The sequence below is a fragment of the Mustela putorius genome, unplaced genomic scaffold (genome assembly GCF_011764305.1).
Source record: "Mustela putorius furo isolate JIRA1106 unplaced genomic scaffold, ASM1176430v1.1 tig00003863_pilon_pilon_pilon, whole genome shotgun sequence".
NCBI lineage: Eukaryota > Metazoa > Chordata > Mammalia > Carnivora > Mustelidae > Mustela > Mustela putorius.
Genome location: NW_025422015.1, coordinates 20,699,991 through 20,844,169, shown reverse-complemented (window position 1 = coordinate 20,844,169; position 144,179 = coordinate 20,699,991). Strand labels below are relative to the sequence as shown.

At 38.6% G+C, this 144,179-nt stretch overlaps 1 protein-coding gene and 1 long non-coding RNA gene across 2 annotated transcripts; one reads left to right on the top strand and one right to left on the bottom strand.

Moving 5' to 3' along the window:
- The first annotated feature begins 84,159 nt into the window (after positions 1-84,159).
- Positions 84,160-118,204, top strand: LOC106007308. The gene is made up of 6 exons (XR_001182001.2): positions 84,160-85,940; positions 114,295-114,433; positions 114,795-114,837; positions 115,095-115,225; positions 115,610-115,696; positions 117,376-118,204. It is a non-coding gene; the product is annotated as an uncharacterized LOC106007308 (long non-coding RNA).
- An 18,161-nt stretch (positions 118,205-136,365) lies between these two features.
- On the bottom strand, positions 136,366-137,339 carry LOC101674842 (U2 small nuclear ribonucleoprotein B''-like). Its single transcript, XM_045066340.1, has one exon. It carries the CDS (start codon positions 137,267-137,269, stop codon positions 136,592-136,594), a length of 678 nt encoding a protein of 225 aa, XP_044922275.1. The 5' UTR covers positions 137,270-137,339; the 3' UTR covers positions 136,366-136,591.
- Between the last annotated feature and the right edge of the window lie 6,840 nt (positions 137,340-144,179).

Genomic DNA, 144,179 nt, shown 5'->3' with positions numbered 1-144,179 from the left:
ACTTAAAAGTTTTCCTTAGTTTTTTTTGTTCACGGAATGCTATACTTCCTCTCTTAGTTCTGAAAACAATACAACCCCTTCTTAAAAATAAACGCAAGACAAACAAAAATTCTATAATTTTGATATTTGCTTATGCCAGTTTAATTCACTAATTGTATTATTTCTAGTATTCTGAATATCTATTTCTTTTTAAAATTAAAACATTTAAAATTTTATTTTAATTTCTATAGTGTTAGCATTCAGTGTTATGTCAGTTTCAAGTGTACAATATAGGTATTCAACGATTCTACACATTACTCAATGCTCATCATGGCAAGTATACTCTTTCTCCTTTTCACCGGTTTCAGCCTTCCTCCCCCACTCCCCTCTGGCAACCACCAGTTTGTTCTATCTGTGGGTCTGTTTGTTGGATTGTCTCTAGATCTCTATTTAGATGAACTGTGCTCCTTCTACCTCAGTTCTGGGTGGCACAGGTGTCAAAGTGCCATGTAAGCAAATAGTGAGGATGGAAGTAGGTACCTCGTGGTGGGTGATGGAGGCGCTGATTTGGGGGGGCCAGAAGTTGATAGGTCACAGTGAAGCTAAGAAAATGAATTCTCTCACTTTTATTTCTGCAAACCTCTCCTCTCCCAAGTTGTTTTCCCACCCTTGGAGAGTGCCAGTTATGAGACCAAGTCCAAATAGGAACCAGATAATATTGTCCGGTCCAGCCCAGCCATGGAAAATCTCAGAGGCCGAGGATGGAAGCCGTCCAGGATTAAGGTGAGGTGTCGTCAGAGTATCAGAGGTAGAGCTGGATTCTTCAAGCATTTCTTTTGGAAACTGAGGGAGAAAAGAGAACAGAGCCTAATCCCAAAGATTTGCAACTTGGATAACAATGTGGGAATCATGGGGCGTTTGGATGCAAGGGGAAAGAATGTGGTTTCCCTGGGTAGTTGGAAGAACATATGATAACTTTTAAACTTTATCAAAACCTGATTCTGGTCCACGGTTAACACCTCTCCTTCCATATCTCACTGCAGTCCCCAAAACTCTACCGTGGTAATACTCTGTGCACTGATTTTTTGGACTTTGTCCTTGAGATGATACAGAATTTTATTAAAAGGAAGTAAGTAAATATTTTCATGTTTTCCCCAAATATAGAATACTTTTTAAGGTAGCAAGAGACCACTAGGAGGATGGTTTTAGACTCATTATAAGTTGAATTACACACCCAAAGTCCTGTGGTCCTTGAGTAGCGCTGGACTGAGCACTGTGGGCTGAGGCAGGTGATTCCATTAATTGTCAGTCAATGAAGACTATAGCAATGTCAAAATGGGATTTGTTCAAAAGATGAGTGTTGTGGAAGTTCCAAAAAGAGAAATAACTACATGGACTTGAGAGGTCAAGGCACCTGCATGGACAAGGTGTCACTAGCTCAATGAGGTTATTCAGAGAGAAGAACAGGGATGTATTTGTATGTTTCCTAATGGCAGGAAAGCTATGTTAAGGAAGATGGGGAGGAACTTGGGTGAAAATAGGCATAAAAATTACATAGGGCTTTGAAAGTCAGTTTGAGGAGTTTAAACTTCATACTGAGTGTGAACTCTTGATTTATGATATACTTTTTAAAGTGTGGCATCTTGACGAAAGGAGGCTTTTAGGAAGATTATGTGTCTCGCAGAAATGCAGTTTGGCTTGGAGAGTAACAAAGCTGGAATTAGGGAAGGTGAGGAGAGTTCTAGGTGGGGCTGACAAAGAAAGGTAAGAAGGGGACGTGGATGGAGAGAGACAGCATTTCTCTGCACTGTAGCAGTTAGGGACAGTTCAAGACAGCTACTGGTAAGGATGACCATGGCAGTAGGAAGTGGCAGTCTAGTGCACCAACCTGAGAGAAGTAACCCAGCTTTCTGCTTTTGGAGAAAGAGATTCAGTGTCTTGATTCTGTGTGGTGGCTCTCTTACGACACGACTAGTTTCCACGCTAAGGCTGGGGGCTCCAACTGGCTCCCGTAATAGACATTCTGGAAAGGTTTCTCTAAGAAATTAGCTCCCTGGAACATTGGGGCCTGTTGCCTGTCTGTTGGTTCTAATCTTTCTGACATGGTTTTCCTTCCCAGGAATATGCACCTCAATTCCCTTTTCATCACTTTGGATGAAAATGCTTGGAACAGAAAGACCAATTCGGTGCCTGGTGCTTTCTAGGTGCATGGATTTCAGTGGCCTCCGATGGTTGCCATACCTTAGCACTTCCCAGATCCCAAAGCTCCTTGTCCTTGAAGTTCTTTGAAAACAAGCCTCAAAACCCTAGGCAGTTGTCAGAGCAATCGGTTAGCTTCACACCCACCCACTCCTCTTCATCCTAAAGTAAATTAGCACAATTTCATTCATTCTCCATCGTATATGGACAGCCTATTATCTATCAGATTAGCCCCTGTGGGGATCACAGTGTAGTGAGGAAGTCAGATAACTAGACTAGCAATTAAAGAAAGCCTCAGACATACCATGATAGGTGCAGCCTAGGATGGGGTTCTGGAATCAGACCATTTAAGTAGCTCTGCTATTTACTGGCTGTGTGACATTGGGCAAAATACTTAACATCTCTGGTGTCTCAGTTCTGCCATCTATAAATGAAAATAATAGTAACACCGAACCTAAAGAATTATTTTGAAAGTCAATTGAGGTAATATAAGACAAGTATTTAAAACAAAACCTGGGGGAACCTGGGTGGCTCAGTGGATTAAAGCCTCTGCCTTCGGCTCAGGTCTTGATCCCAGGGTTCTGGGATCGAGCCCCGCGTTGGGCTCTCTGCTCGGCAGGGAGCCTGCTTCCTCCTCTCTATCTGCCTCTCTGCCTACTTGTGATCTCTGTCTGTCAGATAAATAAAAAAAATAAAAATAAAATAAAAATAACAAAAATAAAACAATACCCGGCACAAAGGAAGTTCTCAGTAAATATCAGCCAATATATTCCTGCCCGGGAGAAGGGCAGGCCCAATGAGACATAGCGTAAGGGCAGCTGATTATTGTTAGTTCGTTCTGATACATAGGAGGGATTGATGGCCAGAATCTCCTCTGATTGATCACAGCAAGTTTCTGATTGATCACTATGTCCATTTTGATTGGTTGGTAACTGTGCTGTATGGGTTTTTATTTTTTTTAAACAACATTTCAGAGTCCAAGTGATAGGTTTTGAAATGTTATGATATATTATAACAGCAAAATGCCTGCTAAAAATGTAGCTCCTTGGGCCCAGAGAATTAATTCAGTTCATATAGAGTGGGCCCCCAAATATTTTAAACAAGTATTGCAGGCCTACTCTCTGAGAAGCTATGATTTAGAGAGTCAGGGAAGGTTATCTGGAAGAAGTAATGTTTAAACAAAGACCCGAAATTCTAGTACCTTCAGGCAAGGAGGTGGGAAGAGCACAGTGGGGCAGGAGATTATTCCTTTCCCAGGAATTACGTGGGAGTGCAACAAGCTGGTTGGGGGGTGGGGGTGGGTTCAGAATGGCTGGAGTATTAAGTACAGAGGTGGAAAGCAGTAAGCCATGGTTTCTTATCTTCAGGACAGTGAATGGGAAGTCCCTTAAACTATTTTAAGAATGGTTGACAGGATCTTATTTACACACTAGAAAAGCTCCGGTTTTGTGCACAGGGAGGAAAGGCAAGCAATCAGAGGCAGAAGCCAGTCAATGGGTTCTTTAGAGAGGGGGGTTCTCTTGGTGGCCTGTCATCTCTCCTTACTTTGGTACTTGGCACTCCCCTCTTTCCCTCAGTACTTGACATCTGGATCTCTCTTGACTTAATCAGCCACCTGGGCCTTCTTATCTTTCTCCACATCAGGTATGGCCTCCCTGCCAAAGGCTCTGGCAATTCAGGAATAGGTGCCATGCTCTGGCCCAGTGCTTGGCCACACAGGCATCTGAGGAAGAGGAGGAAGAGGGTGTGGGGGCACCTGGAATGTAACATATGGGGAGGCAAGGCTCTATCTTGTCCAGATCTCTGTGGCTACGGAAGTGGCAAGGAGAGTAGCTATAGTGTCTAGGGAAGCGGTATACAGTAAGGCTCAGCAAGGACTCGCCAAACGATGAGGTCTCTGTCTCCAGCAGTGGACCTATCCATGAATGCCAGAGGGCAATCCTAAGTTCCACAGGTGGTATGGACTGATCTGATCTGTAATGACCCATTCTGTCACTGTCAGTTAGAAGTCATTTTAATTCATCCTTTTGATCTTACTTTGTTCTTTTTTTCCCTTCCTTATTCTTTGCATGTTTCCTAGGAGGGTAAGGGGATTGAACATCATTTTTTCAATTGGCTAACCTCAAAATGTTGTATTTCAGCTATACAAGCTATTCTGTTATTGCATCTTTGGCTTATTTGGAATCCCTTTTGCCAAAGCAGAGAAAGTACCAATCCTAGAAACCTGTGATGCTCTCTAAACTCGCTTCATAAACCCATCCAGAGTAGTTTTCCACAATGAGGTTGAAAAAGAAAGAACAGGTTATAATCGACTGTAGAACTGGTCAGCTCACCCCTCAGATCTTACTCTTTTGCCAACTATTTGGGGGCAAGAACCCTGTAGGGCAAGAAGTAGAGAAAGAGGTTGAATAAGCTTCTAAAATGATCATAATTTTCCAAAGGCCATGTTTTAAGAACCTGGGATTAGGCCCTAGAAAACCATTTATTCAATTATTCAGACAAAGTTATGGACTATGCTCTTTCCCCCACTAGCTGACTGGATGTTTGTTAAAACCGAGTTGTACTTATTGATAATGGGGATTATAAGCATTTGCTATTAAGTGCCAACTGCGTATTTAATTGTTACTGTAAGAAAAATATAACTTACTGGTACACTGTGCAGAATTTTAAACAAAGTACCCTTTTTACTGTTGGAGGAATGTGGATACTAACCAAATGTGTCCGCATGGTTTCAATTAAGCAGAGGAATGTTAAATGTAAAGCTAAATTGATGAAAATAACCAAACTTTCTGACAAACCAATAAATTGGAGTCTAGAACTCATTGCCCATACTGTATGGCAGCCAGAGAAACATTGCTAGATCATCAATTTTTACCTAATTTTTTGAGTTAGTTTATACTTGAAAAGAAAGAAGGAATGCTAGGAAAGTAATTTAAATTCTTCCCAGCTATAAACAGAGAATATGTACAGTGGATGTAGACCTTATTCTTCACAGTATGCAATAGAACTAATTGTTTATTCTTCTAGCAATTTCCTCAGTGACATTTTTGAAACCTTAGACAAAGTTTTCAGGGAACTCTCATGTCAACATTTTGGCAAACGATCTGGCAAAACGCTGGTCTTTGGACTACATTTCTAAACTCCTCAGAACTATTCCATGGCAATCCTCATTCTTTTAAAATAATGTTTTAATTTTCCTTCCTTCAAATTTTGTATTCCTTCATGTTGCTGTCACATTGAGAAGACAATGTACTAGAAAAATTATGAGTTTGGAGAAAATTCTAAATTTCTTGCTGAACACAGAGGATACAGTTACACAGAAATCTAACTCTTTGCACATTTCTGCCTCTGTCAGAAATTTCTATTTCTAATGGAGAAATTTACCACTGGATACATCTTTATATTTTGTGGGAAATGGCAGGAAATAAATTGTTGGAACCAAAACCAAGTGGAAGCCGAAGCCATCATCTTTATCATCGTGATCTCCAGGTGATGTGAAAATGGGCATCTCCTGCTGAAACATGGCACAGGAACCCACCACTGGACAGGCTCAGAGGTCTCCTGAGATCCTCTTGGAAAGTAGGATGGCTGCCAAATGCAAGGGGGAGTCTGTTAGTTTTGAGTCCCTGTCCCGGTTTCTGAGTGTACAAGATGGACCCTGTCCTTTAAGTACATTCTCAGCCAAGGCCTTTTCAGAACCTATTTATGTTATAATTTTAACAACACTGGAGGACAATCAATTTTTTTTTTTTGAACTAGATGGTCCTTCAGCACATTTTATTCAGTGACCACTTAACAAATGTTATTTTTTAGACGCAATCACAAAACTGCTTCTTTATGCGCTCTTAGATTACATTTTCATAACTTTTTCAGCATTCTTCAAAATGACCTACAATTTTAAATCAGACAAAATTACATACCTTACACATTTACTTAGACTCTTTTTCAAATTTTCATTGCTTGTTTAAATAGCATTTGGAGGGGAAAAATAAAATAATCTTGTTTGAGAGCCGGCAGCGCAGTCTCCATTCAAATTACTTTTGTATCCAGTTGTTTCTAATGGTTCTGACTTTGCTCAATTACTATGGCTCCTATAGTTTCCATTAACCACTGAATTTAAGAAGCATGGTGGCGCTTTCATGATTAATTTTTATAGAATCTTATGAAATAATTATCCTTCAAGCTTTGTATCATCCATACATTTGACTAGCTTAAACCTCTAAGGTATTCATTCAAATCACAGTTAAAAATGTTAACGTCTGGGGTGCCTGGGTGGCTCAGTGGGTTAAAGCCTCTGCCTTTGGCTCAGGTCATGGTCTCAGGGTCCTGGGATCGAGCCCCACATCGGGCTCTCTGCTCAGCAGGGAGCCTGCATCCCCCCCCCCCCTCTGCCTGCCTCTCTGCCTGCTTGTGATATCTGTCTGTCAAATAAATAAATAAAATCTTTAGAAAAAAAAATGTTAACGTCTGAGGTCTGTGGTAAGCCACTAGACATTTTCCTCCAAGTTCTGTTGATATGAAAATATTTATTGTGTATCTTTTGTTCGGTCTTGGGATGCAAAGATAAAGAATATTACATGGTCTTTGCCTTCAGATAGTCTCAATAGAGACTATAGTAGTGCATTGATGGAGAAATACATTTCAGCCAGCTATTAATGGACGTAATGTGGTATTCCCTGGGTGACGTTCCTCATTCTTTTAATTTATTAAGTGTCTGCTCTATATCAGGCAATATGGTAGTTCTTAGAAATAGATAAAACAGTCTGTGATCTTTATTTCAAATTATCCTGGTAGACTTTACTAAGAGTTTTTCTATAATCAAGGTCCATCTTGCCAGATAATTTAGGATAGTTTCAGCCAGGTGATTTTGCCAAATTCAGAGGGGCATAGCTTGAAGGGAGCAAACTTTATTCTCATGTTTAGGATGATACCTGAAGCCTTCTGAAAACTCTGACTCATTAGACACCCTTCTGACTTTACCACCTTCTTTTTTGGGTTTGATTATATTTTATCTAGTTACTTTGTTCTGAGAAAAATCCATCGTGTTCTTGTGTTTTGGGCCACCCTTTCTTCTCTAGTCTTTCAAAACCCCTGCCCTCTGGTTCCATCCAGCACTGCTCAATTTTCACCCTACTATTCAGGCTTCAGTCAATTTTCTGCCCATTCTGATATTAGTACTTTCAAAAGATTTGTAAGGATATCTAATACAAATGTTGGACATGATATTTATCGATGATTATACGTTATCACTCTCATTTACATACATTTGCTTTAAGTATGCCTGAGATAACTCCTGTCTCCAACTCAAAGACATTACATCATCTGTAAAATAGGGTAAGAAACATGACACTTTGTATTGTAACCTCAAAGCCTAATAAATGCAACATTGTTGGGAGGATGGTGGGGCAGTGGGTTTCTAAGTGGGGTTTTCAGGAAAGTCTTTAGTCTCCATCCTGCCCTGAAGAAATACTCTTAAATGTGCTTCATCTGATTTGTCCTTCAAGGGCACCTAGAGTATATATGAACCTTCCTATCACAGCATATAGAAGTAAATGCAGCCTGGGAGGGTCTTCACTTGAGTGATGGTCAAGTGTTTTATAATCTTTTAATTGCACTTCTGTGCTGTCATTTGGTAAAGAGGTGGGAACATTCAGATTCAATAATCATTTATTGTCAAGGACTTACATATATAAGTACTCCTATAGGCACTTTCACAATAAATTGTTTATTCTTTATTTTAACAAGTATATATGTTGAGACCTTATTATGTGCCAGGTTTGTGTACTATATGGAAGGCTGGATATCTGGATCAAATCCTAGGGAATATCCCAGTGAATATAAAATATGAAGATAAAGGCTCTCAGAAAGTTCATCTTATTTATTTTACCAAAATAAAGGTGGAGACGTTTCCCGTATTCCAGAGTCTATAGATACTGAGCAACAACAAAATAAAATGAGAATCTTTTAATATAAGAATGTTGTTATTTAAAAAAAAAAAGAATGTTGTTATTTTTATTCGATTGTCTTAACACAATGTAGAATAAAGCAAAGATCATGTATGGGGGAAATATATTCATTTTCCCCTTTTACCTTAATTTTTTTGTTCTTTTTCCTGCTTAGAGTCTTAGGAATATATATTGAACATAGATTTATAGTATATTTAATAATTTTTAATTTTATACATTTTAATGTAAATGCTCAAATTCAAGCTGAATGGTTTGGCTGAATCCAATTCTTCTATGAACAGCAGCTCACATAATTTTGGTCGTCTGGAAACTTGTGTGACCTGCTTATTGATGGATTCCTTTATAGTTTCTTTTCAGAGATGCTGATTTGTCAGAATTAGTGAAGTTCACAAAAGATATCAGAATGGCAGTCAGGATTGGCTCAGAACTCAGAAAAATGTGTCCCTTATTCTAACTTAGGCTGTGACATGAGATGCGTACCTTTGCTTCTCCATATTTAACACAGGTACATTTCTACTGAGTAATAATCTTCAGGGATCCACTAAAAATCATTTTAATTTTAAAGACTGTAATAATAATAATGATAATAAAAACAATAATAACATTTATAATGGTAGCTAACATTCATGGGACCAAGTATTTTTTTTTCTTTTCTTTCTTTATTTGACAGGCAGAGATCACAAATAGGCGGAGAGACAGGCAGAGAGTGAGGAGGAAGCAGGCTCCCTGCTGAGCAGAGAGCCTGACAGGGGGCTAGATTCTAGGACCCTGGGATCATGACCTGAGCTGAAGGCAGAGACTTTAACCCACCGAGCCACCCAGGCACCCCGAAATCAAGTATTTTATTTTATTTTTTAAAATATTTTTTTTTTACCACTAATCAAGAACTTTTTTTTTTTTTTTTAAAGATTTTATCTGTTTACTTAGAGTAAGAGTGCATGAGCAGAGGGAGGAATAGAGAATCTCAAAGCCCAGTGCAGGCTCAATCCTATGACCCTAAGATTATGTACCTGATCTGAGATCAAGAGTCAGATGCTTAACCAACTGGGCACCTGGTGCCCTGAGGACAAATATTTCAAATACACCCTTTTTAATCCTTAACATATTCTATACTGTAGGTTCTATTATTCTCCATTTTATAGCTCAAAAAACTGAAGTTTCTTTCTTTTTTGGTAGGTCTTTCTTTCTTTCTTTCTTCTCATCATAGCACATACCCTCCCCAATGTCCATCACCCAGCCACCCCATCCTTCCCGTCCTTCTCCCCTCCAGCAACCCTCAGAAAAAACTGAAGTTTCAAGAGGTAAAGTATCTTTTCTGGATCTGCCATGTTCTTAGTTCATATTTTATAGAGTTTCCTTTGGACTTTTTCTCTTTACCATTTGGTAGTTGGTCTTCCATGAATATTACATTGAGAATAGGTATATCTATCTGTAAACCCAAAGTCAGTTCAAAACACCACTGTTTGATAATGTAATATATAAAAATATAATGTAATATATAAAGATAATATATAAATGTGATCTATAAAGCAAATAAAGATGTAATCTATAAAGATAACAAAGAAATGCCAAATCTGAGTTTGAGAATTAAGATACAGTATTCAGTTATTGGTAGCATCAGAGAAATATTTGGAGCTAATGTTCTAGAAGGTTAAGGAAACGAGAGAGGGTTATGGAATGGCAGTCCCTGAGATGTTGGGAGAAGCCAGTAGGGTCCTTGGGGCAGTCTTTAGAAAATGTGCTTGCTCACAGCAACTTCTTTTTTCCTTGGGGCTGTAACAAAGAGCATTTTGTTAATAGAGCAATTTTAGTTAAATCTCCTTCTGAGCCCAGGAAAACCGGACTTTGCTTCCAGGTTGTATTTCTCTCATCCTCCCACGGCCAAGGTTTGAAAAAAGCTTTAAAAGCGGGATTCAATAAATACATGAGCTTGCTAGGAATATTTAGCTACTTGGTCTTGTGACTGTGGCAAATCATTCAGTTGAGCAGAGCCCGAAGGGCTTTTATTTCCCTTTATGGGAAATACAATCTGGGCCAGATGGAGAATGTTCTTTAAAGGGAGATGTTTGTGGGTCACTTCAAAGTTACGTGTGCTTACCTAGGGCTCTCTCCTTGAGGAAACTTTGTCGGCATCAGCATCCATGTTTCTGTTTTTAGTTTAGAACGCACATTTCTCCTCCCCACTCACCGCCCCCCCCCTCATTTCTCTTTTTCTGGTAGCTTTGCAGATTCAAAATGCCTCTCTCAGGAACTCAGTGGAGAGAGGCCTGGGATGTGATGCCGAAAAACCAGCTGCGATTTAGAACAATTGAGGCCCCCTGGATATATTTTCTGCTTTACCAGCAGTTTGATAACTAAGGACTATAAACTTTGAGTGGTGATTCCAGGTCCCTGGAGGCTGCCCTGTTCACAGCTCACCTTCTACATTATTTTATAGAGTACAACATTGGCTCCTGCCTTTTTAAAAAAGTATTTTCTGGTTCTTTAGAAATATTGAAATGTGATATTTTCCAAATGTTGAGAAATAAGTTGGAGAACACTAAGTTGACAGTAGTCTTATGTATAAATTCCTTCTTTGGATGTCCTTTCCTTACTTATTACTTCTAGTAGCAAATAATCAGCCCTAGAAAGCCATTTGAGTGTACATATCCATTGCACAAAACCCATTTAAGAACTCTTTGAGTCTTTTTGGTGAAGGGTGAGGATGTATTTTCTCATGCAAAAAAGAAAAAAAAGGGCTTTATTTTGATTTTTTAAAAATCTAACAAACATTCACTGAGAGATGGCTAAATGCCAGTAAAACACATCATTTTTATAGTCAAGAAGCTTCTGGTCTAGAATAGCTTCCACAAAAGTGCACAAGGCTATGGTTTACTGTGTTTTTTGAGACTACATTAAATATTATAACCAAAAAGGAGCAAGTTTCAAAGTACATTTTTTAAAAATTTAATTTGTTTATTTGAGAGAGAGAGACAGAAGATAATGAGCTGGGCAGTGGGAGAGACAGAAGGAATGAGGGGCAGAAGAAGAGGGAGAAGCAGGCGCTCCCATACAACTCAGGGCTCGATCCCAGGACCCTAGGGTTACATCCCAGTCGAAGGCAGATGCTTAACTGGCTGAGACACCAGGCACCCCTCAAAGTACATTCTTTTTTTTTTTTTATTTTTTTTTTAATTTTTTTATTTATTTTTTTATTTATTTTTTTTTTAAAGATTTTATTTATTTATTTGAGAAAGAGACAGTGAGAGAGAGCATGAGCGAGGAGAAGGTCAGAGGGAGAAGCAGACTCCCCATGGAGCTGGGAGCCCGATGCGGGACTCGATCCCGGGACTCCGGGATCATGACCTGAGCCGAAGGCAGTCGTCCAACCAACTGAGCCACCCAGGCATCCCTCAAAGTACATTCTTAATGTAACTACTGTTTAAAGTGTAGTGTACCAACAAGTAATACCACAAGTAAGTGTTTTGCCGTCAAATAAGTTTGGAAAATACTTGCTTAGGCAAGGTTAAACAAGCTTCGTTTTTTGATCCTTCAGGAGGGGCGGAGTGCAGCACCCTAAACTTACTTGAGCTCAGAATCCCGTTTCTCTAACATTTTTTAACAAATATCTTAACTTTTAATACTTTAAAACTTTATTTAAAGGAGACTTGCCATGCTAGAAAGTTCCAAGGTGATAGTTTTCAACAGGACTGAAAGATCTGCTGTCGGAATGCTTAGAGCCTGTAAGCCTTTGACCTGACACGCACACGCTCAGAAAATCCCAGCTCCTGCCTTGCCTGGTTCCCTCAGCCTTCCCACAGTCCACCATCCATAGGGATGGGAGGTGTCTGCAGGCAGTAACCAGGAAAGTCACAAAGTTGGGGCAGGTGCCCAGGCACAATGGCAAATCCCGGGCTTGATTTGGAGTGGCTGGGTCAGGCACCACCCCATGAATCTCCTGAGGCAACTCAGGTCCATGACACTTTTATTAAACCAAGCATCTGTTTTATCAAATGAAACATTTCCCCGAGGCCATGGACCCAGAAATAGCAGAGGCAGCTGTGAAAAAAGTGGCCAGGACACACCAGGCACCAGCCCGGGAGCCCTGGACTTGCCTTGGACACAGTTGCTTATCTGATGGGAGGGAGACTTCTAACGGTACTCTCCAGATTCTGAAGTGCTTTCACACAGTTCATTGCTTTTGATGCTCCTCTCAGTCCCCTGAATAAGTACGGCAGGGATCCTTCCCACTTTAGAGGTGAAAGGATTTGCATAGAGTCACATGCTAAGAAAATAACCAAATCAAATCAGTGTTAGAGCATAGGCATAGGGGTGGCCAGAGATTTTGCGCTCCTAACGCTCTTCCAGTTCTGATAGTGCTGGCTCCTGCTAGACCATACTTCGAGTCGCAAGGTCCTAGAACACGTTGCTTCACATAAATAAGGATTCATTGAAAATGTGTGGGTAGTTTGTTTCTCAAAAATCTTACAAAGGTCTCACTTGAGTAACTGTAAGACTCGTCACGGTGCTAAATATGTCTCTATGGTCACGTAGCTTACTGCTCATGTTCTCTCAGCCAAATTCGTCATTGCTTTGGCCAGGGACACCCCTGTTCTATGCTATGTGTAAGTCCTCTCTTTGACTTCTCATTCTTCACATCTGTTCTGTCTTCTGTGTTTAAGTAGCTCATCTTGTTCCATTACTATTTTAGATCCATCTAATTTTTTGAAATTCAAAATGCATTTTTATGAGGAATTTCCTTCAATTGAATTAAACCATCTCAATTTAGAACTCAGGGCCTCAGTTAGTGAACATGTATAGATATTATAATTATTAACTTTGGGTAGTCTATAGTGGATTCTACAGAAGCTTTATGTTTGTATAGAACAACACTTGCTATATGGAAAAAAATAGATTTTTTTAAAAAAGATTTTATTTATTCATTCAACAGACAGAGATCACGAGTAGGCAGAGAGGCAGGCAGAGAGAGAGAGGAGGAAGCAGGCTCCCCGCTAAGCAGAGAGCCCCATGCGGAGCTCTATCTCAGGATCCTGGGGTCATGACCTGAGCTGAAGGCAGAGGCTTTAACCCACTGAGCCACCCAGGCGCCCCCCCAAAAATAGATTTTTAACTGTAGTTCTCTTGTGGATAAATTTTTCCTAGATAGAGAAGTGTATCAAAATTATATTTTGGTTTGGTAGAAGGAGTAAGGAGTACCATGTTAAAGGTAGCCATGTGAGGTAATGGTTTCCAGATGGCTTCTGGAATCACAGAGACCTGATCTGAATCTCAGAATTTCTATCTGTATGATCTGGGTCTTCTCTCTAACCTCTTCTATATATTTGGAATAAATGATGATGCTTCTTTCTTAAGATTATAAATATTAGAGCAGGATTTTCTGTTTTACAGAGAATAATTGGTATATGACTGTTACTATCAAAATATAACACAGTGATTGTCAATGTAGCATGAAATTCATAGAATTGTGCATGGGGATAAAATACTAAGATAACAGATTAATGATTATTTGACAAATATTAAAACTTTAAAACCTGTAATATATGATCCTGCAGTCTTTGCTTTCTAAAACTGTAAGGTTTGTTTCCCAACTTCTTACTTCTTTCTTTCTTTCTTTCTTTCTTTCTTTCTTTCTTTCTTCAAGATTTTATTTATTTGATATACAGATACATAGCGAGAGAGGGAACAAAGCAAGGGGAGTGGGGGAGGGAGAAGTAGGCCTCTCACTGAGCAGAGAGCGGGATGCGGAGCTTGATCCCAGGACCCTGGGATCATGACTTGAGATGAAAGCTACATTTTTATGATATTATCCAGGCATTTAGTATGCAGAATGGCTTGGATTCAAAAGAGACGGAGAGCAGAAACCCATTTAGAAGTTGTGATTGCATCAATGCAGGTGAAAGGTGAGAAGTGGTGTCCTAGACAGGTGGCCATGGTAGTGGAAGGCAGGATTAGAGAGGAAAAACAATTGCATTAAAAACCCCCAGAGCATTCCATTGTCTGTCTGCATTTGAGGAGGTAATAAAAAAGGGAGAAATTCACCCTGCCCTAGAGTTGCAAGTCTTGGGAGCTGGCAGAATAAGGTCACAAAAGGCAAAACCAAGAGGTGATTTGTTTGCTTTTAGGTATGTTTCTTTGAGGTAATTCCAGAACTTTAAATGTAGATGCTTTGTGGTGAACTGAGTATTCAGAGAGGCAAGAAATACAATTGAAAGGAAACATTGCAGAAGCAGTAATTGATGCGTATATCACCATATAAAGTCTTTAATGAGGTCAGTTGAAAAAGAGAACACATAGACAGCTAAGAATGGAATCATGCCAATGCAGAATAGAAAGGTAAAGAATTAGTTGAAAACAGAGGACACGTCAGTCGGGTAGGAGGTGGATCAGGCAGAAGGTAAAATCTGAGGGTTTCCTGAAAGCTGGTTCATTAATCCTGTTCCACGGGACAAGTAGAGAAGTGTGGGAGTAGATTCTATGGGGAGTCTATGTCCTTTCTCATTTACAATGAGCCTCTCAGCATTCATGCATCCATTACTACTTCATCAAACATTAGTGCAAACATGGAATTGTTTATTATTGAATACATTTCGAAAAAATGGTAATGAAAATTGGGTGAGATTACTCATTCTTGACAAATTACGTTTATATTGTGTGAGGAAATAGGCACAGTCATTTTAGCAAATTGAAAAAATTTTTAATTGCAATTACAATAGCATAGGAATAATTATGAAAATCATGTACTATATTGAGTGACTGTAACCAGAACGTGTAGACAGATGCGGAGGAGCTCTTCACTCTTCTAAGACCCACTTCTTCACTCCAGCTCATCCTCTTACCTTTCACAAGAGCAAACTCCCTTTGTTCTTTGCTTTCTAATGAGTCATTCCCATCCATACAGAAACATGTTTTTTCTTTAGTCTTAACCTGTTATGAGGAAAATCTTCCTCAACCCCACTTTTCCTTCAGGTTTTGCTCATTGTCTCTGCTTATAAATAATTTCTCACAAGAGTTGACTTTACTCGTGGCCTCCAATCCTTCCTCACTGCCTTGTTGATCCACACTTATCAGCCTCCCCTACCCCCCATCCTTTCACTTCATCAGAACAGCTCTGACAAGGTCACCGATGACTTATGACCTCCATTTTGTTGAATTCAGTAGTCAGTTCCTGGTCTTTATATCACCTGCCTTTCAGGAGTATTTGATGCACTTGCTCCCTTCCTTGGAATGCTTTCTCCATGCCCTAAAATGAACTTAATATGTCTCAAGGTGGACTCTTGACCTCAGCTTCTCCCATAGTAAATTGCAACTCCATCTTGCCCATTGCTTGGACCAAAGAACTTGTTGTCATCCTTGGCTTCTTTTTTTCTCTCAATTCCACATCCATTATAATGGCAAATCCTATTGCCTTAACAATCAATATAACCAGAGATATGGTTACTTCTACTGCTGATGGAAGACACCATTGTCTCTTACTTTAGTTATTACATTTTCCAACTTATCCCTCTATGTTTCCATCCTATCTTTTCCTATGGTCCATTCTCCATATAACAGGGATAGTGTCAAGAAATTAATACATATAATATCATTTCCTTGTTCAAATGACTTCTCATGTCACTCAGAGTAAAAGGCAAATTTCTCATGATGGCCTCTAGGGGCCCTGTATCATCTGGTGCCTGCTACTTCTCTGATCCTGATACCTTCATAGCTTTTATATGCTCATTTCAGGGACATTGAACTTGGTGTGTTCTTTGCTTATATCTCCCTGCAGCTTACTCTCTCAATTCTTTTAGGAATCTGCTCAAATTTCACTTTTTCAATGAAGTCTTCCTGACCTGCTTATTTAAAATTATGAGTTCTAGCTCTTTACACCCTAGCTTTCTTCAGAGTTTTATTTTTATTTTTTTAAAAGATTTTATTTATTTATTTGACAGAGAGAAATCACAAGTAGACGGAGAGGCAGGCAGAGAGAGAGAGAGGGAAGCAGGCTCCCTGCTGAGCAGAGAGCCCGATGCAGGACTCGATCCTAGGACCTGAGATCATGACCTGAGCCGAAGGCAGTGGCTTAACCCACTGAGCCACCCAGGCGCCCTCTTCAGAGTTTTATTATTATTATTTTTTATTGTACTTGCTGCCATGTGACAAAATATATATTAAATGTGAATGCCATTAGAGTAGCAATTTTTTTTTCATTGCTATATCCTGGCATTTGAAACTTGTCTGCCATATAATAGGCACTCAAAATATTTAAATGAATTAAATTAAAAACCAAACCAGACTGATTTAATAAAATTATTTGCTTTCTTCTCCTAGTAAACATCCAGAAAATTGTTTGTCTTGACTGTAGAGTTTTTGGTTTCCAATTCAGTGATAATCCAATGATAAATTTTAAAGATTGTTAAAGTATTTTAGGAAATATTGGTTTCAATGGGAGCATTACTTTTTGGGAAGTAATCTACATTCATAGGAATTGCATCAAGGAACTAATATATGTGAGAAGGTCCTGGCATGGATTATCAGTGATTATCAGCTTCTCAACAGTGTTCTCCTGGCTATAAATATGTCTCTATTTCCATAGTCAATGATTTAATGAGAGGCAGTGTAATCAAATGGAAAGAGTCTGAGATTTTAAGAAGCCTAGGCTACCTCTCATCAGTTGTGTGACCCAGGTAAATTATTTAACCTGAGGTATTTTCTTTTTAACAAAATGGTAACAACAGTGAGGTGATTGTGATGATTAAGTCTAAGAACTTTTTTGAGAGCAGGGACTTTCTCAGGGAGTATTACAGGTGAGAAGTGAGTGTCAGACAGTATACTCAATAAAATAAATTCTTGTCAGATGAATAAATGAAAGAATAATGTTTGCAAAGCATCTAGACTAGTGCCTGGTACAATGTAAGCACTTAATAAGTTGTCACTATTATAATAATCATTAATAAATTAACTATTTATTTAATTACACAAAATGCTTAGAGACTTAAGGACATAGAATAGGTTCTAACCGACTTTAATTGTTTTTTCCTTATTGGATAGAACTGAAGATGCTTGATAGAACTTATAGGATATTTTTAATACTGGAATTAGAAAGCATTTTCTTTGGCATTTCTCTTGATGAAAAATACCATTCAATGCTGAAACTAGAGCTGTAATTAAAGTAGAAGAAGCAATACATTTTGGTTAACAGTTAGTGTCAGAAGTCTGTTTCCTGTGGTTTTTGTACAAAGGTGATGGTAGAACTACAATAAGTGGTTCTGATGCTTTTGCCTAAACTGTTCACTTATGGTCTCCTCACATGGTATTCCCATAGCAGAACCCAAATGTAGCAACTAGTCAGCTACATCCCCTTATAGATAGACCTCTTCTGTGTTCACTGGTTGCCAGGACAGCTCTGGCTGTATTTACCTCCGAACAGAGAAGAGTTAATGGTAGAGGAACTGGAATCAGAAGATCTAAGCTCTGGAGACAGGGCTTCAGGAACCAGTCATATAATGTTAAATTATTTGAGAGTTCCCAAACTATTAAAGGTGGTTAAAAAATACATACCATATCCACCCTTTTAGTGGAATTTAGAAAGGAAATGTACGTATTTGTTGTTTGGGTACAAGCAACAAAATGACATCTGAAGTTGAAATAAAGAGAGGTTTTTTGGTTTGTTTGCTTTTCGTTTTGTTTTTCTGTCTTAAATAAAGACAGAGTTTTAATAAGAGAGGTATATCTTATGAAACCAAAGACAAGATGTGTAGCTAGACCAGAATGAAGGCTGGAATAAAGAACTAGAAAACCCTTAGAAACTGTAGCTCCTTAATCAACATTTTCTTTGTGTCATTTATGTTCTTAATGTTGTTTTGTGTTTCTACTTCATCTTCTTCGTCTCCCCCATATACAGCTCTGTTGGCTGGTTCTTTAACCCACAAAATCTTGAGTTGGTAGTCTTAGCCAGTAGCCTGGTCACTTGACAGGTAGAGTAACCTCAGAAAGCCTCCTGTGTTTTAACTGCAAATTCCCAAAAAAGAGAGTCTCAGAGACTTGGGTTAGGTGTCCTTCTGGTTCAGCCAGCTACGGCCTGGGTTTGGGTCACATGTGCTGCTGCCCATTTAGTGGATCCTGTGGGAACATTCTTTTTGAGACAGACAATGGTCAGATTCTTTAACAGAGTTGGAAGAAAGCACAGGAAAATAATGTTCAAACAAAATGGTTGGCTTTTTCACTTCAAGTCTTTACCTTTATTTGGAGGTTAAAAAAATAAATATATAAAAATTTTAAGTCAATTATCTTTGTGTTTTTCCCGGTTTGTTGATTTTTGACGTAAAAAATTATATTGTTAAGATAATTGACTTGATTATGATTTGGGAGGATTAGCGTAGCTCAGAGAAATGTCTAATTTGCAAATACGTAGTTAGATTATGTGTTCAGAGGGCTTCACTTGAGGTAACAGCACTGTAACCCCCCTCCTGCCTCAGTGACACCCACTCAACTTCCACCTCCTTTTATCTGAAATTACAAAGAAGATGAAACATAGCAAACAGGCAAACAAAAAACTCCAGGAAATATCCAGATTCTTACAAAAACACAGAAGAGAGCTTGCTTGGAAAGTTTTCAAAAAGTTATGTTTGGGGCGCCTGGGTGGCTCAGTGGTTTAAGCCGCTGCCTTCGGCTCAGGTCAGGATCTCAGGGTCCTAGGATCAAGTCCCATATCGGGCTCTCTGCTCAGCAGGGAGCCTGCTTCCCTCTCTCTCTCTCTGCCTGCCTCTCTCTCCATCTACTTGTCATCTCTCTCTGTCAAATAAATAAATAAAATCTTTAAAAAAAAAAAAAAAGTTATGTTTTTTCCCTGAAGTACCATGGTCCATCCCAAATGGTTTGTTTTCATTTCTTTCAATGTAATATACATTTATATTACCAAATTAGCACTGAATGGACTCCAGTGTGGTTTGGGTTACCTGAGCTCTGGGGAGTCTCTTCATTGTTTTTCTTAGTGTCTTTTCCAGCATTTCTAAATGAACTTTATCTGTACTGCTCTAGCAGCATACATGGCTCATGGAGAAAAGTTTGGGGAATAGAGGTTAGTATAAAAAAAAATAGAAAAAAGCCACAGAGTTAATCACACTACCTACAGGCACCAGTTGTTCATATTTGGTTTGTTTCAGCACTTTTTTCAATGTTTTTAAATTATTTTTTTCCAATAGAAATCATACTGAATATGTGGCTTGGCCCCTATGTTTTCAACTTAATGTGTTATAATATGAAATTTCTTGTGTCATTAAACTCTTCATAAACATCTCTAATAGTGTCAGAATGTCCTACTAAATGGACGTGCTATGTAGTGAACAGTTCTAAACTGTTTACCTTCACCATAATTGTAGGCACTGAAGTTGTTTCTTACTCTACTTTATTATCATTGTAATATGCGATGATGCATATTTTTATCCTATGGTATTTGCCCTAATTTTTGTTACTCCCATGGGATAAGTTACTACAAAAATAATTACTTGGTCAAAGGTTGGACACGTTTTTCATGTTCTTGAAGCCACTTCTAAATTTCTTTCCAGAATACATGTGTCATTTTACAAGTCTATCAACCATAAAAAGATGTCTCTCTTTGCACATTCAGTGTATTGAGTATAATCATTAAAAGCAAAATAAGCCAAAAACATCTGTTATTTTTGTGGGGAAAATAGTATTCTGTTTTCAATGCATAACTAGTGAGGTTGACTTTTTTTCTCACATATTAGTCACTTGGATTTTTTCTGAGGAGAGTCTGTTTGCATCCTTGGCTCATTTTGGGGTCCTAATATTTACCTCATGATCTTTTATGAATCTTTTATTTATTAAGTGTATAACCATTTGTCAAATGATTTAGAAGCATCACCTTGTTTTACATATAGATGCTATATATTTTTAGTGTAAAATCCATTGTTCTTACTAGAAAACTTGCCTTCCATCTTCCTATTTAAAAATTTTCAAGCTTATAGAACAATTAAAGTATAATCCGATGGGCTCTGTATACTCTTCACTTAGGTCCTCTGGCTTATGGTATCTTGTCACATTTTTTTCTCCTTTTCTTTCTTCTTTCTATATAAGATGCATACAAAATATGTATGTGTGTGAATGTGAGCATGTATGTGTGCATGTATGTATGTGTGTATGTATAAGAGAGATATTTATCCATTTTGTTGAATTATTTGACAGTACAATTCAGATAATTCACTGCTAAATTCTTTATTGTGTGGTCTCTTAGAATAGACACTTGCCTACATAGTTACAATGCTATTAATTCATCTAAGACAATTAATACTTCCATGATATCTAATATCCAGTTACTTGCACATCCCCTACTGTCCCCCCCAAAATGACTGTTACATCCCTTAATTTTTTCAATCCAAAATCCAATTAAATTTCATACATTGCCTCTATTATGTGTCTCTTTAGATTATTAAAGATTAATTTTTTAAAGACTTTTCCTATGAAGAGGTTAAATGGGTTTCCCTTATATTTTCTACTTCTTAAGTTCTTTTTATTTCTTTAAGTATGTATCTAGTAGGAATTTGTATTATGGTGACTGCTAACCATCTCAGCTCATTTTTCCTTCTAAATAACTTATTTTCTTCCATCAGTATTTATAAACATTTCCCGACTTTCTTGCTTATTTTAAAAGTTTTATTCCTAAGATTTTATTCAACATTTATTAAGTTCTTATACATACTGATTAGGATCTATTCCAAGATAAGGTCTCTATTCCATTCATCTTGTAAGAGTTCCACAGAAATGTCATGATTATAGATTTATAGTGGATTTTAATAGATGGTGAGTCTATTCATCCTTACCTTTGTTTTTCTTGTCTAAGTTTTGAATCATTGCACAAGTTTTGTTTTTCATACAAATGTTAGGATACTTTTTTTATGTCTCCTTCCATTGTATAAAGAATATCACATTGATATTTTCACTGAGATTTTAGTAATCTTCTGAACTTATCTTTATTAAAGTTACATGTTTTTCTTGCTTGATAACTCTTGCTACTCAGTAGAAATTTTTATCTCTATATTAATGTCACTTGATAGTTTCAGAGTTTACATAAATGTGAATGGATATTGCTTGATATATATGTTGTCTACCCAGTAATAGATATTCTAAGTACCATCCTAAGACAAAGCCACAGAAAGCCACAGTCCTGCTCAACACTTATTACTACCTCTCTCTTCTGGCCAGTTCCATCCTGACTGTGTGGAATTGTACTTTGGCATGAGACCCTCAGCTCTGATTATTAAAAAGATGGCCTTATTAACTTTGCTCCTATGTCTATATTAAAGATGCTGTTTCTTACAGTATATAGGGTCTTGCTTATGAGAACGTATTGGAAACTTTTCTCTCTTAGCCTTTCTCTAATGAGTGCTTTCCCCAAATAGTTATGTTTTAACTTTATGGATAATGAATCTTATAACTTCCTATGGTTGAATTTATGCATTTTGTCATTTGCAATCACGGAGTCAACTTTGTGAACCTCATTCTTTCACTTCTCCAGGTCTTCAATCAATACTTTTACAAAAATCCCAATTTCTTTACTTTCTTCTCTGAGTACATACTTGCATCCGAATGGTGTTTGTCCTATCTGTTTAAATTGCTGCTTTAATTGGTCTATTTGTGACATTTTCCCTTTCTCTTTAAAATATTGCAAATTTACCTATAAACTGAAAGAATGGTTTCAGGGAGCAGTAAAAGAATGGAGAGAATACCCACTATGGTAATAATGAGCTCGAGTCTCATATTTTAAGGAGACTGTAAGTTTAGTTTTGCTCTGTCGCTGGAGCAGAAGTGTTGTAAACACTTGAAAATCACAACCTCCTGGCCTAGACTCCCTTTGCTCCATCTCATTCTATAAACCTTCACTCATGCCCTTCAGAATATGAGAGAATTGACCTCATTACAGTTTATAGAGATTTTACTTCCACAAAAGCTCAGGGCTCTTCAGGGGCTCTTAATAGTATAACACCTATTGCAAAGATTTAAATCAGTGCATTGTTACATATTCCAAAATATTCTTGTAAAGAAGGAGTGCACCACATTCCCTCTCCTCCAATTCAAGGAGGGAAAAAGTTCTGATTACATTCTTAAACAGCTGCATGAAAGGAAAGGGTATTCTAATCACATCGGGAAGTCTCCTGACATGTCACAGACTATTCTACCTTCAGACAGAGTAAGGTGATGACAGACTATTTACACACGTATTTCAGGAGAAAGGGTATCTGCCTTCGCTTTCCATCTGTTTTCTCTTTTGATGAATAGTGTTCTTTAAAAGTTAATATTCTTATTGGAATATAAGGTGCTATAAATATATGTATGTGAACATATGTACATGGACCTCTTCTTTCTATTAATAAATTATCATAGGTCAAAAGTCATATTTATCATGACATCCTTTTATGAATCTAGAAAGTTTTTTTACTAGTGTGTAGTACAGTTAGAGGAAATAAAAGAGACTCCCTCTTCACAAGCTGAAGTAGTAGACTGGTAAGTTCAGGAACAGAGGTCTTAGAGACCAACATTTGGTTTCATTTCTAAAAGGGAACAATACGGTTATCAAACATAATACCATTGTCTCAGAGGTTAAGCCAACTCCTGTGAAGAGCTGACAGACTTTTTTCTTTTACATCTGGGAGTTAGGTTTCCACCTAGATTTTTTGTACTTTGGGTGTTTTGGATTTTGTGCCTATGTAGCCAAGCTTTGAAGAAGTTCACTTAAGGTAATCATGTCTCTAAAATTATACAGTGTTTTGGATTAAGGTCATAATTTTGCAGTTGCTTAGTTTTTCTTCTGGTAAAAATGCTAATAATCAAACAGATGAGACTCAATATAGAAAAAGTACTTGGCTGAACTACCTAATATTTGCATTTTAATATGATTCAACTTTCAAATAAGGAAACCACTCATAGAAACACAAGAAGAGAGATCTTTTTAGCAGACCAACTTTAAATATAGACAGTATTTTACTGTTTTCCTATAAAGTTTAGGTCCCATAGCCAGGTTCTTGTTTTATTCTGAATAGGAATCAAGACTTACTATTTTGAAATGATACTGTATAGAAATTATGGATTTATTTCCTTGAAGAAACACCAAATATGAAGGGTTCAGGGTGGAATTCTCATACTTTATAATTAAAAAGCCGGGTTATATACTATTCAATAAAATTAAAATTCAACTTCATCATAGATTTTTGACATTAACAGACAAGTGTTGCTGCTTTTGATATCTCTGTAATACCCATTTCTGCCTTATGATTGTTACCATTGTCAATGGGAATTCTCTTTAGTAACCTGGGGCTACCATATTGGAGAAATGCTAAATCTGGAAGTACCTCCTGTACCTCCAAAGAGAAGTTGCGATGTGCATCCTGTACTTACTGAATGCTATTTTAGCCCATCTTTTCGAAAATGGGTAATGTAAAAACCATGTATGAGTCATTAATAGGTTTCTTTAAACTTAATGTTTGATTATCGTATGTACTTTCCCCAAATCTTCTGGGTAGGCATTTGTTATAATATCTTTGGAGTTACTCATATGTATGGGTCTAGGTTGAAAAAGCAAAAGCAAGAACAGTGGCTGTGCCAGATTTTTCTGAGCTAGTATATGACCTGATTGCTTTTCCTCAAGGAACCATATGTCAATCAGGCTTGATTTTTAAGGAATGTTTTGCTTTGTTTGAAGCATAGCAATTTATTATTTTTATTAGCAAAACACAGAAGCTGGAAAATAGTTTCTTAAATAGAGCCAGCCCATGTAATTTCTGAGCCTAATTGTTTTATAAAATTTTACAAAAATTTCCTTCCTTCCAACTTTTGCATTCCAATTGAGCCTAATCGTTTTGTGGGTTTTGATGATCTAGCAGGTATGAAGCACTGCACATTAAATGCAGTGTTGACAAAGGAAATTCACTAGCAAGGGTTTCATTAACTGGGGATTAAGCTAAAACCCTTTCCCAGAATTGCCAATAAATGAGACTTTAATCTAAAATTTCACATTAAGTTTAGTACAACTAAAATGTGTGTGTTCGCACATGTGTGTGTGCTTGCTGAATGACTGTGTATGTGAATGAAGGCAAATGCCAAAATGAATTTTTTTTGGGGGGGGGTTCTGTTTTGTTCTATTTATATGGCTGGAAAAGTACAAATTTTCCTACATATTTTGTAAATTTTATGTACCAAGCAAGAGAAAATCCTATAATTTAAGTCCTATTCTATAGACCCATCCAAGAAGATGCAGAAATATATAACTGAGATATTTAAAAAGTGAAGTATTTACCACATTCAATATGTGGGTTCAGGCATGCTTTAAGAGAATATCTTTAATAATTATCTTATGGAATGGAGATTTTTAAAAAGCTGTTTGTAAAGTTGATCCTGAAAATGCCACAGTATTTCTTATATTTTCTATTACATTTGCATTTGGTTAAAATTGTTAAATTACCCTAAGATTAGAATGAAGATTGCTTGGATATTGTTGAAATTTTTTCTACATTAGTGATTTAAGTTTAGACATTGAGGTAAAATTGGTTGTAGTTGAACATATCAAGAGAAACCCAATTTCATGATTAAGTTACAATGGTTTGCTATTTATTAATCAGATTTTTTTTTAGATTGGGATCATTCCCTGCATATTTTCACATCACAATGCTTTGAAACTTGAACTTAATCACAAGAGAAAATTTGGAAAGAATCAAATACATGGAGGCTAAAGAAAATCCTACTAAAGAATGAATGGGGGCGCCTGGGTGGCTCAGTGGGTTAAGCCGCTGCCTTCAGCTCAGGTTATGATCTCAGGGTCCTGGGATCGAGTCCCACATTGGGCTCTCTGCTCGGCAGGGAGCCTGCTTCCTCCTCTCTCTCTCTCTGCCTGCCTCTCTGCTTACTTGTGATCTCTCTCTGTCAAATAAATAAATAAAATCTTAAAAAAAAAAAAAAAGAAGAATGAATGGGCCAACCAGGACATCAAAAAATTAAAAAAAAAAAAACAATTCATGGAAACAAATGAAAATGAAAACACAACTGTTCTAAAGCTTTAGGGTAAGGTAAATATGGTCCTAAGAGGAAAGTATATAGCAATACAAGCCTTTCCCAAGAAACAAGAAAGGTCTGAAATACACAACCTAACCTTACACCTAAAGGAGCTAGAGAAAGAACAGCAAATAAAGCCTAAACTCAGAGGAAGAGAAAAAAAGATTAGAACAGAAATCAATGAAATAGAAACCAAAGCAACAGTAGAACAGATCAATGAAACTAGGAGCTGGTTCTTTGAAAGAATTAATAAGATTGATAACCCCCTAGCCAGACTTATCAAAAGGAAAAGAGAAAGGACCCAAATAAATAAAATACTGAATGAAAGAGGAGAGGTCACAACCAACACTGAAGAAATACAAACAATTATAGAAACATACTTCGAATAACTATATGCCAACATATTAGGCAATTTGGAAGAAATGGAAGCATTCCTAGAGACATATAAACTACCAAAACTGCAACAGGCAGAAATAGAAAACCTGAACAGACCTATAACAAGCAAGGAAATTGAAATAGTAATCAAAAGTTTCCCAAGAAACAAGCATCCAGGGCTGGATGGCTTCCCAGGGGAATTCTACTGAACATTTAAAGAAGAATTAATAGCTATTCTTCTGAAGCTATTTCAGAAAATAGAACTGGAAGGAAAACTTTCAAACACTTTCTATGAAGCCAACATTACCTTGATCCCAAAACCAAAGACCCCACCAGAAAGGAGATTTATAGACCAATATCCCTGATGAAGGTGGATGCAAAAATTCTCACCAAGATACTAACTAATAGGATCCAAAATTACATTAAAAAGACTATTCATCACAACCAAGTGGAATTTATTCCTGGGCTGCAAGGGTGGTTCAATATCCACAAATCAATCAACATAATACACTACATAAATAAAAGAAAGGACAAGAACCATATGATCCTCTCAATAGATACAGAAAAAGCATTTGACAAAGTACAGCATCCTTTCTTGATTAAAACTCTTCACAGTGTAGGGATAGAGGGAATATACTTTAATATTATAAAAGCCACATATGAAAAGCCCACAGCAAATATCATTCTCAGTGGGGAAAAACTGAGAACTTTTCCCCTAAGGTCAGAAACATAGCAGAGATGTCCATTATCATCACTGCTATTCAATATGGTACTAGAAGTCCTAGCCTCGGCAATCAGACAACAAAAAGAAATAAAATGCATTCTGATTAGCAAAGAAGATGTCAAACTCTCTTTCTCTTTCTTTCTTTTTCTTTCTCTCTTCATTAACACATAAGGTATTACATGTATTAGGGTACAGGTCTGTGATTCTTCAGTCTTTCAAAATTCGCAGTGCTCACCATGTCTACCATCAGCCACCCCATCCCTCCCATCCCCTTCCACTCGAGAAACCCTCAATTACTCATAGGAAACAAAGTGAGGGTTGTTGGAGGGGAGGGGAATGGAAGGATGGGGTAACTGGGTGTTGGATATTAAGGAGGGCTCATGATATAGTGAGTACTGGCTATTATATAAGACTGATGAATCAGTGACCTCTACCTCTGAAACTGAAATAATAATATATTGTATGTTAATTAACTGATTTTAAAATAAAAAACAAATCAAAACAGAAAAGGAAAAAATCATATTTTTTAGTTAAGAGTGTAAGTTTTTCCAATTTTTGGTTTGAATAATTTGGACTGATCCTTCAATGGATAGTGGCTTAGTAGACCTCAGTTTGTACTATTAATATCTAATGTCAATCATAGAAGTCATTTTGAATTTGGAGATGTTTATAAAATAATAGTCCTGAGAGCTTCAAGTGAGCTCCATGGAAAATTTGGGTTAGTCTCTACTCTGAGGCTGATAAATTATGTCTTACATCTGTAAGTGACTCAACAAAACTTTGAAAGGTTAAGTGACTTGTTCTGGGCCTTTCATCTTGTTTGTATATTATAAATGGGAGACTGGAATGCAGGTACATTTCTCAATGTCTTGTGTAGTTTCCCTCATTGCAATTCACTGCAGTTTAATTTTTCGACTAGTGATCTTTCACTTTAAAAAGTTTTATTATGGAATTTACAAATTCCAAATATATCCAAAATTAGAGCACAGTATGGAAACTCTCCTATATTCAACATCCAGATTAATAATTATCAACTCATGGCCAATTTTTTTTTCACCCATATGCCACTTACTTTCTTTTTACCATTACTTTGAAGTAAACTCTAGACATTTCACAAAACACACATACGCATGAAAAAATTTAAGTTTATACTGATGTTTCCATAGGACTACAATATTTTAGTCTCTCTAGTTTACATGTATCTTTTCCCTCATGCTGACAATCCTGATTCTCGCATTCTCAAAATTGTTCTCAAAAGAGTATCCTCTAATTTGCCAATGACTAATTTGTTTTTACACATTACCCACATAACAGCCCCAGAATAGGAATCCCCAGCAATATCATTGCTGAGAACTTTTTGATTTGTGTGTGCATTTCTGTGTTTCTGTGTGGATGTGATTCTTTTTATCCTTGGGGTATAAACTCTAATTCCTCTTCAGTTACTCAAAGATGATGGTAAACTGACCACACAATTAAAATTAGTGACAGTTCAAATATAGGAGAAAATCTTCTGGAGAGCATCAGAAGAGTAGATAGATATGAAGATAAGCCCAGGTGTGAGGAACAGAGAAGGTAATGAGAGTAATTTCTTTATATTCTGCATTGGCCACTTAAGGTCAGAGCATCTTCCCTAGTTCTTTTGTGAAAAGACAAGTGAGTGGCACTTGGGTGGCTTGGTCAGTTAAGTGTCTGACTTTGGCTCAGGTCATGATCTCAGGATCCTGGGATTGAGTCCTTGTCAGGTTTCCCTGCTCAGTGGCGAGTCCGCTTGGGTCTCTCTCGCTCTGCCTCTCTGCTCCAACAATTTTCCCTGCTCGTGCTCTCTCTGTTTCTCTCCCAAATAAATAAATAAGATCATTAAAAAAAAAAAAAAAGAAAAGAAAAGAAAAGTGACGTCTTTACCAAAAATTAAAAAAAAAATATTCTTGGACACCAGGAAAACACTGAGAAAACAACAATTGCTCACCTTGGGGAAGTACAAGTTGAGGGAGTGATTCAGTCTCAGTCCTCAAGTATAAAATAAGCCCCCAACTCCGCCAGGAACAGAAAGGAAAGACTGGATGGAAAAGATGATGAAAATTAAAATCGACTGACCGTTTCTGAACATTTTTTTCCAGCCCTGAAGAGGGCTGTGCATTCTAAGAGAGACAAGAGTCTCTGAGACGGGGTTTCTGTTTTTAGAGTTAATGATGGAGTGGATGCTCTCTGGTCATCCTGCCAGCCCCTCTTCTCTGGTATGTACTCACAGGGTGCTCTCAAGGCAGGCTTGAATTTGCTAGGTCGTTTCCAGCCCCTAGGCAGCTGATTCGTTCAGAGATGGATATGTGAACCTGGGATCACTATATTGTTTCTCTGGGGAAATATCAATTAGGATGAAAAAGAGGTAGTTTTAGTTTAGAAAACTGGATTAGTTTTCTGAATACAGGTGGTGTAAAAATCCTGGTGTCGTGTGGTCATTTTTGTTAGGTAGATAGAACTGCAACACAAACAACACAGAGAGCAGAAGAGAGAAGAAAGTAGAAGTACTGAGAGAAAACGTGAGGAGAAATGGGAAGAGAGCAGTTGCCTGGCTCCCTAGAGCCTCCCAGTGAGTCTTTCTGGAAGGCATAGCTGTGTTTCTGCAATTGATTCAGTGAGACATTCCTGCATTTTCTTTTAATAAGCTTCTCCCTCATTTCTCTCTTGTCTTTTCTTGCTTTATCTCTCCTAATTAAGTTAAATGGTTCTCTGTTGTTGGCAAACAAAGGAATTCTAGTGAAAACAAGCATCTTTTTTTAGAAACAATCAACTAATTATCACTTAAGACTCCCAACTCTGTGCCAAAGGAGCTTTAGAGAAATTTCAGAAGCATGGAGATAAAACCAACATGAAACAAAAATAATAATTGCAACTTGCATTTACTGCGAGTTTATCACATCCCTGGCACTAGGCGAAACTCTGTAAGAACATCATCGTATTATAATATATAATCCTCGTGCAGCCCTATGGGGAAGGCACTTTCATTTGTTACCCGTCCTGGCTGAGGGGCTTAGAGGAGTTAACTTTTGTGGCCAAGATCATGCAGTTCATACACGGCCTCAGAGCCTGATCACTTAGTCACCATGCATTGACTTTTGGGCTAAACATAGACGCCTGGGTGGCTCAGTGGGTTAAGCCGCTGCCTTCGGCTCAGGTCATGATTCCAGGGTCCTGGGATCGAGTCCCACATCGGGTTCTCTGCTCAGCAGGGGGCCTGCTTCCCTTCCTCTCTCTCTGCCTGCCTCTCTGCCTACTTGTGATTTCTCTCTGTCAAATAAATAAATAAAAATCTTTAAAAAAAAAAAACATAGATACCAAGTATGTAGAATTAGCGTATTTGAAAACTGCATTCAGACATTTAAACCATTGTCCATGGGTGGGGGGAAGAGAAAGTCAAAGTTGAACCATGTCCTCTCGTTAAGAAATGTTAATATGTGATAACTTGGGCTATCTTTGATTAAAATTTTGAGAGTGATTATCGACTGCATAAAAGAAGGTGAAAATGTAATTGAAGAACATGTTACACGGTAAACACTTAAAATACTGCTCTCGTACCAAACTTTTGGAAATAAAATGACATTTAAATTGAGACTAGGGAAATTTCCAAAATGCTGGAGCAGCAGATCTAGAAACATAATTTGAAAAAGTTTCATCCCAAACTTCACTCCTTCATTACTTTTTCCTGGTTCTCAGCCTGAGTTTCTCTCTTACATGTTGAGTGGGGAGAACTAAGGTTTTTGAAATTTTACATGGCCTTTTCTTTTCAGACTAGTCGGCGGAATCAAAACTCTTCAGAACCCCAAATACATAAAACAGGTGCACACGAACAGTACTTGAAAATGCACTCAAGTTCAGTGGAATTGTCACCTCCACTCTTATTTGTGTCAAACAAAGAGATGAGATGACTTAAAAAAAAAATAAACATTTTTTCCCCTCTCAACAAAAAGCTCCATTTTCTACCTCAGATAAGGGTGGTCTCAAGCCATCAATAGCTGACCTGACAGAGTAAATCTGAAACAAATTGCTGCCACGATAATCCCTCTTTGGAATGAGCTGATTGGGAAAGAAACCACAGGGTCTCAGATAGGAGCTGACTGAGGTTAGTGAACAATACATTCACTATCATCTAATGAGATGAATGTAATCTCTTTTATCTTTACACATTAAAATGAAGTATTTTTAAGGAACAAGTATATTCATCTGGATAAAATAAATGATCATCTAATTATCTTTAATAATTTTGAACCCAATGTAAATAATTTTATATGAATACTTCTCTTTGATCTTTTACTTATCAAAATTGCTTCTGATCTTTCTGTGAAAGGCATTAACTAAAATAATAGGTGGGACAAGGAAAACTCAAATAAGGTTTAATTAATGTAAATGGTTGCCAAACAAAGAAACATCATTGTTCAAATGTTTCTTGGGAGTAAACATGGAAAGCAATGAATTCTTAATGCCCAAGTTTGGTTCTCATCCCTGATTTGGCACCTAAATGATCATCCCCCCTGCCGACTGAAATCATATTTTATAGAACACTTCGGGATTCCCATAATAATACCTCAAATATTGGCTAAATCACAAGTCATGTCAATGAGCTGCTAAGAATTGCATCACAGGTCAAAAGCCTTGACTTGGAGATAGAAGTAAAAGGTCTTTTTAAAAAAAAATTAAAAAATATTTTTTAAAGGCTTTTTTCCCCATCAGGTTGGTTTTATTGAAAAAATTCTTTTAGTTGCTCATATTTGGACTTAGTATGTCTTTTAATTTAATACATTTCATTTTGGTTGTCTCAGATCCCGACCTTTGAGCCCCTCAAGAACTTATTCCAAATCGAGTTGCAGAGGGACTGTTTCACCTGGCTTAAAATGTAACACTTGGGCGTGGCTCAGTGGGTTAAGCCTCTGCCTTTGGCTCAGGTCATGATACCAGGGTCCTGGGATTCAGCCCCCCCCCCCCCACATTGGTCTCTCTGCTCCACAGGGAGCCTGCTTCCCTCTCTCTCTCTGCCTGCCACTCTGACTACTTGTGATCTCTGTCTGTCAAATAAATAAATAAAATCTTTAAAAAAACATGTAACACCTGCTGTATGTGTGAAATAACAGGAGAAAAATAGCATTTGATGTCATAACCAACAACTTCTTAAAAAGATGAGAAATGATTTTAATATAGATTATATTTTTGAAAATCCTAGATAAAGCCTCAGAAACAAGCTTTGGTTTTGTTTTTGTTTTTGTTTTTTGTTTTTTTAAAGATTTTATTTATTTATTTGACAGGTATCACAAATAGGCAGAGAGGCAGGCAGAGAGAGAGGGGGAAGCAGGTTCCCCGATGAGAAGAAAGCCTGATGTGGGGCTCGATCCCAGGACCCCGGGATCATGACCTGAGTTGAAGGCAGAGGCTTTAACCCACTGAGCCACCAAGGTGCCCCTGTTTGTTTGTTTTTTTTTAAAGATTTTATTTTATTTTATTTTTTTAAGATTTTATTTATTTATTTGACAGAGAGAAATCACAAGTAGATGGAGAGGCAGGCAGAGAGAGAGGAAGGGAAGCAGGCTCCCTGCTGAGCAGAGAGCTCGATGTGGGACTTGATCCCAGGACCCTGAAATCATGTCCTGAGCCGAAGGCAGCGGCTTAACCCACTGAGCCACCCAGGCGCCCCTAAAGATTTTATTTTTAAGTAATCTCTACTTCCAGTGAAAGAAAGGCTCAAACTCATAATCCAGATCAAGAGTTATGTACTGCACCAACTGGGCCAGCCAGGTGCCCTTCAAGTTATGATTTTTGTTCTAGGATTTTTAAAGACTCTACAACAGTGAGCATTAGCAAATATCCAATTTTCTGAGTAAATGATACAGGTAAAAATCCAACTGTACCAAAAATGGTATTTAGATTTCCGTGCAGGCCAATTCATGGTAAATTTCAAATCTAGCAAGGAAGACCCAAGTGTGTTTTTTATTAAAGCTTAAACAACCAGCTAGTGTAATGTTCCTGAAGTTTCATCCATCATGCTACCAATTTCTCCATACTGGGGAAACATTATATTCTCTTGTTATGTCTCAAAGACAAGAAATACATTCAAGAAGTTTTGCCAGTGACAAGTGAATAATTGAGACAGTGAAAGTCATAGACAGCATTATGCCTGCTAGGAGGTGTTTAGAAAGTAGGGCAAAGAGATTTCCAAAACATTTTACTGTGCCCAGTCTATCCTTAAGTGGTGAAATCTACAAATTTGCCTCCACACATTTTCTGGTCCTGTGGAATTCAGAGCTCACACAATAATTAGCGTAGAGTTGTCCCAGAAGTCACCATGCATTTAGGCAGGGAAAATGAGCCTTTATGGAAAGCATGTAAAATAATCACAGATGATTAGGATGAAGTTTCTGATAGCAGTTATAGCATGAAGCCAGTTTTGTAAGAGAGTTTACTGCTCTCATATTATTGCCAGATCAACAGGATTTGGGTGCTCTTAAACAATGTGAAAATATTTGAAAGTTAAAACTCAGACTAATGAGGTGACTTTTGCTGCTGAAGAAACTATGACTCATTGTTACTTCAAGGGAAGCAAGCTGTTACACTACAAGTGTCCAAGATAACTCCCAATATGTTTCTCATTGCTGGTGGCCCTTCTCTGGATGTGTCATTATGTGAAGCAGAAAGTTTTGAGCTCAACATTTTAGGATGCTTTCACTCTGCCATTTTGACTCAAAGGAAATGTAGTCCTTTGGTAAGGAATGAACAAAAAATAAAATGAATGAATATCACATCTGCACACAATTCTTTTTCTAACTGAAATTTAGATGTGCGAAATGGGATCAAAGACATTGTTCTTGAACAAGTAACAGCCACACACAGTATCAGAAAACAAAAAACCCACAATGGCTTAGGTAAAAATTGATATAGTTATGAATCCTACAAAGTAGCTAAATCTTCATTGGTGATTTGTATTGTAAAATGATGTTGAAAATAAGTTCAGTAAACTTGAAAAAAAGAAACAACAAAAAATAGAAATGGTTAACGGTACCACTTTGAAAACAAATAGGGATTGAACTAACAATAAATTTTGCAGAAAATCATTGTACATAGAAATTGATCTTTAGAGTAAAATCCTGATTAAAACATGTATTTTCATAAACATGGATTCAGATTGCACTCAGATACAATGTGTTAATCCAAAATGATCATAAATGATAATATCCTGTATGAAGTTTTATTAATTATTGTCCACTTATGGGCGCCTAACTAACTTTCCACTTATTGCCAGTTTAGTCATGATGAGATAAGACCAACCATTTGCTTCAGCGTTTCACCCCCAAATAGTTACGTTCCATAAGTTTGCTGAAAAATTTGGCAGGATATTTGATGCTTTTTGATATACTCATTCCCATCCAGCTTTGGTTTAGTGAAGTATCACTCTCTTTCTGTATTCACGGCATTCTGCCCCTGTTTATCATTAAAATAAGAATAATTTCTGCCTAACAAATATCCTCTAGATTACTAGAGCTCATTGTAATTTCAAAGGCATCTCCTGCATTTGTTTGAGTATTTAGCCATGAAAAAAATGAAATTATTAAAATTTAATTCCAGCAGTCCAAGACAAGTTCCATGTTTAATGACCAAATTCTTATAATTTGGTCATACAGACCCACTGTAGATCTACTCTTTGCATGATATCTTTAGAATGTTTAGGACTAAGATTTCTTTTATTTGGATTTTCACCATTTTCATGGTTATCAGGTTTAAAAATTCAGTCATTTTTATTTTCTCCCTTCTGTTTTTAATATCCTTTTTGTCCCTAATCTATGTGACATTCAAATGTATTTCTCTCTCTTTTCTCACTGCCACAATCTTAGCCTGATTTCTTACAGCCTGGATTTCTTTAAGGATATGTGACCCCTCAAGCTTCTGAGTCTGATGTTCAAAATGTCCCAAATATGGCTTGTTTTGCTCATCTACATTATCTTCTCCACTTAAGCAAAGTGCTCTCTTCTTACCACTCCCAGAATTCCCTTGGACCCACATTCTTACTTTGTTCACACATCATCTGCCTCTCTCCACGTAGAATGCCCTCTGTCTTCTTATTACCACTCTATCATTCCACACCAGCCTTCCTCTAAACACAGATTTTAATTGCTACCTCCTCTTTATTTTCCAGATAACTCCAGTCTATGTGAAAACTCTACTTATGTAATTGTCTTTGCTGTATAGGTTAAGCTGTGGGATTTCCTTGAATTGCTTTTTTTTTTTAGATTTTATTTATTTATTTGACAGACAGAGATCACAGGTAGGCAGAGAGGCAGGCAGAGAGAGAGGAGGAAGCAGGCTCCCTGCGGAGCAGAGAGCCTGATGCGGGGCTCGATCCCAGGACCCTGGGATCATGACCTGAGCTGAAGGCAGAGGCTTTAACCCACTGAGCCACCCAGGCGCCCCTGAATTGCTTTTTTTAAATGAAGTCTTTCTCCCTGCATTTTAAACTTAAAAAAAAAAAAGAAAGCTAACAATGCATCGGCCAATGCTGAGCAATAAGTCAGGGAGTAATACATGGAACTGAAATGAAGTACTGAGAGCTAAAGAAACAAAATGGCTTACAGTGTATCAGTATTATCCATATTATACACTTTATCGGGGCACCTGGGTAGCTTAGTGGGTTAAACCTCTGCCTTCAGCTCAGGTCATGATCTCAGGGTCCTGGGATCGAGCCCCACATCGGGCTCTCTGCTCAGCGGGAAGCCTGCTTCCCCGGCTCTCTCTGCCTGCCTCTGTATCTACTTGTGAATTCTCGCTCTCTGTCAAATAAATAAATAAAATCTTTTTAAAAATATTATACACTTTATCACTAATATATATGCTATCGTCAGGTTTTATAATATATTAGTTACAAGGAAAGATAGATTTTTATTTTACTTTTAAAGCTTTTATTTATTTATCTGACAGAGAGACACAGCAAGAGAGGGAGGAGAAGTGGGAGAGGGAGAAGCAGGCTTCCTGCTTAGCAGAAGGCCTAAAGCAGGGCTCATCCCGGGACCCTGGTATGATGACCTGAATGGAAGGCAGACGCTTAACAACTGAGCCACCCAGGTGCCCCCAAAGGTAGAATTGTAAAAATCTGACTACAATGACTATGAGTAGACTAAGGTCAGTTTTGACCAAGTCATTACAAATTTGCAGAAGTTAAGCCTCTAAAACAGAAAATGTAATGTTTCTTGTTCAGAACGGTGATAGACCAATATGCAGGTATAAGCTTTCTTCTTTTCTTCAAAGGTACGGTAATGTATAAATATACCTTCCATGTATCAAATACTGATTTTCATTACCTTTTCTTCTATTCTGTAATATAACATTTATTTTATTTTTTATATTTCACCTAACACGAAAATATACACAAATTTCAATAAAGGGAAAAAAAGCCCACTGCTTAAATTTCTTCTCCGGCTACATTATTTTTTTCCTTGCATGATTGCTACTGGAGGTAATTTTGTTGAGTGGGTGTTAAAAATTATTTTCTCCAAGCATGTCACTGTTTCATCATCAGCATTTTAGATGCCTAAAAACAAACAAGAAAAATAAATACTCTATTTCAACATAACTGCAAAGGGTGCTAGGGAATTGAAGAAGAAGCTTTGCCTATTTTGAAAAGAGTTTAAACAAAATACTCAGAGGTTAGACATTGTGACTTTGTTGCAGTGAGGCAAGAAAATATTAAACAGAGTTCCATGTAGGTAACTATGAACATTTGAAGGTCTGATTGTCATCAAAATAATTTCAGGAATTGTTAGGTATCATAACTGGTGTAATAGTTTTTCCCCATATATAGGATATACAATGGAAATGACTGGCTACAGGAATTTTAATAGAATATTTAAAAGTCTTGTTTAAAAGTTAGGGTTTAACCCAGGTTAAAAAGTCTAAGGCTGACACAGCAACATCTCTTTCCCTTTAGTAGATTTTATGATCGAAAAAACAAAACAGATAAGAAAAATTTCTTTCCTTCCTTGCTCTCAATTTACTTGGTTTACTTCCTTGCTTTCAATTCACTGTTCTCTAACTGCCCTCACAGCACTGCATCCCTCCCCCAGTCAGGGGGAATCGACAAAGCTAGATTAGTTTCTTTTTCTTTCTTTCTTTGTATTTCCTTTCCTTTCCTTTTCCTTTTCTTTCTGTCTCTCTCTCTCTTTTTTCTTTTTTAAAGATTCATTTATTTATTAGAGGCAGGGGAGAGGGGCAGAGGGGAAGGGTGAGAAAATCTCAGACAGACTCCCTGCTAAGTGGGGAACCTAACACAGGGCTCCATCCCAGGACTCTGAGATCATGACCTGAATCAAAATCAAGAGTTGGATGTTCAACCAACTGAGCCACCTAGGTGTCCCTAATTTTTTTTTCGTGATCTCTCTAAACCGAAAGGATCAGGAATCTGGGAGAGTTAGTAGCAAGCTTTTGTAGAGGTGAGATAGAGTTCCCACTGTAGACAGAGCTGTCTTCAGTGTTTGTTTTGAAGTTTGGAGATTTTTCTTCAGTATGTATATATGTTTGTATGTATGTATTTGACACACAGAGAGAGAGATCACAAGGAGGCAGAGAGGCAGACAGAGAGAGGTGTGGGGTGGGGGTGGGGGAGTGCGGGGTGGGGGGGGAAGCAGGCTCCCTGCTGAGCAGAGAGCCTGATGCAGGGCTAGATCCCAGGACCCTGAGATCATGACCTGAGCTGAAGGCAGAGGCTTAACCCATTGAGCCACCCAGGTACCCTTTTCTTCAGTATTTAAATACCCAAGTAACACGTCCTGTGTCCAACGTAACCCAGGTAACACAGCCTTGATGGCTCGAGGGTATGAGAAAGATTTCTTGGTAGAAACAAGCCCAACTCCTTCCAAAATGCTTGGAACTTCCTTAGTGAGAAGTAAAATTTGGCACTCTAAAATTTTTTAAAAAGGCTTAGAAACTAAGGTGTAAGTAGTAGCATCCTTTCAGATGTTTTCCTGAGTATATCTTTTGCTAAGGAAAAAGTTATTAGTTGTACAAAAGGCCATTAACTACACAGTGGGGCTCTTGTGAATGGGATGGTGAGGAAGGAAGCCAGAGCCTGTTGTAAACCACACCGTGAAGGGCATTTTCAGTACACCTGTTCACACCTGTCTTTGATACCCAACAACGAGCTCCTTATTGGTGGCTATAGCCTTTTATTTCATTACTGCACATGGATCTGTTCTGATGGCACATTTCAAACTGTAGAACACTTATGACATCCTCCTAACATCAAACAGACTTCAACATCTGATTACTCAAGGAGGGCCTTGATTTAACTAATCTGAAAATTTAATCTCTTCCAGGGTAATGATCTAGGTGCCTAAACCCTCCACAGCCACATGAGTCTGACTTTTCTGAAATTCTTGACCCTGAGGCATTTCCAATGGCCCAGTGGGAAGATAGTTCGGTTGTAGTGGGGGCAAGTCCCTAAAATAATTCTGAGTAGTAAACTTCTTACTCTGGCCCTGTGTCTATATATTATGTTATAGTCTAGAAAAATCTACAGTATTCGCATGCTTTTTGCAGTCAAGACAGCCTTTTTCAACTAGCAGAACTCTGGTACAGATCTGATTTTGTATCATCTTCATGGAGATTTAATACATTTTATTAGATCCATATGCTTTCACAGTAACATCCATAAAAGCAAAGATCTAGTGTGTCCTGGACCCTGATTTAAGTGTTTGACATGCATTAGTTTTGCTAATCCTTACAATAATCTATTGCTAGTATCTTATTATTCCTGTTTTATAGATAAAGAGACTGAAGCAGACAGAGGTTGGGTGATTTGAACTGGAGTTGCTGGGATCTGAAAGCAGACAGTAGCTTGAATCAGAGTCCCAGTGTGCAGCAACCCCCACCCCCACCCCCCAAATGCCATATGTCCCTCTGCAAGTGACTTAGGGAAAGCTTCATTCACTGTCAAAGGAGAAGTAACCAAAGGCGGGTATCTCCATAACACTGTTTATCTCTGCAGTTGTAGTTACTGTGTTATTCCATAAGTTTTATGTCTATTTCTGTGTCCCATTACAGTATGATCTTCTTGAAGACAGTTGTTTTACTTTATTCATATCTGTTTATTATTGGCAAAATGAACAGTTCATGCTATTTGTTTTGTGGGAGGCAGAGCAGAAGTCAGAGCTATTTAGGAGAAGATCTGATTTGTGTCTAATGAGCTTGTATTGCTATCAAAAGACCCCAGGGGTTGTTCTGTCAGTAACTGGAACTATACCCAAGTCTGAGCCGGGTCATTGCTCTCTCGGTAATAACAGTGGAACAAACACATAATGTACATTTCATGCCCCAAATATAAGTGTTGAGAAAACCATCAAAGCATCTGTTCTAACAAAATAAGAAATTAAAAAAATCTATTTGGAGTATACCAAGCTTCTAGATACAAAGCACCCTAATATGAGGGGCGGAAGAACTTGTTAAACCAAATCATGGAGATACAACCAAATGGCTTACAAGTTCATTTGGTTTTCTTATAAGAAAAGCCTGTCTGTAATTGACATTTGGAGGTAAGGAGGTGGAGAGTATGGAAATGTTGACAATGGACACATTTTGTAGACAAGACTGAAGGCTAAAAGAATGATTGGGGAAAGGCATAGTTGGTGTATGGCTTTGCTTGTACCAGACAATGAAAAATTTAGATTTCCTCTTAGTCTGAATATGTTTGATCAGCTAACATGTCCTCCAGGTTAGAACCACAAATAAATAATGGTTAGCAATATAAATTATTTTTATTCTGAGATTTTCCCAGCTCATTTTTAACTGTGTTTTGTTGCCAACCATATCTCCTGAGAATTCTTTTCTGCTTAAATGATTTCCATCCATCTGTCTTTAAGAAATTATTTTAATTGATACCCATTTGCTTTGTTACCTGCTTCTGATGGAATTGTCATTTTAGACACCTCTAGATATAGTTGTTCACCAGACATTTATTAGGTGCCTCCTGTGAATTGTGCTTAGCCCTTGAGATCCTGGCTCTTGAGACTTTAAATGAAATATATATTTCATGAGAGAAGTACAAAAATGCTATGGGAGCACAGTGGTGAGCAATAATGTACTTTGCCTTGAAAAGTTGGGAAAAGTTGCATTGAGCAGGTGACATTTGAGCTGAACCTTGATGAATGAGTGGGAGCCTGCTGGTTGGAGAGAGAAGAAATAGCATGTTCAAATGTCCAGAGTTGTGAAAAACTCGTGGTATTTTGTGTGGTAGAGAGAAGTTTAATGAACTGATTCAATGGGGAGCAATATGATTGGTGAGGCGCTTGTTCTCTTGTTTTGTTTTGTTTCTGAGCGAAACTGGGAAGAAAAAAGTCCCAGAGAGTGAAAGCAAAACACTGGCCTTGTAAGTATCTCCATGTTTGTCTTAGGAACTTTGAACTTTCACTTACAGGCAAAGGAGAGCCAGTGATAGACTTTAAGCAGTGGGATGAGATAATCCCAGGTTTTAGGGGATGGGCTGGATGAATTTAAGAGAAATAGTTGAGGCAGAGTTAACAGGATCTACTGTTTTATTGGCTAAGGAGATGAATGGCACAGATGAAGGGAGGAGGCATTGAATTTGGGCACCGGTCAATGTGGTGATATCATTTGCTGACAAACCAGGGGGAGCTCTTTTGGAGGAGGGGGCAGTGGAAGAGATGAGTTCATCCTTGGGCTATTGATACCTGAGGAGTCTGAAGTACATCTGGGTGTTGAGATGAGTCTGAAGCTCAGACAAGGTCAAGATGAGGTTCTTTGAGCATATAGGGAAGTAGCCACGGACATCATGGAAATAGATATCCGTTAACATTCCTTTCCTTCAAAAATATCTTGAACTTAGCTCCTGTTTCATCCTATTTAAGATGATCCTTGTGTACTTTCTGTATCTCTCCGGACTCACAACCAAGCTTTAAATGGATTCTGTATAGTTCAGTAAATTTGACAGCACATCAGTATTTCTCAGACCCACTCTTTCAGCAACTCTATTTCAGACTGCTTTGGGGAAGTTACCTTTTTTCCCCTAATGGTTATATGCTCTCCTTTCAATCCCGGATTTAATGTTTCTTTCTGCATTCTTACCTCTTCCTCTTGACACATTTTTTCCCCTCAATTTTATCTTTAGTCTAAGGTTTTTCTCAGTCTGTTCTACATCATCAGTCAGTTACTTTTTATCACCTCAAAATTTCTCAGTAAGAAACACTTCTTTCCTTTTTCTATATTGCTGTGCTACCCATAGGCCTCTCGTTTTTATTTGTTTTGTGACTGAGTTTACATTGACGAATTATTCTCTGCAACCTATTGCTGTGTTGCAGCTCCTCCTAGAAATGGTAGTAGAAGATCCCAGTAAGTGGTAGCTAGTATGAGTTGTGTCCCAATGGCCGCTTCAGTTACTGTAGCAAAGGCAGCTGTGGCCAAGACTTGAATATGGGCCACACACGATCCTAAGTGTATTGTGTGTATCGTAAACCGTTCAATCCCTACTGCAGTGCCATTGGGGAGTTATTACTATTATCCTCACTTTAGAGCTGAGGAAAGTAAGACACATGGAGTAATGTACCCAAGGTCGCCAAACTAGTGAATGGTCAAGTCATCAACCAGATTCCTGTCTGTGCACTGAGTGTAGCCATTCACTCCATCCTTATGGTGTCCAAATGTTCTTGTTCAATCAAAGTGTCTTACTAATAGGCAGCACTGGTTTTCGGCATGTAGGGTGCTTGGCATCTTTTCTAAAATCTAGATAGTGTCCCAATCACGTAGATGAGAGGATAGTGTTATTTACTAAGGTCAAACTCACAGATACTGTAGCTGACATATCATAGGAAATAAGTTTGGGTTTGAGCTCTGTGAGGTCTATTACCTCTCATCACTGGTGGCTTTTCCTCCGGAAACCCCCTGTGGCTGAGGAACTCTTCTCTGAACTTCAGCCAATGATTTAATGGAAGTCAATGAGAACTTCCTTTGGAACCCTGCCTTCTCAGTGTCAAAAATATACAAAACCACTGATGAGCATCAGAGGATGATTGGTGGCCAAGATCTAATTTTTAGCTTTTCTAAAAGAATCAAAGGAAAGTACCTTTCTGAGTAATATTGAGAATTTAATTGGATGGGTAAGCTACTTACTGCTCATTCTCAATATAAGGGAAGTTATCATGACCACTGAAGCTTGGTTAGTATTATGAAGATTACATTTCTTTTTGTCAGGAGACCATGACTTGTCTTTTCAGCATAGGATCCATTTACAGGCAATACTTTGCCCCCTAAATGTGCAGGCCAGTCAATATCAGTATACATAAAGATGTGTTTCTTGCCATTTCAGCAGTACCGCCGGCCAGCTGTTCCCTGTGAGACTCAGCAGTGAGACATCTTACTGAATGAACCACCACGATAAGGACAATCTAAAATGTATTCCTGGATGAATATTTCGCATTCTATCACTATGCAGTGAAATGACATTTCTGTGCAAAAATGTGGAAGTCTCAAATTCTATTTTTTTGGAGAGCCATGGTAATTAATAAACATGACTTAATTCTTTTTGCAGTGTGTCTATTATATTTAGCTATTAAAAATATTTGTTTTTTAATTTTTTTTTTAAACATCTGCATAGAAAAATAACACTGTGGCAATAGGTTGACTTGACCAATTTCAGTTACTGGCTTTGCTTAATTTCTAACAGGAACCCTATCAAGAGCAATATTACAATTTTATACAGTCTGTGAATTATATTTATGATGGCGAGGGTGGAAATGTGTAAGGTCACTAAAGATTTCTTCTATTTTCTGATTTTATTAGCTGCTTTTAAAAGGAAAGAAAATCATGTTGTCTACTTGCTTATTATTGTGGGGAAAACGATCATCTAGGATATTTGTCTTTTCTTTCTTACCTTGTTATTCTCCAAAGCATATCAATCATTCCATTAAATCTTGTTTTTCATAAAATAATTGCCAGGGGTCCTCTTTCAATTTTGGTCAAACAACTCTTTACTCGATTACTTGATGTCAAATCCACATTGAGTTTCTGAAATGGGCTCCACGCAGTCTCCGTACCTGAGAGAATACCAGATTTCCTGCTTCCTGATTTACATGACTTCTCAAAGTCAGCATTTTGATAATGACTTATAATGAAAACGATCTTTTTAAAAAGGAATGGCTTTCTATTGCTATGGGCTGGAGCATTTGGGGTGACTGAGCAGCTTAAGTCATCTCTTTATTGGAGGATAAATGATGAAGGGGAATTTGAATGGGTTACCAAGTTATAAATTAATCTTGAGGTACTCAAATGATTGTAAACCACCTGAGCTTTCCTCTCAGCTTTTAAATCATATGATATCAATCTTTGCTCATTTTCCTCTGGGTAATTTGTTCTTATGCTTATGGTAACCAACTCCACGAGACATTAACCGGCAATCCACATTACCAGCAAGTATACGTTACAGCACTAAAATAAAAATAAACTCACTGGAGAAATAGGTGGAGACCTCAACTGCGCTTTTCTGTCTGCAAAATGGCATGACGGTTTGGTTTGGGGATTTGTAACTGAAAAGAAATTTAATTATGTCACTACCTTGCTGCCACTAATTAGTGCATAAGCTGTGTGTCAGGAGGGCAGCCCCGAGCAGCTTTGGAAAAGAGGGCTCGCTACAAAGGCGGGATGAAGAAATGGGAGTCCTCTCTCCCTCTTAGTATCTAAAATGACATTTAAATCAGATCCTGGAAATGACCTTTTCTGTTTACCTTAGCAAGATATTTTTCTCTTCTGCCTCTGTTAGAGTAGGGAAGCAGCTTTATACCATTTTGCGTCGCTGGCATAAAGTGTTTTGCATACCTGTAACCTTTCAATTAATGTTATTTATGTTTCAATAAACCACCATGCTACTTTTCCAGATGTTCTAATCCTTCATGTAAATGAATTTATTAGATCCAGCCACCAGACTCAATGAAATCTGCCAAATTCACTGTCTGGGCCACATACCGTGGCGTTTAAACTAGATTTGCATAAGCTTGTTCTGTAAGTGTAATCTTATGTATCATCTGCAGAGTTAAAGTTTCACTAATGTAAATCCCTGACAAATCAAATACAGATGTAGCTTTTTGCCCTCAGGGTTGAGCCTGTCAATTCTCTGCTCTCATATCTACCTCCTCCTCTTGGTGCTGGGGCCTCCCATCCACTACTTTTTTTTTTTTTTTTCAGTCCCACTAATCTTTCAAAGTTGTTTATGATGTAAATACATCGCAGGGACCGAACAGGGCAGCGAACAACGGTTGCCCGTTGCCTGGTCTTCTTTTGCTCATTCTGCCAGGCTGAAATAAGGTTGGCAAGGCATTGGAGGGGAGCTAGCTGTACCACCTGGAAAAATTTGCCCTGCCAATCAATAGATAGCAGACAGATTGTTTCAGTTTGCCTAGAGATGTTTTAGATAAGGAGGAGTCAAGCTCAATAAATGCGTTAATGTCAGCCGGCAAATTCCAGAACGTGGCCAAGATAAATTCAATAAAAGGCCAATAGAGAAAGAGTGGGGGGTTGGCAGGAAGGGGCTGGGGTGCGGGGTGGGGGTGGGTCTATCTATTCACACCCAGTCTTTTTGGTTATTGTCACAACCTCGGTGAAAGGCAGGATTCTTCTTTAGTTTCAGTGATTAGCTTCAAAAACTCTTGACAGGTTTAAGCCATGTATAAAAAGAGGGAAAATATGACTGCCGAATGTGGAGGGTGTTAGTGTTTTTTGGGTTTGTTTTTGATTATTTTAAAGTCTAAATATGTTTCCTCTGCTGGTGCCCAGTTGCTATTTATTTGGCTTTAGCCTTTGATCCCCCGTATGCGGGCACATCATAAAAAACATATTCCTGCTCAAGTCTTATATTATGTAGTTTGTTTCTGCTTGGGGTGTTCACCAGGCAGGGCTGTATCCACCGAATAAGCCTCTCTTTGTTTTTGATAGACTCCAGGTGTTTATCACTGTAAGTTAGTAATGGAGTGAACCGCAAGAAGCCAACTAGAAAAAGAAGGAATTGAGGAAAATTCTGAGTTTGATAACTCAGGAGTTTGCCTTCTGGCAACCACCCCCCTCCCAGCCCCGGCCCCAAGGGAATAAATACTCTAAGAAAAAGGGCCCTTGCTTCTGCTTTTTAATCTAGTTGGATGAAATTGGGAGTTTAGTATGTATAGGTGCTCATTCATTTTACTTCTTCTGTGAGTTTCTTTGAAAGTGGCCAAAAAGCCTTTTCTTCCCCCTTGAATTTTCATCATGGTACTGAAATGAGTAACGATGGCTATTTCAGAGGCGATTTCTGATGTCCATATTCTTGATCTGAGCTAGAAAGATTAGTGCCAGAAGCAATTTTCCACCTGTAATTTTTCCTTCCCCCTTTCAAAAGGGGGAGCGCGGGAGGATAGCAGTAATACAGGCACGAGTGCCTGACAACGAGGCAGTGCAAGTGATCAGGGGACTCCTCGCTCTTTTCCCTTCTCTTTTCCGTTGGACTTCTTATTTTTGCATTTCTTTCATGTCCAACCAGACACTATTTTAAGGCATCTGAAGCCAATTTAAGAGCATTTCGTGATTGTGAACAAGATTATCGAATAGCCTGTCCATTTGTCTATCTTCTCTATTTATACCAATGGATAAAACTCTTTCCATGTTAAGGATCAAAGCTTTATTTTTCTCACCTTCAGGGTCCAAGATCTAAGGTCAGGGTTGCTGGGGAATGCAGATTTTGTACCTTTAAAATGAGAATCCTATTCTTTCCGTTTTTTCATAAATTATTTTTCCATCTAAGTGTTACAGTTTTAGGCATAATAAAAATTTGTGTCCAAATAAGAAAATTGTGGGGTTAAACAAAATATTCATACAAAGTACAATGCGAGCAGATGCAGTGTCTAAGGAATATATATTTCATAAAGGACTACTTTAAAATTTTTTTGAACATGTGCTAGGCATTATTCAGCTATCTTTCCATGATTAACACAATTAATTCTCCCGCTGACTGATCTACGAGGTAGTCACTGTTACTATCTTCATTCATTGAGTGAAAAATTAAGACATGAAACAAGTACCTCATCTTCCCCAGCAGTGAGAGAAAGGCACAGCCAGGAATAAATAACAGACAGTTTGGCACTAAAGCTTGTGTTTTGTACCAGGTTTGTGTAAGGTGCAAATAAGAATGGGTTACGTTTCCTAACGTCCAGAAATGTATGCTGCTAAAACAAAATTTCTAGTTAACACGATCTTATTTGAAAAATTTAAGAGGAATAGGCTCCATAGAAAGTAAAACTTAATACTAAATGTTCTGTTATTTCGCTTGGTGTTTTTACAACAAATTATATAGTGGGACTTACATGATAAATCAACTCAAAAGTTGACTTCTGTTTGACTTTCTCTAGGTAGAGTTTTTTGATATTTAAAAATTCTCTCTCTCTTTTTTTTTTTTCTTTAGAGAGATAGATTGAGAGCGAGGGGAGAGAAGAAGAGGGAGAGGGAGAGACTCTCAAGCAGGCTCCACGCTTAGCCAAAATAGTCAGAGCTTAACCAACTGAGCCACCCAAGCACCCCTAAAAGTTCAAGTTGGTGTTTACTTTTCATGTCCAAATGGTGTGTATGATAAATGTGTGTATTTCATCTTAAATGAAATAGGTACTCAGGACTATAGTTTAAAAGGACAAAAATTTATTCGCACTTTGGTCTTTCCAGAGCAGTAAGTTTCTCTCCCTTCATTTCTTTATTTTCTTCCTTTTCCTTCCTTCCTTCCTTTCTTTTCTTTTTCTCTCTCTTAATCTCTTTCTCTCTCTCTTACTTTCTCTTCCTTGCTTTCCTTATTTCTTCTTTCTGGACTACACTGTTAATCCAATCCAAAGTTGCTGCTTTCAAATTTCAAACTAGGTTTTTTAAATTCCCCAAATAAAAATTAGGATATTTCTATATGTTTCTTATCTTGGAAAGAAAGGATAGCTATTAAGAAAGTAGGAATTGGAAAGAGAATTGGACCCTAAAGAGACTCTCCAGTTTCCAAAGAAAAGGCATATTTAAGACATCTGCAATCAGTTTGGGCATTTCATTCCTCTGTTTTTATGTGCCAGTGAAAAGATTAGGTTGGCATTCTTGACAACTGCAGGTCCCTACTTATGAAAAACTTCATTTTTCTGTTTGTTGCCATATAGATGAGAGGGAAGGGATTGAGAGAATGGCAAAGGTCGTTCCATTTTTAGGATACCCAATTTGGTAGTACTCTGTTCTTGAGCCGCCTTTACAGACATTTCTGGATCCATTTGTATTCTATTTATGAAGACTCGTAGTCCTTCTTGGACATTCTCCCTCCTCTCTACTCCACAACACACAGAACATTTAAGAAGGGATTTTTTCTGTATGTAAACAGTGGTGCAGTATAGCATTTCTTTCTTCCCGTTCCATGTTTCCGAGTATACAGGACCACATCCAAATGTGTGTGGAGCACAGTAGTAGGCTTCTCTCTCAGCACAAGGTCAATACAGAGGATTTGGAAGCGCTGTGCAAGGTGATCACAAGACACCTTTTCAGGTACCTTGCTGTGCGTTGGGTTTATACAGCAAAAACTCTTCCTGAGGGGCAGGACTTGGGCTTAGCATGCGTTTCACAAGAAAACAATCATTTAATCAGTGGGGGTCCCATGGAGCAGGCTGGAAATGGAAAAGTTCTTTAGCGGAGAAGATACGCAGCTGTTCCAAAAGACGAAGGGTGATTCCAGACAAACCAGGGGGTATCTGCATATTTGCAAAATGATGACAAGTGGAGAAAGAAGTAATTTCTTCTCTCACTCCATGCCACTGTTTACTGAACCCCTCCAGTGACAAACGGAAGTCACTCCCACAAGCAGTACAGCAGCGCGTGGCAGGGGACAGCCGTATCCTCCTTATGCATACACACCACGGGTTTCACTTCCTTCCCTCCTCCTTTTCAACTGTCCCACTCTTATCATAGATTTTCATCTCAAGAAATAATATTTGGAGAGTGATGCCAAAAGGATATCCATTCCAACAGCTTCTCTAGTTTTTTTGATCCTTGCCAGTCTGCCAGACAGTTACATACTTTGACCAAATTGCTCTGGCCCCTTGTAGGATCGCTTTGGTTGATCTTCTTTTGGCATTCTGCCCCCCCCCCACACACACCCCCCGGGAAGCCCAGGGCAAGTGAGGAGAAGGAGGCCTAGGACGTGACTGTAGTTTTTCCCAAAAGGATGTTCTTAAGTATGTTGTTTATCAGCATCTTCTTTATGAGCCCCGCAAGAAACATTTGTATTGAGCCTAGCCCAGGCAAAGCTGTCCTCCTGAGTAAATGGTATGTGTCGAACTTACAGAACTTACTAACAGCCATCTCCCAGCAGCCAACTCAACAAAATTCGAGTAAATAAAATCTTAAGAGCACAGCCAGAATATACAATTTTCATGTTACTGCCCAATTATTTCATCAAACACATGGGCTACAGTTCATTTGAAATAAAATTGTCCTATCGCTGATCATGAAAACTGCCAGGCTATTTAAATGCTGTGGAGAAAATGGTCTGGATTTAAGTGTTTCCATTCACAAGAGTTACCGACACTGCCAAGTAGATGAGGCCGGAGATGATGATGGTTTGTTTTTTGGAGTTTTTCCTTCTTATTTTTTCCTTTTTTAATCTTCTCCTAAAATTTCAAGGACTTTTGGCTTTGGCTAATTAATAAGAAAGAGTGATGTCAAAGTAAATGGTAATTTAGAAATTCTGATTGTGGCAAGGCAAAGACATTTGTCAGGTAAAGAAGGAAAATAAATCTCTAGAACTATAAGACTCCAGAGATTTTACTGTAAGTATTGAAATATTCCTTGGCTGATTGACTTTATGTCAATTTTTATTTGAATCAAAAGCTGCAGGCATCAAGTTGGGAAAAATTCATTGCTATTTAAGAAATAAAGGACAAAAATTAGCTCAGGACCCCGGGAAGTAGTTGCAGACCAGCAGCCTCAGCCTCACCATCATCCCTGGACTTGTAAGAAATGCAGATTCTTCTGATGGTGATTCTAAAAAGCTGGAGAACCACTGCTAGAGAAGAAACATCAAAATACTCTGTGGTGATGGTCCTGACTCAAACCTTTTCTTACCCAGACTGGTTGTCCATACGCCAAGTATATCAGAAGCAACAGCTCCAGTCCACGGTATAGAAAATGACCTGATGGGGCTCCTGGGTGGCTCCATTGGTGAAGTGTCTGATTCTTGGTTTGGCTCAGGTCTGATCTCATGAGTTAGGAGATTGAACCCCGGGGGCTGCGTGTTCATCGGGGAGTCTGCTTCAAAATTCTGTGCCTCTACCCCTCCCCCACTCGCTCTCTCTTTCTCTCTCAAATAAATAAATAAAGCTTAAAAGATAAAAAGCGAGAAAAGAAAGTTACCTGATGAGGATAGTCTGTCTCACTCACTGATCAATTTTATATTTTTCCCCTGCATTACAAGGTAATGATTCAAACAAATTAACAAAGAAGTTATTTGAATTTTATGAATCCTCAAAACATTTCTTTTCGTATGGTACTTTTTCTTCCAATATGGAACAGTTTCTTGTGATCTGGTGAGCCTTCCACTGCAGATGTATGTGGTGGCTGAACTCGTAGCAATCTGGGAGGCCTCAGGGTAGCAAGGTCTGAACCTGTGCTTTACAGTTGGCTGAGTAACACTTCTAGAAACATGGAGTGTTCATAAAAAACTGAAGTGAATCACATAATGTCTATGAATTCCATCCTTGTAAATGTTTTCTTTGAAATTTTAAAAACAGTAATGCTCATTATATAAAAGTGAAAACAAACATCACAATGTTTCTTTCAAAGGAACATTAAAGTCTCTTGTAAGACACACCCTTTCTCCCCATTCTGCCAAAACCCCGCATAGTAATTTATTTCTCTGAGGTAATTACTATCAACAATTTGGTGAGCATCTTTCCAGCCTATAGAAGCATCTAAAAATATTCCATTCTTTAACACGAATTAAATGATACCCTACATACTATTCTACTACTTGTTTTTTTCCACAAAAGGATATTGTGGGTCAAATTTTTGTAGCTAGGATTTACAGAAAATAAAATTTTGAAAAATCAACGTGCAAGCTTGAGTAGCTCACACTGTTCTGTTGAGGAGGACCAAGTGTTTACCTCAGTAGGTCAACTGTGTGGTTAGGGAGAGGACATTAATACTAGTGAATCAGAGCGATTACGAGCGGAGTTGCCTGGGACTACTTTATGTGTGGTTCTGTAAGGAAGACATGTGAGAGGCATCAGTAAGGCTCAAGGGCCACAAAGTTGTTCATGAAAGAGGAGACTGGTAAAATTCAAGGATCAGGGCAGTAAAAAAGAAGTGGTGGGGGGTGATGTGGAGCTTTTCAGCTTTTCTAAAGCAGGAACAAAGTCATAATAATAACAATAGCAGAACTGAGCATGGCATCTGGAAGGATAAATTAAAAGACTGGTCTGGAGTGAAGGGGAATGTTTGGGATTAGTGGGAAATCCATCGGATTAGTGGGGGAGTGGGAGTACATTTGACGTGAAGGCAAGGAAATTTAGACATAATATCATAAAATACTTGGAGAAAAGTAAAAATGAAAACATTCTGTGACATGGACAAGAAGGAAAATCTTTTCTTCTTCACATTTATCTAACAGATACTTTTTTTTTTTTTGAAAAGCAAACACAAACACACACAGCCCTTCTTTTTCAAGCAGTTTCATAAAAAGTAAATTTTTAGCAGTATTTAGGTTTTTTTTTAAATTTTTTAATTTTTTATAAACATATATTTTTATCCCCAGGGGTACAGGTCTGTGAATCGCCAGGTTTACACACTTCACAGCACTCACCAAAGCACATACCATCCCCAATGTCCATAACCCCACCCCCCTTCTTCCAACCCCCCTCCCCCCAGCAACCCTCAGTTTGTTTTGTGAGATTAAGCAGTATTTAGTTTTATAAGGTGGCTGTTTTAATAATCAGTATCTAAATTTGAACTTGCATAATTCATTATGTGATGATTAAAGACTAACACATGAATTTGCATAACGGTTAAACCCAGGGGAATAGTGTGGCTTTAAAAAACTCTTTTGGTAAGTGTTGAAGTATAATTTGTATCTCTATTTAAATTTCTTTCTTTCTTTCTTTCTTTTTTTAAAGATTTTATTTATTTATTTGACAGAGAGAGAGATCACAAGTAGGAGAGAGGCAGGCAGAGAGAGGAAGGGAAGCAGGCTCCCTGCTGAGCAGAAAGCCAATGCTGGGCTGGATCCCAGGACCCTGGGATCATGACCTGAGCCAAAGGCAGAGGCTTTAACCCACTGAGCCACCCAGGCACCCCTCCATTTAAATTTCTAATAAGAAGGTTCCTCCGGAGGGTTCAGCCTTACGTGTCACCCATAACAAACACCATTCCTGATAATTGTTCCATTTTAAAAATATGTAAGTGACAGAAGGCAAGCATCTGGTACTTTTTCAACAGGAAACTTTCTCTGGCAAAATATATATAATCCTTTCTTTGGCTCAGAGAACTCTCTGAATGTTATGAAAGTGTCACCATCATAGCCGGACAGTCCAGCATTAGAAAAGCACAGGGCTAGTTGTTGCTGATACAGGCTGAACACTTATCAAGATTTGTTGACTTTTTCTCCTTAGACTAAGATCGAATGAACAAACTCCAAGAGAATGCTATCATAGAAAGAGAGAAGGGGACATGAACAAACTATATTTCATCGCTGACTTTTGGCCCATATTGAGATGTGACGTCCAGAGATTTCACACTTTGTCTCATGGTCCTGACTCATGCATAGGATAAATAGGATTTTCCCAAGGAAAGCAGCTGAATGTCATGGTGTTACAAATGTGTATTTTTATGCCTTTAAGTCTTTTATAATGTGGCTGATTATCTTCACAAGAGAAGATCACTCCACTAAAAGAATCTCCCTAGGCTTTATGTAATAATAAAATATGTCTAGTGTGTTTTGTTTATTTTCTTTCTAAGTACTACACAAATTTAAATACACAATTTGTTTTAAGAAAATCTGAAAGAATGAATAAATCATTTCCAATAGGATGGAAACACATTAAAAGCAGAAATTTGGAAAAAGCCAAAAAAAGCCTTAATCCGGGCATTCTTCCCATCCTTTCTCCCCCTTGTTTCTCAAAATCCAGCTTGTAGTTTAGGATTTTAAAATATTATACCTAAAGTGTTCTTCTCTCTCTCTTTCCCATGTTTCTTCCCACTTTTTTTTTTTTTTTTCTTAAGCTCTATACTGGTGAGAACTCGGTGTATGAGTCTGGGGCAGTTATGGGCACCAGTTATTTTGGTCTACTAATCTTTCCCAGGCTTTCCCTATTTTCAAGACACATTCTAATTTGGGGTCATATGGATCATTTATAAGGAAATGCCTTTTTGTAATCCACTTGCCCCTACATATATTTTTATTTGTAATATTTACACAGCTAATTTGACCAGAGGAGAAACTGCTCTTGGAACATGAGTCATTTCTGCACAGAGAACAAATTTAGTTCTAATCAAGATCTCTATGATTAGGAACGGGTGTTCAGAGTAATTTGGAATTCAAGGCAACTACCAATGTAGCGCGCACTTAGATTTTTAGATGTGGTGGTGAACTGTTGAAAAGAAACTGGCTGAGATTTGAACATCATTCCAAGTGGAAAAAGAAAAATAGCTTGTCTTTGGGCTTCATGCCATTTTCTTCCTTTGGTGTCTGAAGAAGAATTTTTTTTCTGGTTGGGGGAGAAAGTGAAGCACCAAGGACCCCAGTGGTACCCCAAAATGGTTCCTCTACAAGGAAGGAATATTTGCCCCATATATCTCAGTAAAAGTAGGTCTAGGAAATTACAGACGAACTCTTATTGCTGGGACTGGAATAGAAGGAATAGAAGATTACAATGTTCTCTATTCCAAAATGTCCAGTATTAGATAGTTTAGAATAGATTTAGCTGTAGTACTAAAAACCTCATGTAAACTGGATTAACACAAAGGAAAATTATTATAACACAACTTAGAAATCCCAGAAACAAGACTTCAGGTGTGATTAGTTTAATAACTTGGAGGCATCAACAAGGGCCAGAGTTTTTGCCTCCCTCACAGTCACCTTGGGACCACCGCAGCCTCTCCTGGATATGAGAGATCAGACAAAGGTAGTGAGGAGTCTCCCTTTCTGGATCACACCCAGTAGGAGAAAGGGAAAGAAATTCTTGCCTTCAAGCATGGTAAGAGACTTTTCCTATCAATCTGGTTATACCTTTGAACTCATGGGAGTGGTCAGAAGAACACCATCTGCTAATTGACTCCAAGTATCAAGATCCACCTTAGGAGCCGGGCATAGACTCGTTCCTGTTTTGTTCATTGCGGTATTGAAATACTCTTTGCTGCCATTTCTGGAAAAGATCTCCCCCCTTCCCCCACAATTAAATTTTATTCCTCTTAAAGGGAATACGGTTAGAGTAACGTTGCTATTAGGATCCAGAACTAAGAACAAAGGATGAACGCAGTAGAGCCATGTGCTGTATACAAGTAATTTACGGGTGTCATCTGGGAACCCAACCTTATTTTGAAGCTCTGTGTCTATGGAAAAATGCATTCTAAGTTAAAAATAAAATCAACTTCCAATTAAGTAGGCTGTATTTACTTCCAACATTTAGCAGAGTCTGATATAGGATAAATGATCAGTAAATATATATTGAAAACATGCATGACATGGAAAATACAATGCATTTGTAAGTTCAGAATACCTGCCTTCAACTCAACTTCTTTTTCAGCGAACTTTCAGTGGGAGATATGACACCTCTAAGAAAGTGTTAGTGATCAACAGAGGAAGGTATGTAATAAAATACTAAATTGAGTATCACCAAGAATTCCAAATATAAAGTGTAGCCATTAAGATCTAAGGACAACCAGAGAGGGGGAAAAAAGCAATTGTTGCCAGAGAATGTGTTTTAAAAGAGTTAAATCAAAATCAAGCCTGAAATTATAAAAAGGAAAAATGAATGTATCACAGTATTTAAAAAATATAACTTAATAAACTATAAAATTTAGAAGAATTTTCACCATAGTGTTAGGTATTTAAATTCTATAACTACAGGTATATGTTAAAAAAAATACCATTGGGGCACCTGGGTGCCTCAGTGGGTTAAAACCTCTGCCTTAGGCTCAGGTCATGATCCCAGGGTCCTGGGATCAAGCCCCACGTGGGCTTTCTGCTCAGCAGGAAGCCTGCTTCCTCCTCTCTCTCTCTCTGCCTGACTCTCTGCCTACTTGTGATCTCTGTCTGTCCAGTAAATAAATAAAATCTTAAAAAAAAAAACCCAAAACACCAAAAATAGTGGTGCCTTTGTGTCTCAGTCAGTTAAGTATCTGTTTTTGGCTCAGGTCATGATCTCTGGGTCCTGGGATCAAGCCCTGCATCAGATTCCCTGCTCAGTGGGGAGTCTGTTTCTCCTTCTTCCTCTGGCCAACCCCTGTCCCGCTCATGCTATTACTTGGTCTCTTAAATAAATAAAACCTTTAAAAAAATACTCAAAATAATTTCTTATATCAAACTGGTATTCATATGTAGTCAAAATTTTTTAGCCACATCTTTGCAATGCATGTTAGAATTTCATCAGCTATGATTTTAGGAAAAATATTTTTCAGTTTGAAGAATCCACATAGGGAAGGACAGTGTCCTAGATGTACACTTCTCTCTCTCTCTCTTTATTTCAAGATTTTATTTATTTATTTGACAGAGACACACAGCAAGAAAGGGAACACAAGCAGAGGGAGTGGGAGAGGGAGAAGCAGGCTTCCCACCAAGCAGGGAGCCCCATGTGGATCTCAATGTGGGGCTCAGTCCCAGGACCCTGGGATCATGATCTGAGACGAAGGCAGACGCTTGATGACAGAGCCACCCAGGTGCCCTGCCTTCTTTCTTTAGAACAGGGCATGACATGATCATGTTGGCATAGGCCATTTGCCTTTGAGTAATGAACTGAGAACCTAGAAAGTCTCTCTTGCCTCAAAATATGTTTCCTATTCTACCATCTTCCTAGTGAAATCTCACTACCACCTATTCATTCCTATGAATAAGTGATACATACTCTTTTGAAAACTTAAGTCATTTACTTCTTAATATAAAAAGCAGCTCTAATTCATTCTTCCTTCCCTATAATTAAACGTGGTCACTGAGAAAATTCATTAATCCATAATCATTTATTGACACCTGCCATGACTGGATATTATATAAATCTCTGGGTTACAAAGACATATTATAAGCAGTCTCTTTTTTTCAGAAGTCCATAATTTTGCTCAGAGACCAGCTTAACTACAGTGATGTGGTGGGGCATGTTATGTGGGTGGCGACGCTAATCCACACACTCGGGGTGATGGAGTATTTTGTGAGGATGTGGAACTTCAGCATAGGACAAGTGGCAAAACCTCTGAGTTTTGGGTGGGTTGGTATTTCTAAGATAAGGAGTAGGGAAATATATGGCAAGAAGTAAAGACAGCACAGGTCACATTTTAATGATTTAAAAATAATCTTTTATAAAATGATCTCTTAAATTGAGTCATTCATGTAACATTTGTTTGACATTTAGAATAAAACCGTAGTCAATTAATAACCTTGACAACAGAATGTGTTAGACAAATGTTACAAGATGCTTCTGAATATGTGGTGATGTCACTTCTATTCCCCTTCATCTCCCAAATATATAACAGACGAAGGCTAAGACAGATGTGGACACAATTGATGGTAATGGTTACAGGATTGGAAGTTACTCATGACCGACAAAACATCACAACATTCCTTGTTTTTTTCCAAATACTCCTCTTCATGTGGGCAACAATTTCCTGTGCAAAAGCCCGCTCTCAGGACTGAGTCTCACAATTATCACTTAGACATTATTTCCAAATTATTTTAAAAATTAACTTAGACCATAAGCCCTGATGGTAAAATGCATATATATCCTAATCAGTCAATAAAGCTGGTTAACAGCACGGTTTTCAATCACAGGTTACACTGATGTGCTTACACCATCCGTGTCTGAAGACTGAACTTGTAAGATTTAGGTGTCAAATCGCTTGCACCATTCCCAGTCCCCTGTCAAAGTATGAATTGCACTATCGTGGAGCCACATGGTTTCTCAGTCTTGGCACTTTTTAACCTTTTCATCCAGATAATTTTATGGAGGTGGAGGAGGGAGTTTCCATTAGCAGGATTCCTGCCTCTACTTAGTAGATACCAGAAGCATACTCTTGCCCCACCAAACGGTGATGACCAAAAATGTCTCCAGACATTGCCAAATGACCTCTGGGGGGCAGAATCATCCCCAGCTGAGAACCACTGGGCTATATGCCACACCAATATCCACTCTTAAGTTATGTAATTGATACTGTTTATAGATCTATTTTATGGAACTATGAGGGGTTGAAAAGAAGCTTACACATGACTCACTGAGAAAGAATGTCAGACCAATCAGATCAGCAACACTTGTAACCGATGATACATCCAGAACACACTTGACCACAGACTACAGTATACAAGTTAATCAGGAGGAAGTGAAGTGGGAGGTGCATCATGTGGTATGATACAATGGATTTCTCTTTGTGTGTGATTTTTTCCTGCTTTTAAAGGTAACGAATGTGTTCATTACAGGAAAAGGGTAACATATAGATGTAAGAAGAAGAAAAAACAAAAATTAGATAATGATTATTGTCGAAATTGTCATCACACTGTTTCCACTTGACTCTCCTTTCTCTGACGTGAAGGACCAAGGACCAAGAAAGACTGTATCTTCAGACTAAGTTGTAGAACAAAGAGGTTGCATGGAGCAGAACTACAGCTGACTCCAGCTGACAGGAAACAAAAGCAAGAATTTGATCTTTATTTTGTCACTAAGTTTATGGATTATTTGTTACTGCAGCATAACCTCATAAAATCTACCATATATTTTATTCTCGTCTATAAACATGATACATATATCATGAATAAAGTATAAATATAGTATTTAAGTCTACACATTTCTAGTTTTATATTTATATTTTAAATAAATGTTTCTTTGTGATTTACTTTTTTCTCTTTAATCATTTTGAAATATAATTATTCCTCTCTTATATTAATTTGAATAACTGTCTGGTATTATATTGTATTAAGCCAACTCCCTATGTTATTACAATTTTTTAAAGATTTTATTTATTTGACATACTGAGTTCACAAGTAGGCAGAGAGGCAGGCAGAGAGAGGAGGAAGCAGGCTCCATGCTGAGCAGAAAGCCCAATGTAGGGCTCCATCCCAGAACCCTAGGATCATGACCTGAGCCGAAGGCAGAGGCTTCAACCCACTGAGCCACCCAGGCGCCCCTGTTAATTACATTTTACTGTATTTTCAATTAATACCCTTATCTATAGCATCCCTACACAGAAATCTTTAATCTTTATGTGCATCTCTGATTATTTTCATAGGATAAGTCAAGGAAGTAGAAAACTGGGCAAAGAAGGTAATCACTTGTAAAGCTTTTCTTAGAAATTGCAAATTTGCTCACCATAATTATCACACTGGTAGTCTCCCTCCAGGGTAGACCCAGGTGTTACTTATTCATACCCTTCAAACCTTTGAAAAATGTCATAGAAGGGTGCCTAGGTGGCCCCATTGGTTAAACAACTGACTTTTGGCTTTAGCTCAGGTCATGATTTCAGGGTCCTGGGATTGAGCCCTGCATTAGGCTCCATGCTCAGTGTGGAGACTGCTTGTCCCTCTCCCTTCCCCACTGCCTTTCCCCCCCACTCACTGGAGCATGTGTGTATTTGTGCTCACTCTCTCTTTCTTTCTCTCAAAAATAAATAAAGAAAATCTCTAAAAAAACCAAAAATGTCATGGAACAAAATACTTTTGTTTTTTTCCAGTTTCTTTTCCTGGCTTGTTAGTGACATTATTTTTTGCATATTATTTTAAGTGTGTTGCTCCCTATTTTCAAAGTAAACAGGAAACAGGTTTATGAAACCCGATTTTCCTACTCAAGTTGGAAGAATAACATGGGTAGGACCAAGGTTCGAAATCCAATAATACACTCTAACAATAAAATGCAGTAGAAATGTCAGCATGGAAAAAATTCATGTAAACATGATTTCAAGTGACCGTTGAAGGGAATGAAAAGGCAGAGAACAGTGTTCTATGCCTCACCCATCTGTGCATTCACTCACAAATAAGTAACTAGAAGAGCCAGGCATTGTGTTGATTTTGAGGATACAGGGTCATATAAACTAGATAGGCTTCCTGTCTACACTGAGCTTGCAGCCTAATGGCCGAATAATTACACCAGCAAATCCATTGATTTGATGGTGTCCCAACAGGATAAGGTCAGAGCCAGTAATCACATGACAGAAATATCCAACCATGTCAGAGGCCCCTTCAAAACGTTCCTGTAAGGGAACATGTTATTTAGCAAGTAGCAGATAGAAGATTCAAATCCAAGTCTTCCTGATGCTCCAACTCTGCTCAGCCAAAGATGTGTATAGTATAATTTAGGAGGGTAGTACATAAGAGAATATATTGACAAAACAGTATCACCTTATATTTCAGGTTTGTAGATGTACATCTCTAGTCTAGAAAGGAATGTGTCTTAGCTCTTCAGTGATACTGCTTGGTTGACATTTCTGTTTTTATTATTAGCTCCTCTCATGATTTCCCTATAGTACATTGAAAAGTCAAGTTTTGGGGCAAAAATTATAATTAACATGTGTTTATGTGCGCAATATATTCATTTTATCTTCATGATTAAATGTTAGTTATTGAAGCGGAAATGGGTTTTTAAAAGCTGGATTGCTGTTTGGGTATGAAAAGCAAGTTAAACCTGACAATAAGGCATGTGCTTTAAATTTCCTTGGTTTGCAGCACTGTTTATTCTGGGGGCAATGCTATGCTTACGTCAAGCTTTCTTGCTCTTCCCTACAAACTGTTACATGGTAGACTGACATCTGCCAACCTTGAAGAACCTATCTGAAAATAGCATATTTATTTATTTATTTATTTATTTTTAAGATTTTATTTATTTATCAGAGAGAGAGAGGGAGAGAGAGCGAGCACAGGCAGACAGAATGGCAGGCAGAAGCAGAGGGAGAAGCAGGCTCCCTGCTGAGCAAGGAGCCCGATGTGGGACTGGATCCCGGACGCTGGGATCATGACCTGAGCTGAAGTCAGCCACTTAACCAACTGAGCCACCCAGGCGTCCCGCATATTTATTTTTTGATCTAATGCTGACCAGTCCAGCCTCCAAGCTCCTCATTAGATAATGTGTGGTAAAAGCTTTTAATGTCTGGGAGGACATTATATTGTGGATCACCAAAATTTAAAATTAAGTATTTTATGGAGAAGAGACCATCATAATTAAAGTGCAACTTTGCAAAGAGTAAGCTATTGTTTTCCTAATTCAGGGTCTCAAAATCTTCATTAGCTTATTTTAAGTGTAGCCTAAACCAATGGTTCACCAGATGACAAAAAATATATTTTAACTGAGTTTGACACATTTTATATTTTAGTTGATGGTGTTGATTAATCTTGATGTTTGACTCTTGGTTAAGCAGAGAGGCATGTCCTTTTTTTTTTTTTTTAAAGATTTTATCTATTTATTTGAAAGAGAAAGCAAGCTAGAGAACAAGTGGGGAGTGGCAGTGAGAGAGGGAGAAGCAGACTCCTTGCTGAGCAGGGAGCAGGGAGTCCAATGCAGGGCTTGATCCCAGGACCCCAGGATCATGACCTTAGCTGAAAGCAGATGCTTAACTGACTGAGTTAAGTCAAGTCTGACTGAGTCAAGGCAAGTCTTCCATGTATATATTTGTTATCTTTATTTGCTATGTGGCTGTTAAATAGACAGAGGGGCACCTGGGTGGCTCAGTGGGTTAAAGCCTCTGCCTTCGGCTCAGGTCATGAACCCAGGGTCCTGGAATCGAGCCCTGCATCAGGCTCTCTGCTCAGTGGGGATCCTGCTTCCTCCTCTCTCTCTGCCTGCCTCTCTGCCTACTTGTGATCTGTCTGTCAAATAAATAAATAAAAATCTTAAAAAAAAAAAAGAAAAAAAAAGACATTTAGAAGGATCCCTTGAAGGCTCAGACAAGTTCTTGAACAAGATAAAGGTTTAATAGTTATTTGAGACATTAGATAATTTGGGGGTGGGGTTTCTGTACACTCTTCAGGGAGGAATGACTTTCCTACTGTATTCTCTAGACCCCGCTCTCTTCCTTGATGCCACTCCAGATAGGGGCTTCCACCTGCTTCCAGCCAGTCTCCACCAAACCAAACATTTCCATTCATTCATTTATTTATTGGTTCGTTCAACCAATGTCTGTGGATAATCTACTACATTCTAGTTCTTGTGTTACACTGGGGCTACATAAGAAATCCCAAAATCCATGTCTCTTATTGCAGTCTAGGAAATCACAATACGTACATGTGTGATGCATTGCGGCATACAGATATATTCACTCGCATTATGTCATATGATTTACAACATCTCTGTGAGGTAGAGAAGACAGATATTGCTTGCAATTTGTAAATTAGCTGATTATTGTATGTGTGTGGTTTATTTAATTTGTTTATTTGACAGAGAGAGAGAGAGCTCAACAGGGGGGCAGCAGGAGAGGGAGAAAACAGGCTCTCCCCTGACCATGGATCCCGATGTGAGGCTTGATCCCATGACCGTGAGACCACTACTGGAGCTGAAGGCAGATGCTTAGCTGACTAAGCCACCCAGATGCCCCCTTAATTATTGTGTTTTTGAGAATTGTATCTATACTATACTAGAATGAGGAACTGAAATTGTGTCTATTTGGTACCTGTCAGTGTTGATCTAAAGAATTGTGGTCACAGTGGGATGGTGCGGAGGGAAGCATGTTTGATTGAGGAGATGGGGAGATGAGGAAGTAGAGACAAGGATTACTTAGAAACCTCTTTTGAGGAAGTAGGGAATAGGGTGACAACTGAAGGCAGACATGAGGTCAAGGAAGGTTGTTAAGAGTTTTTTTTGTTTTTTTTTTTTAAGATTTTATTTTTAAGTACATCCAACGTGGGGCTCAATTCACAATCCTGAGATCAAGAGTCACATGACATACCAACTGAGCCAGCCAGGCACCCCTCTTAAAAGTTTTCTGAAGTACGGTCATACACTGATAAGAATGAGTCAGTGATAAGGAGAATATTGATGATGCTGGAAAGAGAGAGAGGCAGGGAATAATTGCTAGAAAAGAATTCTCTGAAGAAGTTTGAAGAGGATGAGATCTGGGATAAAAAATAGCCTTAGAAGAGAAGAGAAAGGGTTAATTCAGTTTAGCAGGTGGGAACAAAAAGTATGGCCATGGTGAGGAGGATGGCAGATTTGGTGATTGGAAATGAGATGATTTTCTTCTAACTGACATTTTCCCAGTGAGATAAGAGAACAGTTAGCTAAGGAGCAAGTAGATATTGTCTGAGGTGTAGGAAAAAGGAAAGGCAAGGAAAGGTCATTATATATTCCATTTTATATTTTTAATGTAATAACTTTCTCCCCTTCAACTTCCTCTATAATGATAGAAAACAGTCACCCCCTAGAAATTTACATAATTGTAAAAGTCTTCACTGTTGTCGTTATTATTTATTTACTCTACAGCCATCCATAGAAAGTTTTACTTTAATGTGAGATCACATAGACTACTTGAACATTCCGCCTTATGGGACAAATTTACATTGTGCCACAGGCAAAACAGTGCTTACTATGTTCAGCTTTTTATTGCTCATAATGATGGTTTACTAGTTTTAAGGTTCAAAATATTTGCTGAATTAATGGTGGTTGTTTGTTATTGAATGCTGCGATAATGTCTTATAAAGTTGAGTGATAGTTCTTATAAATTTTCAGCAACATTTTTATATTTCTAAAGGCTACATTAGGAATGGATATTGTGCGGGCCAATTCTCCATGGTGTTTCTCCAGGTCTTGTGACAGCTTTCAATCCATACTCTGTTTTCAAGGGCATTTTCTGTGCACATGGCATAAGACTTTAAAGAAAGAGATCTTTCTGGAATAGAGGGAGAATCTGCTTCCTGACTAAACTGATAAAAATAATAGCTCTCTCTGGAGAAGTTTGGGCAGATATGTTTAGCAACTCCTTATAAGATTGGGGTTTCCCTAAGCTCAGAATTTCCCAGCTGTGATATATACTCAGTAGGATGCAGTACCCACTTAGACCCACTTGCTTTACTCCTCCCATGGGACTTAGGGAACAAGGGGAACCAATATGAATGAATCTCATGTTGCCTGCTGTGTTGTGAGTAGTAAAGTAATTCGTCTCTGACCCAGGAATTTCATGTCTTTGAAGAGCATTTATGACTGTGGCCAGCTAACTTGTTAACTTATAAATAAACATTACAGTCTTTTCACAGTTCCTGACATTTCAAAGGCTGATGTTGGCCCCGTCATTTAGCAGCATTTAAAAATGCAAAGTGTTTTTTCTTTTTCTTTAGAGTTACTTTTGACCCTAATCTTTTCTTTCCATTTTATTATTTTTAAATTTTAGGATTGAATTTATACACATAGTTATCTCAACCAATGTGTAAGACACACAATGTGTCTTAAAGTCCTTCATTAATAATGATTAAATGTTTGACTTTTAAAAATTATAACTTTTCCTCCATTTTTTTAAAAAGAACAGTTATTCTAAGAAGAGTTTTCTTCTGGGTGGAAATAGTAATTGTTTCTGAGTCACAGCAAGCAAAAGATTGAATTTTGAGCTCTGAAGATCACATTCCAGCTAAACAATTTCCCAAGGAAAAGAAAGCCCAAGTACTTCCCTAAATATCAAGCAAATGACAGCAATAATTGGTAGGGGACTGCTTTGAACTGACGATGGAGAGCAGCTCACTGTGGTTTACCAAATTTAGACTTGGTAAAATGAAACCTAGTAGGTACAGGCAGAGGAGACACCAGGGTCAGTCAATGGGGCAGGCCAAGGACAGCCCAGCTGGCTTCTTTCAAAGACTACAACCAAAGAGAGGGTCTTGAAAGTCATCAAAGAGGGAGAGACAGGAGCAACATAAAATACTCTGGAGATGGCAAGGGAAAATTGCATCCTGTGCTTTTAGGACGGCAGGATGTGGGTTGACAGAATCAAACATGGAACTTTTCTACTCAAAAATGAGTCAGGGGATAAGACTGGTGATCAAAGGCAGGAAGTAAATAAAGGTCCCAATGCAGCTGGGACCCATGATGCATACCACACAGTGAAACCCAACTGAATTGTTTCCCAACTGGTAAGGAAACATCATGAAGTAAATGAAAAGATGCCTAATTCTGGAAAATGTGGTGGGTCTTAGTTAGGTCTCCTGAATTGTCCAGGTTAAAACTTCATTAAATATAATTATTAACCATTTAAATATGCATTTATTCATTTTAAGGAACTTAATGTAAATCTAAGGAGTTAAAATTATAGACCATTAAAACACTCTTTTTTATTAAGCCCACTTCTAAATAAAGGTGTTAGGCATGAATTCCATTTATTTTAAAATTTTTATTTATTTATCTATTTTTCAAAGTAAACTCTATGCTCACTGTGGGGTTTAAACTCATGACTTGAGATCAAGAGTCACGTGTTCTACCCACTGTGCCTGTAGGCACCCCTGTTAAACTACTCTTGTTTGTGACATATTCTTGTACTCTTGTTGTGACGTAAACTAATTCATGAATCATTGTATTGGATTTCTTCTTAAATGCATTCAAGTAAAAAAAATTCATAAAAATGATAAGCTTTCACAAGTATTACTTTTTTGAGGGGTGATAAAATATCAAATAAAGCTATGCTGTTGTACTATTTCTACCTTTTTATTAGAAGCATGTGACCTTTGAGATCTTTTTTTGGATAATACTAGATGAGTACTTCTTTTCTTTTTTCTTGTTTCTCTTTTCTTGAGAAACAAGTTAGAATAGATCATCGGTAATAAAGTGTTTTTCCTTAATGCCAATTTAAAGGAGTTAACAAAAGGACCTTGATTAAAATTTTAATTCTCATGTTTATAGAATGTTGGCTACCCCACCGAAATAAATTGCCTCCACAAGAAAGGGCAATCAAATCAATGGGAGAGTTTAAAGATGAGAAGCTGTATGAAGTTTGCTCCATATGCCATTTATTTAATGAATGTTTAATGCAAGACAGGTGCTTATCTATCTGTCCTTATGGAGCTTACATTCTGGCAGGGGGAGACTGACAACCAACAAATCAAATCATATGCCAGGTGGTGATAAGTGTCATGGAGGAAAATAGAACAGGGAAGAAGGAATGAGGGATGCTGGGAGTGGGATGGGGATGTTGTCTGTCAGACATTGAAAGCACACATCTGATAGCAATGTTCCCTTGCTCGAGCCTTTCAAAGCCACCCCATTACCTTCAGCACCAAGATCACACTTCTAAGACAGATATTCTCCACCCTGCATGGTTTGACCCTTGATGAACTCTCCATTCTCAACTGCTTCAGTGCCTTCATGAACACTCTTCATTTTGGCCATATTTAGTTACACAAAATACCAGATTACGACATGCTGTCTCATGCGTCTAGGCCTCTACTTTTTTATGCACCTTAGAATACCTACTCCTTCCTTCCCGGTTCTGTTTACCTAGTAAACTTCTTCTTACCCTTTAAGACTCAGATCTAGTATCATATCTTCTTAGAAGTGCTCTTGGATCCATTTTTCTGCTATCAGGTCAGTTTCAAGCGCTTCCTCTTTTCAGGACCCTGTAAATGGCTCACCCCAGTGCAGCCTACTTATAATTCCACAACACTATACTCCATGCTTCTCTGTTTTAACACCCTTCACACCGTTATATATGGAAGTTTGGAGCTACGTGGGTATAAATAAGTAATATCCTCATTTTGAATTGGTTTTCACTGCATTGTGCATTATTTGAGGATAAGATTTGCGTATGTTTGCATTTACACTCTGTGCATGATCATAGTCCCTGGCACATGGGATGCATTTCATAAATATTTTCTCATCAGTACATTTTATAAATCAACATTCCAATCAAGTTCTTGATATTGATTGACTTAGCCGCAAAAATCCCTTATAGTGGGGCGCCTGGGTGGCTCAGTGGGTTAAGGCCTCTGCCTTCGGCTCAGGTCATGATCTCAGGGTCCTGGGATCCTGCCCCGCATCGGGGTCTCTGCTTCGCAGGGAGCTGCTTCCCATCCTCTCTCTCTCTGCCTGCCTTTCTGCCTACTTGTGATCTCTATCAAATGAATAAATTTTAAAAAATCTTAAAAAAAATCCCTTATAGTATTTTCTACACACTAGTATAAAGATATAGTAACATGAATATATCCACCCCAATTTCTTTCTTTTTTTTTTTTTAAACTTTTTGTTATTAGGGATGCCATGTCATATTCTAAGGACATAATAATATATAACATCCATTGAACTCATACTATGAGCCAAGCACTGTTCTAAACATTTTACATGTAACAACTTATTCATTCCTCATGACAGCCCTGGAGATGGGTTTTATCAATTTCCCCATCTTGCATGGCCACAAAATGCTTAAATAACTTGTCCAAGATCTGTCATACAAGTAGATTTCAAACACAGGTAGCCCAACTCTCGTTCTTGTGTTTTTCACCACTATACCATGTTGTCTAATTTTTATTAAGCCTCAGAAATTTAAATTACTCATTCCTTAAGAGAAAGAAAAAGAAGCAGCTGAGAAATATTGGCAGAGAATTTGAACGACTGAAATTTTTAAGGGTTGTTTGGAATGGTGTGGAGGGTGCAAAGTACCTTAGGAATTGTGCCAAAGCTTTGAACTTAAGCCTCTAGGTACAGTAAATTAGACACATGATATTCTCGTCATCTGCTGTCTTCAATAATAATTCATTTAATCCAGTGAAGGATGGTAAGTGCTTTGGAATAAATACAAAATGCTGTGGTTTCCATGGGGTGCAGTAAGAAGATTTAAAACAAATAAGCAACTCTTGGTAGCCTGCAAATAGTTTTCTCACTATACACTATATGTCCTGTTGGTATAATAACAACAAACATTTGAAGAACATGTTCACACGCCCTATTTCATTTGATTCTTTCCACAACTCTGGACGGTAAATAGTGCATATATGATTCATGTCTTACAGAGGCAACGACTTGAAATGTAAAAAGCATGAATGAGACATGTGAATTACATCTCATATATCTTCTCCTTATCCTGCTTTTTAAAATTATTATCAGATAAATGATAAAAAAATCTCAAAAAATTATTATCAGATAAACAAGCTTAATTGCAAATGATGCTATTTATTTAATATAAAGTGATAGTAAAACTGGGACAGTTCTTCATTAATGCTAAAAAAATGATTCCAGAAGTGATATCCCAGAAGAGATAAAAATGGACATATACAGGCCATATGCATAAAATCTCTTAACTTGTAGGACCTTTTAATTGCTTGTCTTACCTACCAGCATTCCAGCTGTTCTGGACGCATTTTTGGCAGCTCCTGCCTCCTACATTCCTCTCTGGGGAGAGCCTGGAAAAACCAGGAATGGTGGTTCCTAGAAATCTGCATGCAGGTCTTAATGATACTTTAGTGATAGTCACCCATAGTTCCCCAGAGGAAGCAAAATATTTCACATATTTTCTTTCATGTTGGATCATTCCTACAACTCTAAGTATGTATAGTAGATATTAATGTTCCATCCAGATTTACACATGAATAATTGGTTAGAATAATGTGACTCTATTTTCCTTTTAGAAGTTTCTCCTTGGCCTCTTCATATATGTTTTTGTGAATTTAGTTTTGCTATGAAGCACGAGAAAACATTTCTCTTCTCAAACCTATCATTTCTCACTTTTTTCCATCAAACGAGCAGCACCATCACTCAGTGCTTGAGTAACAAACTTAAGAAATTCTTGATATTTCTCTTTGCCTTCTCTTGACACCAAATCCATTGGCAAGTCCTGATGTCTCTTTTTCTAAATTATAACCCAAACCTGGGACATCTGGGTGGCTCAGTTGGTTAAGTGTCCGACTCTTGCTTTTGGCTCAAGTCATTATCAGTGAGAGATCATGTCCGTTGTGAGCCTCCCGTGGAGTCTTGTATAAGTGGGGAGCACTGAGCCGTGCTCAGTGGGGAGTCTGCTTGAGATTCTCTTTCTCCCTCTCCTTCTGCCCCTCCTTCTGCTTGTGCTCTCCTACCCCTTCTAAAATAAATAATCAATCTTAAAAAAATGAATTATAACTCAATCTGTCAACTTCTTTATAGTACAGATATTGTCACTAAATTTAGGGCTAGCATTCCCAGGACTTAGTATAGTATCTGCTATGTCATTGGTACTCAACAAATTATTTCTAAAATCCATATTTCTTTTCCTACACAAGCAGTGATATTCAAAATATTTAACAATATATATGGCAGGAGCTTGGGGTGTCAGTAGGAATACTGAAGTGCTGTAAGTTCTCTGCTATGCCACATCTTAACCCTTTAGTTACTGAAAAATTTGGAGGTCCTGCAGCGGGTATAGGATGGCTAGGATAGGAAGGTGGCATATTAGAGGATGCAGGACAAGGGCAGCATTTCAGTATTTTAACAACTGAACATTATATTTTGACTTTATCTGTGTGTAACAGCAAATATCAGCTACCACTTTGTCTAAGCTGACATCATTGCTCCCAGGGTTTCTTAGTTTCCACTAACCGCCTAATTTTTATAGTGATGCTTTTAACACAGTAGTTGCAGCAAGTTATTCCCATTTGGAATCCTCCAAAGGACTTCTCAATACCCTTGTAGTAAAACTCAAATTTTTTTAGCCTTACAAATCTTTTTTGGATTCCGCAGTTCATGGTCCTTCAACTAGCTATTTCTCCCCAAATCCTCCCATGACTGTCTTTTCTTCATCACAGGGGAGAACTGAGATATAAGCACACTCCTTCAGAGGGACCTTCTGACTACCCACCATTACAGAGTTTTGCCCATCATTCTGTATCTCATCCCTGAATTGCAATTCCCTACATGGAACTCCTTGCTAGATGTTGTGTTTGTATTTGTCTTTTCTTTCCTTTCCTTTTTTTTTTTTTTTTAAGATTTTATTTATTTATTTGACAGAGAGAGATCACAAGTAGGGAGAGATGCAGGCAGAGAGAGAGGGCAAAGCAGGCTCCCTGCTGAGCAGAGAGCTTGATGTGGGACTTGATCCCAGGACCCTGAGATCATGACCTGAGCCAAAGGCAGAGGCTTAACCCACTGAGCCACCCAGGTGCCCCTGTATTTGTCTTTTCTGTCTCATTCTCCCCACATAAATTAATCAGAGCACTGGAATGTTCTCTCTCTTGTTCACTGCAGTATCCACAGGACCACCTAGGGCAGTGCCAGGCATGTAATAGGCTCTTAATAAATATTTGTCTTTCGATCAAATGAACGAGCCAGATACGCTCCTGGGCTAGAGTGCTGATGAGTCCTGATAGCACCATTTCTTTTTCTTTTTTTAAAAGATTTTATTTATTTATTTCAGAGAGAGAGAGAGGACCCATGAGCCAGGGGAAGGACAGAGAAGTAGACTCCCCCTGAGCAGGGAGCCAGAAGTAGGACTTGATCCCAGGGATCATGACCTGAGCTGAAGGCAGACTCCTAACCCACTGAGCCTCCCAGATGCCCAACTGTAGCATTTCTTAAGTTTCAGAAGATACTTAATTTTTTAAAAAATTATTTATTTTAGAGAGCGAGAGTGAGAGAGAAAGCACAAGTGGGAGGGGCAGGAGAGGGAGAGAGAATCTCAAGCAGACTCTGTGCTCAGTGTGGGGCCCGATGGAGGGCTTCATCTCATCACCCAGAGACTGTGACCTGAGCCGAAATCAAGAGTTGAGAGATTAACTGGTGCACCACTCAGGCACCCTAGGAAATATTTAATTTTTGTTAACGTGCTTATCAACTGAATATCACAACAGTAAAAGTGTATGTAGCTACTTTTTGAAGATGATCCTGTCAATAATTTGCTAAAATGGAAGTATTTTAAAATATGAATGTATTAGAGAAGAAGACAAAATGCTTCTCTTATAATAGGCTAGGCAAAAACAAATTTTTTTAAAAATCTGAACTATGTAGTTTGGGAAATGTTACTGGAAATGTACTCATCCAAGAAAAGTAACTTGAGTCCTCATCTCATTTTACAGAAAACATCCTGGCAGCCAATATTACCATGTTGCAGCTATAATAAACAAGTGTATTTACCTAAATATTAACTAATCAGCAGGAATAGTCCATAGATTTAAAAAAAAAAAGAGAGAGAGAGAGAGAGACTGAGATACAAAGATTGGGAATATAAAGTGCTCTATTGAAATAAGGCAGGAAAGAAGAAATCTGCTACATTTCTTATTCTCTTTTAATTTTAGTTTTGTAAATTCTAAGTAGTATCCGATAAGAGTTTAGTATAGTATCATGGAATAATCCAGCAGCTTTGTGATCTGCAGACTATTTACGACATTAAAAAAAGGGCAGACAGGCCCCCAGTGAATGCCGAATTCATATATGAATGTGGAAATATTATGACCGCTGGACATGACTTGTCCTCGATTCCTCAGGAATAATCAGTTTTAGAGGGTCCAGGGAGAGCCTTTCCTGTTGGAGATTTTCTTTGTCTGTTTCCGTCAGCTGTATCTGATAGGAGTTAGGCTAAAAGTGAAACACAACATTCTGACAGTGAATCCGGCAGACAGATTCTTGGCTGCATTCTCAGCAGCACTTGAACTTCTGCTAAGCATGTGATGAAAGAGTGTTTTCAACTGCACCAGCTGTGGAGAGGTTAATAAAACAAAAGAGGAGAAACAAAAGTGCTCACTGCAGAAAGCTTCTGACTTTACTGATTTTTCTGGTTACAAACAGTAGGTCAGAGAGCTCTAACCATGGTATTGTTTTGGCCTTGAAATCATTTTAAACAAGTTGGGCTTCTGAATTAAAAGTTTAAAGATGATAAATAAGTTGCACATCCAAATGCAATTCTACGTATTTTGATCTAGGAACTTGAAAGTTCATACTTTGCCAGAGACCGGTGGGAGTTAGGAAAACTGTGTTTATTTTATTCGAAACTTAGGTAGCTCCTCCCACAAATAGAAAACTGCATGCCAGCTTTCTGAATCTCCAGATATGCGGAAGTCAAGGTGGTCTGTGGCCTGGGAGCAGAGACTTGTGTTTTCTGTCCCTCTTCCTGTGTCCCGCAGCTCCAGGAAAGGTCCATGGAATGTGGAGCCTTGGCCAACCTGCCTCTCAGGAGGGGATTCTGCAATCCTGTCTTGCGCAGAGAAGGTCAGTTGCTGACCCAAGAACCATTTAAACTGGAAGAAAAATGAAACAGTACCCTGGGGGACTGACAGCAGAGGCCTTACTCTACACGTTAGAGCGCAGCACGCAGGACAGAAGAACTATCTACTCACCTCTCGATGTCCTCCAGAGGCCCTCAAGCCCCTGTAGCTGAGGTCCAACACTCAACGTGCTAGGTCATCTCTGCGCTACCCATGAGCATTCCCATGAGCTGAAGACAGGTAAGCTATGGAGTCCCCTCGCTTTGCACAGTAATAAGGCTTCCATCAGGAGGAGAGACACAAAACTCTCATCGTTGACTTCACTCCTGGCCATCAGCCGGGAGGCCTGTTATGTATGTAAGTGTCCGAGGGTACAATGGATATGATCTACAACTTGTCGTCTGGGAGATATGGCCTCTATGTTTGTTGGATTAAATGGGGGCAGAAAAAGTTGTGGACATATAAAATTTGTAATATGTGAGAGAAGCTTTAAAAGGTGTTTTTTAAAGTGATAGTTTGGTTATATTTTTAGTTATATGTATATATTTTAAAGATTTCATTTATTTATTTGACAAAGGGAGAGAGAGATTGAGAGCACAAGCAAGGGGGGAGGGGCAGAAAGCCGGATGCGGGCCTTGATCCCAGGACCTGGGACCATGACCCGAGCCAAAAGGCAAACGCCCAACAGACCAAGGCAGGCAGGCGCCCGAGTTATACATTTTTTAAAGTTATTTATGTCTTCATAAATTTCGGTCTTCATCATCTCAGCTGTGAGACTCAGAATCAGAAAACTATGAGATAAAATTGATTGTGTTAGAGACCATTTCTGAATAGTTGCAGGACTCCCTGCAACTAGTCCTAGCGCTGGACGCCTTCCCCTTCTCCTCCCGACCCTCCAGGATTCAAGCCCCCCTTAAGCTCATCCATTCTCTTTCCCTTAGCATCTTCTCTCCGTTGAGCAGAGATCCTCATGGAGCCTTCTCTGTGACTCATGGTTTCATTCTCTCAAGCAAGGGAGCAACACGGCAGCAAACACAGGAAGCAAAGAACACCTCTGTCCTGTACCTGAAGACAATCCGCTGTACAACATCTTGATTTATTAGGTTTATAAGTTAGGGAATGATTAATTACAGCAGTGAGGGATCTGTCCTTTTAGACTGTTATTTGCCACAGGATAAGGAATGGGATGCAGTTGATGCAAATGTGATTTGCAGAGAGGTCTGGTTTGGAGTACTTGAAGTCTCACGGAGAGGTGTCCTTTGGACAAAGTGTTCGAAGGGGTAAAGAGAGCACTGGGGCAAAAGTGGGAAGGTGTTGAGTTGGAAGGAACAGTATGTGAGACGCGAAGTACCCCCCCATTCTGTGCAATGTAACTATAAAATTGTCAAATGATGATTTGCATGTCAAGATAATGGTAATTTCCACTTCATTTTCACTCTGCAGCTGGCCTGCAAAGAAGAGAGTAATGTGTAGTGTTTTTCCATCTCCCATCTTACTCTCAATAATTCAAACCACCTAACATTTACCTATGCATCACTTATAGACATTGGCCATTTAAGAAACAGAAACAAGGGGCACCTGGGTGGCTCAGTCCTTTGGCTCAGGTCATGATCCCAGAGTCCTGGGATTAAGCCCCACCTAGGGCTCCCTGCTCCATGGGGAGTCTGCTTCTCCCTCTCCCCCTCCTGTTGCTTGTGTTCTCTCTCTCGCTGTCTCTCTCTCTCTGTTAAATAAATAAAATAAAATCTTTAAAAAAAAAGAGAGAGAAAGAAACAAAATGACAGTTCCAGGTGCGACATCTTCAAAGATCACATTTATAGTGTTACTCTTCACTTCCAAGCAAAGCTGTATTTTTAGGGTGACTAACGTAGTTTTTTGGACCTCGGTTTTTTTATGTTGAAAGTAGGGCTCACAGTACTTGGCTAAATATAAAGAAGATAATTCAGCATATATATAATCACGTTACCTAGCAGAGAATAGGGAAACCAGTTTACAGTTCTGCATCCTTCCGCATAAGAAATACAGCACCTACTGAAGTTGATAGAGAGGTAAACATAAATGAATTCCCATAATATAATCTTTAAAACACATATAATCAACCAGCCAAATTAGATTTGAGGAGACACTTGGCTTCTAATTCAGAGACTACTTCATCTTTGCATTTCTGTCAGAGCTTTTGGAATGTGTGAATACGTTCAAGTGGGCCATAAGCAAACAAAAGTTTCAAATCTTCGTCTGGGTTTGGAAGAAGTAGAAATAGCATAACTCTTGGCCCCGAGACTCTGTGGCTTTCCCAAGAGACAAGATGTGCTGGGCGTGGAGCCTTAGATTGTGGAGGAGCAAGATTACATGGCTTGGAACAAAATATTATTCTACATGGCCCAACAAGACATGTTATCAGATACTTAGTACTGGCTGCCTACCTGGGCAGTGCACCAAAAAGAAGAGTGTGGGGTAGAGGAAATAATTATTGGAGGCTCTTATTCAACACCTCCCATGGGAGGGAGCCCTGGTACTGAGTCTCTTTTGCTGCTGTTGGGGGTAAAATATCCTTTTCTCCTGTTTTCAGGAATATGTTGCTTGAGTCAAATGATTATTTTAAAATTTCAAAATAACAGCATTAGCTTTAGCAAACAGAAAAGATCCTTTGCTGTTCCTGCTACTGCCAGCCACTGAGAGAGGCCTGGCGAGAGCTGAATCAGTGAGGGGCACAATAGGGTCTCCCCCTCCCCCCGGGGACTCTCTTTTTGTGGGTTCTTCCCCAAGGGAGTTGAGTAAAGCACTCAATATGCAGAAAGATGGCCAGCCGCTGGCAGGTTACCTCTGGCTTGCAGCTAAACAAAATAAACAAAACAAGGGACCCATTGCAACATTTGAGAACTTTGCTTTGATAATCGAGAACCTGGAAAATTTTTGCAGCATAGATTCTCCAGTTCGTTCTCCCACAAAAGTTTGCTAGCCTGCTTGGCTGAGTCTGATTTTTGTTTATTCTAAAACTGTCCGTGAGTATATCTATTTCCACATAGGGACCACAATGCACAGAATATCTGCATGTCCTTGCCTTATCAGGGTTCAGATTCTCCCTGGAGTATCTGCTGTTTAATATCTCAAATAAATACAATATTGTAGAGTGAAAATCTACAAATAACTTTCTAGAAAGTACAAATGGAAGCAGATTTCTTCTTTTTGGACTGTCTGCTTCATTCTCATAAGTTATTTTATTTTAATTAATTAATTTTTTTAAAAAGATACTATTTATTTATTTGACAGGGAGCACACAAGTAGGCAGAGAGGCAGACAGAGAGAGAGGGGGAAGCAGGCTCTCTGTTGAGCAGAGAGCCCAGATGTGGGGCTCGATCCCAGGACCCTGAGATCACGAACGAGCTGAAGGCAGTGTCCTAAACAACTGAGGCACCCAGGTGCCCCGCGTAAGTAATTTTAAATGGTAAATTTTTAAAAAGGTTTTATGATCTTTTAATCATGTACTAGAAAGTGAAAGACACTGGAAAAACCAGTTTTGAGATACTAATGACTTTCTGTAAAAGTCTGTAACATTGCTCTTAAAAATCAAGGCCAAACGTAAATATTTATAGATTTGTCAGATTAGTTTCTGTGGGTCTTTGTTCAAGAAGAGAGGATCCCCCCCGAAGACTTATTTATTGAATCACCAATATGATTTTTAAATTGTTGTCACTCTTTAAAATTTTCAGTTATTGGTGGTTTTGTGTCAGTTTTATCTGCTATTAAGGCTTCTTCTCCTCCTTTCATCAATGAGAGATCTGGATAATATCTTCACCGTTATATCTTCTTCCTCATCACCATCCCCATCTTTACCACCACCATCATCATCACCACCACCAACCATAATCATCACTCCCCCATCATCATGACCATCATTATCATCCCTACATCCTCCTCCTCCTCATCACCACTATCACCACCACCACCATCATCATCCCCACCATCCTCACCATCATCACCACCACCAATCATCATCGTCATCCCCACCATCATCACTACCATCCTTACCACCATCACCATCACCACACCATCATCATCATCATCCCCACCATCCTCATCACCATCTTCACCACTGCTACCATCATCACCACCACCACCACCATCATCATCACCACCATCCTCATCATCAACACTATCATCATATTACTCACTTGGAACCATTATACATCCATTATGTTCATTGTCGTAATAAACCTAAAGTGTTTACAGGTAAGGGTCTGAAAGTTAAAGCTCCAAGGACTCAAGGCTAGTAAGTGATGGCTCTGGTAGAATTTGAAGTCAGGTTTGTCTCTTTCAAAATTCTTACTTGTCCCTAATTCTGAAACATGCAAAATTCTCAAAATCCAAAATATTGCCTCTCTGGGCATGGTAATAGTTAATTTATAATCCTTAATATATCCAGTGGAGCAAATCTTTGCCTTTAAATTGCCCTGTGTTTGTTCCTCAGAATCTCTGAGGATCTAGGGCTATCCCACACCATAAACTCTGTTGGTTTTGTTCTGCAAGGCATTCAGTTCTCTGCCAGAAAACAGTTCAAACATGTTGGAAGAATCAAGCTTCCTGAATTGGGCAATGCATGATTTGGTTTAAAACTGATATAACAATCGGAAATTCTGCTTATCCACTGAATCATATTGATTACATGCCAGAGTCTTGTTTTTTATCCTAACCACACTCATCCCATTTTTTTTTTCATCCACAGAATTCTCATAGCCTACAAAGCAAATTTCAAAACAGATATACAAAGGGATGAAAACGCTTAGGTAACTTGATAAAAATTACAAAGGGGAAATTAATTACAAAGATAACTGTAAGTATCCGGAATATATAAGTAGCATCCAAGTTCCCAAAAATGAAATCATGTTATTTTATATTTTCAGAAAATGGAAAAAGAAAAACGCCCCTCAGAGTAAAAATAAAAGAAGAGATAAAGCCTAAAAATGGAAAGCAACCAGGGAGATAAAATGAAAGACAAACAGGAATGTTTAGAAAAATCAGATAACAGCGATCCAAAAGAGAGAACCCTCAGGACAGAGAAACACACAAAGATAAATACTGATGGAAAATAATCAGGGCACAAGGTTATAATTCAAAGTAAAATTTCCAAATTGCATATCCTGTTTGAAATGTGTATCTTAGAGTTTCCATGTGCTTGCTGCAGTGAGGAAGGGCACTGGATCTGGAATCAGAGGTCCTGGTTTGGGGTCTGGCTCAGTCATTTGTTATCTCTGTTTACTTGGACAAGCTACTCAAGGCCTTGTTTTCTAACATATAGATCAAAGAGATGCTGTTAAATGTCTTCCAGTGCGAAAGAACTTAATCTAGCAATGAGTAGAATTTCGAATGACAACCTACATGGCAAGATAGCATTTTCTTACCTTTTACTGATACTGTACTGATGACAAGTTGCACAGGACTCAATAGCAGTCAAAGAATGTCTTCTTTAAAAACAATAGCTTTACCCTATCACTGTCACAGCCACATTTTGCTAACGTTATGCCAACAGCATCTTACATTTTATTTTATGTGGTGGATATCTGATTTTCCTTACTGGTTAGAAACTGACTAAGCAAATAAAAGGTTAACGTTTTAAGGTTTATTGCCATTCTTGAGGTCTATATTAAATCAGTGTACAATGGGTCACTATTGTCATTTGGGTCCTCTGTAGAATATACTTTAGCTTTCTGCTCAAATTCTCCCTGTAATTGTCAAAACTGTAAAACCTTTAATTTCAAATACACAACAATGCATAAAAGTATAGTGCTGTAGTTAGCATAAATTTTAAGATGGTCTAATAGGATGCATGTTAGAAGTAAAGGTGAGTTTGACATTATAATTTCATAAAGAATTTAAAGTCACATGGATAATTTTTTTTTTCTGATAATGAAGAAGAGCTCTTTCCCCATCTTTTATTGTGTTTTTTAATGCCAATACCCTTGAGTAATATAAAAGTTAAGTCCTTCCTCTCTTTAACCCTGCCTCCCCATTCCATGTTCTCTCTCTCTCTTTCTCTCTCTCTCTCGCTCTCAATCACACACACACACACACACACACACACACACACACACGCACACATACCTTTGAGCACATCAGTGGAAGATGCAGGCATTTCTCATTTAGGGAATAATGAACACAGGCATTAAGGAAGGCAGGTGTTAAACGTGAGCTCATGTTGGAGTTTGAGAAGCTGGTTTGAGGGAAGGAAGCATAGATGGGAATCAGTATAATCTGAGCAGAGCTATTCCTTCTCTCAGAGCTCCATAACTTTTAGCTATGAGATCTTGAAACATTATTTAACCCTCTGAAGCACAGTATCCTAATCTGTAATGTGACTATAAAAATAGGATCTATGTTATAGGATTATCAGTAACGAAAGTACTTCTGTGCTCTGTAAGCTCTCAAAAAAAGTAAACTGTTCAATCCACCTTTTTGGATGTAAATTGGTGGATTTTTTTTTATTAAATTAAAATAAGGGAGTATTCAAATGGATAAAAGTAAGAAAAGTAAGTGTGAAACACTTATAAAGATTATAAGAGAGACTTTCGAATTCTAGAATAACATATTTAGAATACAGAAATTACTAAGACCAAGTCATGAACAAATCAGATCCTTCTATCTTTATAAAGAAAAATGTAAATAGTTAATTATTCAGAAAGTGGTATTAGATATATAGATGTATTTACACAGGAGTCAGAAAAAATAACTTATCAGTGAGGTTGAAACAGATTTATAGCAGAAATGGGGCTAACAAAGGCTGGTGCCTCTGTTCCCTCAAAGAGATTTACCAAATAAGAATGGTCCCCTAGTACAATGATAGCTACTTTTAATTATTCTATGTTTGTCAGTTGTCTTAACTGGGAAGAATTTCTTTCTTGGTTTTCTTAGCATTTATTGATTGTGTGGGTAGATTAAAAGCATCCAGTGTCAGTTAACATTAAAAGAATCAATAACCAGATTATCTCACACACACACACACACACACACACACACACACACACACACACATTAGTAAGTGAAGGCAGAAGCCAATGCAGTAAAGGGACTCCCTATGCTTCCTTGGAGAGGAAGTCATTTTGGAGAAGAAGGACTGGGTTAGTCCTGACCCCCCTTCAGTCCCACTCATTCATGTCTTCATAACTGTGGGGCCCTGAGGTAGGTGAACAGGACAGTAGTCCAGGATTAAATGAGCTTCCAGTCACAGTAGGGAGCCTGGTCAGTCTCAGACTATCAAGGTGCACAGAAAACAGGTACATGGCTTTGCTTAAGGTGGTTTGAAAAAGGTGAGATTCCTCCATGACATAGATGATTTCGAGCCATATATGATAGTCTTTTCTACCATCTCCTTTAGCCATGGGGCTCTTAAAAAATATCACATCCTTGTTTTTTTTTTTTTTTTTTTTTTTTACATCCTTGTTTTTTTAATCGCTCTTTAACAGTATTCCATTCTAACTGAGGAATGCATGTGTGTCTATGTTTCTCATAAGCTAAGGAGAATTTAAATGTTGCATAATTAGAACTTTATTTTTTCATAGAAAATTAGCTTTCAGATGGAAAATATAGATATGAGTAAGAAATCAGTCTTTTAGAAATCAGGTTCTTATATACCTTAAACAGTGGAAAAATATAAGAAATTGGTAGAAATGTATATTTTACATTTATTTTTGAATATGTAAGTATAATCTACCCCTCTTCTTGTTTGCTTCTAGGGTTCTGATTAATTTTGTTATATAACTTAACTTTTTTAGTGGTCTAAAGTTTATAAATACAAGATCTATATTCCTTCCATATTAGAAATCCTATTTTCCTAAGAATAAATACTATTTTTGCCTTTCTCAACAACGTAAATAGGCAATTAGGAAACAGAAAGAAGAGATAGCATGTTACTTTAGAAAACCTTCATTTATTTGGACTTATTTAATATGCATCAGAAACACACACTGTAAAGACTATTTATATATTTTGTATATACTTTGTATATAAATAAAGAACAAAAGTAGATACACTGAAGGAACAGAATAATTAAAAAATTACAGCAGTTACTAGATTTCAGGACTTTTTCAGTTGTTTCTACAATATTTTAAAAATATTTTTCAGAAGGTATACTATTAAACTTTATGATATTGTGCCAAAGGGAATATGCCACACATAAATGCTTAAGATGCAATTGGAATCAGCAGGAAACATCCTGTAATTTGTTATCATGGCACCATAAAAATACGGAGTTATTTATTTAAAGCATAAATGAATAAATCTTTTAACAGTCACTTCCGACCTCCATTTTACTGATAAAGACCTGGTGAGAATATTGTTTATTAGAATAAAATACAGAATTTTGGACTTCCACTCAAAATTATTTACGAGTTCTCACTTTTATTTTTTCACAGTAGTGGAAATAGAAACCCAGGAGCAAAAGGGAATCAGGGGTAACTTTGAAGGTATGAGTTGGACCAGACTCCTGACCACCATCAGGATCTCAACCATGGGGACAACAAAGTGGCTTTCTCATGGGTATCTTGATTTTCAAGTTCTGGTCTCTCTTTCCTCTATAATATTTCTGTTTCCCTACCACCCCCATTTTGCCTTTTTACAAGTCTTTATGAGTTATGGGCATGATGTCCACCATAGGAAGGACTCTGAAGGGTTTTAATGATGTTAACTGCTAATGTTTCTTAAATGCTAGGTGTCAGGTAACTTCATTAAATTCTTGGTCTGTAAAGGAGCTCCTCTTTTCTCTATTGTTCAATGCCTTGGACAAAGAAGGAAGTTTTATCAAAATTGTGAGTGACACAAAATTAGGAGGATTAGCTAATGAGTTTGAAAACAAAAAAGAATTCACTAGAAGTATTTCATATGTTAGAAAGGTCGGTTGCATCAAAGAAGTGGAAGTGCAACAGGATAAATGAAAAAATTTTACATTTAGACTTAAATAATCAACGCCTCACGTGGAGAATGGTGAAAATATGATTTGGTGAGAAATGTTAAAAAAAAAATTGGGGGTTTTAAGGCGAGTTCACGTAACCCAAGAGTGTGCATCTGTTCCTAAATACCTAAGTCAGTCATAAGCTCTATTAATTGAAATATAGCATTCACATCAAGGGAATTATTAGTCTAACCTCATTCTGCCGGTCACACAGGAAGTGCTGTATTGAGTCCTGGGCATCACATTTTAAGAGAGAAGTTGACAGCAAACTGGAACATGTTCAAAGGAGGGGCCGTGAAATGTCTGGAAACCATATCATATAAGGAGTAACTGGGGGAATGTGTTCATTTAACCCGAGAAAATGACAAGTTGTGTTAAAAATTTCAAAGGCTGTTCTCCAGAAGACCGGGTAGATTTTTCTGCAGAGCTAGGGTATGGGGAGCAGTCACGGGGTGGCATCTTTAGGTTCCTAGAAGAAAAGGCTTTTCCAATAATTAAAGTTATTTACGGACGGGGTGACTCAGTCTCAGGGAGTCACCGGCTGCGAGGTGGGCTGGGCGGGGTCTGCGCGCTCACCTGGGAGAGGTAGGCGAGGCTGCCAGGTCCTTCTGAGTCAGAGGTCGAGTCCATGGCAATACTCTATCTTGTTTCCTCCAAGAAGCAGAGTCGCAGCCTCGGGGCCACTCTTCCTCTTAGTAGCTAGTGCGCATTTTTATTTCCATGAAAACACCCACTCGGGACACTCCTGTGCCTCCGGGGCATAAAGCGGACGCGCCCTCCGCCCTCGCAGACAGATGTGCGCATGCGAGCGGGTCCACACTCGCGTTTACGTCTTTCTGCTTCTTACCGTCTCTTAATTTGTTAGGAAAGGGGACAAGGTAGTCGGTGACAACAGTAAAATCCATTGAAATCCAAGTCACCGTCAGCAGCTGTAGCAGGAACCTTTTCTCTCCAGGTTTGTGAGTCTGACTACCGTAGTTGCTGTGTCGCTTGACACGCATGGGTCGGGCTGTGACCTTGCATCTTGGGCGGGAGAAGCTACCCTGGAGAGAAAGAGGTCAACACGGATGTTTGCTCTATAATGAAAATCCCGAAGGTGTTGCATTAAGTCACAAAAGACGAAGTTGCAGGTGCCTGTGGAATTTCTTGGGGACGATAGAGTAGAAACGTTGTGTGACGCGAACAGGCTGAATAAAATCGACTATTGTTGGCATCCATCTGGATAGGGTTTTCTGAAGATCTTTGTGCATTAGTGACTGCTGTATTCTTCATTGTAAATGCTTCATTCGGGAAGACCAGGTCATTTATCTGTGAACTGAGAAATGGACTTTGTGTAGATGAGACTTTCTCTTCCTTGATTCCTCCTGCCCTCTTGTCTCCTTCCCATCCCCCATCGTCCTCCTCCTCCTGTTCCACCTCCTCTTTTTCCTCTTTCCTTTTTGCTTTCTCCTCTTTCCCCTTCTCTTCCTCCTCTTTCGTCTTTCTCTTCCTCCTTCTCCTTTTTGTTTTTCTCACAAAGGGGCACGATTTTTTGGACCTCTCTCCACAGCCCCCACACCCGGTATTGAGTCTAAGGATTAAGAATGTTTTCTTGGCTTTAGCTCTGACATTTTAACTTTTTCCTCCGCATTGCTGTTTGCTGACTCCACAACTTTGCAGTGTCTTTTTTTTTTTTTTCCTTCTTAGATAACAAACAAGGCGGCATAAATTATGGAGAAATTATTAATAAAATCTCAAGAAGTCAACTCAGCATGTGTTGAATAATGGCCGTGGGATGGTTTCCCTATGGTTGCGAGCTCCAGCCAGGCAGCCCTGGCCCGGGTGGCTCAGCCCGCTTGCCCTGTGTGGTTTGGGGCCTTTAACTATGGGGTAAGTCATTAACTGGCTGGGGAAGCAGCAGCACATTGTTCTGTTATTTTCAAACCACAACAGCCTCTGTGGAATCCAAGAGCCATAAAGACACGTTCTGATGCTGCCTGACAGAGGTATAATTCATGAACTCTATAATTTAAAAGGATTTCAATGCAATTGTAAAACTAATAAAAAATAAATTGCTTTTGGGGAACACTGGTACCTTTTTTAATCGATTGATTCTATTAATTTAAAAATACAATCAGCCTGGTAGCTCTCTGTGTGTGTGAAGATAAGAAAGATTAAATCTGATGCCAGTAGTTTCAAGTAAATTCATAACATTGCTGTCCGACCCAAGAGGTGGTAAAGAGAGAGTGAGAGAGAGAGAAGAGAAAAAAAGAAAATCCCGGAACAATTTATGGCCTATAGCCAGTAACAAAGTGTTTCTTTCTGTACCTTTATATCATTCCCCCCACCCCGTAACTGCTGATTATGCCCAAGTTGAAAAAAGAAAAAAAAAAGTTTTGGTAACTTTCTAGAAGGTTTAGATTTCAGTCTGGATTGAAAAAAAAAAAAAAAGAACCTCATACGAAGGGCTCTTTTTAATCAGATAATTGACCAGTCAGTAATTTTAGCTTGTCTGTGACACACTAGTTGGCAGGTACAGAGGCACGCAGCCCTGTGCTTTCGCCTCCATTCCCCCTTCTCTGCCTCCTGGGACTGTCAGTGAGCTTCCCTGTCTTATTGCTGGTCCCCAGAGCCTGTCCCCCGACGTTTTGAAGTTCAGAAAAGGAGAGCCAGCTGTCAGAGGTGTCCGTGCAGATGGCACAAAAGGGACTCCATCCCTCCATCACCCACCTGGGGGGACAAGGAAGGCCCCACTGAGCAGCTGTCTCTGATCCAGAGCACCCACGTTTCATACTGATCCCTAGTTTCCTGAAATCCTGGCTCTAAAGCTGTTTGGGAGGCTTTGGTGGGGCTTTAAATACAAGTACATTAACTCCTCTATTTTAACTCCCTCATCATGAGTAATGGCAACTCAAAAATGCCCTCTATAATGTCACGTCACAAAAGGCTCTGAAAATTATCCCTGACCCCTATTGTCTGCCCGTTTTCTTTGATTCCTTCCCGACTCATCACGTTCCCTGGCAGCCATGAATGAAATGTAAAATGCTAAATGACTGACATCCATTAAAGCTCCTGGACAAGTCTTGGACCAGGTTTTGAAAGGCCCTTGGAAGAAAAAGGATTGTGTGCTCTTTGAATCTTGGTCTGCTGAACGGCTGCCAAGTGAGGGCTGCTGCATTCAAAGGGCTGAGTGAATAAATGAGAATAACATCCTTGGGGACCTGCTGGATCGGCTTACCTCTGAAAATGCTCAGCTTCACAAAGGGTCAGAGTCACAAGGTAAATGAAAATGGCTACGAGGGGACTTTGATGGCCGAAGCCCGGTAACAGTAGAGGACTTGAAAGAAAACTTTATTTAAAAAAATAAAAAAAAGAGGAAAAAGAAAGAAGGGGGGGTGGGGGAACCTCAGAACTGCAAAGTCAATTGATAAGAACAAAACTCTTCGAGAGCCAATCTATGAATATTTGTGAATTATACGTGGGCGGTGCATAGATGAGTGTGTGCACTTACGAACATGTATAAACTCTTCATCTACCCACAGCTGTAAACATCATGAATTAATTTTATTTTACACTGGAATAAAAACTGGGTCAAGCCTATTAGCTCATTTTCGTGGTGTGTGTAAGGACTCTAATTTTGATCTTAGGTGCAAGTGATAAAAATCTAATGAGCCATCAAACATGTGATTTCTTTGGTCACTCCTTGTTTTGTAAAAATTTTTAAAAAGATTTATTTATTTATTTTGTTGGGGAGGGGCAGAGGGAGAGGAGAAAGCCGTGCGCAGACAACCCACTGAGTTTGGAGCCTGGAACTAGGGCCCCATCTGAGGATTCTGAGATCATGACCTGAGCTAAACCGAGAGTCAGAGGCTCAACCGACTGAGCCACCCAGGCGCACCACTTCTTGTTTTTGTTTTGTTTGTTTTGCCTACATGTGATTTCTCAATTAGAATGATTTCTATTTACCACTTTAATGGAGGTGCATTAGAAGCAGATTCTAGGCAATAAATAAATAAATAAATGAATCAGAAAATCACAGGAATTCTTGACATGTTTCCATACAGACTCCACATGGTACCTGCCACAGGATCAGTCTTAGGAAGCTTCTCTGGCTACTGACTTTTTTCAGCTCATTTTTAGATATGTACACTTAGGAAGCATAAAGAGATCCTATTGAATTCGTTACATAAGAATGCCTCCAGTGAAGATTTAAATGAAGTTCTGGTCCCTCCTTTGATTCAGCAAATGACAATGACAATGGAGGCTGTGACTCAATGGGGTGAAAACTTGTTGACAGAGGGCTGCCTTGGCCTTGTGGGCATGATTTCCAGTAGCGGTGATATGTTATATAAATTTAACCTTGGAGAGTATAGTGGATTGAATGGTGTCCTCCCCGCATCCCCCCAACCCTTCCAAGAAGATATGTCTACATAGAATCTTTGAATCTGAACTTACTTGGAAAAAGTTTTTTTGCAGAAGAAATCAAGTTAAAGAATTCAAGAGAAGGTCATTGTGGATTAGGGTGTGTTCTAAATCCAATGACAAGTGTCCCTGTAAGAGAGAAGGGAGAAGGAAATGTGAAGACAGAGGCAGAGATTGGAGCAATGTGTCTACAAGCCAAGGAATGCCAAGAGTCACTGGTAGCCACCAGAAGCTAGCAGGGAGGCATAGAACAGATTCTCCTGTGGAGTCTCAGAAGGAACGACCCCAATGACACCTTGATTTTGGACTTCTGACCTCCAGAACTGTGGGAGAATAAAGTTCTGTCATTTTAAGCCATGCAGTGTGTGTGGTAGCTCCAGGGAATGGATACAGTTGGCCATGACCCAGTGTACTACTGTAATCACAAGGCCATCCAGCTTGGGATTGCTGCTCTTCTATAAGGTCAGGCAGTCCACTGATTGTTGGATCACCCTGGTGATGGGGGTACACTCTGCCCAAGCTCTTCCCTTTTGTCATTTTCCCATGATAATGCTTCCTGGCTTCCAGTAAGGAAGCATGCATATCTCCTCAAGTCATTATTTAGATAATGTCTGTAAAGAAAAATATTGTTCCCCCAAACTCATGAGTGTATGGGAAAATACTCTTGTTGTATTCCAAACACAGTTATCAGAATCAAGGCTGCTGGTGTAAAGGAAGGTCACCCTACTTCACAAGACAACCATGTGTCAATAGCAAAATTAACTGTTCAGGAATGAGGAATAGAGGTTTTCAGTGTCTTATATTCCAACTTGCTAGTTTGTTACCTATAGTTATGAGTCATTGTGTTAACGATTTGATTGGTGTTTTGAGGTTATTATGTAACACATTTTAATTTTTCTTTCAACTTAAAATAATGCAAATTTGGATTTCTGATACTGTTTTCTTTCAAACTCTCTGCTAATCAAGAATAAACAATGTATGTTGTATAGGAGAAGTCGGTACTTATCTGTATTTGTGCATGTATATATTTTAAAGGGGCACAATTATATTTTATTTATAAAAGATTTTATTTATTTATTTGACACAGAGAGATCACAAATAGGCAGAGAGGCAGGCAGAGTGAGAGGGGGGAAGCAGACTCCCTGCTGAGCAGAGAGCCTGATGCAGAGCTCGATCCCAGGACCCTGAGATCATGACCTGAGCTGAAGGCAGAGGCTTAACCCACTGAGCCACCCAGTTACCCCTACAGTTATATTTTAAAGAAGATTTTTTGTTAAAAGACACAACTTACTATCTTTTCCTAAGTATCTGAGTTAAAAATCTTTGGGAGTGGCCAATTGAATATAAATTTAAAATCCTTCCACATAAACGAGTTCTGGGAGATTCTTCTTTAGTTTTTATTTATGGTACTGGATAATAGAAACAAAACAGACTGTTTCTAGGACATAAGAGTGGTACAAGAACACATAATAAGCTTGAGGTCTTACAAATTAGATTGATTGAACAAAATACTTTCTGTTTTTAAATAAAAATTTCAAGGAATGCAACATTTGGGGAAGTGTCTCAAGTATACCTAATTATCAACAAGAAGTTTCTAGGTGTCAGTGGCCAGAAAAAGTTAATCTGTTTTCCTGCTTCAGTAATTCCCATGGAGTAAGATACTGGAAAAAATGGCTGAAAGTGTAGATTTATAAAGCAGGAGTTGTAACAAACAGTTAATAGGTAAATGTCCATTTGACTGTTTAAAATCTATGTATGGAAGGAATCCTCGTTGTAAAAACAGACAAACAAAATGTATATAATCCAGAGTGGGTATATCACTATTGTGTGTTCTAAAAATCCCATCTTTTTTTTTTTTAATGCCAAGTAAGACTGACACATGGAATTCATTACATTCTAGCTAATGGTTTCAGTCAAATTTATAACAGAGCTGAGTAGGCAGCGAGCATTTCTGGACCTGTGTCTCCAATCACAGGGAACCCAGAGACACAAGCATTCACACACAGAGGAAATTCGGTGCCCAGACTACTGAAGGCTAATTCCTCTGCCACCTACATTTTTCACTCCCATGAATAAAATAAGTTGTTTTGTTTTAAAAAATTAATTTAGCCTCTGTGAAAGGCCAAAATAAAGGATTGGTAGGATATATGATATTGTAGGATAAATGGTGTTGATTTTTGTTTTAGCTTTGCATCATGGTAAGTTCAGAGTAGAGTCTGATAAAATGGAAGGAAAACACTAGATTTCCTGATTATGACATTGCAGGATATGCTTTTAAAACAGCTTGTATGTGGAAGAAATAAGAAACAGTGATTTATTGACACTGGAAGTGAAAATTTGTGCTCATTCTTTTTTCGTGCATTCAAGTATGATTTGAAGTTGATATTCATCTAGCTACTTTTTAAATTCTCATTTTTATTTGGAGAAGTTTGTTAATTTTTCTCCGCTATTTAACCTATTTTGTTAACTTCAGTGAACTGAACTGTTGTTTTCTTTGGGATGTGGAGATTGGTGAAAAGAACTCTGCGCAAGTGTTGGTTAAATGTCTTTGTTTTCGCAAGGATACTTTGAAGAGCATCAGAGACAAACTTCCTGTAAGCTGTGGATTCTGTTGGAAGAGCGGTGGGGAAATTCTTTGCCTGTGTGTGTAGTTTTGGCCTGCAGGGGGCAGCCAAATGCAGCGAAGCTAAAAGAGCTGGCATACACCGCCCTGTTTTCATGCTACCTGAGTAACCCTAGTTCAGGAAAATGCAGCAAAAGCCAAAGTAAGCACTCCTACCCCATCTGTCACTGCGTGGAAGAGAGCTGAGGCAGCCATATTTAATCAACACTGAAGTCTCCCCCTGGGTGATGTTCGTGCCCTTCTGTAATATTTTATTCTAAGTCATTTCCCAGACAGCATTATTGATTCGTGTCATTATTCTCCCCCAAGCTCCGGGAGCTTGTGCAATGTGATACCAACTGCAGATCTCGTCGTGAACATAACCTCAGAACTGAAAGGTAAGGTGACTGCTGGCCACATTCAGTCTTACCCAGATGGCTATTACCCAGTGTACGGTAGGTATTTTAAACTCTTAAAATCTGACATCCGTTGGTTTTAATGCATTAGCAAGAATAAAAAATTAAAAAATAAAATAAAAAAGAAGAAAAGAAAGAAGGAAAGAAAAAAAAAGAAGAAAGAAAGAACGAGAGAGAAAGTGGAGTTTGGCACTTGTTTCTTCTTTCTGCTTTTTTACTTTATGACTAGTAGATTTACGCTCACGCTGAGAAGATACTGTACTTTAGGTATTTTGTGTGGGTGGTTTGGATGAGGAACTCCCCTCCCCTGGAAGAGTCATTAAAAATAATAATACATTTGATATTTATCTTGACTAGAGTTCTGAAATTCTTTCCTTTCCCTTCTCTCAGAGGTAAAGGAGAACAATAAACATTTTCTTTCTTTTCTTTTTTTTAATGACAGAGAGTGAATTGTAAGAGGAGGCCCTATTGGTTGAATGGATGAGTGAGGGAAAGAAGAAAGGAAGAGAGAGGAAGTCGGAAAGGAAGGAAGTAAAGAAAGAAGGAAGGAAGGGGAGGAGGCCAGCAAGTTTCATTATTCCCAGAGGTCTTCTTACTCTTAGGAAATGACCCATTAATCTGTTTTCTCAAAGCCATTTCAATTTTGGGTCCATAAACATCCTTAAAAGTGTGCATAGTTATTTACCTTGTAGACGTGGTATTTCAAGGAGTAACAAATGCTCTCTGCATCATCCCTCATCCAGACCCTTACACACATGCCCTTGCATCAAGTTCTGCAAAATACAACCTAGATATTTGCAATTTCAAACCAAGTTTCTGTTTTGTCTTGGGCCCCGTGGAGTAATGAAAGTTGAATTGCCCACTCTTTCCTCCTCCTCCTCCAGCAAAGGTTTTCTAATTATTGTATCAAAGTCCACCCCAGTAGTAGTAATCCTATGTTGTAGGCACTTCAGGAATCTTTTCGTCTTGTTCAGTTTGCATTTACAATTGGAATTGATGATTGCACAGTAATCATTACCAATCCAGAGTTCTGCTTGTCACTTTCCAAAACCTAAAGCTGTTGTGGTAATAATTTGCCTGAATATCATGAGAGATGATAATCAAGATGATAATCACCATAATACTACTTATTCTTGAACTTCTTCTCTGCTTCAGGCCCTGGATTGGGCCACTCATATCCAGCCCTCCCTGAAGCTCTAAGGAGTAGGTATTCCATACTTTTCATATGTGCTTAAACTGTAGCTCAGAGAGATTAAATAATTATTATTGTTTTAACTACACCACTCAAGTTACTTCAAGGGAGATAACTATTTTCTAACGAATAATCTTCTAATAAAGCTTAGATAATTCTATGAAAAATATTAATGCAAAACACTTGCCTCAGTAGGTATGAAGCATATTAATTAAGAGTCACTCATTACAGGATTGTACTATAATTATACTTATCACAGGACTAATAGTACTGAAAAGAAAATCTAATAATAATCCCAAGTCCAGCTAGGAACTAAATTTACCGAAATGTTCATTGTGCCAGATATCTGGCTGAGTGTGTGGCGCACTTTGTATCACTTTATCCTATTGTCTCCACACTTTAGACAAGGAAGCTGAGGCCTAGATCGATTTAGGAACTTGTCCAAAGTTACAGTTAGTCAGTGTGAACATTAAGTCTTTCTAATTCTAGCACTAAACTGCTTTGCTGCTATGTCCATAGTCTTTCTAATCTCTCCTGGTGTTTAGTACATGATAAAAGTAGCATTTTGGATCAGCCAGTGGAAAAGCAATATATTAGTCAAAAATTGGTGCTGGTCTGACTCTCCAAATTGAGGGAAAAGAAATTAAGTATTTACTTTAATCATACCAAAATAAATTCTAGATGGATCAAATATATAAATATAAAAAATGACTCCATAAACATCCTTTAAAAAGTTAGGATGAATATTTTTCTGTTCTTGGGAAGGCCATTCTATGTGTGACAAAAAAACCAGGAATCATAAAGTAAAAAGGTGGTAACTCTGACTACAAAATATTTCAAACATTTGACAGCAAAAGGTATTTTATGCAGTTTAAAAGGCAAATCGCATACTGGAGAAATATTCATAACATATATACTAGACAAAATATTAATGATTTTGATGTATAAAGAACTCCTTAAGTCAATGAAAACAATCGACATTTCATAGTAAAGTGGGTGAAGTTTATAAATAGGTACTTACAAGAAGAGAAATACAAAGAGGGAGCCTGGGTGGCTCAGTCGGTTAAGGGTCTGCCTTTGGCTCAGGTCATGATCTCAGGGTGCTGGGATTGAGTTCCACAGTCAGCCCCCCTGCTGGCAGGGAAACTGCTTCTCCCTCTCCTCCCTGTTTGTGCTCTCTTTCTTGAATAAATAAACGAAATCTTAAAAAAAGAAATACAAAGTGTCAAAAAATACCAATCAGAGAAAAGCAAATTAAAACAGGAATGAGATAGTATTTTTCACCTATCTGCTTGGAAAACCATTTAACAATGGTTTAGAAAAATGAGTATCTATGAGATTAAAATTGCCAATAGGATTACTGATTCAAAAATAAAAACATACACTATTTGTCCTAATAATTCTACTTCAAAAATATTAAGTAGTGAAAATAATTGGACAGTTAAATAAAAATACATGCAGAAGATATTTAGAATGCTGAGGTAGATTTATCGCCATATTACTTATTACAGAGCAAAACTGGAGATAATATAAATGTCTATCATGAAGGCATTTCTGTTAGACATTACAGTATATGGATACAATGGCATAGTGTGAGCCATTAGAAGTAATGCTACAAAGCTATATTTATGATCACGGAAATGTGTTCATGTCATTTAACTTAAAAAATGCAAGCTACAAATCAGCTATGAAAAGTCATATGTGAATACTATTTTCTAGAGAGAAGACTAATGGCTATTAGTGGTTTTTAAAAAATGCTTATCATATTAAAGATTTTGTTTGTTTCACAGTGTCCAATGTTTACTACCAGGAAAGCAGCAAAGCTATTTTCCTTTTAGGAAGCTACTGGAAGAATATACGTGGGTTGGAACTGAATAAAGCTGAAATGGAAAGAAGGCAGATTCTGGGACTTTCTTCTTAGGCTTTCTAGGAGTTTTACAGCCTCATTGGAGGATCTATTCTCCTGCTGGGTAACCACGCTGTTCCTTTTTCTTTTTTCTTTCTTTCTTTCTTTCTTTTTTTTCTTTCAGTGCTAACATGTTCAGCTCTGCCATTACTTTGGCTGGTTTATGGCTTTGGCTCGTCATGATTCTTGCTGTTCTGGTGCCATTTCAGCATTTATGTTAAAGTTGGCAGTAAGGCTCTGTGGGTATTTCTCACTTAAAATCACAGAGAAAGGGAGTTTGATTGATCAAGCTGTCTTTTCTTTTCTTAAGTCTAGGCCACCTCAGATATCACTGGCTATCCTTGGGTTATCCTTGGGGCAGGGGCTCTCTTAATATATTTACTGGGTTGATTAGAGTATCTCATGATACCCAGGCCACTAAGATCAGACACTCACATAGCAGATGGAAGCCAGGCCATTTCCTTACAAGGGCATTTTGGTGGGCAGGCAAGGATTATCGACTTGGCAATTGAAGCTCTCGTATAGAGACTATCCCGCTTACTTCCTATGCCTATGCATTTAGTAGTTTAAAGAGTGGTGGGGAAAAAGTCCATCAGAATTTCCACTATGTAATTGGATAACCTTGAAGATCCAGAAAGAAGACTCTGGATCTAAAACTATATCTATCTATCTATCTATCTATCTATCTATCTATAACTATATAGTTCTGGATCTAGAACTATATTTTGTAGGGAAATCTGTTTTTCTAGTTAAGAAAATTTTCTTCTTGAAATAATCAAATAACTTTAGCAAATTTGACGTCCGGGTAAAAAGTACCCAAACCATCAGGGAAATACAAATCAAAACCACAATGAGATATCCCCTCACACCAGTCAGAATGGCTAAAATCAACAAGTCAGGAAATGACAGATGCTGACAAGGATGCGGAGAAAGGGGAACCCTCCTACACTGTTGGTGGGAATGCAAGCTGGTGCAGCCACTCTGGAAAACAGCATGGAGGTTCCTCAAAATGTTGAAAATAGAACTGCCCTATGACCCAGCAATTGCACTACTGGGTATTTACCTTAAAGATACAAACGTAGTGATCCAAAGGGGCACGTGCACCTGAATGTTTATAGCAGCAATGTCCACAATAGCCAAACTATGGAAAGAACCTAGATGTCCATCAACAGATGAATGGATCAAGAAGATGTGGTATATATACACAATGGAATACTATGCAGCCATCAAAAGAAATGAAATCTTGCCATTTGCGACAACATGGATGGAACTAGAGCGTATCATGCTTAGCAAAATAAGTCAAGCAGAGAAAGACAACTATCATATGATCTCCCTGATATGAGGAAGTGGTGATGCAACATGGAGGCTTAAGTGGGTAGGAGAAGAATCAATGAAACAAGATGGGATTGGGAGGGAGACAAACCATAAGTGACTCTTAATCTCACAAAACAAACTGAGGGTTGCTGGGGGGAGGGGGTTTGGGAGAAGGGGGGGTGGGGTTATGGACATTGGGGAGGGTATGTGCTTTGGTGAGTGCTGTGAAGTGTGTAAACCTGGCGATTCACAGACCTGTACCCCTGGGGATAAAAATACATGTTTATAAAAAAATAAAAAATTAATTTAAAAAAGAAAGGAAAAAAAAAAGTACCCAAACCACTGGGCACTCTAGTACATTTTTTTTTTTGCTTTTTATTTTTATCTTTAAGAACCATTAAGAAATTCTTCACAGCATGTGTAATGTGATAAATTTTTGCTTCAAGAAATGTAATGTGTAAATCTTTACAAAATTAAAACTCAAAGAAGATAGAAATAGCATTTAAAATGACAATTTAATCATTTAGCCCAAATTTCTTGATAAAAATTTATAGTAATATTAGTATCTTTATGTTGTACAATTTAAAGTTTGAATTTCTTTCTTTCTTTTTTTTTTAAAGATTTTATTTATTTATTTGACCAAGAGAGATCACAAGTAGGCAGAGAGGCAGGCAGAGAGAGAGGAGGAAACAGGCTCCCTGCTGAGCAGAGAGCCCGATGCGGGACTCGATCCCAGGACCCTGAGATCATGACCTGAGCGGAAGGCAGCGACTTAACCCACTGCGCCACCCAGGTGCCCTAAAGTTTGAATTTCTTTAAAAAAAGTTTGAATTTCTTATAAATTATAAATAGCAATGATCTGCACTGAGCAATTACTATGATTTACTAAGTGTTGCTAAATGTCTTGTTACGAGTCACAAATCTTACTGATTTATAAACTGAGATAAGAAATTTAAGTAATGACTTTGTCCAAATTCATATATTTAATTATTTGCTTGAACAAAGCAAGCTCAAAGCTTGTGCAGTTATCCAGGGGGCTAATTTGCATGACCAATATCAATAACACTGTGACAATTCCTTAAGCAAATAGAGTAAATATTAATACTACCTTAAGAGACCAGTGTTTTAGGCCAAATTTGAGGATTAGATTCCATAGTATTATTCACTTCCAATTACATTTATAAAAGATTTTAATGCAAGTAAACATAATACTTTTATTTTGTCATCTCATTATTTCAAAACCGTGGTTAAAATTCCCAACATGTGGAGTATGCTAGCATGAGGGGTTGAGATTGAAAGATACAACCCCTAATTTGAAGGAATTTAAAGTTTAGTAGAGGGGACAGACAAATAAATAGCTTAAAGTATGTGCTTTTCTAGAAAAGTGTGCTGGATGTAATGGGAAGCCTGGACATTATTCCTTTTTTCATTCTTGTTGGGAGTCATCCATATTAATATTCTCATGAACATTCGAGTATTTCAATATCCTGGTTTTGAGTGTCTTCTCAGGGTAAAGCCAACACGTCTTTGGAGCTAATAGATAGTCTACACATACACACACAAGCCCTTAGGCATAATTTCTACTGATATGAAACATGACTTTAAATTCTTGCCAAACAATACTTCTGTGGTGTTTTCTGCTTGATGAGAACTGTTGTATTGAGTTCTGACAGCAATAAAGGTGTTTCATCAGTCCATCTCATGAAGTGGTGGTACCCATCTAATGCAACCAACCAAACACTTTATAAAGTTTAATATTTTCATTTCATTTCCAAACACTCACTAAATACAGAAGATATATATATATATTTTTAACATACCTTGTTGATTTTTTATGTAGGGTAAAAAGTATATGCCTTATTCAAGTAATTGGTATTCAATCACCTACACTCATCTTGTTTAAAATTTCCTCTTTCCTACTTTTTAATATCAACTTATAATCATTTTGTAGTGCCCTGGGTCATCTTGTTTTGTAGATAAAAATCACTTAATACAAAAAGGGGGTGGCAAAAAAGGAAAAAGTGAACTGATATATGACCTAAACATTTCCTTGATGGGCCATGCACAAGACCTAAGGAATTTTCTTGATGATCCGTTTCATTTCCTAGTTATACAACTTAGAAAAAGATAACCTTCCAAAAAAATTTCATTGAGAAAGTACTCTTCTAATATAATTGTGGGATTTCAATTTCAATTAAAGTGGGACTTTACACAGTCTGAAATTAAGAATCAGACTGGAATCTTTCAATCTTGGCTAGGTCCGTAAGCCAGCAAACTCACCCTGAGGGATAGAAAAATGGGTAGAATAAAACTCCTAAATCTTCAGAAAATGTGTTACTTCATTTTAAGACAAATATCATGTAGGAAAGGGAAGGGTTATGTCTTTCAAAGATGTAAAACACCATTTGTAGCCAGTTGTTTCAACCCAGCTAATAGAAACACGGTTAGGCTCTAGAAGATGAATAGGTGTTTTTCCAAGACAAAATGCTCGAAGGCTAAATGGTCATTACTGATATCCATGTTGTGACTCGTATAGTAGTTAAAATATTTCTGATTTGAATGCAGTTCCCTCCCTCCTCCCTCCCTTCCTTCTTTCCTTCCGGGTTTCTCTTTTCCCTCCTCCTCCTTCTTCTTTTGGCTTAACATGAGAGTGGGTGGGTAGATGTATGTTTTCAGTTGTGCCCTATGTCTGCCCATTTTCTGCCCATATTTCATTTTCAAGCCCATCTACCAACTTGGAAGTTGGTGTCTGAATTAAAATGGTCTCAGTACTGAAGTTTCTTTTTAAAGAGTTAGAGTAGTCCTTATCATCTTTAAGTTTAACTAATTCTTATGTATGTTGATTGGAAGACCCACTAAAGTAGAATAAAAATATCTTTGACCCTCATGTTCCTCTGAAACACTTTTAAGTGAATTGAGAGAAAACGCAATAATAAATTAAACTACTAGTTTCTTTACAAGGAGTTGAAGCCCTTGGGAGGATCCTTGGTCCATTGTTCTTGGACCCATGGCTTACTCTTCTAGTACTCAGCTTTGATCTTGATTCTTGTAGGCTGTAGTTCCCAGGTTTCCATGATATCTGGCTTCTGGCTGGCTTTGATCAGTGGGAGCCTCTGGTGGGGGATTGGAGGCTGGCAAAAGAGAGAAGAGTAGGTATTTCTTAGCCTGCTCTGGGCCCCTGGTGGTATCTTAGCAATGATTCCCCTGTGGCGCTGGCTTCCACCAGACTTACTTGATCCAGCTTGCTCTTTCTTTCTTTAAATTTTTAAAAATTCTGATTTTATTTATTTGACAGAGAGAGATCACAAGTAGGCAGAGAGGCAGGCAGAGAGAGAGAAGGGGAGGCAGGCTCCCTTCTGAGCAGAAAGCCCGATGTGGAGCTCCATCCCAGGACCCTGAGATCATGACTTGAGCCGAAGGCAGAAGCTCAACCCACTGAGCCACCCAGGCACCCCAGTTTTTTCTGAACAATAATGGTTTTTCCACTAGCGTCTTTTCCCTTTGTGTATCCAGCCCAGCATGGCAATGACTTCCTTTTTGTAACTATGCTCCTCACTATCACAAGTTTGGTTTCTTAGGTTCTCTAGCACTTGTGTAATCAATTCCCTGCATTGAAATCACTTGTAGTAATTTCTTTTTTCCTGATCAGATCTCTTTTGATTTAACTTATTTTTGTAAGTCATTGCTGAATACATTTTCCAGGAGTTGCATATTTCAGGGGGGAAAATAGGTTTGGTTATACCAACAATATTGGCTGGATATAGCAAAAGTTAGAAAATAAATCAATTTTTTTCTTCCCTACACGATACCAAACAGCCAGTTTAATGGTATTATTTTTCTTTCATAATTGAGTAATTTTTTGGATTTGTGTTGGTGTAATTTTATACCATAGTTGCTGTCTCCCCTATGGTTACTTAGAGAAAATCTACTCAAAAGCACAAAATTTGGAATTGAATGCCTCTTTGGCTGTCTACAGCTTCCTGGGGACATTTTTGGCTGCAGTCATACCATTGGACATGTTGCATACACAAATAGGTAGTGTTGACTGTCTGAAAAATTTGAAATGGTCAAACTTACTGTGAGCTTAGCTAAGAAAAAGGAGAGAGGAGGAGAAAAGAAGGGAAGAGAAAAAGAAAAAAAAAGCCGACCTGAAACCCACGGGTGTTGTGAAGCCTGGCTGTCACAAACTGCTACCAGTTCAAGCCTCAGTTTAACCTAAAGAGATTTGCAAGAGATTGGATGTGTCCCTGTGAATGAAAGAAGAGTAAACTCACCTCACTTCAACATTAAGGACTATTTGTTATCAAAAAGGACAGAAGTCCTTAACTGGCACTGGTCCAGTTGTTCAGGTTTGGACGCAGGAGCTCCTGGCATCCCCACTGTTTGGGTTCCTTCCATTGTTCTCTCTGCCATCTTGGATGCCCCTGAGGTCACTGTCACACAGAGTTCTAGGCAGTGCCTCCACAAGAGTTGAGCAGAAGAGGCCTTCTCTTCTTTGAGTATCTTTTATTTTTTTAAATTAATTAATTAATTAAAAATATTTTATTTATTTATTTGCCAGAGATCACAAGTAGGCAGAGAGGCAGGCAAAGAGAGAGAGGAGAAAGCAGGCTCCCCACAGAGCAGAAAGCCCAATGTGGGGCTCGATCCCAGGACCCTGGGATCATGACCTGAGCCAAAGGCAGAGGCTTTAACCCATTGAGCCACCCAGGTACCCCACTTTGAGTCTTTTTAAAGACCCTTTCCCAGAAGTACCCCAGGGGACTCCCTGAGTTAGGACAAATCACTCTGAAATTTGGACATATTTTAGAAGTAATTTTCATTGCTCTCTTTGCTTATAAATCTTAGGGACTAAGGACAGTATAAAAGTTTCTGATCAAAACCAGAATTTTTAGATGGCATACCAAGGAAAGCATGTCTTTCTTTTTAAACATATTTTAGGGTTGATACATATAAAATAGTTTGGAATTCTTTGCCTCTAGGAAATAGTACTAGTTACTCAGGTTTACTGGGCATTTACTGGATGCCAGGTGCAAGGGAAAACAATTGAATCTCACTGTTCTTTACAACCACTTAAGGAGGTAGTTACTAGTAAGATCCCCCCATTATATAGATGAGGAATTTGAGATATAGAGAGGTTTAATAATTTTTACACTGTTCCTTTGCTGGCAAACTTGGCAGAAAGCTGGGATTTGAACTCAAAAGTTTGAGCAGCAGAATCTCTGACTCCCAAAGCTGCAGGAATGCCAACACACATTTTATCCAGAATTACTCAAACAAAAGTCTTGGGGACGTTATGGATTTTGCAGCTGTCTTGAAGCATCTCGATTATTGGAGGTTTTCTTAAAATTTTTTTTTCTTGATTCTAGCAGTTAAAAAAGTGATGCTCTAAGGATATAGTCACTAATTTTTAATTATAATAAATTATATATCTGTGTGTATATATATATTTATTTCCCTAAATTAGCATCCATTCAAGCTGTTTGTTAGCTCAGTTCTTCTCAAACTTTACTGTGCCCCGAGAACCACTTAGGGATTCTGTTACATGCAGATTCTGAGTCAGGACTGTGGGGGGTGGGGGTCGACAAGCTCTTAGATAATGTTGATCCTGCGAGACTGAGGACTGCAGTCTGAATGGAACAGTATTCACTGGCCATGCAGGAGGGCCCAGGTGGCTCAGTCAGTTAAGGGGCTGCCTCCTGATTCCAGCTCAGGGCATGGTCTCAGGGTCCTTGGATCGAGCCCTTCATTGAGCTCCCTGCTCAGCGTGAAGTTTTCTTCAGGATTCTCTCTCCCTGTGCCCCTTCCCATGCTTGCTTGCTTTCTCTCTCTCTAAAATAAATAAATGTTTTAAAAAGTCTTAAAAAAATAGCTGTTCTTATGGTGATGGTGGCCTGCAATGCCGCAGAGCTGGCTTCGACTGGCATACGAGAGCCTGTTGTTAAATTTTCAGGAATCTTGGGAACCGTTGTCAAGCACAGTCATTACCAACAATCATGGAAATGTACCATTGCATGAATTGTGAACAAAGGCAATAAATACTCCTATCATAACTTGGTAATTATTTTACTACAACTCTCAATTACTGATGCTCTTGGTGTTTCTTCCTGTGTGTGTTTGTGTATCACTATATGACCATATGACACTACTCATCTCTTCCCATCTCTTTGCTTGGGGATGCCATGTTGACAGCTTGAAATCGATCATCATGGGAATGCTTATACCTTGGAAACTGGAAAGTACTACAATTAGGACTTTTCTCCTCAGAGAGCCTGTTGTTAAAATGCTGACTAGCATACAACTCTGATAAACCCATGTTGCATTTATACTTTATGTTTACTGACTCCCCCCCACCCCCCGAAAAAAAATCTAGTTGTCATTCTAAACATGAAACTAGATTACGTGGAGTTACCTGCCTAATATTACAGACTGGGTAAGAGTGTGGGAGAGGGACTTTGAGTTCCAGTTGGTGAGTTGGCTAGACTATGGTTCCTGAGTGTGAATCTCTGTGTTCTCATTTGGGGAGGGGCAGGCTTCACACTCACTCTGTACCTGCCCTCTGTGTTGGTTGTTCATAAGAGAGGGGAATGCAGGAGCCCTGTTGGGCATGTCCAGGCTGTGCAAACACATAGCTTGCTAACATGAAGTGCTAACTCGTTCTCTTGTTTGGTCTCGAGCACCCCCTCGTTGTAGTCATTTGTTCTGCGTGGTCTGGGCACAGTTTCTTATTTTGCCTTTGACAGCTGAGAGCTATTCTTGGACCCCACCACATCTGTTTCAGTAACAATGGTTCTCTGGTCAGAGAAACTAATGAAAAAAGAAGTCCCGAACAAAATGTCGTCTCTCGTGTTTTCCATGTACGGGGAAACAAGGTTACCGGCAAAAGAAGGAAAACCTTTGCAGCTGGTTGGAGTTGTTTACAAGACTGTGACAAGCGATGAAAGACCTGAGCTGGATTTAGAGTTTGAGGCTTCAGGAGAGGACACGAGCCAGCCAGCTCTCCTGATGTGGGGTGCTTTGAGAAGGCCGTGCTAATTGGCAAAATTCTCCGGCATGATCAACTGTAGAAATAGCAACATGTAATGGGTCCCCAAACACTCGCTCAGTCCCGCTGGTTCATTCTTCCATCAAATTTTCACTCATCAAGATACAAGTACAAAGTGCTGGTGATTTCCTGGAAGGCTAAATAGTTTTTCCTAACCTGGCAGCAACAAGAGCAGGGATGTTTACATTGAGCTAATGAAATGCAAGTAATGGACAAAACAGAGCAAGATGGGGGACCAGGAGCCTATAAGGCTTCCATCATTTTTTCTTTCAGTTAGCTGCTGAAGTAAGAGAGGATGGCAGAAAACCTCAAAATCTCTCTTTTTCCTTCCTTCTGTATTGATGGGAACATGCTTCCTTACTCTTCTTATAAATGGAGCCTTGATGATGATTGAAAATGCTGTGTGTGTGTATGCTTTTGAGAAGCACAGCTTCTTTGGAAAACTTAGAACATTTAGAAGCAAAGCAATGACTAATGCTAAATCTAGAGTTCTTAAAAACCAGCTGATGCATATTCCTTCTACGAACATGTTGTCTCCTGCAGGGCCTGAGACAGGGCTAGGTCAGGCTGACAATTGTGCGGGCTTTTATTTTAAGCCTCTTAACCCCACACAACAGCTGCAGGAGTGCTGGGACCCCTGGGGAGCACAGCCCACCTGGTTCCCTTCTTTTCCTCCCATCCAGATGATGTTTAGTTTTTTAGTTGCTAACAAGGCAACTACCCGTTTCCATGGCTGACTGCCTCCATCCCGGATAGTTTTGAAACTGGTTATGCCTTAACCTAGTGGTTGCCTCTCACACTCGTTTTGCGTTTAATGGTGTGAATCAGCGTGACTCTAAAGCAGTGGTGCGTGCAGGTAAAGGGTCTAGACACAGCCCAACTGTATAGGTTGGAATCCTGGCTCTGCCATTCACTGGCTGCAGGATTTGGAAACACACGAATATCTTTAGTCGTTCTTATATGGAACGTCCTCTATGTCAGGCATTCCTGGAGAACAGCACAATAGGAACGCATGACTTTTCACACCCCCGGGGAGAGTGCTTTCCTCAGTCTCCATTTTTCAGATGGGGACACTGAGGTACAGTGGGGCATGTCGGTTTGCCTGGCTTCCAGACATGTCACCCTATGGCTGTATGAGACCTCAGGCAACAAAACAGTAGCATATCTTACCCACCCTCTCATGGTCGTTCTAGTCCTAGAGGGATGTTTCTTTAATACTAAGAGAATAAGCATGGCACAATATCAGAATAAATGACAAACTTGTAAATGGAGTAAGTTCCGTTGTTTTAATCAACCACTGCATTCTTCTCATTTTTCTTATTTTGTAATTTACTGGTAAAAACTTTGGCATGTTTTGGGAAAAATTTTCCACCAGTCCGGACTGGCGTTTAGGAACCACTACCTCACTAACATATCTTGGAAGCATCATTGTTACTGTAATTAGTAATATATAGTATGCAGAGAGGTAATTATTGTATTTTTATCATTATTGGCTCATTCTGCTAAAAAAATAAAAAAGATGAAGGGCAATATCATTCAAACAAAGAAACACAAAACTTACTCTTAATTGGGGAGCAGTAGTGCAGATCGTGTAACTTTGATAATATTTGTGGAAAATTCTAAATTTAGTCATTCCAGAAGACACACATTCATCCCATAAAATTTATCTCCCTTAATTTCTGGCTACCACAGAACATGTCTGTGAGCACACACAACGTATCTGGGATTGTGGATAGTTCTGCTCTGTAGGTGTAAGCCAATCTGTAATGACCCATGTCTGCACACCCCGCCCTGTAGACTAGCCCCGTTGTTAGCCAACCAGAATGCCTCAGAGACTTCTCTGGACATCTGAAAACACTGCCAGGAGAAGAGGCTCTGCCCAGGTATTTCCCTGTCTTCCTAGGAAATACAGCCAGTTGATTGCGGTCCTATCCTGAGGCAGCAGAAATGAGGCAATCTGTTCTTTATCTCATGGATCTTCACTAATGTTTTCCACCAAGAATTACTAAATCCGCTGGACCGTCACAAAATAACAGTTAAGGCTGCTCTCGTTTCCCTGTGTCATTTTTCACAATCTGAAAACATGTCAAGATAGGACAAGATGGCGGAGCTTGGATTTTTCTTTTAAGAATTGACAGGGAGGTGAGAAATACCTCCTGGGCAAACATTCTTTGATAGACTGTTGCGTGTTAAATAAATGGCTTTTTTGTTGTCTCATTTTGAAAGTGTGAGCAATAGAGCAGATTCTTTTTTGTTTTCATTCCTCTATGTTTTTTTTTTAAAATTCACCCTTTTTGAATTTTTTAGATTATGCTTTTATTCACAGAGCCCTTCTAATATATACATTGAAAGGAAATGTGTGGGTTGCTCTTAAGTTCCCACTGTGGACTTTCGGCTGACATTAAAAAAATTCCATTCATGCCTTGAGATTAATAGAAAAATCAGGGCTTTTGAAAATGATTTTATTTCCAAGAAGTTTGCCTGCCAAAATCTAAATATGATTTAGTGTAGATAACTCAGAGTTATGTGTAGAGGGAGTTAGGGTGAAGGGTTTATTGAACTCACGTTTTTGTAGATTAAAACCTTTGGTTTTGTGTGTCGTTGAAATGGGTTGACAAACACCATGGTCAGTAACCATCCCGTTCTTCCCCAATGGTCTGGTACAGGTCACACTTCACATTTTTAGTTCCCATATCGAGGGTATATACAGTTGAACCCTAAGAACATAAGCACTTTTTTAAAGACCAGTGTTTTTTTTTAACTTTGCCCACTTTTCAGTAGCACTTTTGTTTCATGTCTTTATACTAACTCAGTGGAGTATATTCATATGAAAAGAAAAAAAGGACACAATCTTTTCTTTCAGCAACATTTTTTCAGTTGTTGGTTTCACTGAGATATGATTCTCTACCATCCTTCTTAATTGGTGCTCAAAACCTGACTCATAGTTTAAGGATACTTTACATCGAGTTGGGGGTTTGTTCAGTGGCCTGCTCTGAGATAGAAGGAGGCAATATGATTCTCTTCCTTGGAGAACTTGCTTACGTGGAACCAAAATTTATGTCCTTGAGGTTTTGAACTTTGGGTCCCCTAGAGCAATAATCCGTTTTCCATGTGGCAAGCCTATCTGAAGTCGGTGATCACATCCTACTGAAGCCCACTCTTGAGGTTAAAAATTCTCAGATTCTTTAATATAATTTTGAGCAATGTCTCTATTTCTCACTGGAGTTGTCTGTCTTTTGAATTTACTCTCTTGCACGGCATGGCTCCCAGAATTGAGCACAACTCCTAGGAATGCCTGGTCAGAGTAGCACAGGGTAGGCTTCTGTCTCCCTCAGTCAGGGTTGCTGTATCTGTGAAGGAGGCATGAACACCTTTTGGGGAGTGCTGAATTTACCAGTCACTTCAGCCAATGAAGCCACTAGACATTTTTGTTTTGCTCTAGGCCATATTTCTCCTCTGCCGAGAATAATTTATTCTCTCTCACTTGACTGACTTTGTAGCAAATGAAAATTTGCTACCTTCATCCCTGCATCCTCCAATAGGAATGTGGAAAATGACAGAGCTGAGAACAGAGCCCTGTAAGATGCCCCGGGACCTCCCTCCACAGTGATTGGTTGGTTAGCACCGAGACTTCCCTTGACTAATAATCCAGTAAGCTGTAAAGCATTCGAGCCAATCCACCCAGAGTGTTCATTGTTCATGAAATCACTTCCCTTGTTTGTGGGTTACCTCCCTAAGAGAAAAGTGAACTTAACAGGTGCGATTTGGTTCCCCTGAAATACGTTTTGTTTTGTAGTCATTACTCCTGCGTGAAATTCGGGTGTTCATCCTTTCTTAGCCATTTCTAGTGGTTGGGCAGTAACATTTCTTGCTTGCTCTCTTATTGTGTGTCAGCAGGGGCTTGGGTTCATTTACAGACACTTAATGGTGTTTCTGTTATATTAGAAATATGTTATATTAGACTTCAGGTCTTTTTTGGCGTTTTCCATTCTCTCTCTTTTAGCTCCAAGATGACTCTTGTTTTTAGAAAGTGGAAGAGTTCTCACCTCTCACCCACATGTCACCATTACCTCAAGAAAATACATAGATTTTTAAAAATAATTCTTTCTTTTTTTCTTTCTTTCTTTTTTTTTTACCAGCTAAAATCCCTTCCTAAACACAGAGACATTCAGTACTATTCTTCCCACATTTTCAAAACAAGGCTTTGCAAATTTATTATCTGTCCTGCTAAAAGTCTTTCTTCCATGTTTCATGTATTCATTGTTAAAGCTGACCGTTTTGGGAGCTCCTTGGATGGGACTCTTCTTAGCTACACATTTCTTTTTGTCCTAATTTTAGCTTCTGGGGCTCAGGCTGGGATAATGATAGTGTTCTCTCAGAAATGTTTGAAGTCTTTCTTCCTAAGTTCCTTCTAGACCCACCCACTCTGTGCTCTTCCGGGGTCTAGGATCACATCTGCACCCCCTGGCTCCCAGGTTCCCGTCATTGTCACGTTGCTCATGAATCTCTTGGTCCACAGTTGATCCACAGGAGTGGTGTTCCTGCTTGGTTCCTAACATTTGAGGCCTGGGGGTCATGCTTAGGGTGCAGAAGTGTGCTCCTGTGAAAACACAAGGAATGAGGCTATCATAGAATTCCGTTTACTTTCCAGGTCATTGAGGTTCTACTTTTTATATTTCCACCTTGCTTTTTGAATGGTATAATTTGGTAGGGGCCAGGGAACACTAAACAAGGAACCAAATGACTGTTTTCTTGACATAGAGCAGCCATAAACTTGCTATGTGACACAGGACAAAATCTTGGCCTCAAGGGACCTTTTCTCCCTCCATCTTCAGGAGTTTGGCAAGATTATGTCCCCTCACCAATCCTACAACTTTAAAAATGGAGCCTTAAGATGATCTCTTGTATTAAGGATCCAGGACAACATCGGTTCCAGTGACAGCCCATGTTGAGTGGTCTTATTACTGGAGTTTTGGGGTTCTAAAATTCTGTACATCTTACTTTTGTTGTTCTCGGTAGGGAAAAAATTTCATCAAGGAGAGTAGTGCAAAAAAAGAGCTAGCATTGATGGAACAATTTTCACAAACACAAGATAGTACCTTAGGGCATGTTCATATTCCCTTCTCAGAAATTTTTGACACCAGGCATGTTTCAAATTGAGAAATGATATGATCCTTGGGGAGCTTCAAAACCGAACATTTCTGAGGCAGCACTGACATTCACACAAGGTGAGATGAGACTAATGACATTGATATTTCGGAGGCAAAACGTGAATGTCCATATAAAGTGAGATAAAGACCATTATTAGTTAAGATCAGGTTGTCATCCACGTTTATAAAAAAAAATTTATTAAAATAAATTGTGGCATTGGTAGTAGAAATCAATACTGGTCTTACTTACTGGTTTTTGTTTTTACCAGAACAGAAGATGGGAAATTTGGTAGGACATGTATCTACTTGATTTTATGAGATTCAGCCAAAGCCTTCAAAAGACGTACAATTCACCCACTGAATTGAATTGACTACATTTGTGCTTCTATTATGTGCTAAACAAATTCTTCTATTCAGTAGGTATGGACTGAAGTTATACTGGGTGCCAATCCCTGAGCTGGATAAATGGGGATATAAGAACGAATATGTTAGTTCAGCATTAACTCTTGATTTCAGCTCAGGTTATGGTCTCAGGGTTGTGAGATCCAGCTCCGCAGTGAGTTCTGTGCTCAGTGTGGAACCTGCTTAAAGATTCTTTCTCTCTGGGGTGCCTGGGTGGCTCCGTGGGTTAAGCCTCTGCCTTCGGCTCAGGTCATGATCTCGGGGTCCTGGGATCGAGCCCCGCATCGGGCTCTCTGCTCAGCAGGGAGCCTGTTTCCCTTCCTCTCTCTCTCTCTGCCTGCTTCTCTGTGATCTCTATGTTTCAAATAAATAAATAAAATCTTAAAAAAAAAAAAAAGATTCTTTCTCTCTCATTCCCTCTGTCCCTCTGCATGCATGTGTGTGTGCTCTCTCTCTCTCAAAAAAAGAAAAGAAAGGATATATTATTTATTTATAACTATTCTTATTGAACCCACAAGTCAAGAAAGGAAGAGAGGCATTATGCAAACATTTGCATATTATCAGGAAGACTTAGTCCAGTCTTATGGTTCGAAGAATTCCCTTCGAACAGGTATTTAGACTAAAACCTGAAGGATGAGGTGGCACCAGCCAAATGAGGAGGGTGGGGGAGAAACAACCTTCCAGGAAGTGGCCGTATGGGATGGCACAGGTGGGAGAAACCCATTCAGTGAGCCCCCAAAATCTAGTAAGTTTGGAGCAAAGAGGAAGATGACGGGTAGCTAGAGAGGTGAGTTAGGGGTCAGATTGTAGAGGACCATGTAAACCAGTTTAAGAGTTTAGAACCATCGGTTACTATGTCAAGTCTTGTCTGTAAACAACCTGTTCTTTGAGCCATGGACCATGTATTCTAGAGCTCATCATAATGTTTGGCATGTGATTAAATATATATTTATGAAAGGAAGCGGGGGACAGGAATGAATTTAAGAAAGAATGACTAAATATAAGCATGAGAGAAAACCTGAGCATGAGACATGGTGTTAATCATTTTTAAGAATTGGGAGATGGTTTCTCAGCTAAGGGTTCAGAATCTGGGTTTTTAAATAAAGCTAGAACATAGTCTATGACTTCAGGCAAGTAGTTTTATCCTCAAAACCCTCCAAAATGTGATAGTTCATCTATCATCTCTAGCTCTGAAATTCAATAAATCTATAAAAAGAACTTCTAAATGAGTGTGGGGCAGATTTCTATCATTCAGAACACAATTGGCTGCAAATTGCAGTGTGATTCTTGTGGATACCACATCATGAGGAGAGAATCATGGGAAGTGTCTGTTTTCAGGAAGGTATATGGCCACATACATCATCCAAACTTTTTGAATCATCTTTGATTGAATATTCATCCTACTCCTAACAATATAGTTGGAAGAGCTGTTTTTCCTCAAATTTATATTCAGTAACGCCCTCGACATTTCTCAAATTGCTAGTGTCAGGACAAGAACAAAACAAGAATGTTAAAAATACATTGTGTATCTATGCCATGGCCGCAAAAACTGAATGCCAACTTGCCAGCGAAGGCTTTCTTTTCCGGGAACATAATTTGCATGTGGGGGTTGAAAATGTGTCCAAGGAAATAGAGCAGTTGAAAGGATTATCAGAAACTGGTTGCGTTTCATTCTAAATCACACTTGTTTCCAAGACACTCTTGGTAAAACTAGAAGAGGATCAAGAGAGGGTGTTTGGAGCCTACTCTCAGTCCTCAAACACACAGGACATTTTTTCTTATTGTCTAGTTTGGTCTATGGCGACTTGACCTATTTTCCTATTTTGTTCCTCCACAATGTGCAGATTAAACATCTATTATTTGGCTTAGAACTTTGAAGAACTTTTGTGGCTGTCTATCTGTAAGACATTTTAGTATTTAGTAGATATCATAGCTTGGCTTACAGAAAACAAGCTTGGGAGCTTATAGAACCAGTGGGCTTGATCGTATTTTTTTTGAACTGGGCTTCTGCATGGGAGATGCAAGAGTAGAAGCCAGATAGGTATCATATAGGGGTAGACTAATCTCAGTATTTTGGTTTTTACAATAGAGTTGAAATAGCGAGCTGCTGAAGTGAGATGGAGAAGTTGTAAGGTCTTAACTCAAGTTGCATGACCTTGGGGAGTTCGCTCAATCTCACTGGGCCTCAATTTCCTGTCCTGTATGATGAATGAGATCATAGGAAACCCAGGGTGTCTCAGTTCCAAGACTCTAACATCTTCTACAATCTCATGGAGACAAGTTGCTTTTGTGTACAAAAGTTTGAAAATTGCGCACTTTGGGTCTGAGCTAAAATATCATAGAGATTCAAGCCTATTCTAATAAAAAAATTTACATCTTTTATTTAAGTAAAGACTGTTGATTTCTGGCAAAAGAAGTCCAACAGCTTCTAAATCATGAATTGTCCCACTTCTCGCTTTGGGAGAAACTTCGTTGACTAGCCCCAGTGAGTGCGCTTTAAATCTCAGACACCAAATGTGAAGAACCACTCTAATTATAAAGATATTTGACTGTTTTCTTTCACATACACATACACACATACTATATATATGTGTATGTGTGTGTGTGTGTGTATATATATATATCTGTGCAATTATATTTACATATTAGGATTTGGTTCATTATTTGAAACATTTTTACTACCAAGAGCTTACAATCTACTTTATGGATTAAAGAATAATGCTTTCCAAGTAGTAGCATGCAGGACAACGCTTTTAGTTTATAAGAAATGAAACAGAGTGGGGTAACTGGGCGGTGGGCATTAAGGAGGGCATGCGATGTGATGAGCGCTGGGTGTTACACATAACTGATGAATCCTTGAACACTACATCTGAAACTAAAGAGGTACTACATGTTGGCTAATTGAAATTAAAGAAAAAAAAAAGAGATGAAACAGAGAAATTGTTACAATCTGGGGTTTCTAGGAAATTTCCTCCAAGAAGTCAGCCTTAGTGACAGTAAACTGCTGTCTGTGTTAACACTTCACCTAAAGCATATTGTCCAAGTCTGCTGGACTCAACTCAAGAATAGAGGCTTTAACCTATCATGAAATGATTGTAGCGATGCATGATCTTTCTGATCTTGTTTGTCTGCCTGTTTCTGCCCTGGAACTACCTTTAAAGTAGTATGGCATTCTTAGCACTGTACTGCTTACAATAGATACCTACATTCTTCTTCTATAAAATGAGAGGAAGATGAGAGTCAGCCTACAAAAAGAAGAGGCCGTAAGAACAATATCTCAAAAGTATTCTCAGCTCTCACAGGAAGGCAATTCATGAGTATAATTTGTTTTTTTTTTTTTTTTAAAGATTTTATTTATTTATTTGACAGAGAGAAATCACAAGTAGATGGAGAGGCAGGCAGAGAGAGAGAGAGGGAAGCAGACTCCCTGCTGAGCAGAGAGCCCGATGCGGGACTCGATCCCAGGACCCTGAGATCATGACCTGAGCCGAAGGCAGCGGCTTAATCCACTGAGCCACCCAGGTGCCCTAATTTGTTTTTTTTTATTTTAAAATTTAGTCCCCGCTGATGACCAAGAAAGTTGAATGTGGCTGACCGTAAAATATGTAAGTGCCATGGAACAGAAAATCGTTAATGCCAGAATAAGAAGACCTGATCAATAAGGGAGAGACGAGCAGGAGATTTTTGTTTGCTTTTTGTCTGTTTATTTTTTAAAGCACTGAAACTCAAACACTGAATCATTACCCCAAGGAATTTCTACGTCCTGACAAAATTGGCTTCGTGGTGGGAGAGGGCCGTTCAGTGGAATCGCTATGGGATGTGCAAGGCCCTTACTTGGAGGTTGCTGAGCCTGGCAAGTAATGGCGATCAGCAGTTACCCTCTGACAGCTATTTTGTGGTTTAAGGAAGACGGCTTGTGGTCACAGTCCAACCCCTGCTGGACAGGTATCCACATCATAAGAAACCACCACTAAATTTGGCACTACAGCCAACTATTATTGGCAGCAGAGAGAGAAGGCCTGAATCAGCATTCAGCCTGAGAAACCCTGACCATTGAACCTGGTCAACCCAGGCCAGGCCATGCTCTGCAGGGGACATGGGAGCATGGAAGGGATCATGGCTTGAGAGCATTTGACAGTCTATGGACACAGTGATCATTCCGATATCCAGGCTTTTCCGTCTAGCACAGTTTTATGCCCTTAATTTGTAAACAAAATGAACCCCCTCCCATATTGGGTATGATCTTTTATCGGCAGATGGAAAAATATAAACCCATAGTCCAGGCACTCTCTTTACTAGGTAACAGTGTATCTAAGCCTTCCAAGTTGTTTTAAACACAGTCACTGTGCTAAGAAAGCTCACACTTTCACAGAATGGTAAAGCGATGATGAGGAAAAGCAAAGAAATGCATGCCCGAAGGTCATTCAGCAGTGAAAGCTGGTCTTTCAGTGAGCTGGCCGAGTCCTGGGCCATTCAGTACCACCCACCTCCAGGGCAACAGAGGACCTGAGGTGGTTCTATCCAGATGGTGCCATTCTCCAATCCTTATTTTCCTGAAACTTGATGTCCTCATAGGCCCCGGTATCTACTGCAAAGAAGTATAAACGGCTTATTCTTCCAGTAGGCGCTCACTTTGTTTCCTTCACTTTTCCATATCTGGTTATTTTTATTCAACACACAGTAAAATACATCCCTAAATGGAGAGAGTATACTAATGGATCAAAGGTGTTCCAAGGGCATTGCCACCAATATGTCAACAGTAGAATTTACCTGGCCCATGGGGCCCAACAGTCATTAAACAGGGTAGCAGTCTGGGGCGCCAATGAGCTCTGCAATATTATAGCTAACGTTGACCCCAGTAAGGTGGGTGCACCTCCTGCTGGTCAATAAATGAGGTAAATTTAATGGCAGCCTTTGAGGTGAACCAATGTTTTATTCCTTGGCCAAGGCTGGAAACCGTGGCTGGCCATCAGGAGTTGAGGGTGATATTTAGGAGCGTGGAGAGGCAGGCAGAATGCTCGTAAAGAGCTTGGAAAATGCTTATAAACGTGGTTGAGAAGAGACAAGGCATTGGAAACAAAAGCAGATTTTCCAAACCAAATCTCTGAGATGCAATTTTTTTATTATTATTATTTTTTTCTGCAGACAAGCTCTGGTTGAACTGTGTGGTACAACTCCTAACAGTCTTTTGCCAGAAGGAGTCAAGTAAACATGGCAAAGAAATGTTTTTTTCCTTTAGGGGAATATTGACTTTTCTCTTTCCTGTGACTGTTTTTTTTTTTCCCCCTTACCCTACCTGGAAACCGTTATAGTTGCTATAATCATATCAAACTAAATACACGGAGATGAATTAGCCTTGAAAGTACTTAGCATTAACACATGGTAGAGTCAATGTAGTCAACATAATTTAGAATAATTAAACTTTTGTGAGATTTCCCATTTTCTTTTACCCTGTGTTTGCTTAATTTCTTTGGGTAGTCATAACTTTTGGCACTTCAATTTAAAATGTTTTTACTTGCTTTTTACAGTAAATCAAAGACAATTTTTTACTAAATTTCAAAGTGAAAGGAACAGGATATAATTGTGAGCAAAAAGAGGGGGGGCTGATGTGATCAGGGAAATAGAATGGAATTGCTACCTTAAATGGAGATTATCATGATTGAAGATCAATTATGATAGAATCAATCAAATAGATCAGTCAAATGGAATTTGATTTCTAAAGACTCACAATTCTTAGAATCTATTTAACTGTCATTTAAGAGCAAAAAAATCATCTTAATTTTTTCACATTAACTGGCTTTTGAATTTCATAATTTTCTCTGTACATGATTTTTAAATTGGAGGAAAGGCCCAGTAAACTTTCAGTGCTTTCTTATTATCTCAGTGTATATTTAGGAAACATCAGGATATAGTTAATCTAGTATTTCTGGTAATTTAAATTGGTCATGTGCTAAGCAAACACTTCCAATCAATACCTGAATACTTCCTATACAAGCAATCTTATTTCCTCACAATAATGAAAGTAGAAGTCCTTGTTATTTTGTAAATCTTTCAACTTGAAGTGGGCTGGCCCTTATATAGTGTTTATGTCAATAAAGTACCTGACTAATGCGGCTTTTTTTTTTTTTTAAATCAGCATGCTCAGCTAAGCCTCTAAAAAGCAGTGGACTAAAAAGTGTAATGTCACAACAATGAGTGTTGATTTACTTTTTTCTTTGGTGAAGAGCAGTCTGAGCCCTACAGTTGGATTCCTACAGAAAGCCTTATTTTCAAGGGCCACATGGTGAAGGCTCATGTAACAGTCATAGACACCACCAGGGGGTGCCAAAGGACAGCACCTGTTTGCATAATACCCTGAAGGGCACTGCAAAGAGTGGAAGAAAATCACCCCCAAGTGAGAAACTTGTGGTTGGATCCACCTTGGGCAATGGTGGAGTAACTTCTTATGATAATGGGTTTGTGCAAATGGTCATTTCAATCACTAGAAATGGACAGGGCCATTGCAATCATCAGGTCAACCTCCTTACTTTATGACGGAGTCTACTGAGATCTGTAGAGAGTAAAGGTCTAAAACCCTGACCGTGGGCCGTGGCAGAACAGGGCCTAGAGGGGAGGTCTCCAGATTTTTCCTTTACAGCTTCTTCCGCTCCGCCATGCTATCTCCTCATAGTGAGAATACCGCAAGGGCAGTTCACACATTGCATTTGACCAGCCCCATTGTCCTTTTCAACACGGGTGAATGGAAAATCATCTCCTCCCCTGAACTTTCAGGTTCTAATGAATAGTTACTAAGAATTTTCCCTCTGTACCCCTTCCTCAGAGAGTCTTATGGAAGAGAATAGGATTCACTCGGAGGACTTTGTGTTCTATTTAGGGAAACCACATTCTTCTTGGAGTGTGTTCTAATTCTTTCCTCGCTTTTTTTTTTTTTTTTTTTTCTTTCCTCGCTTTTTATCTCTACTTTTCCAGCGAGCACCAGCTGCAGGATCTTTCTTATTTCTATAGTCAGGACCCTGTTGGCCTCTTGTCAAAACTAACACAATCTCTCACGCCAAAAAATACATTAGGAGTTTATATCTTAAAATATATTAAAATGTCTCTGTGTTACAATGCATGCTAAAAACCCATTTTCAACCGATCCAGATCCGAAGGTTTTTACATAGGTAAAAACCCATGTTCTTGCTTTGTAAGAGTCCCTCTGCTTTCTTCATCAACAACTGAGGTCAGGCCTATGTTGTGGGTGTAGGAGAAGCTCATTGCACCACATAAATTAGAATTAGAATCATAACTGAAACCTTTTAGAGCACCTATCGATTTTAGTATGTCCGGTCTGTAGAGGAGACTTCAGCTTCTACTTCCTCCTGATTTGACAGCTGCCTTGCTATGGCCAGAGCTTGGACTAATGAGGTTACAGCTGTCAGGGTTAATCAACAGATCCAAATACGAGAAAGGAATGGGTAGCTGGTTTCAGTTAATTTGTGCAAATGTACAGATTGGGTGGGCAATATTTACACTGGTGACTCAAAACAAACTTTCAGGAATTGAGCCAAGTATGATCTCACCAGTTCTCAGCTCTACCCTGGGGAGATAAGACACAAATTACAGAAACAGGAGATGGAATACAAAAAAGTTCATAGCTCCAAACTCCCCCATGAAAAGCCCATCTACATCCAGCATGTTTTCCTCTTACGCGAGTATCTGATTCAATTTCCAATACTCAAGTCTGGTCATCCCTGAAAAAGTTCTCGAACTGTCCCGATGATTCAGCTTGGGATCTGTGAGTCTTTTACCCTTGCCCTGGGACTTTATGTAAGAGCTGCCCCTCCCCCGGTCCTGCGCTGGTGAGAGCATCCAAAGGGAGCGCCACAATTGCTGCACACCCATTTTGTTATGAAAACATGAAAACATCATTCTATTAATATAAATACAGACTGCATCTGCCAGGGCTAACTAGAACAGGTGCAAAGTCTTTAGATGCTTGCTGGGACTGAGAAATGAAAAGAGTGGACAAACAGTTTTCTGTGGTGGCACTGCTGGTGTCAATGTAACATTCATCTCTGTTGCATTCCTTGATGTTCATGGAAGGTAGCCCAGGGAAACTCAACACCACTGGCTTGCAAGGGAGAGAGGCAGGAAGGAGGAAGAGCAAGACAGCGACGACATGGTCTCTAGGATTCTGTTTATGCAAATAACTCTCCTCTTGATCTGGGGCTTGCATGGGTTATGTATAGAGTGCATTCTGTTGGATCTTCTCCTGCTGCGAGTTACGGGGTGCTGCCAACATAAATATTCCACTGGTTCTGAATTTAGAAAACAGCTTACAGTCTCCTGATGTGTCTGTTCTTCCTCTTTTTTTTTTTTTTAAATCTTATCCATGTGACTGCCACTGTGTTGCCCGTGGTTTCAAATTCACTTTGTAGTTTTCCAGGCAAGAGAAAGTCATTGCCTGAAAGGCACATCTGGGTTCCCGTCCCTATCAAGAGAGTTATCTTGAGTTCACTTTGTTTCATGGAGCGGAAGCGGGAAACACAGGTGCCCATTATGCCGCAGTCTTAACAAATAAACAAGAAATACTCTGTGTCATCATTGTGGATCTTAAGTGGGGGGTTTTACACTTTGGGGGAGCCCATGCTGAGAAGTGGGTTCCTAAGGATAGGAGTGTGTCACACGCACACGCATACTTCTACACGCATACATCTTTGGTAGTTTGGGATGGATTGTTGTCATCCCAGTCTCTCCCATAGTGGTGGGTAGAATTCTAAAATGATTCCCAGGATTCCTGTGTCCTGTGGTACACATCCTGGTGAATCTGTCCCTGGGTATGGGTAAGACCTGTGGATATGATGAGATATCGTCCCTGAGATTACCTTGTGCTATGTATGGCAGAGGAGGAGGCATTTTGAAGATGTCATTAAGGTCCCTAATCAGTTGACCTTGAGTTAATTAAAAGAGAGATTATTTGGAGTGGTCTGAGCTAATTAAGCAAGCCCTTTAAAAGAAAACCTAAAGCCCTCCCTGAGGTCAGAGAGATTCTCTGTGAAAGAAAATTCTCTGTGAGAGAGATTCTCTTTGAAATTAGGTGCTATGCTAGGAGAGGGCACCTGAGAAGTCTGCATGGCAAGAATGCCAGGGCCCTTCTGGGGCTGGGACAGACAGACCTCCAGCTGACAGCCAGGAAGAAAGCCGGGACTCGGTCCTATAGCAGCAAGGCACTGAGTTGAGTCACAGCCATGGGTGTTCAGAAGAGAACCCAGAGCCCTCTGTGGGCTCACAGCCCTGTTTGACACCTTGACTTCAGTCTGTTGAGACCTTGATCAGGGAGCCCAGTTAGGCTGTGAAATGATAAAGGAATGTCACTTCATGCTACTAAGTTTATGGTCATTTGTTACGAAGTTTGTGGTCCTTTGTTACACAGCCATAGAAAATGAATACACCTTTGTTCTGTACAAATGGTATCTAGATTTTGAACATCAACAGAACTGGTATTGCTAAGAAAGAGAAAAGTGTACCCACACTGTAGATGCCACAAATTACCTGTTAGAAGGAACTTCAAATTATAAATGGTGGCAGTGGTTGTTACATTCTTCTTGTCAAACATCTCATTTTCTTCTCTGCCTTAGAGTTGGTAGCCACTCTTTCATTTCTCAAAGGGGATTGAAGTTTGTTTGAATACTGATTTAAGGCTTCAAAGCACAGCATCGTAATCAAGACGCGTCCTATTTTTGTTATAAGATTTATTAATTATTCACGAAGTTCCTAGCTTTTTCTCTGGACTACTTTCTTTGTTACCAGCCTAACATTTGGGCTTTATAATGAGCAACCCAGAAGGAGAAAGGAGAAGATGACAGCTGGTACAAATGCCAGGGTTGGGCTTTTGTTTTGGGGAATTTGTCAGGCAGAGACTATCCTGACCATGAAAGTAGGGATCTCACGTCCCTGGTCTGAGTGTTGTTGTCCAACCGCAAGTGGTATTAAGAAATCTTTCAAAATAAACTACATTAAACATAGACATAGATGTGAGGCAAAAGTGGGATTTTATTTTGTTTTTTCTTTTTTTTTTTTTTAAGATTTTGAAAATTTATTTATTTAGCAGAGAGAGAGAGAGAGAGAGAACACAAGCAGGGGGAATTGGAGAGGGGGAAGCAGGCTTCCCATTGAGCAGAGAGCCTGATGTGGGGCTCGGTCCTAGGACCCTGAGATCATGACCTGAGCTGAAGGCAGACTCTTAACCACTGAGCCACCCAGGTGCTTCAAAAGTGGGATTTTAAAGAGACATACTTTGTTCTACAGATCCCCTCAATGTTATTAAAAATCGAAATAAATGACTGAGGATTTTTGTTTTTGTTTTGTTTTGTTTTTAGAAATGACTTTTGTAAGCTGGACTCTGTTCTTTGAATTATGTAACCCTCAAAGTCTGGACCACAGGGGAGCAAAGACTTGTAAACCTAAACTGGGCACAAAATCTTAGGTGTTTTTGATGGTCCTGGCACTGAGTCCTTAAGGCCACTGTGATGTCTGAGATGAAGTTCTTGTCATAGTGCTTCCTGTATCATGGGAGGTCTCCCCAGGAACTCCATCTTCACCTGTGGATAAAGTCAGCAGGAGAAGGGCTAAATCAGACACACCCATGAGCATCTGTGGAGGCACGCATGCCCAACCTGTACTCCTGAGCAGAAGTGAAATGATGTTTTCAGCCTTGATTTCATCTCACAAATTATAAGCTCAGTTTAATTGCTAAGGAAAGAGGATAAGACGTGGTTTATATTGGGAGTTATTATTATTATTATTATTTTTTTAATGGAGCACCAACACACAAAGCCTGGGTAGTGACATGTGAAAAGGGAAAGCTGTTTGTTCTTTTTAGAATAAGCATTAGCAAACTACAGCCTGTGTGGCAAGCCCAGCTGGTCCCTTGTTTTTGTAAATTAAGTTTTATTGCAACACCACCATGTTCATTTGGTAACATGGTGCTTACGGCTGTCTTCAAGCTACAACGGGAGAGGTGAGTAGTTGAAATGGAGACTGTCTGACAAAGATTAAAATATTTTTGCCTGCTCCTCTGTTTGCTAACCCCTATTTTAGAAAACCTTTCACTTGTATATTGTTATCATGGAAAACCATGGAAAGTATCTCTGCAGCAACAAAGTTGGGTCATTTGGAAAGATTTAGGGGAAGAACACATTTAAATGGATCTGTTTGGAAATTGTCCAGCTCTAAAAACAATAATTAACAGTAACTTTGCTTTTATCCAAACTAAGTGTTATGCAAGCATTACCCTATTTCATCCCATAATAATTTTATCGGGTACTATTACTCCTATTTTACAGATTATAAAAAACCTGAAGCTGTGTTGGGACAAGGAACTGACAAAAAACTGCTCCCTGTTGCATCTGGAATTCAAACTCATGTCTATCTGAATCCAGAGTCCGGAATCTAAATATCAGACTGTGATAATGTACAGAGATGGTAAATACTGGTACACTCCACACAAGGCAAACCCACCTCCCCCCACAAAGAGGAAAAACTTTCTTTTTGGGGGACAAATGCATATTTCGGGATTGAAAACATATAGTATAAAAACTAGTGTAGAATAAAAAGAAAAGATTAAGTTCACTCACTAAAGATGAACTTACCAATATAATAAGATTGTCCTATGTTTTGCCTGAAACTTTTTATTTCTTGTCTTTGATGAACAAGAGCTGTCATTGATCCAACAAATATTTACTGAGTATTGACTTTGGCAAGATGCCCCATAGCCACGGAAGACCACCCTTTCCTCTTGAGAGGAGGGATGTTAATTCACATAAACTTTCCTTTTCACCCTCAGGACAAGCGGAAGATGACGGTTGCCAGACTGACCCATTTCTTAGGTAAGAGCTCCCGGATACAAAGAGGTAGATTTCCGAGGCTAATTGAGTAAGATGCACATGGCAAGGAACCTGCGGCCTAACTTAGGATGTCAGTGAGAAGCCCTCGGTAAATGCTAGTAAATGAGATTGCATAGGATTGGTTTGCCTGTGAATAAAACAAGGCTTTCATTTACTAAGTTTTGGAAAAAGTCTCTGAAGGCCATGAAAACTGGGGATTAGGGGACATCAATTATACATTTTTTTTTTTTCATTACAAGTTTGCAATCGCTTCCTGAAAATGTGTTCGGAGCAGTCATTCTCCATTGTGGTGGATTTTGCCTCTCGTGGAATATTGGAACCCGTCCGCAGCCTTTGTCCCAACGCTGGGGGATGGCTCTATGGGCATCTAGTAAGTAGAGGTCAAGGATACTGCTCAGCATCCTACAACGTGCAAAGGACAGCCCATGCTGAAGAATCATCTGACCCCAAATGGTGATAGCACAGAGGTTGTGAAACTCTGGCTTAGGGGTTTTACTAGTGTTGGAGGGCGGTGAAACACTTAGGCAGTGTAGTTAACAGGTGGAAGGAGAGGCCAAGTCTAACTTGCTCAAGAAGAAGCTTGTGTCATAGTGGAATCTTGCTAGTCTCTACTTCTACAGCTGCTACTGACTTATTTGTGGGCATAGGATGCTTTTTCAGGTCCAGGTATTAAAAAAATTACTTTTTAATACCCTGGAATGTATTATTGGAAAGGAAAGCAGCTTCCCAGGGCTGCCATAACGATGTCTTACAGACGGAGGGGCACAGAAACGTATTGTCTCACGGTTCTGGAAGCTGGAAGTCCAAGACCCTGGTAGCAGCAGGCTTGCTTCTTGCTGAGGTATGTGAGCGAGAAGCTGCTCCATGTCTCTCTCCTAGCTTCTGGTCCTCTGCTGGCAATCTTTGGCCTCTGCTGTATCACGCCAACTTCTCTGTGTGTGTCCAGTTTCCCATTTTCATAAGTCAGGTGGGTTCGAGCCCATCCTAATGATCTCATTTTCATATGATTACTTCTGTACCATCTCTACCTCCAAATAAAGTCACATTCTAAGGCATTGGGGGTTAGGATTCTGACATATCTTTTTGGGGAAGGTGGAGGGGACATAATTCCATCCTTCCAGCGCCTCACGCCAATACTATTTTAGAAACAGCCAACCCAGCCGTTCCACATTTACACAACTAGCTAGGTGCCCACTTCTCTTCTGAGACTCTACAAAGCAGGATTCTGAAGATACTCTGCGGGAAAGATGTAAATGAACTTTCCTTGGATGAAATTAATATGAAAAGGATTTGGCTTTCAGTTCACTCATGACAATTTTCTCTGTCACAATGAGTCATCTTAAAAATGCCTTGCAAGCCCAAAACAATGCAGAGCACCTAAGCAAAAGGGAAGATAAGTTTGCTCTCAGAAAGCCACATTTGTCCGGACGGGGAACATGAGCAACTTCATTTGTGCGGAAAGGGAGACTGAATTGGGCGGACTTGCTTCCATGATCGCCGGTTCGCTTTTCTAAACGGTCTCCCTGCAGCTTGCGGTCACCTTTGGTGGTCGGGCAGCCGTTTAAACAAAAGGCCCCAATGTGCTCGCTGCAATCCTGCCACCCTAAAGTGACCAGCCGAAATTACCTGTGACCTTTCCCAGGAGTCTGAGCAGAAAACCCTTCCCGAAAGAGGGAGCGATAAAGAAATCTGGACTTCATTCTTTCATGGGTTTGCTCATAGGAATGTTTATTGGCGAGACACTAAGAATAAACCCAGTTATTGAAGAGGGAGCTGGGAAGTTGACAAGCATGGCTAAACCCAGCAGAGAAATTTGATGAGGAAATTAGATGCTGTGTAGATGGTGTGTAGTGATTAGTCTTCTGAAAGCCAGGATTATTATATAAGTGGGGGGAGGGCAGCTTATTGTGTCCGACAGATTCCATTTATACAGGTATTCTTCCAGCTAATTAGACCCATAATGCTGCACTTGTTTATAAATTTCTAGCACACTCTTTTCCGTGGAGTCTTTTAATGAGAGGAAACACCAAAGCAGCAGTATTTTCCCTTCCAAACTGGGTCTTGGCAAAAGGAAATAAAATTAAAAAAACAAAACAAAACAAAAAAAACCCGGCTAAAACCTATCTTGTAACAGGTTTTTGCAGACTTTATATATTCATGACTATGTAGATTTGTGTGCACCCACAGCAGTGAAGAAGACTGGCTGTATGAGGTAGAGCCCTGCAGTCCCATAAAGGAGAGGAAAAGAGATGCGTCAAAACGCTCTCAAAATGAGCGTTGACACATCTTAGTGCCTTGTATCCTGGCCGTCCCAAAGAGCTCCTCTTCGCAACCTCCAATTCTCAAATAATTGTTCATCCTGAAAGGCTTTTCTAAGATTGCTTTTGTTCAGTTGATCAGAGGAGAATAACACGTAGTGGGCTTACCTAGCACAGCACCTGGCATAGAGTAAGTGCTCAAGAATGTGGATGACTTCCTGCCTCGTTTTAATTCCCGTCCGTCCCTTCTCTGCACCCCCAGCTACTTCTCTCATAGTCCCCCACTGAAGGCGAAGATGCCATGTGTTGGGGAAAATTGGAACCAAAGCACGAATCTTGGCTGTGCACGTGATGTGACCTTCGAGGGCGCTTCGCTCGGTGGGCTCTGCGTGGTTGCCTGTCTACCGAGCAGCTGCAGATGAAACGACTTTTTCAAACCGTGGCAGACATTTTCTATGTGGATTCCTTCGCAGCCATCACAACCCTTTGGTGGGGAAAAACTCAGTCTTAGCAAGACAAAATCTCAAGCGAATTCAAACGTGGTCCAGGTTTCTGATAGCATCAACCAGTTTTCTGCCTCAAGTTATCAGAAGAAATGACATGCCCAACATCCAGCACAAAACTAACCAAACTACATCTTGGGAAATCTCTGACAACCACGTCCTCCTTGAGTTTGTTTCTTTGTTTGTTTGTTTAAATCATGCATGGCATCTGGACTTGTAGCCATTTGCTTTTGTAGGTTGTTCCTTGTTTAAACAATATATCCACCAGGTCACTAATCAATACCTCTTCTCAAAAGAGAAGAGGTATAGGTTAGTAATGCATTAATTTCTGGAGCTTAATTAGCTAACAAGGATAATTCATAACGAATCAATTCTTGTCATACAAAAGGCATGCAGTGGAGACTTCTTCAAGTTCCTGTGGGTTGAAATTGCACACCCTGGCACGGATACCTTCACTGGGTGATAGACGTCATCAACATTATAAGTGGATAAATTCATTTTCCTCCTCTAAGTACAACCCCATATTGTGCATTGATGCTTGATTGATGCATTGAGGAATGGAGAATAAACAAAAACCCCAATAAATTATTCGCTACTGGTAATGTGTTATTTAAACAAAGTTAGCTTTTCAAAAGGTAGACTATCCCTGATGGACACTCTACACATTTTATAAATTCAGGGCACTTGGAAGAATAATAGCACTTAAATCGCACACATTGCAAAGAACTTCACAGTTCTGTAGATATCTTTCCTCACTTATTCCATACAACAAACTGTTAAATGGGCAAGAAGTATTTTTAGACCCATTTTACGGATTAGAAAACCAAAACCCAGAGAGCATAAGCAATTTTCCCAAGATCACACAGCTGGTGAATGAATGCAGATTCAAACCCAGGCAGTTTGGCTCCAAATCTGGAGCTCTTAAACACCATATTACCTCTTAATGGAAAAAAGAGAGAGAGAGAGAGAGAGCACTCATGGTGGAAGGAAGATCTCAAAAAGGGAAACCACTTCAAGTCAACTGTGTAAGCTTTCACTTTAAAAAACTAGAAAAAGAAGAGTATAAGAACCCTAAGAAGAAGAAAATAATTAAAAGATCAGAAAGCAATGAAATTGGAAACAAAACAATAAAGAGAACCAGTAGACTAGCTTAGACACAAAACTGGACAAAAGAGAGTCGGGGTCTATTTTTTGCCTTACATTACAATAATTGATTGTAGTTTTTGATTCATAAGTTAGAATATTTATTTTTAGGATCTTAGTATAAACTAGCCCTTATACTGAATCTTCATATCTCCTTACTGTATTTATAAACTACCTAGTAGTTTATATTATAAGACCGAGAGTGTTTCTTTTATAGCCCATCAATTTCACACTTAAATAAAAAGCATGTGTTTTGAATGTGTATTAATGTTTTGTGCACACCCATTCTTATTTCACAGTGGTTCCACATATTGTGGAATTAATTGTTTTAGGCATAAAAATCATCAGCTTTTTCTGAAGTGAACATCTTGCCTCACAAAAGATATGGAAGGAGAACAGTGCCATTGAATTAGTCACGAATGCTTGCTCTGTTTTTCTTGCAAACTCTGCCAAACCAAAAGTGTTTCAGGGGTTTATTTTACCTTTCAATGGAAGGACCAATTCCTTGGAGGGAAATTATATTTTGCACATTACAGTTAAAAATTATGTTTATTTTATTTTATTTTTGCAGCGGAGGTATTGTGACAAAACCATTTTCTCTTTGCAGCCTCTATTTGCCAAGATAGCCTTGAAAAGTTTGCTCATTTTCCTTTCTGAGGACTCTGTTATTTCAAGTATTTTTTCCTCTCTCTTTTTTTTTTTTTTTGCCAGCTGTGCAAATTTTTATAAAACAGCTTCAATATGAATCTTTTATGATTGTTCTTCAGTCATCTGAGTTATACTAAGCACGAAAGGCATAAGAGATGCCCACTTTGGATACTGGCTAAGAGAGAAAGCAGCATGCAATGCACACAAAGGAAATTCAATCCTCTAACAGCTAATTAAAAAAGCATTACTTTCCACCAGGGCTGACCTCCAGCCATATAAAGGATAAAGATGGCTGTCTGTCAATCATGTTTACCTAACAAATTCTGGCACGGGATCATGATGAATGGACAGATCTAAAAAGGGACGATATTGCTCAGAACTCCTAGGTACTCTTAATACCACCTTTAAAGAGACAGAAGACCTCATCAGTAATTTGAAACCCCTGCCTCAGTGCTAGGGATACACTAGGGCTAAATTTGCCAAGGACGTCAGATACTAGACACAAGAAGGCAAGAGAAACATATTTTCACATCTGCAAAGATTTTGATGTAAGTGTATTTAAGATATCATAATGAGTTAATGTACCTTAATGTGTTTTTTTAAACTTTTTAAAAAATCTCTTGAGGATATACCAGAGAACTAACAGTAGACTGTGTTTGTTCTTCCCTGTAATTATCCCCAAATCAGCTAGGACGAAGGAATCCTTGAAGTCATTTAGTCCATCCCCCTGTTTCTAGGCAGTCCAGCAAGAGACTTTTCTTCTTCAGTCATAAAAACACTAGATGAGTCAATAATTTACTTTCCTATGATACAGCAGATAGTGTAGGTTTTTATAGCCAAGAAATTTCTCCTATGTCTAAACTGAATCCTACCATTTTCAAAGCAGTATTTTGTTCTGCCCTTCATTAGGAAAAAAAAAAAATCTTTTCCATCTGCCATAAAATATCTCTTCACAAATTTTCACTATGAGGACTACTTCGAAGAGAACCCTGATAGGAAAAAGTTCACTCAAAGTTCATGCAAGGGAAGAGTAGCCAGTCTAGATCCTCTCTAGATCCAGGAAAGGTATGATTATCTCTTGCAGGCTCTCTCTCTCTCTCTTTTTTTCTTATTTTTAGTTGAGGTATAATTGACACTAACATTATGTTAGTTTCACATGTACAACATAATGATTCAATATATTGTTTGTATTGTGAAATGATCATGGTAATGAGTCTAGTTAACATCTATCACTGTACATAGTTACAATTTTTTTCTTGTGATGAGATCTTTTAAAATTGACTCTCTTAGCAATTTCCAAATATGTAATACAGTATAATTAACTTTAGTTACCATGCTGTATGTTACATCCCCAGGACTTTTTAAATTTTGTAACTGGAAGTTTGTACCCATTGACTGTCTTTACCTATTTCACCCACTCCCCAACCCCCTGCTTGTGGCAACCACTGATCTTAAAGTTTCTGAGAATTTGTTCCTGCTGTTGTTATTGTTATTGTTGATGTCTAGATTCCACATATAAGTGAGATCATACAGTATTTGTCTTTCTTTTTCTGAATTATTTCACTTAGCATAATGCCCTGAAGTTCTATCCATATTGTTGCAAATGGCAATTTTTTCTTTTTATAGCTGAATGTTATTACATTGTATAGATATACCACATCTTCTTGATCTCTTCAGCCACTGATGGACTCTGAGGTTATTTCAATACCTTGGTTATTGTCAATAATGCTGCAATTCCATACAACTTCTGACCTGCATTTTTCAGGAGTCTTTACTATGTCCAGTCTGTCCTTATCATTCTTTTTGAGCTTACCTTATTTGCTTCAATACTTATTTTGGATCACAGCAAGGAAAATTTGATTTTTTTGTATTAATGGTAATAATGAAACTAACAGTAATACTACTAATAAAGCACAGTGTCTGGAAAGCAGAAAATATAAATTTACTATTTGGATGGTTTATACCTACATTTTTAAAAAAGATTTTATTTATTTATTTGACAGACAGAGATCACAAGTAGGCAGAGAGGTAGGCGGGGGGTGGGGTGGGAAGCAAGCTCCCTGTTGAGCAGAGAGCCCCATGTGGGGCTTGATCCCAGTACCCTGAGATCATGACCTGAGCCAAAGGCAGAGGCACCCAGGCGCCCCTATACCTACATTTTTGAGCTTCAGCTTTGTCCAGCGATGGCATGGTGGCAAGGAATAATCTGACCAAGTATGCCGGAGGAACATTCTCTCAAGATTCTTATTTCTTGGGGTTCTATTTATGATTTTTGAATGCACTTTAATTTATTTTGCTAACTCAGGCTGAGACTATAAAGTATCATATCTCTTTTGATATACTTTATTTTGCCCTAGTTAAATATTATGAATTTTTTTTCATTTTTTGGGCCATGTTCCTTCTCCAAAACCACATATCCACTCACCACATTTTTTTGGCATGCACATATAGGTTTGTAATACATTTACAATTGTTTTCTGATTATTTAATGAAAGTTAGTCTTGTCCATTCAAAGTCAAGAGGTAATAGAGAGTAGTGGCTCTGGTTTACTTATTCCCTGGGACAAGTTATAGAACTTCTCGTGCCTCAGTTTACATTACTATGCTTCTTAAAAATAGGTATCATAATATTACTTTCTATTAGGATTATTATGAAGATTACGGGGATTGATGTAGTGCTTAGGACAATTTCTTTCTTTTTTTTTTTTTTTTAAAGATTTTATTCATTCATTTGACAGAGAGAGAGATCACAAGTAGGCAGGGAGGCAGGCAGAGAGAGAGGAGAAAGCAGGCCCTCCGAGGAGCAGAGGGCCTAATGTGGGGCTTGATCCCAAGACCCTGGGATCATGACCCGAGACGAAGGCAAGGGCTTTAACCCACTGAGGCACCCAGGCACCCCAGGACAATTTCTAATACATAATAAACACTGTATATGTAGCTGCTATCTAGAGCTAACCATCCACCTAATGTTCTAACAATATCGTTGGTAAGTCCAAATAATTGATAAATATACAAAATTCTCTGAAGATGATATCTGGGTTTTTGCTCAGTTGCATTTGTCATATGTGTTTTTCTTTTTCTCCCCTACTGGCTGATATTCTAGCAGTTTTTCCTGGTGAGGCTCCTTCTCAGGTGTGTGCTACTTTATAATTTGCATAACGACCTTATCCCAGTTATTTCAAAGCATTTGTATGACATACGTAGGTAATTGTTTTCAGAGTCAACTTATCAACTTATGCCAGCATTCTTCTGATTTGTTAGAAGAAGATTTAGATTTAGTTAGTTAGAAGAAGTTAGTTAGAAGACGAAGATTAGTTAGAAGAACTTAGTTAGAAGAAGAAGATTTTGATTTCCTGCAAATCCAGGAAACAAATTGAGGGTTTTAGAGGGGAGAAGAGTAGGGGGGATGGGTGAGTCCGGTGGTGGATATTAAGGAAAGCAACTGCTGCGTGGAGCACTGGGTGTTGTACACAAACAATGAATCTTGTAACACTACGTCATAAACTAATGATACACTGTATGGTGGCTAATATAACATAATTAAAAAATAAATAAAATAAACATTATCAATCCAATTCAGTATTGGTCTCATTCATCACCTTCAAATTTTTCTTAATCCAATGGTTTTGATCTTTATAAATAGATATTTGGGTGATAAGTTTTAATATATTTCCCACATTTTATGTGTAATTTTGATGACCATAACCTGTTCCATATTTTTTTTTCCTGTGTTTTTTTTTTTTCCCCCTGTTCCATATCTTTAACTGGAGAATGAATCAGGGTCAAACTTTGGTCTTTTCCCCAATTACTAATAAGAAATTAAGTTGTATGTACCTATATATTCTGATGAGATTATAGCTCCTTTTTATATTGCATGTCCAATATTTATTATTTTACTGTGCAAGGCAATGAAATGTGGAAGCTGAGAACTTCAACTTAGTGATAGGAAGTCAGTGTCATCTTGGGGCTCTGTGTATGTGTTTGAGATTTCCTTTCCATTCCTAAGGAGGGAAAGAAAATTTGGATAATTTATGACATGTTAATGATGCTTAGTGGAAATATATCTGTATCTTGTAATGTTTAATAGTGGTGAGAAAGTTTAATTTGCCCTCTCTTTTACTCATGTTATTAAAAAAAGAATATTTGAGGGGCGCCTGGGTGGCTCAGTGGGTTAAGTCGCTGCCTTCGGCTCAGGTCATGATCTCAGGGTCCTGGGATCGAGTCCCGCATCAGGCTCTCTGCTCAGCAGGGAGCCTGCTTCCTCCTCTCTCTCTCTCTGTCTGCCTCTCTGCCTACTTGTGATCTCTCTCTGTCAAATAAATAAATAAAATCTTTAAAAAAAAAAAGAATATTTGAGTGGAGAGAAAGTGAAACATTAAGTGGGGAATATTATGTGGCTCCTTTTTATTTGCTTTCCATGAGCTTTACCCTAAAATTCTTCTAAATGCTTGTCCTCATAATGGCTTTTGGCACTGTTATTTTTGGATAACTTAATACAGAATGCATTACAAGAAACAAGTGTCAAAGTTTTGGGCTCTGAAGGCAAATTTCTGTAATCAATCATGAGATTTACAACAGATTCTAAAAAGAGAAGTGATTTTACGGAGAAAGGATTTAGGATGGTAAAATGTCATCATAGGAAAAACTCTAAGTGGCATTCAGTTCCAGCGTACTCCACAAGTGCAACTGACATTTCATAAATTGTCTACATTATCATATTATGTCAAAGGGTCATAAAAATTGGGGCATTAACGAATGTAATTTAAAGTATTTGACCTCAAAATAAAGTCACTCTCTTGAGACCGGTAAGAAGTATAGCTGTCTCCCACAGAAAATTTCATGATGGAGCTTACTTAATTTCAGAATTACCATGGTAGAAGAGATTTCGAAGTGTACAGTTAGTGGCTCATAGACTGCAAAATCCAGAGAGTTACTTTCCGTAGCATGTTGCTCCTGCATGATGTGACCATCCAACACCATTCTGGAGGGGTTGAGGAGAGAGTGGAGCAGTTGTCCAGGCTCAGCTTTCAGGGAGGGGAATTACAGTATGGTGGAAAGTAAGTTGGATATTAGACAATCCATGAATTGGCCATGTAGACATTTAAAATACCTTATATGAAAAATGTTAAGTGAATAGTTTAGTTGAGGCATTAAAACAGTCTGTGCCACAATTCAAAGAGACCTGTGAGAGCATGAAGCTGTGCTTTCCCCTTTTCGTTTCATGGAAAATTCCAAATATTTACAGAAGTAGATAGAATAGTATAATGAATCCTTAGTATCTATGGCTTGGTCTCAACACACGGCCAACACATATCACTTTGTTTCATCTTTATTCTCACCCCCTCTACTAATACATTATTTGGAAACAAATTCCAGACATCATACCACTTAATGTGATATACAATATCTTAATGTGATATAAGTAAGTATCTTAATGTGTATCCTTAACAGATAAAGACTCCTCAGTGTTTAATATATCCATAATACCACTATCCTTCTGAAAAATTTAACTCTGTTTCCTTAATATCATCAAAATCTCACCAGTGTTTACATTTCTTTGTTTCATATTTTTTCATAGTTAGTATGTTTGAATTAGGGTCCAAACAAAATTTATGAATCATATTTAATTGATATCTCTCTTTAGTCGCTCCTTTTATTTCCTACTCTTACAATTATTTGTTGAAAAAAACTGGGTTAGTTGTCTTGAAGTTTCCCACATTCTGGATTTTGCTGGTTTCATCCTTGTTTAATTAAAGTTCTGTTCCCCTTGTAAACTGACAAAGTTTAAAGGCTTGAGTAACGCCACATTTTCAAAGAAGATGGAAAAACTAATCCTATTAACCCTTCACTCATAAAGAGGGTGGAAAGAGTAAGGCTTAGAAAAGGAACATGTTTGAAGAGAGGAGTTAGTCTGTTATGGGTCCTTTTTACTTAAGATCAGGAGAAAAGGGCCTTAATGAGACCACACTGAGAACTTAATATAAGCCCCTGCGTTTAGTCAGTGTTTGGATCCTGCCTAAAAACCTGAAAGGTCAGTAATGGAAAGACCAGCTTCTTTGATGTGGAGCCAAGGAGACCTGACTGGGTTGAGATCCTCATTCTTCAAGTTTATCAGATTATAGGATGTGTGAGATCATCTTATGAGGCCACAGTGTGAACGAATGGCATGCGATTAGTTTAGATCTTGATTAGTTTAACAAGAAGGTTCCTTGGAAGAAGGCATTGGTGCCTCTGGGAAGAAGGAGCAAGAGATTGGCCAGGATACAGATGGATTTGCCGTAGGTAAGGGAACTTGGAGAAGAGATCTGAAGCCATTGATATGCTGTAGCTTTTGGGGGATAGTTCTCCTAAGGACTGATAAAACCCCCCAGAAGTTTGAGTCATATTCTACCTTCTACCTATTTCATGGTCCAGTTGAGAGGAGCAGCTGGATTGGAGAAGCCAAGCTGATACCTTGTGATTGCGGCACATTGGAAGAAAGACCGAACTTTTATGAAATAGATGTGATTATTGCTTAATGTTTTCAGTACAATCCAAAATCATGATGATACCTGATGTTTCTTCTTTGGCTCACCCCACCCTAATTCTGGACTATAAGCTCCAATATGGACGGTTACTCTTACATAGATCACCAGCAGCTATTGCCACTGTGCCTGGAATGAACAATTGTTCAGGAAGTATTTGTTAACTAGCTTACAACTACTTTAACCTCTATGTCTGAATTAAATCTTAAATATTGGTATCACTTCAGCAGGGTTTTGCAAAATTTACTTAATGTTATCAAATTGATCTCTTTTGCATTCTTTGCAAGAAAAGAATATTTTCTTTTTTTAAAAGATTTTATTTATTTATTTATTTGGAAGTGAGAGAGAAAAGTAGACCCCCAACTAAGCAGGGAGCCCTTTGTGGGGCTTGATTCCAAGACTCTGAGATTAGGGCCCGAGCTGAAGGTAGATGCTTAACCGACTGAACCATCCAGGTGCCTCAAGAATATTAAGTTTCTTAAGTGTCTTTTTCTTTTCTTTAATCTTATTTACCCTAAGACATAAATTTAGAATTTCAGAGATTTAAAAGAACAAAGTCAACCCTCTTATTTTACAAATGAAATAACTCAGAAAGGAAAAGTGTCTTATCCAAAGGCATAGAAAAATCTATTAGAACAATTATTATTATTATCTAATAATTAAAAATTATTAGAACAATTATTAGAACAATCTATTAGCAAGTGAGTTATTTGTTATTTCTTCCATTTACGTTAATTTGTTCTGTTAATTAAATTGTAGGATTATTGTTGATGCAGTGCTTTATACTTATACATAAATCTCCACAGCATGTATCCTAGTGCTGGCATATATGTAGTTTTCAGAAAATACAAATTACTTGAGTTATTGGAGTATCAGAATGTCACTCAAAATGATATCAAGAAAAATTACATTACAAAAAATGTGCTTTATTCAAGTACCTTCTTTAACATTTAAATATTATTATAAGGATAATTATGTTAAGTGAAATTGCATTTTATAGTCAGAACTATCTAACCATAAGTGTGGAAAGACAAGGTATCCAAGAGAACATTTACCCAGAGTTTTGTTTGTTGTTTGAGCCATGGTTTTCCCATTTTAAGAAATAAGGGAAAATAAGGAAACAAAGAACAACTAATTTGAAAACATTTTTATTAAAAGGAGTATAAATCAGCAAATGGTCTAAATAAGTCTCTTCACTAAAGATGAATTCAATTTAGTGGAATGAGCATATGACTTAGAGTTGACTTGTAGACAAAGTCTACCATGAATTAACTGTGTAATGTGAGTTTAATGCAACTTTATGTGCTTTTATTTTCTTGCCCCTATTATTTCTATGCAGAGCTCACTGGTAAAATACAATAATAAAAGCACTTTAAAAAAAAAGATTTTATTTATTTATTTGACAGAGAGAGAGAGAGATCACAAGTAGGCAGAGAGGCAGGCAGAGAGAGAGAAGGAAGCAGGCTCCCTGCTGAGCAGAGAGCCCGATGTGGGGCTCAATCCCAGGACCCTGAGATCAAGACCTGAGCTGAAGGCAGAGGCTTTAACCCACTGAGCCACCCAGGCGCCCCAGGCGCCCCAATAAAAGCACTTTTGAAATGATAGAAGTCGATTGACCATGTGGACTTCTCTGTGCTTAGCCCCTGAAAAGAAAAAATCATGCTTCTGTAGCTATCATCTATTTAGAATCATAGATCACAGGGAAAGGGATGTTAAAGGTCGCTCTCTTTGCTGAAATGTCTTCTGCAGCAGATTTCCTAAAGTTGAAATGTGTACCACTGGTGGAACACGAGGTGACTTTAGACAGTACATGAATGAATGTCTTTAAGTTATTCAAATGCTTATTTAAAGTGCTTAAATTATTTTAGAAAAAAAAAATTCCAAGACAGTAAGCCTTCACTATGACAGATATTATTGCCTTTTCTTTGAACAAAATTACTTAGGCAAAAAAGTTATCATTTTAGTGTAAAAAATTGAAACATGGTACACAAATATGGTGAATTAATGATACAATTTTTTAAATGACTAAAGCTTGGGAAATACTTTTCTACAACCATCTATGAAGAAGAGTGTTCACTTGGCCTTTGTTTGACAAACCCAGAAGAGGAAAATTCACTGCTGGGTCAGAAAGTTTATTCTGTCTTTGGAAAAATTTGAACATCTCAAAATTTTGCTCTTATCTGTGCAAAATCCATTACGTTGTAGTATCCAATGTTTGATGTCAGTTCTGAAAATTCAGGAAACCCAGAATCAGTCTAATTTCCTCCCTATAGTCCGTGGTCCTCTACCACACTGCCCTGCTAAATGTCCATATCTGAAGAGGGCAGCAAATTGTGCTTTAATAATATAGATTGGTGAAACTGACATTTTCCAGTTTGCTGACTCTCTCCAATATTTTGATTCTGGCCAATTTTATATGGACTAATAATTATTTTTCAGTTTTTAAAAATTTTATAAAAATTGGGAGAAACTTGTTCATATACTTTCAATTTTTTCACACTTAGGTAATAGTGACTCTGTTAGCATTTCTGGGGGAGAAATGGCCATTCCAAATTTTGAAATGATATTTCTGTGAGATTTTTCAACTCTTTAAAATTACAGTTTTCTGTAAATTTACTGAAGGCAAGCAAACTTGAGCATTCTGGCCTTTCATTGTCTTCTAAATTTAGTTTATTTTGCAGCTTTTGTTTTCAAGTTAAAACTGTTATCATTTCTTTGGGAGATGTCACTTATTTTATGGGAAAAAAAAGTTGGTTTAACTTGTACATCAGCATATTTTATGCCAAATCACTTCCTTGGACTGAGATTTCATGGATGCAACAATTTTTCATTTTTGTCCATGTGTGCAAAGGAACAAGAAAAGAAGAATAATGTAAAGGAACAAATCCAAGCCAGGACCTCAGACTCTTAAGAAAAACCGCTTTCTGTCTATCTCATTGTCCAAGTGAGAGGAACAGCTTGATGGGACGAACAGAGTTGATGCCCTATGACTAGAGCTCATGAGAAGATATAAGTTGCAAGAAATAGAATTAAGTAACTTACTTATTAAGTAGTTCGCCCAGACCCACAGCGTCATCATAGTTCTGCCAATCCTGTGCAGTCCTATTGGGAGGTGAGCTGAATGACTTCCTAAAGCAAGCTCACAGGCCATGAGGGAACCCCCAAGCCATAGCTTGTGACCTTTTCCAGTGAAAGTGAGGTTTGCCTCTGGGGATATTATTTTAAAAAGAAAATATTACTGTGATGATTGGGATTTTTACTAAAGTTATGACCACTAGAGCAAGAAAATCTATAATGGTACCCTCATAACTGGAGTGAACTTCTGCATGCCAGCATCCCGGCAACAGTTTGGTTGGGATGGATGATGAATCGAGGTTTAAAAAGGGCTCATGGAGGGGCGCCTGGGTGGCTCAGTGGGTTAAGCCGCTGCCTTCGGCTCAGGTCATGATCTCAGGGTCCTGGGATCGAGTCCCGCATCGGGCTCTCTGCTCAGCAGGGAGCCTGCTTCCTCCTCTCTCTCTCTCTGCCTGCCTCTCTGCCTACTTGTGATCTCTCTCTGTCAAATAAATAAATAAAATCTTAAAAAAAAAATTAAAAAAAAAAAAAGGGCTCATGGAGAAAGGGGGGCTGAGAAACTGATTTGTCTAAAGAGACTGGGTCTCCAAAATGAGTAGCAGCTGCCTAACAAAAATAGTGTACAAAAAGAGGAGTAAACTTGATCTTGATTGTGGCAGATGCTAAATATTCTAGGTTTGTTAATTTGACAGATGAGGCAGATCAAGGGAATGGGTGGTATATAAGTCAGTCAAGCAAGGACACTGGTGGTCCTTGAACACGTCAAGTGTGCTCCCAACTTAGGTTCTTGGACATATTATCATTTTTGTGATGCTTTTCTTGAACCATTCTACTCTAAACTCATATTCTCCTTTATTCAGTGCACACAATTTCTCTTCCTTGCTTTATTTTTCTCCATAGCACTCACACATTCTGATAGGATATGTATTTTGCTCAATATACTATATAGTCATCCCACTAAAACGTGCTCCTTCCATGGGGGCAAGTATTTTGGTAACTTTTATTCACTGCTGTATTTCCAGAACCCAGAAAAGTACCTGGAACATAGTAAGTGCTCAAATATTTCTTGAATTTTCATTTGAATGGTACTTGATACCTATCCTTCTTCATCTCTAGCTCATTTGTCCCCTCTTAGTTTCTGTTACCTTAAAACTGAGGTTAAACCGTAACTATAGTTTGTTCATGGAATCTGTTCATTCTATAAACTTTCTCTAGCCTTTTTTTAGATTTGCTTCTGCTTCCAAAACCCGAATCCCTTCATATTTCATTGAAATAGACTATTCAAAATTAATTCCTATTGAGCCACCTTTTCTTTTTTTCTTTTTTGTTTTGCACCTGGCAACTGTTCACCCTGTGAATCAACTTTCTTGGATCCCACATTAAAATCCCTCAGCTGTGGCTGGAGATTCAAACCCCGTCACCCAGGGCTATCTGCCCTCTTCCCTTAGGTGAGAGAGATACGTAATCGATACAAGTGTTAAAATTACTGGTTTTGTAAGATGCAAATGTGATCTGAGTTGGATATCAAATTTTTTAAAACGTGTTCATTCTCATTACCCTTTCTCAATCTACTTCTAGTTAATTCTCTTCCTTTTTAGATGTCTCTTAACTCATGTAGATGTCTAACAGCCCCAGCTAGAGATCTCATTCCTTATAAATGATTACCATTTCTTGTCAATTTTATTTCTGAAAAATCTTGAATATGTGCCTTTCTCTGAGTTCCCACAAATGTTTCCTTAGTTAGATTTTTCTAGACCTAACTTCTCATTTCAAATAAATATTACACACTTCTACCAGAATGTCATTTAAAAATACTAATGCAAACAGGTAATTTTTCTCTTCAGAATCCTTCCATGAGCCTAGGTAATTCAGTAAGATATGAAATAGAAATAAACTTCTAAAATATTTTTTTAAAAGAAGCAAAAGGTACATCACATCATTGTGTAAAAAGAATCCAGTAATGTCAATTCTGTGAGATTATCTGCAAATTACTTAATAGAATAAATAGGTAAATTCGACAAAGTTGTTAGTATAAGGTAAACATACACAAATCAATTATTTTAACCTGCTAGCAACAAACAGTGGAAAAATTGCAAAATAAAACAATTCCATTAATATTAGCATAAAAAATTGCTTAAGAATTTAGTTAATAAATGATGGATGATGGGGCACCTGGGTGGCTCAGTGGGTTAAAGCCTCTTTTTTGGCTCAGGTCATGATCTCAGAGTTCTGGGATTGAGCCCTGCATCGGGCTCTCTGCTCAGCGGGGAGCCTGCTTCCCCCTCTCTATCTGCCTGCCTTTCTGCTTACTTACAATCTCTCTATCAAATAAATAAAAAAACTTAAAAAAAAAAAAAGATGGATGAGGGACGCCTGGGTGGCTCAGTTGGTTAAGCAGCTGCCTTCAGCTCAGGTCATGATCCCGGCGTCCTGGGATCGAGTCCCACATCGGGCTCCTTGCTCAGCAGGGAGCCTGCTTCTCCCTCTGCTTCTGTCTGCCATTCTGTCTGCCTGTGCTCGCTCTCTTTCCCTCTCTGTCTCTGACAAATAAAATCTTAAAAAAAAAAAAAGATGGATGAAACATATAAACATAAAACATATTAGTAGATGTTAAACAAATGTTTATTAAATTGACACCAAATACTTGTGTCTAGAAAATATTCTCCAGTCATTTCTGGGAATGTTATGTATACTTAAACCAAAGTAGAAATGCAAAGAGTGTTATCAACTTACTTGGAAATACAAATGTGCTTTGCTCATCCTTAGAAAAATAGATTCTTATACTCCTGTGGGGATTGTAAATAATTTTAAAAATATCTCAGTGACAGTCCCCATATTAAACTTTTATTTTGTCTCCACAAATATTAAATGCATAGAGAAATAAAGATAAGGGTTTTGCACATTTCTATGCATTTCAGTACACGTGTTTGTTGTGGAAATAAAGCAGCAGATTCAAAGAATTATTTTTATTTCTGGTAACATGCTTGTTTCATCAATAGGTGTGATTTTAGTATTTCAGTAAATGCATTTTTGTCAAATAGCAAGTTATCAAATTTAAAAGGTGTATGAAACAAGGTTTATTTGTTTGCATTTTCCTTGAATGGGGTCTTGTCAAGCCCTTGGTTGGGTTCAACATTGCTGAACATTTGCCCTTGACTGTGACTGCCCTCGACAAATGTAGGAGAGCAGCCAGATTCAACACATGATTCTCAGAGTTCATTTAGGGTTTTGATGGCAGGGTGCAAAAATACATATATTTGTTGTTGTTGTTTGAACACCTTAACTGACACTTTTCTAGATGTTTTATGACTACATGAAATTATATCTGGGTATTAAATTGTTCGTAAAACATTTCCTATTTTGTAGAAACTAATTAGGTCTAAATGACTAATTCCCAGTTGCAGAGTCATGAACGCAAAATATGATTCATGGAAGTAGGAATGACTTCACATCCAGGACATGGTAACGCTTTATTTGTGTGCATTTAAGGAAGACAGGGGCAGAAGTTCATCTGCTGCACCTGTTACAAAAAGTTGTGAAGGCAAGTAATAGTCTGGAATCGTCCGTACATCATGCCCAGTGGCACTTCAAGAATGACCGCATATGCCAGCCACATGCTGGCAACCCTGCTTCTTCCGTCTTACCATGACTCACACACAGTGTGTATAGAGCAGGAAGAAACTGAAAGAAGGATTCAAAATCTCCACTGGAATCAGGGTTGAAAAAGGAAGCTGATGAGGTGGCGGTACAGGATATATTTTCCTCTCAATTTTGTAATAAATAATAGGTTTGTATTTGTTGATTGAAGAATATTCATAAAGTACCTACATTATTGCCATTGGTTATGCTTCTGAATTTAAATCAGGGATTCCCTGCATCCCACACATTTTTTTTTTTTTAAGATTTTATTTGTCTATTTGACAGACATTACAAGTAGGCAAAGAGGCAGGCAGAGAGAGAGATGGGGAAGCAGGCTCCCTGCCAAGCAGAGAGCCTGACGAGGGACTTGATCCCAGGACCCTGGGATCCTGACCTGAGCCGAAGGCAGAGGCTTAATCCACTGAGCCACCCAGGCACCCACAACACAGTATTGTTAGCTGTAGTTACCGTGCTGCACTTTACATCTCCATGACTTATTTATCATATTTCTGGAATTTTGTATTTTTTGAGCACTTGCGCCTGTTTCCTTTCCTTCTTTTATTATTTTATTTTAAATTTTATTTATTTATTTAACACAGAGAGAGATCACAAGTAGGCAGAGAGGCCGGTAGGGGGGTGTGGAAGCAGACTCCCTGCTGAGCAGAGAGCCCGATGCGGAGCTCCATCCCAGGACCCTGAGATCAAGACTTGAGCTGAAGGCAGAGGCTTAACCCACTGAGCCACCCAGGCGCCCCTCCTTCTCTTCTTTTAAACAGCATCCTTACTGCCATCATTGTAGGCCTGATGTCTTCCAGTCAAGACAAAGCTAAATCCATTGGATACTCTGTTTTATAATTTTAATCTTAAGTAGAAAAACAAACAGACCAAAACACATTTGTTGTTGTTGTTTTTCCTTCCTATTGGCAAGGTTCTTGCTGTCCTTGCCTGGCTGTGAGATGACTATGGTTGTTCCTGCTTCCTAGCTTTGAAAGCTTCCTTCATATGCCAAAGCCTTATTCTTTATCCTCTGATAAACTTTGAATTCTAGTTTTCCTATTGATGTCCTTCCAATAAATTCTATGTCTGTAGCTTTCAATGAAAGATATTTAACCGATATATTACTCATAATTTCATTTTTATAATTTCATGCAGAATGCAAATGATCAGAATGCAAATGACATTATGAATAACAAGGAAATTGCTCACAAATATTTTACATTTATTGTTGATAACAAATGGTAATTATCCCACAATTATTGAAACAGACATATGGTAGAACACTGTGGTTGGAAAATTCTGATATTTAGCCTTAGAAGCTATTGGTAATGGCAACCTGTTCCTTATTAACTCTGAGTAGAGATGGTCTCTAGGATGCTTTATAGGTCTGGGGCTCCAGGAGTTTGATACAACACAATCATACCATTTATAGGAACCTGCTACAGTTGGTGGAGATTCTACTGAGGGGACTTTTTGTTTAAGCTGAAGTGGGAATGAAAGGTGTGTGTGGGAGAGGCAGGAGGAAGAACTCAGAGGGCATGATTGGAGGAGGTAGAAACAGAATAAACAGCTTTATCATGTGACTTTGGGACTTCTACCTTGTTGTGTAAGTCACGTTTCTGGGTTTTCCAACAGTGACAATGTACTATATATATATATGTGTGTGTGTGTGTGTATATATATATATATATATATATATATATATATATATGTCATTCGCAATTACTTTCAGAATTCTAGCCCCTCTATAAGAAGACTGCCTCACTGACAGAGCCCGCCGAGAGAGCATCCATTTGTATACAAATGGCTACACTGTTAGGCTCACTGCTGATTGGACCAAGTGATAGGCAGCTAACACTGGGTCAACCAAACCAGTGGCTTATAGAGCTGGTCTAGTATGCCTCTGGAAACAAGGAATAATGGTCATTAGCAAGGATAACCCCCTTTTTTCTTGGGGGGTATAAATAGGGAAATCTATGAAAAGAGCTAAAGAAAATAGTAAAGAGAATGTATTTCTTAGCAGAGCCATGAAAAGTCAAAGTTCTGTATAAGATGAAATTAGAAATGAGTAGAAACCATAAAGTAAAAAAAAAGAAAATAGTTGAAGTAAACCAACAGACTCCCATTTCCGGTAACACAGTGGATTAGAGAACCTGAAAAACCTTCTGTACTACCCGGAAATGCAGTATACAATACAACAATTATCAATTTAAATGTTCAAGTGAGCTTTCAAGCATGTGTTCATACGTGTGTGTATAAATATATACATATGCATATGTAAAAGCAATTTCTGAAAGCTAGAACCCAAGAGGAAAATGAAAACCAGAGCAGTTAAGAGGGAGTTTATGTAGGAGTTGCCTGGGGTATTTGGCAAGCTTAGTGGCCAAAGATTTTGCTTCTACGTCCTTGGAAATAGAATATTTAAAGCTTCGAGTTACCTTGAGATAGATGTTCTGAGTGTTTTGCCCAAAGCCAGGACTGCAATTTTAATGAAATGCTAGATCAGAAACAAATTGCCTGCAGTACAGGGAGGTGACAAGGGAGTTTGCCCATCTTGTCCTGGAGTCACTCTGTGATGTCTTCTAGATTGTTTGCATCTATGAGTCTTCTGCTCTGATTTTGAGATTTGAATCTATCCTTCCTGTAGGGTCTGGAAGCCCCAAGCTGTGAAACTATTTGTTTTTTTGAAGTAGCAATATCCACTTTCTATGTTAATTTATGACAATTTTATGATTTCATAATAATGTGAACATGACACAACTCTGGAGAAAGACACGATCTTAATGTTTTCTGAAGATGAGATTACAATCTGCATTATAAACTCACTCAAAGAAACAATCCACCATTGGGGAAAATGGGCAGATTGCAATAAGCATCAGGAGTAGGCCAATAAGAAATTCAGATAATAAAATGTTTAAACAAAGACTCTCTGGGTTTTTAAAATAAATACCAAAAGATAAGGAGAAAATATAAAAATTGAGACATGAATCACACTCTATTGAAAAAACCCCTAGGCATTTTACAGATCTGTCAGGAGTTATGAAACAATTTTTTTGTTAAACAATGGTCTAGAAGTAGTGACACAGAAGGGGGAAGAGGAGAATGCAAATGATGCCTTTGTTACATTTTTGTAGTCACAGTGCAGGAAAATGAACATCTATCACGTTGAAAGCATCGGGGCTAGAGCAAAATTTTAGTGTAAGACAAGATTGTCCTGTGAGTGTATTTTGAAGAATACAAAGGTAGAATTTATTTTAATGGGAAAATGTTTCAAAAGGAACATTGAAAAGAATTAAGATGAAGATTAATAGAAGGAAAAACAGTTGTGAACGTAAACCCACAATCATATGCAAATAATGGCTCGGAAAAGTATTGAATTTGCTAGAAGGATCTGTATTTTGTCTGATGGCTTAGAACAGCTAGTTGAGAGAATGACTGCACTGGTTGCCCTTGGAGTGACATATTTACATCTGAAGTCTCAAGTAGCATCTAAGGATGTTCTTCATGTGATGAAATCTTTTCTCTTTAAGTAAGGTCATAGCATTTTGAAAAGAAATTTCCTCATGAGGAGCTGTGAAAATGTATAAAAGCTGATACAATGCTGGGACCTCTGGTAAACACTTTTCATGCCATATCTCATTTAGTCCTCACTTCAAGCCCAGAATATAGGTAGTACTACTACTATTCACCTACAAGTAAATGAAGGCTAAGCTATTTTATTTTATTTTTTTTTAAAGAATACAAATAGAAGTTTATTATACAAAATTGAGGTCCTCATATTTCATAGTTCACTAAGGCTAAACAAAGACTAGGTATTTTTTAAAATCATTCACAAAAATTTCACTTTCACACCCCCCTCACTCCAACTATTAAAAAATGGCCTGACCAAATGTTATCAAAACAAACACTATAAATAACACCAAGTCCTTTAAAGACAACTATCCAATATGTTATTTCTTGGCATAGGTGATCTTCATGGCGTGGGACGGTGTGATTTTAAATCCCTGTAAAGCATCCCTGGCAGCTCCCGCCTGTCCATCGTTTTCAAATTCAACAAAAGCAATGTCATGCCTCCCAGGTACCAAACGTACTTCCTTGAAGCCAGGAAACTGATTAAACAGCATGGATAACATCATCTCATTAGTCTCTTCTGGTAAATTATTGAGGAATAAAATATAGTTTGGAGGGTAATCAGGGACCTGAGGATTTGGTGTTGAATTTCCTTGGGTATTTGCTGCATTTGGTGCTCCCTGACCAGGCTTTTTGTTCGCAGTGGTTGCAGTCTGTTCCACAGTTTTTGCTTTTTTCTTTTCCTTCTTCTTTTCTTTGTCAGCAAAAGTGCCGCGCATTTTAGATATTATATCAGAATCTGTTTTTGCATACTGGATTCGCATTGGTTTACCATAAAATGGAAATCCTTGTAACTGTCTCAAGGCATTTGTGGATGAGCCCAGTTCCTTAAAAATAACAAAGGCTTGCCCCCTCATCTTCATCATCTTCAAAGCTACAATATCTACAACGTGGCCAAACTGAGAAAACAGGGCATACAGGGATCTCTTCAACTCTTCTTTTTTAATTTTGTCGTTCATATTGTTGACGTAAATTGTATGATTTGGTCTGATATCCATGCTGGAGTTAAACTGTTCAAACTGCCGGAGGCCTAGCCCAGTTCCCAACGAACCGAAAGCCGGAAACGGAGCAGCTCGAAGGCTAAGCTATTTTAAATAATGTGGCCAATATTATACCCATAAGCTCGGGATATTGCATTTCCACTGTTTCAAAATTAGCTAGTCAAAGAAGTAAAGGAAGAGTAATCTACCTCACGTATACCGTAGTATGAAAGCATAGAGTAAAAAATGATATTGTGTTTATAAATGGATATGGCCAGGGAAAAGAATCTGTATGGGAAAGTTATGGAAGGTAAAGAAGGCAGTCAGGAATCAAAGCATGGCAAGATTCATGTGCTGAGCTGAATTTTCTTCTAAAAATTAACAAATCTCTCTATATAGACAAGACCTATAACTTGATTTTCATTTTAGGGTAATCAGTCTTGTAATAACATGGTGATAGGACTGTCAGGGATTGGACCGAAGGCCAAGATGCCAGCCAGTGTTGCAAAAATCTAGGAGAATTACTTCACTTAGTAGAATCTATGATATCCAGTAATCGATTGTGTGTGTGTGTGTGTGTGTGTGTGTGCGCGCGCGCACGTGCGCGTGTGCGCTGTTGAGCTGGGGAAAGGGACTAAGCAGTGACTAAAAAGAGTGGACAGTGATTCCATACAATGAAGCAGAGAATGAAAATTCAGTTTTGATCCAATTGAATTTGTGTTTTCCTTTGGGATATTGAAGTGTTGTAGATGTGAATTCTAAGGTCTTGAACTTAGTTTTGTGTAACAACAACAAAAAGTAACCCTATTTCTTACAACATATTGTGTTAATTATCTATTGCAGAGTAATAGATTACCCCCAAGCTGAGCTGATTGAGGTTTATTCCATTAGAGGAAAGTCCTACTGTATTGATTCACCAGTGTTCTGAGGTCATGCCTTACATCTCTATGAAGTCTCAAGAGATTTTATGGTCACAAACTCAGCTTCCTCTTTAAACCATGTTTTTCTGATAGTATCTGATGGTATCCTAGATTTGGTCTTTGCCCAGAAGCCACTTAGTGTTAGCCATTTGTAGAGGTTGGGAATATTCAACTTGAGCAACTCCTGGCTCCTTTTTGTTAACCTTCCTTTAGCTTATTTCTGTCTCCTCCCACTGTAATATAAGCATCAGAAAGAAGAAGGCAGCGCCTCTAGCATACTGCCTGGAAATCTCCTTAGTTACCTGAAAGGTTAGTTGCCTAGAGGAATTTGCATTCTTTTAGTGGCCCAGAACGGCCAGTTGTCATTTGCACTTGAAATGACATGCTTGCATCTGAGGTTCCAAGTGATGTAACTAATTAATTGGTATATTTTCTACTTTCCACATTACCACAGGTGGCAGTGTTGCTAAACTTTCTGCCAGTGTGTAAGTATCTCCTTTCCTCCAGTTTCCAATAACATTCTCCCTACTTTTCTTTAAGCCTTCACTGGCAGTTCTCTAAGGCCATTAGGATTCTGCTAACAATATCTTTAAAGCCCTTCAGATTTTCCCTAATACTCTTCTTAGAGTTCTTCCAGCTCTGCCCACTGCCCTGTTATAAAACTTTCCCTCCCTTTTAGTTTTTTCTTATGTCAGCACCACATGCCCAGTTACTGAAATCTGTAGTCATTACCTGATATGAAATAAATTACCCCAAACTTGGCAATTTAAAACGATAAACATTTGTTATTCAGAATTTTTGTGTGTTAAGAAATTGGCAGCAGCTTTGTTGGGTGGTCCTTACCTGGGTCTCCTATGAGTCAAGATTACAGATAGCCACGGCTATAAATTGTGTGAATGATAGGTGGAGATTAAAGGATTTGATTCCAAGATGGTTGACTTGCATGTCTGGCAGAGTTATGCTAGCTGTTTTCACATGGACTTCTCTGCAGGACTTGAGTATTCTCACAACATAGCTCCTAACTTGCCCAGAATGAGTGGTCCAAAAGAGTAAAGTAGAAGTTGTAATGTCTCTTATGACCTAGCCTTGGAATTCATATTTTGCCATTTTCACAGTATGCTTCTGGTTATACAGGTCAGCTCTCTTCAGTGTGGAGAAGTACCATACAAGGACACAAACTCTCACAGTGGGAATCACTGGGGTCTACCTTGGAGGCTACTACAATAATTTAAACTCATTGTGTCCTCCCATTTTCCTGGTCATTGTCAACTCAAGGTTTTTCTTTCTCTTTCTCTTTGTGAAGTTGCCATTATTTAAACATTTTAGATCAACTATCCACCCCAATTCCACTGTTGTCACATCTATAAAGTCTCACTTGTTGGGAGAGGGTGATCTGGTTTTCATCTGTTACCATCTACTGATAAATACATATTTGTCTCTTATCCTTAATTACTGTGATTCCTTGATACTGATATAAGCCAAGTGATTCCCAGATGCACCAGACGATGGGCCTTATTGGAGTATATTATTGAGTTTTCCTGATCGTGGCTCAGGACCTCTTTAAACTTCTTGTCATCTCTGAGCTATTTCCACATTTTTGCAAAAGACACAGACATCTTTTAAGTTCACAGATGCAAAAAACTCAATGGGCTCTTTCATCCTAGACACATTGAATGCAGGGGAAACAATATAAGGCTGAACACCTATCCTACTGTATTAATCCAGATGCTGACGGGAAACAGCTGGTACACTAAAAATACTAATTTGAAGACACTAATAAAGGCAATATTTATAAGGTCATGGGCAGGTTTGGGAAGAGCTACAAGGAATATGTAGGAACCCAAAGCCTAAGAACAGTTGCAGTGGAAGCTATTACCACCTTGGATCTAAGAGGCAAAGAGAGAGAATAATTATGGGAACCTGGGAAAGGTCTCTTGACAACATCATATTTGTTTTCCTCATATAGGGACACAGTCAATCCACAATGACAGGGAAGAAAGGGAGCCTGGGGAATAAGCACCCTATGTCAGTCTCTTCTTTCCCTTCTGTTAGTTCCTCCATTAATTTAAGCTAATCAAGAGCCAAAAGGCAAGGAGGTACATGGATTCTATCCATTCTTCTCAGAGACACCCTCCTGGAACATAAAGTCAGGTGGAGAAGGGCAGAAAGTAGATCCGGAGATGCAAACAGACAATATTCAGATTATACCCAAGAAATCAGACAAGTGCTTAATACCTGTGGTTTCAAAGTGTGTTCCCTAACCAGAAACAAAGTTCTGAAACATACTGATATAAATAAACATTGAACTCCTCCCTTCCCCATCTTCAAGGAAATCAGAAGAGAGTCACTTCCTTAAATGCGGTCTACAAAAAATGTCTACTCAAGATAATGATTCTGAAATGAATCAGGGAAAGACATCCAGAGGCTTTTACCCATGTCTCCCCAGACCTCAAGGAAGGAATGGGTGTGTATGAGAGTGGAAAGTCTGACTGGTGTAGGCTTAATAGATAATTCTTTAACTGGAATAAGAAGGACAGAAATGAGGGAGGATGACAGAAAACAAGCTTGGAAGAACCATTCCTGTTGCTGAGACTGACCTCAATCCATTTATCCACAGGATAGAGATAATGAGTGTCCATGAGAATGTCCACCTTACCGTGGTATTGTGAGCGTTTGATAAGTTAATGCATGTAAAGTGCTCATCTTAATGAACAGAGTATGAACTCCATTATTAGCCGTAGCCACAGTTCATGGTGATTAAGAGTAAGGAAGCTGGAACTAGGTAGCACAGATTCAAATTCCAGGCCTGCTACTTTTTAGAGGTGTGAACTCAGGGAAGTCACTTAATCTTCACATGGGAGTTTCTTCAGTGGTGATTGTAAAAACACCTACCTTATGGGGTTATGAGGACCTTATGGGGTTATGAGGAAGGTTAGGAGATTTAGAAGAGTAGTTTCTGCATTAGGTATTTTTATTTATTAAAATCAAGTAATGCATATTGTTGGACAATCCAATGTTCCTGATACAAATTGTAAAGGGTGTGATGACCGTCCTTGTCACTAAATCCTCAGACCTATGGATAGAACTAGAACTATCCATTTAAAGATATGTGTGACTTTAAAGTTTTTACTGGTGTTACTAAAATATTCTGATAAGAATTTACTCTCCCTCCAACAATGTGTAGGTGCTCATTTCCTTGTATTCTCACTTTGGCCAAGTTATAATTAAAAAAAAAAAAAAAACCCAATTCATACGGAAAATGTGAATCCATGTAAAAACCTCATCATCCGGGGAGCCTGGGTGGCTCAGTGAGTTAAAGCCCCTGCCTTTGGTTCAGGTCATGATCCCAGGGTCCTGGGATCGAGCCCCACATCGGGGCTCTCTGCTCAGCAGGGAGCCTGCTTCCTCCTCTCTCTCTGCCTGCTTCTCTGCCTACTTGTGATCTCTGCCTGTCAAATAAATAAATCTTTAAAAAAACAAAACAAACAAAACAAAACTCATCCACCCATTGGTTTACTAATTTCTAAAGGTCTCACATAAACAAAATCTCAGGTAATTTGGAAACTCTTCCTAGATTCTTGCCCTCTCGGGTCCCTATGCCTTTGAATTTAAATAATCACCAATGGTGTCATTTAAATATTTTATTTATGTATTTATTTGACAGAGAGAGACACAGCAAGAGAGGGAACACAAGCAGGGGGAGAAGCAGGCTCCCATGGAGCAGGGAGCCCGATGTGGGGCTCGATTCCAAGACCTTGGAATCATGACCTGAGCGAAGGCAGCCGCTTAACAATTGAGCCACCCAGGTGCCCTGGTGCCATTTTTAAAGTGATGTCATTTATCCAAGATACCTTGAAGATTTGGGAAACATACGTCTGTTCACAGAGGAGCCAATATATAGTTCTCACTTCTTATTTCTCATAATTACCAGGTATGAACACAAGTTGAATTTTCTAGAAGTCATGACTCAAATCTGCAAGCTTTGATTTATTTTATTTTTAAAAAATTTTATTTATTTGCTTTATTTATTTATTTATTTTTGCCCGTCCATCAGTCTGATGTTCAAATAAACAATATAGCACTTATAGTACTCTTTTTCCTTTAAAGACAGTGTTCTAAAAAGTACAAAAGGCCCCAGTAGTTTGGTTCTATTCAGTTTAGATAAGCAGCCAAAAAGTTCAGAAGCCCAATCCAAAATTATTCTGTTTCAGTTGCCATAAAATCAGATTAAATATCGCATAAGAATAGGCTTTCTTGGAAGATTTCTGGTTCAGGACTTCCTGGCTTTGGCATGAAGCAAAAACACCACAATAGAGCAAGTAGTTGACTCAGATTGGAATGTAAGCAGCACCTAGAAGTCTAAACTTGAAATACTATTTGCATCTTCTATCTGAATAACGCAAGGGGATATATTTTTGTCTTTCTCTATAGAATGTCATATTTATGTTACAGTTTGTTAGCTAATGATTTTAACTTAATAGCAACAAACAGTATTTAATGGCTTAAATATACTCTTACTCGCAATTTGTCGAAATGCCGTTTTTGAAGAAACAATCATTTGTCCTTAAGTAGAATACATACTCCTTAACCGCCCGATCATTACATTTCTTTTTCATGCTTCTGTGTGGTATAATTTTTGCACTTTAAATAGTACACTATTAAGCCATGCAGAGGATATTTTTGACTGTATCATACCTATGGGTATTTGGTTTTTAAACATTATATGGTCTCTTAAATGGTCTGCTATTGCAAAAACAAATTTAGAATGAAATTACTCTCTTAACCATATCCCTGAAATGGTTTGAATTCTAACTGTGGATAAATCTTAGTTCTCTTAGAGGTTACCTCTCCCCCTTAGGCCATCTGCAGTAATTAGATGGGCTCATGCAGTCCTGCTGACAGCTCCTGCGTTGATTTACAAGGTTTGGAATTAAGGATTTTTTTCATGAAGGATATTTGCTGAGCGTTTTCCCAGTGCCTCCAAGTGCTACAAAGCCTATGTATTTTGAAGCTGGTGTTTATAAATCTTAGTCCGTAGTGGATATTTTTATTCCTTTTTTTTCTCTATACTTCAAATCAATTATATTGTAATTACTTGATTTAGATTTTTCTTCCTAATGAAATAAGCTAGTCTGAAAAGGCTGTATATTGCAGGATTCTACTATATGACATTCTGGAAAGGCAAAAGTGTAGACAGAATGATCAGTGGTTGCCAGGGCTTCGGGAGAAGGGATGCATAGGTGAAGCAAAGGGAATTTTTAGGGCAGTAAAACTATTCTTTATGATACTGTCATGGTATATACATGATATTACATATCTAACAAAACCCATAGAGTTTTACAGCACAAAGAGTGAACCTTAATGTATGTAAATTTAAAACAATTATTAAGGAAGTTGGGGGATCTCAGGAAGGAATACAGATTTTAATAAGAGAATATACATGACTTACAAATAGATGAAATGACCTCACTGAGGAGGATGGGGGGTCAAAGAAGCTGACCTAAATAACTTTGGAAATGAGCAGAGTCTGTAAGACTAAAGATGAAAGAATAGCACAAAAGTGCTATGCTCTAGTTGATAAAGTCGTTTCTCACAAGGGCACAGGCCAATAATTCTGATAGTTGACATATGTACAGTGCAACTGAAAAGCTAAGTAAATGGCAGATGGCAGATGGTGGGGGTCAAACTCGTCACTGTTGTACTGGAATCTACAGACAAGCAAGAGGAAGAGACTAGAGTGATTCATGTAGTCATAGCTTAGAATTGGAGACAATCAGTATAAACTCATATTTAACTTCATATGGATGTGAATGGTTACACATAGAAATATTTATAGATGTTTGTATATGCATGGGTTAGTGTATATATTCATATTTATTTGCTTTGTCAGTTGAGGGGACCTAGAAGGAAAATCCCAGTAGAGCAGATCTAGTGCCCAGATGTTGGTTTCTAATACCTTTCTTCCAATAGAAGGAACTGGAACTCCTTGGTGAAATGACTGACTCTGG

What these genes read in the sequence shown, in the direction of transcription:
- LOC101674842 (XM_045066340.1), bottom strand. Translation starts at nt 137,269, where the DNA reads ATGGATATCAGACCAAATCATACAATTTACGTCAACAATATGAACGAC.